The sequence below is a fragment of the Scardinius erythrophthalmus genome, assembly GCF_964197995.2.
Source record: "Scardinius erythrophthalmus genome assembly, chromosome: 4".
NCBI classification, from domain to species: Eukaryota; Metazoa; Chordata; class Actinopteri; order Cypriniformes; family Leuciscidae; genus Scardinius; species Scardinius erythrophthalmus.
The window spans coordinates 12,454,056-12,576,794 of record NC_138224.1 but is presented as its reverse complement, the minus strand read 5'-3'; the positions used below and the strand labels follow the sequence as shown (position 1 = coordinate 12,576,794).

At 37.2% G+C, this 122,739-nt stretch overlaps 3 protein-coding genes and 3 long non-coding RNA genes across 15 annotated transcripts; 4 read left to right on the top strand and 2 right to left on the bottom strand.

The window, feature by feature from the left end:
* Positions 1-1,843: 1,843 nt before the first annotated feature.
* kera (keratocan) lies at positions 1,844-8,609 on the top strand. Of its 3 annotated transcripts, none has more exons than XM_081363171.1 (3): positions 1,844-1,952; positions 6,158-7,032; positions 7,202-8,609. In XM_081363171.1, the coding sequence occupies exons 1-3, from the start codon at positions 1,936-1,938 to the stop codon at positions 7,363-7,365; spliced, it is 1,056 nt and encodes a 351-aa protein (XP_081219297.1). In that variant the 5' UTR covers positions 1,844-1,935; the 3' UTR covers positions 7,366-8,609. The 3 variants fall into 3 exon arrangements, with proteins under 3 accessions (XP_081219297.1, XP_081219296.1, XP_081219298.1); XM_081363170.1 differs by lacking the exon at positions 1,844-1,952 and adding an exon at positions 3,893-3,999; XM_081363172.1 differs by lacking the exon at positions 1,844-1,952 and adding an exon at positions 4,837-4,889.
* Positions 8,610-12,750: 4,141 nt separating this feature from the next.
* On the top strand, positions 12,751-20,810 carry epyc (epiphycan; the record flags this gene model as incomplete). The annotated part of the gene is made up of 9 exons (XM_081362634.1): positions 12,751-12,918; positions 16,318-16,531; positions 16,802-17,047; positions 17,667-18,383; positions 18,740-18,847; positions 19,259-19,417; positions 19,664-19,866; positions 20,168-20,263; positions 20,640-20,810. 9 exons carry the CDS (start codon positions 12,751-12,753, stop codon positions 20,808-20,810), a joined length of 2,082 nt encoding a protein of 693 aa, XP_081218760.1.
* Positions 20,811-20,832: 22 nt separating this feature from the next.
* Positions 20,833-25,514, bottom strand: LOC308689818 (uncharacterized protein). Of its 6 annotated transcripts, none has more exons than XM_081363840.1 (6): positions 25,194-25,514; positions 24,498-24,653; positions 23,867-24,015; positions 23,602-23,695; positions 23,380-23,467; positions 20,833-22,644 (listed from the first exon to the last, which is right to left on the bottom strand). In XM_081363840.1, exons 3-6 carry the CDS (start codon positions 23,988-23,990, stop codon positions 21,922-21,924), a joined length of 1,029 nt encoding a protein of 342 aa, XP_081219966.1. In that variant the 5' UTR covers positions 23,991-24,015; positions 24,498-24,653; positions 25,194-25,514; the 3' UTR covers positions 20,833-21,921. The 6 variants fall into 6 exon arrangements, with proteins under 6 accessions (XP_081219966.1, XP_081219967.1, XP_081219968.1 ...); XM_081363841.1 differs by having other exon boundaries at positions 25,246-25,320; XM_081363842.1 differs by having other exon boundaries at positions 24,498-25,508.
* A 1,294-nt stretch (positions 25,515-26,808) lies between these two features.
* LOC308689390 lies at positions 26,809-28,150 on the top strand. Of its 2 annotated transcripts, XR_014029994.1 has the most exons (3): positions 26,809-27,278; positions 27,381-27,497; positions 27,656-28,150. It is a non-coding gene; the product is annotated as an uncharacterized lncRNA (long non-coding RNA). The 2 variants fall into 2 exon arrangements; XR_014029995.1 differs by lacking the exon at positions 26,809-27,278 and having other exon boundaries at positions 27,356-27,497.
* Positions 28,151-29,843: 1,693 nt separating this feature from the next.
* Positions 29,844-89,962, top strand: LOC308689200. Of its 2 annotated transcripts, none has more exons than XR_014029972.1 (4): positions 29,844-30,256; positions 31,456-31,598; positions 31,897-31,994; positions 33,338-34,078. It is a non-coding gene; the product is annotated as an uncharacterized lncRNA (long non-coding RNA). The 2 variants fall into 2 exon arrangements; XR_014029971.1 differs by lacking the exon at positions 33,338-34,078 and adding an exon at positions 89,307-89,962 and having other exon boundaries at positions 30,060-30,256.
* On the bottom strand, positions 43,468-48,962 carry LOC308689560. Its single transcript, XR_014030018.1, has 3 exons — positions 48,877-48,962; positions 44,016-44,140; positions 43,468-43,877 (listed from the first exon to the last, which is right to left on the bottom strand). It is a non-coding gene; the product is annotated as an uncharacterized lncRNA (long non-coding RNA).
* Positions 89,963-122,739: the final 32,777 nt, after the last annotated feature.

Below are 122,739 nucleotides of genomic sequence, written 5' to 3'. Positions count from 1 at the left end.
CTCTGCACAGAGAAATGTATCTTTACAGTTGGCATAAAAGTGAAATTCACCCTATCTTTATCCAAATTTTTTGCAAAACGGAAGTAAGCTATTTTCTCTGAATGTGCGAGACTTCCGAAAAACAAAGTACTGCAAATGGTAAAACTATTTGTGCTGCAAACCAGTGTGTTTATAATTATGACAGTACATTAAAATAATAATGTATTAAATACCAGTTTGTAATATCAAGCAGCATAACGAGTTGTTTTGTACAGCTAAAAATAACTGGATACATTCAATTTATAAATTTCTGTATCCGCTCTTATGTTTTAAATAAGGTGGATAAATGCTCTGGAGAGTGTAATTATTGTATAATTAATTTATTCATATATTTTTAATACAAATGATCACCAGTCATTTTGTCCACTTAAACCCTACCCTTTTCTTACATTCAATTGCAAGCTTGCATTCAGATTTGCCTACATAAAATCAAATGGACAGAACCAGGACTCTGCCTTTTTTCTTCTACAATAATCGCTACTTTAAATATTGAGAAGCTGCATAATATCTGTAAAGTGTGATGGTAAGTCTGGCTTATTTCCATGAATTGGTTCTTTCAAACAGTTTGTTTAAAGAAATGTTTTGAGTCACCAAAACCAAATCAAGTTATTTTAATGAGACATTGGCTTAAGAATTGCTCTGGGTTACATTTCTTAAAAGGAGATCCTAAAGACCATTGGTGCCAATAGTTACTACAATCTACTTCGGCTTACAATGCTTTTGGGAAATGCAGCCCTAAACAGGTAAGGGCGATTATTGAATCGTTCAGATTGATTTTGTGAAACAGTTGAGCCAATTAATTGAAAAGATCGAACTCAAAAGAATTTATTCGTGAATTAAACATTGCTGGTGTAAAGGAAAAAAAAACACTACTTTTGCAGAGCGTTTTGGGCATGACCAAACATCTGAAAGTGCATGTGTGCTTTGATTGTGTGGGAATGTGTGAGATTTGATGGTCCCAAATACTTAAGAACAGAAATCATGAATCCTCTTTTATTTAAGACAATAGCATGCTTTCAATAGGACAAAGTTTTACTCCCTTTTCACTTATGCAATGGGACTTTAATTAGTGTCCTACCCAAATAAAAGACCTCCTATATCCCACTTTTCTCTTCTCCATCTTGAAATGTCTACAATAGGATCCAGATGTTGAAACAGATGTCGCCTGGTTACTACACACTGCCCTTTCATTCATTGTGAAGCTATGCACAACTCAAGGAGAGAGAGAGACCTACTGGGATATAGCAAGAGTGCTGGATTAACCCTCGAACATCATTGTAATTTCACCCGTTTTTTGCATTCCAGCTTAATTCCACCTTTCACAGGTTGGGACGAGTCTCCATCAGTGCAAAATGACAGCTTGATGATGTGCATTGCCCAGGGGGGCCTAGTTTAATGGGGTATATGATCCCTCAAAGTTGTGAGTGATGGAGATGAGATATGTCTATTGAAAAGAAAGACTTAAATGTCTCGAATGTCCACCTGCGTGTTTGGCTGCAAGGGCTACGAGCCCCCACCTCCCGAGACTCCACATACCCTTACTGTACAAAGAGAAGAGAGTAAGAAAAGAGAAGAAAGTGCTGTGCTAGAAATAAGTTCCCAATGCACGCTTGCAGAAAGACAACTCCAGACATATCTGTCAAACATTCACACACCCCCTTTTTCAACCTCACCAGCTGATGTCAAAGGTTTGGCCTTGGGGACGTTACACTGCAAACAATAGTAATCTAATAAGGCTGTGTCTTCTGATGCATGTCCGGACCAGAAAGAAAGAGGGAGAAACTGCAGACTAGACTCAAACTGGAGAGGAAAGCAGGCGGACCAAGAGATTGACTGCCTCCCCAAAAACAGAAACAGACACTTTTGCTTCCACCTGCACAAACCAAAATCAGCTCTATGACTGAGATGAGCAGGTAATGTTTTCATATTTTTTTTTGTTCTTATATGTGGTGGTGATGCAATAAGGAAGTGGGTGATGGGTATAGGGGGTTCATGGTTTTTCTGTTGTGGAGTATTGAGTTATTTTAAACTTATTTGCGTAATATTTTCCTTATTTTTATATGTTTCTCTGCACCTCTGCTGCAGATCTTCATATAAAATAATGAATTTCATATAATTTCATTTAATTGGGTAACACTTTATTTTGATGGTCCCCTTTAAACATTCTGTTGACTAATAGTAACGTTTCACCTACATGTCAATTAACTCTCATTAGAGTATTAGTAGACTGTCTGCTTAGCATCTGCCAACACTTAATGTGATGGTCCACCAACAGACATTCTACTAATTATAAGTAACTTTGCAAGTACGTGCCAACTTATTCTACTAACCATTACCTTAACACCTAACAGTCTACTAATACTGAACTAATACTCTGAGAGTTAGTTGACACATAGGTGCAATGTTACTAATAGTCAACAGAATGTCAAAATAAAATAAAGTAAAAAATAAAGTGTAACCTTTAACTTTAACTATTTTTTTATAACCATCATCTACAGGCTCACAAACTTGAAATGTATATGTATTTCTTATGTAGTGGTATTCACTGAGCTAACATTGAAATGGCTTGTGTAATACTAATAAAAATGGCAAAAAAAGTAACCATGATAGCACCTTGGTATTTTTTGAAATGGTATAAATCAAAATACTATTGTATATATCTGTCATCACTGTACCAGATTCCAGCACAGCACAGTATGTTTAAGGAAAGTCTCAGATGTTGCTTGTGTAAGCAACATTGTTAAAATGTGCAATTAATTATTTCAACTTTAATTGTCTTTTAGTTAAGTGATGCTCTTTCTGAATAATATTTATATCAAAGAAAGTGCAGCATTTTGTTGTAACATAACTGCCTGAGACAAAATGCCCCAAACAGGAAATTAAATGAGAGCATGTGTTTCTTTTTAGGAGAAGCATAATGTGCCACAGTTGTCTTGACCATGTTGTCATATCTCAGGCATCATTTCTTTTTAACATCTTTGATGAATTGTATCCTTGTTCTAGTCAAATATGCTTGTAAATGATTTTACTAAAGGTAATAATTAAACACAAAGGTGTTCAAATGTTGTTTAACAGTCTCAGATTTCAAAAAGTGTTGGTGAGTGAAGTGAGCTGTCATGAGGATATTCTCAAATATTTAACAATTAGCATTAGCACAGGTAGCATAAGCACTTAGCACAATGCAGTTGTGACTGATTTGATCATAGGCAACGGATGTGATTAATTAATCCCTGCTACTCAAGACAAAGCAAGACATTACAGGTCAGAAAGTTTCCCTGTGCACATTTAAGGGGTCAGTTTTGAAAAAGGCTCAAAAATCACAAACATGATTTCATTGGCTGTTGCCCATTGCTTCTCTCGCACGAGTCAAGACAATGCACTTACCTGAAGACTGGGTGATTAGAAAATCCAGTCTGAAATTTGTAAGCCGTGTCTAGTCTCACAGGTGCAGACACTAAAAGAGTTGGCACCTGCTATGATCTGGTGCTTTTGTCGCAGACTAGTCACAAACTTGAAAGGGTGACGACAAGGTTTAGTCTTGTAGTGTGATCTTGGTTTCAGAGACTCATAGAGTATAGAAAATTTCCCAATTGAAATTATGTATTAGATGTATATTGATATTGCACAGTTTGTATGCTTGTATTGAAGTCATCTTTGAAATAAAGTTTAACAGATATCCAACGTACAGAGTAATTTGACTTAAACATCTTGCAGCTAGATACAAATTGCTGCCCCAAGAATGACCTCTTGTCGTGTCCTGACACTCTGTGTTTAGAGCTCTTTTACATTCCTGTGAATAATAGGTTTTAAATTCTGTAATTGGATTAGTTTGGTGTTTGTACTCTTTGCCCTTAGACCACTGGTTCTAGAGCTGCACCATCCTTGACACGAGATGCTAATAGACTGGATTACAAATGGTCTCAACTGGAGGAGCCCATTGCAGCGGATTACAATGACAAGGTGTTGTTGTCGTCATTGGAATTGAGAAGTAATCAGCACTTGGCAGTCAAACAACGACACCATATGTGGCTACCTGTGCCAACTACAAATCCGCCTCTAAATCCAGACTAGTGCTCCCGTGGGGACAAAAATCTCAGCTCAGTTGTTTTGGTGATCTCAGAATTTTTTCATTACTGATTTTGCAACTGTTGGCATCTACAAAAATAAGGTGGGCCAAATGTCATTTACCAGTCAAACTGGGAGTCCTCATGAAGATAGATAGATAGATAGATAGATAGATAGATAGATAGATAGATAGATAGATAGATAGATAGATAGATAGATAGATAGATAGATAGATAGATAGATAGATACAGTAGATACAGTAGATAGATAGATAGATAGATAGATAGATAGATAGATAGATAGATAGATACAGTAGATACAGTAGATAGATAGATAGATAGATAGATAGATAGATAGATAGATAGATAGATAGATAGATAGATAGATAGATAGATAGATAGATAGATAGATAGATAGATAGATAGATAGATCTGATCGAGACATTTGTTTACTCAAAAGACAGGAGACAGGTGGTGTTGTGAGGGGCGATGAAGAAAAGGATGAAGAATCCAACGTAATATATAGGCCTGTATTAGCCTAATTATAACTGGGCCAAGGCTCATGTCTTCCTTTGACCAACACGCCAGTGTTCGTGCCCAAAGGATTATGACTCTTGATCTCGAGAGCCTATGATTGGCTAAGGTTGTGTCCAGTGTGTCTGTCTGTGAAGGGATCATGAGATATCATTGACACTACAAATAGGGGCAGGAGATGGCAAAATAGCTCAGTTGAGACATCTGTACCCACAGCAAAAGATACAGTAGAAGAGCCCCAAGAAGACAAAGGTAGGTCTCTAGCATAGCATTTGTGCAATGATTCTGTGCATTAGAAATATTTTGGGAAGGATATTGTCAGTTTCTTCTACCCTATAGGAGAAAGCCTCTGTCCTCCATAAATGCATACTGTGAGCTATGAGTCATTTTTACATCTGCATTAATCTTAATGGCTTTGTGTTTATTTTGTCTTGGTTTAACATAGAGGTATTCTGCTTAATTTAGGGTACTAAAGATATCAGCTGTTTTTCCTGCAAAGCCAGTTTGGAGGTCATGATTTAAAAATATTTTTCTTACTTTTTAGAGATCTTTACAGGTGAAGCTGGTTTCACCTGACCTGTTCACTAGATATCCAGAGCTTCCCTTTGATCCCCTCTGGTTTAGTGTGAGAACGCTGCCCACAGAAAATGATCTCCAGACAGTCGATTATAGAGCTCAGAACCAAAAATGTAAACCAATACCAGATGAGAAAGAAAGCTCAGCTATGAATACGTGTTAACATATTATTTCTTGAGCTTTCTCTCTCTGTTTGCTGTTTCTTTTATCCTTACATGATAAATTTAAGCCAAGAGAAATATGTGGATGTCAGCAAAGAAACTTCTGAGGGAAAACCATAATACACATTAGACAAAGTTCAAACATGCTTTTGACAGATATAAATGTTTAACTGTCAAATGGGAATACAACAAATTGAACCTGGCCAACGGATGCCTAATGTGTAGGTGTCCTCATTGCAACATGAGGGCCAGGTGTTGTTAAATTGCCATGATTGTTATACCTTGTTCTCTCTAGAAGTAGTCAGACATGCACATACCTGAAGCCTTATGTTTCCCAGAGTCCAAGAGGTAACTGTCTTCTGAATGGAGATGAGTAGCACTACGCCAGGCTTAAGTCAATTAAGGCTGACCTGGCAGCATATTCTGAGTTTAAGAGGATTACCACTTAAAAGATGAAGACACAGGAAATGATTATCTTAACTAGAGGATGTTCCTAATTTTTTTTGTCAATGAGTTTATCCACTTAGAAAGAACCTGAGGTAAATGTAGGGTGGTTTGTGTGGCGGTGGACAGCTAGGAACATTATTTCAGACCTTGTGACAAGGAGGGCAACTCATTGAAGGGAGAAACCCATTACATTTTTTAACCAAGTCCTGTGAACTTTAGTGACAGTCCTGTTTAGAACTAAAATTAAGTCTCTAATTTTATCTCTAAGAGTTATATAGTTTTAATATTGGTAACAGCTAATTTTGCTACTTCTTTTCTGTCTCTATGTTTTCCTAGGTTAAACCTAACCATGGAGTGGCTCATGATTGCATTTGTGGCCCTAGTTTTGGCCAGCCAAGTCCGCTCTGATGAAGTTCCCTACGAGCACATGGTCTCTCAGCTCCAGGCATGTCCTAAAGAGTGCCACTGCCCTCCAAACTTCCCTAACGCTGTCTACTGTGACAACAAGGGTCTGAAACGCATTCCTGTCATCCCTCCCTATACCTGGTACCTGTACCTCCAGAACAATCTCATTGATGTCCTCTCAACCGATGCTCTGCGCAATGCCACACAACTTAGGTGGATCAACCTTAACCGCAACAAAATCACAAGTGAAGGCTTGGGGGTTGATGCTCTTAAGGATTTGTCTAACCTTGTACACCTTTACATGGAAGACAACTTGCTGACTTCCATTCCATCTCCTCTGCCTGTCAAATTAGAGCAGTTACGGCTGTCTCGAAACAGAATCTCAAAGATCCCAGCCGGTGTCTTCTCTGGGATGGACCGTCTCACTTTGCTGGATCTGCAAAACAACAAGCTTCAGGATGATGCAGTGACTGAGGTCAGTCTGAAAGGCCTCAACAACTTGATCCAGATAAATTTAGCAAAGAATCAGCTAAACAGCATGCCCCTTGGCCTACCACCCACAACTACACAGATCTTTTTGGATGGCAACAACATTGAGAAGATTCCGGTTGAGTACTTCAAGGGTCTTCCGAAAGTGGCGTCTCTCAGGCTCAACCGCAATAAGCTGGCTAATGGAGGTATCCCAAAAAACGTGTTTAACCTTTCCAGCATCCTGGATCTACAGCTTTCTTACAACCAGCTCACAGAAGTGCCCGTTATCTCTTCTGGCCTGGAGCACCTGCATCTGGATCACAATAAGATCAAGAGTAAGTCCATAACTCTTTTTTTTCTCTCTAAAACATTTAGGAATTCATTTATACAGACACGTCTCAAAAGTATCACAGTTCATACTTTGGTGTGGACAAAAAACTACAAGTATCTGAAACTTGTAACTTCATTTTGACCATGAGATACTGTATTCTGTCATTTTCATAGGTGTGAATAGCTCTGACATCTGTCCACCTGGTGCACTTGATGATTACCTTGATGAGAACGGCCCACGTCTCCGTTACCTTCGCCTTGATGGTAATGAGATCAAACCCCCCATTCCACGAGAGCTGATGATGTGTTTCCGTCTCCTCAGGGCTATTGTCATATGAAGGTGCCAGACCATCTAGATACTCCTGTCCATTTCATCTACCAGAACTGAAAATGCATGTAAACTAAAACACTAGAAAAGAGTCCAATAAAGGACTATATTTTTGGAAAGTCAGTAAAATATTGAAATCTATACACTGCTGAAAAGACCAGCCAAGACTGGAATGAATTTCCATGCTAATCCAGATTGACTCATGCTTTTTTGTACTGTACTAGTGCTGGTCTAGCTAGTGGGCCAGTGAAACTAAGCTGATACAACTTTTTAACTAGCATGATCTTTCTGGTGGAGCTTTTGTCCAAGAAAGCACATCTAGTTAAGCTAGTTAAAAAGCTGGGTGGGGATACCAGTATCCAAATTCCAAAATATGAGATATTCTGTGGGTCTCCTGTTCTGGTCTTTTCAGCAGGGTTGAGATCCATAAGGTTCATATGTGCATTTGCGAATGGTTTCTCATGGCTGTATTTGAAAACCACTGTGCCTTCCTTAATTCCATGCATATGGGAAACTAGCAAGCTCCTAAATATAATTGTCCTCATTTGCATGTAATGTCATTTCCCCATCCTGTGTTATTTTTATTTCAAACAAATCGATCTTAGCAGGTGTACCATTACCCCAAATATTTTACCTCACCACACAATTCTGGGGTGTTTTTGGACAGATGAGTTGTGGTCTGATTATGGAGCCAAATTTTCTGGTAGTGAACTTAGTACATAGTGGTGGTTTATTGTATTTTATTGAATGCATGGTAACTCTCAGTAACAGCACCAACAGAAGTTTGAAATTTGAGAAACTTTAGAAATCACAATTGTTTATTGCCTCTGTTGTAGCGATTGACATGTTCTGACATAAGTTTACTTCTACTTTTTTAAATATTTCATTACGTCTTTGTACAATCAATATTTCAATATTCAATTGATATAGTGACATTAATTTTATAGATTGAGCACTTCAGATTTATTCACTGTCATTAATTGTAGTGTTACATTCTGATTATTAATATATAAATACAGTGTAAATTGACAATGGTACTACCAGTGAACCTTCTAGATTGATTTTAAGATTTATTTTCTTCTAGGGTATAAAATAATGTGAATATTCTTTTTCAACGCACAAATGTGACAATTATTTTTCATGTTTTCATTTATCATTCTTTGCAGAAAAATGACAGGAATTAGGATTGACAAAAGGAAAAATCTAAGATGAGATAACTTTTGTTTGATGTTCCTGATTAAACCGCTTTCAATGGTCCAACATTGTCTCTGCACTGACTCATTTTATATACATGTATTCATAAAAAGATTTTGGTTACTGAAAACTCATAGAGCTTTGAGAACAAGGACCTGAAGGGTCCAAATCAAGTAGAGCAGCCAATCAGGCAACCTCATAAAGGAAGCTATAATTCACAAACAGTGTATTCATCTACAAAAATGTAACTTGTGTTTAGACTTTATTTCAACAAGCACCCAGTTTTAGCTTTTGCTAAACATTTAGTGTCAGCAAAAAGCAATTCCAGTCTTTGAAAATGGTTTGTTTAATAAGATTTTCAAACCCCTTTGAATGTACAACAAAAAATGTGAACACTTTCTTTGAATTATTTATACATATCTGACAGAGAGGAAGAACAACAGTGAGTGCACAGTATATCAGTTGAAGCAATGGCTGCATTTATACTGCAAGCCTAATGCATATATATGGTTGCATCAGTTACGTTGACTTTAGACATAACTTACTGTGTTACATTAAATCCCCCACTACACAGTGCAGGCCTGTGCTGCTCAAATTGATCGTGCAAGTAAATGGATTTGCTTGGCGCTGCTCAGTGGGTTTGCATGGCTACTGGTGCATGCCATATGGTTCAGCTAAGCACTTCTTCTGGTGCCTCTTAAAGCTCATCTATATAAAACAGGCTGCAAATAGTAGATATGTTTACCCACCCGTTAAACGTCACAATTAATCAAACAAAGCAAGATTAGTGGTTAAACGTGTCAGTGAGACTGAAACAAAATGCAGTATGTGCCATTTGCTATTAATTTGACTTGCTTGACAGTCCCAGTCCTTAACGGACTAATATTGGATTTCATGTGACTCAACAAGAAATATGATTACAGAGTCGCCAAAAAAGAGAATTAGTATGGAAAAAGAGATTGAGGCCTGTAATAACATCCCACCGTATGCCACTTCCTAATAGGTTAGCAGGTTTTCTGCAGTGTGATGCATCTAGGTATTAAGCAGAGGTCTGAGTTGTATCACCGAGTCCTGGCGCAGAGCAGAATGGAGGTCTTTACTCTTCTCAGCATTGCACTAACAGAGGAGCCTTACAGAGGGCCCATTGTGAGCTGGGGCCCTGCAGATCCCTACATGAAAGCAGAGTATGCCTTACGCTCACCTCAGGAAAAGGAAGACAAATATCTCATAGTTAGGACTGAATAACTAATATGTCTCTTTCGGAAACAAAAAAGAAAGATGGTTGTAAGGGATTAAAGGATTTTCGCAGTTGGGGGTCTGTCAGCGTGCAAATTTTGTGTCTGTTCAGTGTGTGTGTGTGTGTGTGTGTGTGTGTTGCAGTGTGGTATGGGGTGGGCGCTGCTGTAGATGTGACCAAAACTCAATTTCTCCCTTTTCTCAGTCTCATTTCTTACCTTCACACACACAGGTAGGTAGGGCACACAGGTCTGGGAGTGTGTGCACACTAACACGTCACACACCCAGAAGCATCCACATACAGATACACACTCGCATTCTCACTGTGAGTGACCTGTTGCCATTGGCCAGGCCCACCAACCCTCTGCCTGTCCGATCTGAAGAACAGGACCATTTGGGAAAGGAGGAGAAAGAGGTAAGGGTTCTTCTGTATGTTCGTCTAAATGCTGGTGCTGTGCTTTAGAGCAGGGATCGGACACAAGGGCTTCCCCTTCTGCTTCTGAGCCTCAGTGATACTTGCCACTTGGTACCTCAGTGACTCTACTGAGGCTTTCATTGGTTTTTATTGATTTTTTGTCTCGTATATGACTGGCTTTATGATATAATATACGGGTGCACTCCATGGTATTTATTATGAAATCTATTTGTAATTCTTGTAACAATAATGCACATTTGCAAAGCCACAAAAATTAAAATACACACAACCTACTTTACTGAGACTTGGATTGCTGGCTTGATGATATAATACTTCTATTCTCCATGATCTTCACGAATATTCTTATAATATTGACAGTGATTTAGAACAGTTTAAAGTGGGCGAACAGGTGACCTGTGTGGCAATGATGGCAATTCATGTGTGTTCTTTATATTCGTCAGTTTTCCATTCCTTGTTTTTTTTGGGGTTCATTTTGGGTGTGATGATGTTTCTGATTGATTTTAAGAGGATAGTTGATTTTGTTACGCTTTACAAATCTAAGAGTATTTGCAGAAAATGTGATGAAGAGCTGTAAATACTGTTACAGACTGTTGATGTCTTATACATTGTTAATGTGTTTAAGGTCAAAGGCCGTATTACAGAAACTTCCTGTTTTAAACCTTCAAATCTGATAAGTTATAACAGAAATTGCCAGGGTTACTAAACAGATAAGATATGTCACTAATATGTGTTTACTTAAGCTACAGAGCTTGTATATTTTTGCATTTTGACTTATTGGGAGATAAAAAGTCATAAATTTGCCGATATTGGCTGCACCACTAGAAAAAGAAATAGTAGAATCAATGAGCATGAGGAATGCTGTTGGGTAGAGCCAAAAACAACATAGGGATAGTTAGTTCTAACACACATACTCACACTGCAAACACTGCCGGGAGTGTGTAAAAAGGAGAGTGTGCTCTGTGTTCAGTATAGTCCCTCTTTGAGCATTTTCCTGTTGAAGCTGTCAGGCATTGGTACACTACAGCTTTAATGAGAGACGATTTTTCTTTCATAGATACAAACTGAACTATTTTTTTCGATATCACCACTATTTAATATCTATTCATGATGTGATGCGATGGCATGTGTTGATTGGCTGTCAGAAGCCCACAGGGAACTGATTTATGTTTAAAAATGCAGCGGTTTCTAGAGAGCAGCTATGCCCTAAAATAGCCTTTCACTGAGTTACATGGATGTGTGTGCATGAAGAGAGAGAGAGAGAGAGAGAGAGAGAGAGAGAGAGAGAGAGAGAGAGAGAGAGAGAGAGAGAGAGAGAGAGAGAGAGATAGTAACTCACTGCCATGCTGTCCACAAACCTCGGTGGAATTTCGAACTTGAGTGTAGAGTCAGACACTCATAAAGGGGCTCTGTAAGAGTTCTCCCTCTCTTTCTTTCTCTTGGTTCGTTCTCTCCGTCTCACCCTGAGGACCAGAACTTGGTCTGCCCATCAAGTGCACCCTTCTCTTCTTCCACTCCAGTTGGTCATTGCTTTCCTCTGAGCCTCTTATCATTCTTTTAGAGAAAAAATAACATTATAGGTTATATATTAAACATGAGAATGAATACAAAGCAATACATGTGGGATTGAGATTAAGTAGATGAATATGAGAAAGTATATGAGAACTGATAATACTTCAGTTAAATATTTCACAAATCTTTATCATAGACACCATTAAACTTTTAGAGTTTTGGTCATTGTTTGTTAAGAACTATAGGGCCATGTAGAATCGTCTCTCACAGAACTCATCTCTTCGACCAAAATCAGTACAGAAGATGGAAAAAAAGGTCTGCAGATTCTCTCTGGGCCAGCTGATGACTAGCTGTAAATTGAACAATGTGAAAACAACCATGTTTTATTGTCTTTCCATTAGCATGAATTTGCGATAGATAATTTACCCACATTCTTAAATGTTTCAGGGGGTTCTTTATGGAACCATATAGAACCTTTACTCAAAGATATAAAGAACTAAAAAAACTTTTATGAGTAAACTTTTTTCCACAATGTGTGTTATTTTTTTTCACCCACAAAAAAAAAATGCTACAGTATATGTGTCATAATTATGTTTAAAAAGAAACCTGTATGATGTCAGCCATCTCACCTCTGACCTTTCAACACACAAAGCAGTCACTGAGTGGATTCAAGATGGCCGCCGGGTTAGGCGCTGGCTTCTTGGCCCTTGTAAGTGAGCTAAAGACTTTAGAGGCTTATATTTCAGTATTACAGGCTGTCTGCACCCTGTTAATGAACACTTCTCCAACCTTACAAAGCTCATTTGTCTTTATTCCTTTGGCCACAAAACTATGCAGAGACTGTAAATGCAATGGCGGTAACAATAAAACTACTGATTGGAAATCTAAAGTGGATTGGATCTTTACTGTCATATCTATCTATGGACATGTACCCTGTTTACTTCTCTATTGTTGCTCCTCTACATGAGCATTTTAAGATCTCACTAGACATTAATCAATCTGACTCTGTGTAGCAGGAAGATGGTAACGCTGAGGTTGATGTGGGGACTCCTGGTCCTGTGTGTGGTGGCAGCCTCTCCCCCCAGATACGCCCGACAAGCAGAACTAGACAACTATGACAACAACAACGTGGACCAAAATGTGGATGGCGATTTCTATGACTATTACGATGAAATTGATGAAACACAGGTAAGAGAGTCATTCAAGGTTTCATAAATTATCATGATATGTTAATATGCTCATGGCTGTGACCTCAATAACTGAGATTTTGGGTTGACCCTATTTTGCAGCTATTCTGCAGCATAAATGGGCTTTGCATTAGCACCTTAACCTGAAGCAAGTCTTATTTTCAATTACATGTTGCATATAAGAGTTTTGTATCAAGTCTTATTTATATATGGATCCTGATTACGATTCCTCTCTTTGCATATTCATTAGTTTCCTCCACCCTGTTGATTTGGCTAATGCTCACGCATTGGACTCAGTTCTAATTGTCATGCAGGAATGTATTGCAGAAGTTTTGCTTCAGGGTGTTTGACAACTTTTCATTTGCTCTGCTGGTCCAAATGTTCCTGGGGATAATCGTATCCAGCTATGTCAGTCTTTGGTTTATGATTTTCATTTAGGAACTGGTTTTAACCCAGCTGCTGTGCTTCAGGGTCGGTCATCGAGGGCATGTTGGCCTGTATTTACTCATCCTCTCTGATTACAGATGGCTTTTCGGCTGTGCATACTAATTTTAGTCCCGTCTTCTTCATAAGAACCATCATTTTCAGTAAATTGCCTTTTAACGATACAAACTCAATTTGTGATATACTTCATTTGCATTTAAAGATTGTTTTTTGTTCTTGTACTTCAATGTATTTTGTTTAAAGAACTACTCATGGACAGAGGCATATTGGTGCAGCAAAGTTCAGTGTGTCAGACTGATTTATATTTCTTTCTATAATATAACAAATACTTCTCTTACACAACATATCATCTGTATAATGGCCAGACCAGATGTTGTTGAACGTGAAATGTTCTTCACTGAATTTTCCACTGGCACAACCTTGTTGAATGAGAGGCAGACACTGGCATTTTTACAGAACTGAAGTTCACTTATAATCAATAGTTGTACAACACAGTCATACTGGCATGTCATTATTTCACTTAAGTGGCCTTTTTTTGCTGGATGCACATTTGCATCATCAATAGTTGCTCAGAGCATCTAAATTTGCTAATGCTTACTGACTATTTGGTTGTCATTCCCAAAATTACTTTTGTATCAGCATCCATAGAGAAAATATTTTAATTTTAAAGGGATATTTTAGTCAAGAACATGAATTTGTGAATATCTGGTATTATAATGCTTAATTTTACCCATCTTTACATGCTTTATTAAATTAAATGTTGATGTTACAACATTTCCGGCCATTAAACTGGTCAATGCAGTTGGACAGAAGTTAAGCTACAGATATGAAGACATTTATTCAGTAATAAATACGATATAACGATGAAAACAACGACCAGTTAATCATCTTCGGCATGGAAGAAAGATAAAACTATGCTTGACTGGCACAAGCCAATATGGGTTTTTAGAAGAATCACATCGAAGCCAAAAAACTTAACTTGATCCTGATGTGAATGTTATGAAGTTAAACTAAACCCACAACCAAAAGCACACGTGTGAGTTACAACACATTTTCATTGTGTAATGTGCTTTAGTTTTCAGCTCTTCAGGATATTATGAATGTTTCATACTTTTTGGGGAATATTTGTTGTTTCTCACCATGTGGAAAGTTTTTTTTTATTATTACTAAGAAATACAGTTTCAGAACAGTAGTTGATTTAGATTGCTGGTAAAACTGTTTAATGTAAATAAACTGATAAAAAAATTATCTTACATAACTTGAGTGAATCTTAAGACTCTTTCAGTCTGGCTCTTGGGGTACGTTTCTTCTTTTTTATGCAGTATTAAGTTGAGGTTACTTATACATGTAAGAGTGCTTGTAGGTTTCTATGGTGCTTGCCTTTCTGCCTTTGTCTGTGTAAATTCATGTATGAACAAGAACAAATAATGTGTATTTTACACTCTCACAAGAGTTGCTGTCAAAAAGTTGCTAGTAGTTACATCTATGCCTAATAAATGCTTACTTTTTCCTATATTGCACCATCATCTTCGTTCCCAGCTTTCAGTTTAACCTAATGACCCCTTACTAACCTGTAACAGGATAAAACAAATCGTTGCACTGCTAAATTTCAACAAAACAGATTTTTTTTTCTTTCAAACTTACACAACACTTACACAATGTAAATTCCCTCATAAAATCATCTTTTGTCTACCCTTTCTCTTTATTGCTTCAGTAAAGAACAAAATCAATGTCAGCACAAGCTTGTGAGTCACATGCCTGACTGTTGTAGAAAAGATTTTGGTTGCGGTTCCAGAAAGCTCTCATGCATCCTGGTTTTTGAAATGAGTCAATGTCACTGTTTATTGCTATACACATTTGATTTATTTTAGCCATCCTTTTAGCCTTTGGCTTTGCATGTTTTACTAGTTTGGTGTATGAAAAGCAAGCATATTCTAACCAAGGCCTCCCTAAGACTTATTGTTTTACGGGCTCTCATCATGAGTAGGTTTTGGCCATTTGTCTTCACACACGCTGAATTAATAGTGTATTGCATTTTACTGCTCTATAGTTTAATTTTGTTATTTTTTTATCTCGTTTTAGTATGTTCAAGTTGACCACACTCTGAGACAAACGAGATGCGTCTCTGGAGTTAATACAACACTTTGGAAAGAAAAAGTGCAGAAATATAGATTTTTCTGCTACCATGTATGTCTTGGTTCCACAAGGACCATTTCTAGAGAATAGCAGCTGTTTGCAGATGAGACTGTGAATGGTTTCACAGCTCCCCACTCTGGATTGTAGCGGAATCAAATACAAAAAGAGAGAGAATTGGTCAACATCACAACATATGCAGAGAATTTTTTTTTTTTATGAATAGAATAGATTTTTAAAAAATCAGCACATCAGTATGACCTGTAATTTGTCTCACACCTTACAACAATTAGCAATTGTATGGAAGAGGGTGGATTTGAAAGCTTTGATTGAATAGGTCAAATACCCAGTGAAAAGCCCATTAGTCTTTCAAAGGGACAGCCTTCTGCTGAGTCACACCTCTTACTGAACCTTGGAATTGTTTCTCTTACAATCAAATGTGTCTGCAAGACTTTATGCTTTAGTAGGACACAGAAGTACTCAGTTTTAAAACAATATGAGGTGTGAATCAATTCGGTATAGCTAAAGGGTGTCCAATCCAGCTCATGGAGGGCCAACGTCATGCAGACTTCAGCTCCTTAAGACCTTGATTAGCACATTCAGTTGTGTTTAATTCGAGTTGGAGCTAGACTCTGCAGAAAGGTGTCCCTACAGGAGCAGTATTGGGTACCTTAACAGATTGAGATAATTATATTCTACAGCAGTCTTTTGACACCACACTTTCTGTCAGTGCTTTAAATCATCGGCCGTCTGAGAAAGCCATGTTTTGGTTTGTAATATGACAAAAATGAGTATTGTGTACTGACCTGAATTATTCTTGCAGATAGAGATTGACACCTTGGGTCCTGATGAGGACATTGATCCTTCAAATGGTGCCTCATTTGAAGAGGAAGAAGAGAGGGAGGAGGAGAATGTGGAGCATGAAAAACGGAGGACAGTTGCGGAGATTGACCACGAGGAATTACCCATTAAGCCTCAGCTTATTCCATCAGGCTCTGGGGAGTCAGGGACTCTGATGGGCCCAAGTGCTCAGGGAGGTTTGTACAATGCATGTCTAAGTGCACACACTACTAATAGTCATGACTAGCCTTCCAACAATTTCATGCTGTTGTTCCATTTAACTGGCAATCCGATTGGTTAAATGAGTTTTAATAATTCTTGAACTTTTTATGTGCATCATTCTTATGCTTTTTATGTGCATCATAACCAGTAAATCACTCATAGTCTTTACTGAACGAGTCCATATGGTTCTAAGTGTAATTCTAATTCTAATAACTGTTCTAACACCTAACCTTGTCTTGAACAAGAGGAGGAGCTTCGTCTGACGCCCATTGACATCCTTCAGATTTCTGGGGACATTTCGGGTTCGGGTGACTTGGGCTCTGGAGCCTCTGGAGACTTGCTCGATATCAAAGCTTCTGGTTCTGGAGAGCCTTTGGGCTCTGGAGGTTCTGGGCCCTCTGGTGACATTTCGGGTTCTGTGGACTCAGGGGACCATGTTTCTGGAGTCTCTGGGCTTTCTGGTTCAGGCATAATATTGATCTCAGGTAGAGGTCAGTACTTAGGACTTTGGTTTACTTGATATATTTACGCTGTGAGAAAGAAATGTGCAAAAATAGAATCTTTAAGGGTACAACAGGTTGTCATTGGGGCAGTATCCTTTAAGGTATAACCTCTGTACCTTTGGCAACCTTGTACCTTATCTACGCATAAAAGGTGCATATTAGTACTTTAGGAATAGTAATATGTAACTTTAAGGCACTACTGTGAATCTTTTAGGGGTAAATAAGTTACAAATATGTCCCTTCAATGGTACTCCGCCTGCGAGAAGCTGTTGTTCCCCTAAAGGTACAATTATTGCACACTTTTTTGTTAGTGTAGCTTAAGGGGGTTCTTGATTACTTCAGCATAGTATTTCTTTATGTGGGTGAGGTGGTGTCCAATGTATGGTCTATACCTGTTAGACCGCAGTGGGGAGGGATGTCCTAAATGTTTTAAAGCAAGTAACCATGATCTGTAATTCACAACCATTTATCTTTTTGTATTGGTTAAAATCTTGGTCCAAAATGGCTACCTCATCATCATTGCCAGCATTGTTGTCATGCTGTTATCTATCATCTGCTGTTGAGGACGCTAATTTCCTTTTTGCCACCCCACCTTGTCTCTTACAAGAGGAGGAGCTCCACCTGATGCCTGAAACCCGTCCACACGAGGCCTCTGGGGATTTTGGGGAGTCTGGAATATATTGGGTGTCTGGAGCCTCTGGGTTACCAGAGGTATCAGGAGAGCCTGGGGCCTCTGGGGTACCAGAGGTATCAGGAGAGCCTGGGGCCTCTGGGGTGCCTGAGGTGTCTGGAGAGCCTGGGATCTCTGGGGTGGCTGAGGAGTCAGGAGAATCTGAGGCCTCTGGGGTACCTGAGGAGTCAGGAGAGCCTTTGGCCTCTGGAGAACTTGAGGTGTCAGGAGAATCTGGGGTGTCTGGGGTACCTGAGGAGTCAGGAGAGTCTGGGCTACCTGAGGTGTCAGAAGAGCCTGGGGCCTCTGGGGTACCTGAGGTATCAGGAGAGCCTGGGGCCTCTGGGGTACCAGAGGTATCAGGAGAGCCTGGGGCCTCTGGGGTACCAGAGGTATCAGGAGAGCCTGGGGCCTCTGGGGTGCCTGAGGGGTCTGGAGAGCCTGGGATCTCTGGGGTGGCTGAAGTGTCTGGAGACCCTGGGATCTCTGGGGTTCCTGAGGTCTCTGGAAAGCCTGAGCCCATTGAATGGTTTGAAGAGTCTGGCATCCCTGAAGAGACTGAGGAGCCTTCGGTCTCTTTGGAGTCAGGAGACTCTGGGGGGACTGAGGCCCCAGACGTCACCACTGACATATTCATTCCTGACCTGTATGAAGGTCAGTACAATGATATCAATACCTTGCACTTCTATGACTTAGATTTATGTCAGAAATACAACAGTTGTTAGGGCTCTTTTTTTTATCAAGGATAGTTTAGACCAGATTAAGAAGAATTATGATCACTATTGAACTTATTGTTGCACTCATCAAGGCTAGCATTTTTTACAAATGTTATTCCCACTGGGAAACGCATGTAACTGGCTGATATTGGTTAACTGTGTGTTCATTATAACAATAATAATGCATTATAACTTCTCAATGTCATTATTACTCACTGTCAGTCATGTTCCATTGTTCATCTGTTCATGTGCTAATCTGTCTTCTAACACCTTAATGTTATTGTGTTTAACAAGAGGAGGAGATACTCCTAACTACCCTGACCACTCCCCAGGAGGGGACTGGGGGTGATATAGGGTCAGGGTTACCTGATATTGACACAGATATTGACACAGATACAAAAGGTCAGTATTTCACTTGTATATAGTGTTAACTGATGAAGTTCTGTTGTTTACCAGAGATACAATCCTCCTCCTAGAAGGCCACCTTCCTGCAGAGTTTAGCTCCAAAATACTTGCCTGGAAGTTTGTTTTGATCCTGAAGACCTTGATTAGTTCAGGTGTGTTTAATCGAGGATGGAGCTAATATCCTGCACTTAGGTTGCCCTTCAGGAGTAGGATCCCTACGTACTGTATGCAGCACATGCTCATGTGACTTTGTCAGACATTGTGGCTTTGCAGTCTCTTAATGACTGAGACAAAAGTGTGTACTTGTGCATCCAATCAGGCTGCTGCTGGATATGCATCAGTACAGCTTCTGTTTTAATATGTCTTTGTGTTTGTCTTCTGAATACCACCTGCTGGTTTGGTGGTAAGGTATGGCCACCTGTATGCTGTGCACCTGTCTGGTCAGATCTGTGTACTGTGATGACCTGAAGCTGGACCGTGTTCCTCCCCTTGCCAAAGAAACCACTCATTTCTATGCCCGCTACAATAAAATTGCCAGGATCAGCAAGTCTGACTTCGCCAACTTGAGTATGTGTTTCATTAATGGGAAAAAACAATCTGTTTTAATGTCAAAATGAAATCAAAATGGACAAAAACTTATAAATTTAAGCACCTCCCTACAGTTTTCTAGTTGAATATATAGTTTAATTCGAATTTCATAGCCTGAACTGATAACATTAGCAACATTTTATTTATTTAGTTTAATGCTAAAATGTGAATTTGATATTTTCATACATTTTACTCAATGGCGTTTTGTCTTTTGTTGTCATGAAGATAAATTAAAGAGGATCGACCTGACTAGCAACGGCATTTCCAGGATTGATGATGATGCTTTCTTTGGCCTCCCTGCTCTGGAAGAGTTGATATTACGAGAGAACAGTATTAGACAACTTCCTGCTCTGCCACCCTCTATGATTCTTATTGATGCCTGTCACAACCAGCTGGGCAACACTGGCATCCAGAGAGAAGCTTTCAAGGTGAGAGAAGCAGTAAGAGTCAGCATGTGAAAAAGGTTTAATAAAGCATAGCCTTTAGCACATTCTTTGCTGTGCTTTCTTGCATATGGTGTGAACTTGTAATAGCCTTCTGTTGTACAAGGAGACCTGAGGGAACAGCTTACATTGAGTTTAAATTAGACAAAAAGCAGACAGCAGAAAAGCTGATGATGGCCTGGTCCCTACGGGAAGGGCTGCTATTGCTCATTCCAAGAGGTGTTGAATGTACCTTAGCTAATTTTGTTTGACAAGATTGTCATCAACTCGTGTTTTCTGTTTTCAGGACATGCCAGGGCTACTTTACCTTTACTTGACTGACAACAACATAGACCACATCCCAGTTCCTTTGCCTGACAGTCTGCGCTCCCTGCACCTACAGGTACCTGTACTCCCACCTCACTAGTGCCACACTGTGGACATCTATGGCACTTGCCACCTAACTGAAATATTAACATTTATGTATATGTTCTAATTTAAAGGAGGCAGTTTACATTTAGAAATTACGCTATTTGAGAACATTAGTAAATTTGCTGAGGTTATTATGAATGGCAGAGAAAATAATAACCTAAACCAAGCATTACATTTATTGTCAGTCTTTTTGGTGATCCGCATAGTGCTCTTTAATTAATATTGACATCTTTACTATAGTAAAATTATGAATTATCACCCAAAATGTAAACATTAAATAAATAAAAAATACATACAAATGTATGTACTTGCATGGTACATCTAAAACGTTCTGTCTTATCATTCAGAATAACAATATCCAGATGATGCACGAGGACACCTTCTGCAATCCACATGACTTAAATTACATCCGCAACGCTCTAGAGGACGTTCGCCTGGACGGTAATCCCATCAACCTCAGCAGAACCCCACAGGCCTACATATGTTTGCCACGTATCCCCATTGGTACCCTTTTTTAAGCCGGAAAAACGCACACTCAAATGCACACATACAAAACTCACACGTATCCACATGCATCAAAACTCCTCTGTGCGTACCTCTCTTTTTTTTTTCTTTTTTTTTTTGGGCCCAAGCAAACACTTGGATATGAATGGCTGTCTTTAAAGGAGGTTGGCATAAATACATAAACCTACACTCTCACAGGAGTTCTGGTGGACACTTCCAACTCTACGCTGCTTGTGTTTCTACCTTTTTACACAGTACATACTTTTCATAATGTAGGTTTGTAGTCGTATCTGGATTAATGACGTCTCAAACACCCATACATGTTTTAGAGAAACATCCATGCATAACTCTGAAAGTTTTTTATTTATCAAATACTGGAAAACAAGATGTCATTAATTTACAAATGCAAATCTGAACACGACAAAAACCTTCATTTTGTGTGCTGTACTGGGGCTAGCTGCAATAGCCAGCCCAAATTGTTTAAATAGGTTTGTTTTGTAAATGAAATATTGTTAATATTCATATAGAATTTAACAAATGTTTATCATAATTAGCATAAACTAATTGAAGCTGGTGCTCACTGAACTTCTTGAAAGGTAAATTTGACTAATGCAATAAAAGCATTATATCAATGAATTTGTTGTAAAGTCTGTACTGTAATATAAATATATGTAAGCTGATTTTTTTTTTTTTTTTTACAAGAACAACAATATTTTGGTATATCGCAACTCAAACTGTTGTTATGATCAGTGGCCTTCAAAATGAAATCTGTTGTATTGGCTGAGGGGTTTGAGAATGATTGGGGGGAATGGGGGGAAATATTAGCTCAGCATTGTGTGTTGTGAATAGAAATAATCACACCTGAATAAAGATTTCTGATGACCTCTCCAAAACAGAGGTGGCTCAACGTTTTCATTGTTAGCTTGTAAAGTCTTCAAAGGCATTAAACTGACACTTAGCGCTTCAAAGTGCTCTTTTAAACAATAGCTACTAACATTACAAAATCAATCACTGTAACAGAACAATCCACTTCCGGCAACAGTAAACGGTTTTACTTCAAACAGAAGGTGTACAAAAATAATGACATTTACATAATGGGTCCCGTTCAGAACAATTAGTTCTATTTTAGAAGTTCTCAATGAGCTTTTCAAAGAGGTTGAGGAATTTTTGCCTCCTCTCTAAGGAGGCCGGTTCCATCACTAAGGGAATAGAGGTATCAGTTCCTTCTGAATTGTCGTTCAGATTAGCCGTCTGCTCCCCCTTTTCCATCCCACGCTGCTGCTCAAGGACGGCACGCTCTCGCTCAAGCTTTGCCCTCTCTCTGTCAAGAATCGCTCTTTCCTTTTCCAGCTGAGCTCGTATGTACTCCACAGAGGCCCTATCTCTCTCCACAGCGGCTTTCTCCCTCTCTAGGGACGCCCTGTCTCGGTCCAGTGCTGCAAGTTCTCGCTCCACTCCTGCTCTTTCTCGGTCTAAAACCATCTTCTCCCGCTCCAGGACCATCCTCTCGTATTCAATAGCGGCTTTGTCGCTCTCCAGGATGGCCCTCTCGTGCTCCATCTCATCTCTGTCTCTGTCTAGATCTGCCCTGTCTCGCCCCATTTCCTCAGACATCATGTCATCCTCTTCGACAAACAACTCGATCTCGCTTCTGTTCGGCTCACGCGCCCTCTTGCTCCTCCTGCGCGTGGTGTTGTTCGGCCGATACTCGCTGTCATCGCCCACAGAAGAAGTGTCTACGGTGACTTCGCTTCCCGCGAGTCTTCCCTCCATGGCGTCATCCATGAGGGAGAACCACGGCCAGTTAGTGGGGTTCACTGAGACGCCAGGTGGGGGATTCTTCATTTCCTGATACACACAAGGCACACAGACACAGTTTGTGAGCAGGAGAGTGCAAGATCATGCAGATTAGGGGTGTAGAGTGTGATTACACAGTATGATGTTTACTTATGTGTGTAAATAATTATTAAACAGAATATGAATATATACATTTAATCAAAATTACATTCTGATGTTTTTATTTATTAAAATGTAATTTTGTGTGTAACTTTCATGTTATGTGTATGTATATACATACATTCATACATTCATGATTTTTATTATATAAATATATCATTTGTCATTCTTAAATGTAATGACATTCTGATGTGAAATATTAAAATGTCATTAATTAAAATTGCACACAAAATGAACTAAATGTTATGTTTAGGTATATAATACATTTATCCTATTACCATACTTTTCAAATAGTTATTTAGATATTTATTACATATTGTTTGTGATCCTTAAATTGAATGACATTCTGTTGTTTAATATTTAAATGTAATTTAGGTAATTCTATGTGTGTGTGTGTATATGTGCCCGTATATATATATATATATATATATATATATATATATATATATATATATATATATATATATGCAGAGCACTGTCTGAAGATTGAAAGGTCTTCATCATGACGAGTTTCTAAGTTGCATCAGGTGTGCTACATATGGGCAATATTTAAAATGCACAGTGCTGGGGGCCTGTATAAAAGGATTGAGAACCGCTGAACACTCATAACATGGCATTAGCGTATACCTTATACTTCATCTTTAGGTTTTCCCATTTCCTCCTTGCCTGGCTGGCAGAAATTTCCCTTTGCAGACCCAGTTCTTTCAAGATGGCCCTATAGCACAGATTACAAATGCATATTTTAAACACTGATTGTTGCAGGCTGCTGGCATAAACATCTACTGTATACTTATTTCTTGGTGCAAAGACTTGAATGGTTATGCATGTGTGTTGGTTTTATTGTTTTACCTATAAGCCAGAGTTGAAGAATTTCTCTTTCCAGTGAAAAGTGAGTCGTTGGTCACACGCAACTTCACGAATCTAACAAATTCTTCATTTGACACTTGATGCACATACACATTAAGACACATGCAGATATTAATATCGGTGAGACACGTGATTTGTATAATACATGCATCCAATTTACGTGGCCAGCTCAATGCTAAACTGCTAAAATTGGACAGTTAATTAAATGCAACGGGACTTTAAATGCATACCATTAATCGCTACTCACTCTTATAAATGAATTCTGCATGATCTGGGCCATCCTTAATGTCCTCGGAGGGACTCTGTACAGTGTAAAGTTCGTGGTCCATACTTGCGTCTGTTGTCTTTGAGTCATCAAGTGCGCTACTCATGGCGCTAGTGCACAAGCGAAGGGCACTAGAAGAGAAAATGGAGGGTTACGTTTATTCCTTCTGCTGTTAATCCACGGCGGTCAGAGTCGATACATACCGCCACCTACTGGACTAACTGTGATACCACAATATAAAATGTCAGGAAAAGTGAGATCGTCTTGAACAGGAAAAATGTATAAATTAGTATAAACCTTTAAAAATGTGGAATTGATGATGAAACATACATTTTTTTTTACAGATGCATCGCACACTACACAGTATAGGCTACTATAAAGTAGGCTAACATTTATTACATAAATAAAATACGTTATTATAGCTTATAATCGCAACTAAAGCATTTTCTACCTTTTAGGGTACTTAAAAACAATTCAATTACTTTCAAAATCGTTTCTTCGTAAAACTGTAGTTTCTTTAAATGTATTATTGGTCGACAGTCACATTATGAAAATACCGCGTATAAGCCTGTATATTTATATATGCTATTTAAAATCAACACACTGTACTCACCCTCGTGGAAAACTGCCCTGCTAAAATGTCTTATCATATTCAGTTTTAATTTGTCATTTCTGGTAGATTTAAATACACTTTCAGTGCATTGCTGCACTATCACGTGCATTTGTGTAAGGGAGGCCTTGTGAATGGCATTTCTGAATCGTTATGTGTCTAAAAGAAGAAGAAGAAAAACAAAAACAAGACAACAAAATAATCCTCGAGAAACTTCGATTCCCAGTCGACATCTCACTCGAGTTCATTATAGGGGGAAAATTTTTATTTAAAGTTGTTTCAGTTATAGTGACCAGAAAGTGTTAGCTTTTGACAAATATGCACTGTCTGCGATACTTCCAATGTCATATCTGAAATGTATCGACTTTTTTGAGTTGAGAAAAACGATAATATATGCATCTGGTTCTGTTATAACCTTGCCAGTTCCGCTGCTCTTGTGCGATACATATATTATGGTTATTATTGGCCCTTGTTAACTTAAGCACCACAATGTGTGTGTTTATTGATTATTCAATTATTCAGTCACTATATGAACGTAAAAAGCATCCCGTTTGGTTTCGGCTGTCGTGGTCTCAAACCCGCCTATGACTACTCGATGAGCAGCTTAGTGTCGAGATCTGATGTTGCACCTTTTCTCATTAATGTCTCATAATTCAAAATTAGAATCGACATAAAAAGCGCAATAAGATCGATACTCACTAAGATAGGACCCGATGTGCTGTCTTTCATTTTTACATTGTAACTCACTCACTTGTCATATTTACAAACTCGCGTCCCGAAACTGTTGGACTAAAACTGCTGGCGGTGCTGTTACTGTATTGTAAATGGCGGTGCATTAATGCAAATACGCCCTTCGATACGGGCAATCACGAGAATTACTTGAAAGGGGAATGTTTTTTTGTATTTATGGTCTAAAGAACAAACACATCGGACATTTTGTGAAGAAGAGATTGATGCAAGTAAAATGTATTTCACAAATAGATTCATCTTATTTTTCGTAATATTCTCAAAGATGGCAGCAGAGAGCTTCAAGAGGCAGGATCATCGAGCAGAGAGTCGGCGCATTTGCGTCACGTGGCCTCCTCCTGGGTCCTGGCTGCGCCGACATTTTGGTGAGGTCGACAAGTAACCTCGCTGCTTTTGTTTAGGAAAAATTGAATGTTTGTGTGTTTTGGATGGTTTTTGAGATGTTTTCCATAACATATTTATTTTTTTGCAACTTGACCAGTTCAATACGCGCTGATTCGGAACAAAATATTCGAGAAGGTTTCGAAGCTCCATAAAGCAACGTTTCGAAAGCGACCATCACTATTTTGTAGATAACTTTTTGTTTTTACAGCTAGACTACAGACTGTCGCAGAACTTGGAATTGCTTGAACTTGAGCACAGCATACATAATCAGACTGACTAACCTAATGTAAATGATTAACAGAACAAATGATCAAACGTTTATCTCAGCTTATCTTACTCTACGCGTTTTTGCGTTTAAAAACGCGAGAGACGGGGTAGTGGAAATGTTCTGATGTCTTAAAATTAACGCATGTGTTGGATGGCTTGTATACCTTTTTCTGTGTGTGTGTGTGTGTTTATACAGTTCCCAGTTGCTTTTCTTCGTGTTTGAATATGTTGCAATGTTTTGCTGATAAGTCCCTAGCGGATCCCCAATGGTCTCGTGATCATGGCTTGAAGAAACCCCTCCTGAAGAGTCTCCCTGGTTTTGTCCCTTTTGTGCCGAGTAGTGTTTTAATGCACAACATGCACATTCAATCCACATATTGTTTACTTATAGATGCATTCATTATAGCACTGTGAAATTGAAATGTTACTGCACATTGTTACCTTGTCAAGTGTATATTTTGTAATATATTTATAAACAAATGTACTTTTTTTCTGCATCCCTAACTATATAATTGTATTTATACATAACATTTGTCAAAATAAACAGTAAAATCATATGGAATTGTTGTAAGTGTTTATTTGAGAAGAGAAATATACAGACAGTTTAATAAAAAATGTAACAATCTCAGGTTGGGCTTTCAAATATATACACAGTACATTATGTAAATATTTCTTAAATATATACATGCACGCATGTGTGTATTTATATATGCACATAATAATATACGTGTGTACTGTGTATAATTATTTAAACAAAAACTTTTATTTTGGATGCAATTCTAGTTACCACCTAAGATGGCGGCAGCGTGTAATACGTCAGCCGTGACGTCACCTCATTCTCAAAGCTGATTCGTTGGAAACGAAAAACGTCACTTCCGCAAGTTCGTTAAGTACGTTAGTCGCACGTTCCTTGGCCACGTTTGTCATTCGTTTTTGAACTTCGAAGAGTAAGCAGCAGTTGAATCTTGTCTAATTTTTTGTTCAATTTGACTGGTATATTTTAATCAGTCGGTGATTTTTGTATCTCTCACGTCTACGTTAGGCAACGAAAGACTTTGTGTATTTTTTTTTTTGGTAATGTGTCTTGAAGTTATGACAATGAACGGAAACTACCAGAAGGACACCGAGACCGCGCCTGTTCATAAGAAGAAATGGTCAAAATCAAAGAGGAAGACATTTTTGCGTGCAAAAATCAGCGAAAGGAGGCGACGGGTCCGCGCCTGGTCAGTCAAGAGACCACAGTTGTGTCTGGACCGTGTCGACGGCACAGCTACGAGGAATAAAAGTTACATTCCACCGGTTGCCATGGCACCAAGTAACACAACCCAGTATCTAATGGACCTGGTGTACGCTGAACGATTAGATGTTTCATTTGAGACATGTGATGTAAGCCGTGATTTCTCAATGCAGAGTCAACATGTCCAATTTGATGAGAGCGTTTTCTCTTTGTCGGACTCTGATTACGACAGATCTTTGGACTTTCAACAGCGAGACTTCGAGGACGTGTTCTTCAGGAATGAAATCTGACGTGTTTCCGAAACCTGACTTGATTTCGTCGGAACGAGACGACGACCTGGCAAGCTGTGAAACCATAGACAGTAATATGTGCGTGAAATGCCAATGGTTTTATTGTTAACCTAGCATTATTTAAATGTGTGGTAGTATCGAACAATGTTTTGAAGCCAAGGCGTTCAACAGAATTCTTTGAGTTGCATGTTACGAGTTGAATTTGGTTTCATTTGTCGGCTCTCCTTGTCTCACAGCATTGCGCAGACTCCAACTCAGGGAGGCGGAAAGCTCTGCGTCACAGCTACGCGATGACGTGTACGCCACGCCCCGCCTCCAGCACGGTCACCACCACGTGGTCTGCAGGTAAACCCGCTCCACCCTTAATGTACGCGGTGTTAGAGCGTTGCAGTAACCTGATGTCGCAATGTCATTTCTGAGCAAATGTGCATGCATGCATTGTTCTGCCAACGGATGCATGTGTTTTGAGAGACTTTTACAGGTTGCTGATCCTCCTCGACGGATCTCAGCTGTCTGTGCAACCCACCCAGAGCCTTGGGACAAAGCCACATGGCTGCCTGGTCATCACTGCTGGGTAACTGTGGTAAATGTTTGAATGTGAGATCACACAAGTGCACTCAAATCTTCATCTCATGTGATATGATCATATTTTGTGAGAACTTTACTTTTGTAAATCTTGACTGTATAATTATCAATAATTGTATTAACTATTAAAACACACATCTGACTTTCATGTTGGTTTTGTTTCTTGTTTATTATACATTGTATGAGTTTCATTCAAATATATGGGACAGGGAAATGAGCATATATGCAAAGATTGCATGCACATATGCTTGACGACATCGGTATTGCCTAATATAGCAATCTTTTGTTTTTATAAAGGTTTTAGTTGTATTAATGTTAGCACACAAAGGCCTAATGGTGGTATGTGACCAGGATTTCATGGACCCAAAATACGTTTAGAACTGGTTTTCAGTTCTGCAAGAGTCCTCTAAACTAAATATTAAACTGCCAAAAATGTGTGGAACATATTGTTCCCTATGCCTCAATCACACTTTTTAAGCATGTTTTACATCTGGAATCACAAAATGAATTTGTTTTGAAGTTAAAAATTGTGCCAGAGTGAATATCTGATGTGTGGGGTCTTTTGAATGTTGTCTTGCACATTTGGGGCCTGTGGAGCTTGAGGACTGCTGCTGGAGAGAATGGATATTCTTAAGGTGAGAATACAAGATGCATGTTTGTGTAATGAGTGTTTATTGTGTAATAGGGCAGAATTTAGCTTAAAGGGATACTCCACTTTAAAATGAAAATTCTGTCATTATATACTCACCCTCACGTTGTTTCAAACCTGTATGAATTTCTTCTGCTGAACAGAAAGGAAGATATTTAGAAGAATGTCAGTAACCAGACAGTTTCTGGTACCATTGACTTCCATAGTATATATATTTTTTTCCTACTATGGAAGTCAATGGTACCAGAAACTGTCTGGTTACTGACATTCATCTAAATATCTTCCTTTCTGTTCAGCAAAAGAAACAAATTCATACAGGTTTGAAACAACATGAGGTTGAGTATATGATGACAGAATTTTCATTTTAAAGTGGAGTATTCCTTTAAAATGAGCCTTTTTATTCCTGCTTAAATTTAGTGTTAAACCCTTTACACTGTATAGGCACTTTTCAAGTGCCCCGTAGTCAATTTTACCACCTTAAACTCACATTTGATCACCAAAATTACATATTTAAAACGTTTTTCCCCTTAATTACTTAATGCCTTAAAATAGCTTTAATGTAAACTACACCCTTGCCTCATTATACACGGTTCAATGAATATGCAAATTGGCCCCGCCCCCACTCACAGCTCATAGATCCACTCGTTGACGGTGACACACTGACTGCAGTTTTAAGGATAAAATACTCAGCAATGGTATGAATCTGCACATGGTTTGTGTTCATATTAAAACACCACATAGTCAGTCATATACAAAACAATAAAAGCTTATTTTTCACCACGAGGGCTTTATTTAGGCCTATTGTTGTAGTACAGCCAAAATGATATTTGCTGATATTGTCTGTATAAAGATAGATAAACTTATGACAATGATCTGCAATATTCAGAAAAACCTTGAATCAGCTTAAAAAAATGTCAGATCATATAATACTAACATAAGAATGAACGTAGCCTACTGAACTCATGATATTCCTGTGGTCGTAATTTTACACAAATTACTGCTTAAGTCTAAATCCAAAGAGAGCACATTTGGGATAGAGGAAGGACGCCTTGAATATGTGTTTGAAAATCAGCATAGACTCAAATCTATTAATGTTCCAAGCTCATTTTCGGATCCATGTAGGGAGAAAATCAGGTTAGCCTATTCTTGAACAAAGTTCTTTATAAATACACAATTATACAGCAATATCTGGGTTTTAAATGTGTGCACAAAGCAGTTCATCAAATGTAAGCAAGCTGTGGATCAGCTCTTGTTAACTGACTCTATGATTGTTGAGCACAGGAACACTTTGTTCCTTTTTCTCACCGCACAGGGCGTTTTTTTATTTTTTTATAAACCATGTGGCAAACAGGTGCACTTGCCTAACTGGCTTACACCACAAGGTGGCCCTAAATTGCCACAGTAGAGTAAGTCACACCACCAGAACTCTAGGAAGGCTGACAAGAGCAATGTGTTGATGATAATCCTAGTGCCACATTTAGAATAGTGCATGGCATCTGTTTGTGAGGGCCATGAAGCAATGGAGGAAAGCAGGACAGGACAAACCTCTCAAATTACACTAGTCAAGGAGGACCCAAACCACAAAAGAAGGAACTCAAACAAGGTAAAGCCTGTCTCTATTTCTCCATGGCCTGGTTTCACAGAAAGGGCTTAGATAAAGCTAGGATTATGTATAGTTGAATCAGGACCTTTCAGTAACTTAAATAAAAAATCAAAATAAACTTTGCTGGTGTGCATCTTGAGACAAAACAATGACACATATATTAAAATAAGATAAGTTGCTTTCATTTAAAACAGCTCAAACATGCATTTTAGTCCGGGCACTTAAGCCTTGTCTGTGAAAACGGGGGTATGTATCTCAACTCAACTCCTACTTTAATAAGCCAAACTTTAGGTTTCGACTTTTTCTTTTTATTGTGAGTGTTTCTCCCACTCTGACAATGCTATGTGTCAAGCTCAGTTGCCCCGTGGTCTATCTGCCAAGAGTAATAGATGAAACAACTCGTCTCTGGCCTACTGTGTGCTGTCGATGAGAATACGAGGCTTGTGCATTATGATTGATATAGAGCCCTCCAGCCAGGCCGCACTGCCAGTCTATTGATTAGTCACCAGCCTGGCCTCATGGGAGGACCTGTCCCTCGCTCATTCATCATACACATTTTCTCCCCTTTTAGACAGGCAAGAAAAGTTACCAGGATAAGCTTCTACTTGAAGGAGCAGGTTCGCCCATTTAGACCATATCTCTAATCTAAAGATTTTAGTAAATGGTACACTTACTTTAGGTGTGATAAGGTTGTAATTCATGCTGGTTTGGGTTTCATGAGATTTTAAGCTAAATCTAAACTAAATAGGCCATTATCTGTTATCTTTAATTCCAGTCCATTTCCTTCACATAAAACTTGTGGGTTTATAAAGATTTTTACTTTTCAATTACGTGTTTTTTTATTTATTTTGTAAGAAAAGGGGCATTTACTTTCAATAGCTTAAAATCTCAGGAAGCCCAGCAATGACCTAAAATATTAAAATCTGCAAAAGGTTTTTGCAATGAAAAATATTTCAAACAAAACAACAGCGAACTGAAATATGTGTGTATATATGTATGTGTGTGTGTGTGTGTGTGTAAGTTACTCAATATCAACTTACTTTGTTGAACTGTTGTGTATAGAAGCAATATCCTAGTTGGACCGGCTCCCGAATCAGCAAGGCTGTGATCTCCTGCTGTATATTGCTTAACTAAATCAGATGTTCATAATCACACCGTTTTACTGTCTGTTCTCCAACCTTGTATATTTCTCGCCTCAGGTTATGTGTTTATCGTACTGTTCTGGCAAATGTTATGGAGAAAGCATGGAAAAACTTGTGTGAATCAGCTATTTGGTGATGGATGAATAGACCAGCCTTCTGGCCTTACAGGCAAAGCACCAGTTCAGTTCAAGAAGATAAAGGTAAAGCCCTTGAAAGCAATTTGTTTGCTTTTCTTCATTTTTTTGCTCGTTGTATTTAAAATGTGACACTATTCTTAAGCAGTTTGCACTCCATTTCATTTTCTACAGTTCCTTTAAATGGCAGAGGTTGAATTGATATTAACACTCAAACTGAATTCCCATTGTTGAAACTGGGTATTGAATTTCTATATTGAATTTCTAAAAATGAAATTATTTCAAATATTGCTTAAATAATGCCAGATATTTATAAACCATGCATGTCTGTAGACGTATAAAAACAGCACTTTGACCTTCACAGAGACAGGTGCCTGTGGCGTTGTGGTTGGACACACCCACAGAGTGGACTCTGTTCAGCCGAAAGAAAAGGTCACAGAAATGTCGTGCAGTCATGTCCTTGTAAGTTTGATCAGATTTGATAAAAGCAAAACTGCTGCTTGGTTACTTCCTGCTGTCCTTTTCAACATCCTAATAACTTCACATTACTCATTTAAACTGTGTTGTGATGTGTGATGACACCGCTAACAACCGTTGTGTTAAATTTGCACTGTCCATTAAACATTATTTCATTATTACATTTCCACAATATGCACAGTAATCTGAAGTATCTATTTTACATTTATTATCTGGTGTCTTGCAAGATTTTGGGCCGAATTTGGCCATTGACTGAATTAGAATAGCATTCTAGCATGCAACTCTTACTATTACTTCTTCTATCTATAGCTGTTTTCTATCTAAATATATTTTAAAATGTAATTTATTCCTGTGATGGCAAAGCTGAATGTTCAGGATCATTACTCCAGTCTTCAGTGTCACATGATCCTTCAGAAATCATTCTAATATGCTGATTTGCTGCACAATTAGTAACAATGGTTCTGATTAAGAAATCATTCTAGTATGCTGATTTGGTGCTCAATTATTAATAATGGTTCTTATTAGTGTCATTGTTGAAAACACTGCATCAGATAAGAAATTTGATCAATATTTTCTTCTAAAGAACAGAATTTATTAGAATTAGATTTTATTTGTAACATTATACATTTTTCCTTTACTGTCACTTTTGATCTATTTAATGAATCCTCATTGAATAAAAGTCTCTTTTTTTATCTTACTTTCCCCAAATCTTTGAATGGTAGTGTATCACGATTTCCCCCCAAAATATGGATTTGTTAAGCAGCACAACTGGTTTTATCATTGATGACGATAAGAAATGTTTCTTGACCATCAGAGTAGCTAATTTCTGAAGGATCATGTGTCACTGAAGACTGGAGTAATGGTGCTGAAAATTCAGCTTTACCATTACAGGAATAAATGACATTTTAAAAATATATATATAAATAGAAAAGTCTTTCTAAATTGTACTTTTTTTCAACTCTATTTTTCATCAAATAAATGCAGCCTTGGTGAGCATTAGAGAGACTTCTTTCAAAAACATGAATATTTTTATATCCCAAACGTTTGACTGGAATTGTAAATGTATTTAAGTATCACTGATATACCAGAGAATAGGTGTGGAGTGGGGTGAGGTGTGTGGGAACCAAAACTCAATGGTCAGCCATGTGTGTTGAGGGTCTGTGGTTTCTTCTCTGAGATGCAGGTGTGAAAAATGGCTAATCTAATCTGTCAAATGACAAATTGATATTGAGTTGAATGCTTTGAGCTTACTATTTTGCCTTGACCCAGTTGAGGCCCTAAAGCCTGCTCGCTGGGGCCATTTTAATGAATTTCTGTTCCGGAAATAGGCCGCGGGTGATGGGGGCAGGGGCTTTGACGTGAGCGTGTGCACCTCCGGGAGCATCCCTCTCCTTCAACCTCGCCTCATTAGTCTAACTGGGCAGTTGCAGAGCTGTTGTGTGTCACATCTATTTCGGTCCCCCTAAACTCCAAAGTGCTCCCTCAACCTATCTTCCTGTATTCTCCATTTCATCTCTCGCCACCCAAGAGACGAGTGGTAGAAATGCGATTGGCCCCTGCTCCGTCATCATCAAGGAGACAGTTTGGCAAGGAGGAATCGGACACAGATGCGGTCGCTAACTGTGTCAAGGACGCAGAAGCGAAAACCTGCGACAGTTCACCTGTAAAACATCTGAGAGCACTAATGCAGAGAAGAACTGACCCACTAATCCAACTCTCTGCACTCTCCCTTAAATTAAAGGTGTAGTTCACTCCAAAATCAAAACTTTGCCATTATTCTTTTTTTCCATTTTTGTTTCATTAGAACTACCCTAATTAATTTAATGTAGCTTGTTTGCATATAATGACATTTCATAGTGACTGGGGGCTGTCAAGCTCCAAAAAGCACTTTAAACTGTTTGATTAGTTTTCTATACTTCAAGTCTTCTGAAGTCATATGATGGATTTCTGTGAGGAAAAGACCCACAATTATTTTCTGAATATTTTCAGAAAATGTATAGAACACTAGGTTTTTAATGATATTTATTCAGAAAGTATGCATTGCATTGATTAAAAGTGACAGTAAATCCATAACATTGCAAAATATTTCCTTTTATTCAAATGAATGCTGTTCTTTTGAACATTCTATTGCTCAGCCCTGTTTTTTTTTTTTTTTTTTTTACAGTTTCCAAAAAATATTAAGCTAAATATTAATCTTGTTTTCAATGTTTTCATCCTTAAGAAAGAAAAAAAAAATATTGAGAAGCAAATCAGCATATCAGAATGATTTCTGAAGAATCATGTGACTCTGAAGACTGGAGTAATGATGCTGAAAATTTAGCTTAGAAAAAATAAATAAATAAATAAATAATATATATATATATGTATATATATATATATATATATATATATATATATATATATATATATATATATATATATATACAGTGAGGAAAATAAGTTTTTGAACACCCTGCTGTTTTGCAAGTTCTCCCACTTGGAAATCATGGAGGGGTCTGAAATTGTCATCGTAGGTGCATGTCCACTGTGAGAGACATAATTAAAAAAAAAAAAAAAATGTTTTTTGAACTATTTATTTGTATGATACAGCTGCAAATAAGTATTTCAACACCTGTCTATCAGCTAGAATTCTGACCCTCAAAGACCTGTTAGTCTGCCTTTAAAATGTCCACCTCCACTCCATTTATTATCCTAAATTAGATGCACCTGTTTAAGGTCGTTAGCTGCATAAAGACACCTGTCCACCCCATACAATCAGTAAGAATCCAACTACTAACATGGCCAAGACCAAAGAGCTGTCCAAAGACACTAGAGACAAAATTGTACACCTCCACAAGGCTGGAAAGGGCTACGGGGAAATTGCCCAGCAGCTTGGTGAAAAAAGGTCCGCTGTTGGAGCAATCATTAGAAAATGGAAGAAGCTAAACATGACTGTCAATCTCCCTCGGACTGGGGCTCCATGCAAGATCTCACCTCGTGGGGTCTCAATGATCCTAAGAAAGGTGAGAAATCAGCCCAGAACTACACGGGAGGAGCTGGTCAATGACCTGAAAAGAGCTGGGACCACCGTTTCCAAGGTTACTGTTGGTAATACACTAAGACGTCATGGTTTGAAATCATGCATGGCACGGAAGGTTCCCCTGCTTAAACCAGCACATGTCAAGGCCCGTCTTAAGTTTGCCAATGACCATTTGGATGATCCAGAGGAGTCATGGGAGAAAGTCATGTGGTCAGATGAGACCAAAATAGAACTTTTATAGAAGAATGATGAGTACCATCCCAAGAACACCATCCCTACTGTGAAGCATCATGCTTTGGGGGTGTTTTTCTGCACATGGGACAGGGCGACTGCACTGTATTAAGGAGAGGATGACCGGGGCCATGTATTGCGAGATTTTGGGGAACAACCTCCTTCCCTCAGTTAGAGCATTGAAGATGGGTCGAGGCTGGGTCTTCCAACATGACAATGACCCGAAGCCCACAGCCAGGATAACCAAGGAGTGGCTCTGTAAGAAGCATATCAAGGTTCTGGCATGGCCTAGCCAGTCTCCAGACCTAAACCTAATAGAGAATCTTTGGAGGGAGCTCGAACTCCGTGTTTCTCAGTGACAGCCCAGAAACCTGACTGATCTAGAGAAGATCTGTGTGGAGGAGTGGGCCAAAATCCCTGCAGTGTGTGCAAACCTGGTGAAAAACTACAGGAAACGTTTGACCTCTATAATTGCAAACAAAGGCTACTGTACCAAATATTAACATTGATTTTCTCGGGTGTTCAAATACTTATTTGCAGCTGTATCATACAAATAAATAGTTAAAAAATCATACATTGTGATTTCTGGATTTATTTTTTTAGATTATGTCTCTCACAGTGGACATGCACCTACGATGACAATTTCAGACCCCTCCATGATTTCTAAGTGGGAAAACTTGCAAAATAGCAGGGTGTTCAAATACTTATTTTCCTCACTGTATATGCTTATATATATATAAGCATATGAATGTGAGCATATGAAATCTCTTTCAAAAACATAAAAAAATCTTACCACCTTTTAAACAGTAGTGTATCTGCATCCTAAATTATTTAATTTCAGTCCGTTTTCTTAAACAAAACTATTGCAAGACTTTAAAAATAGTGCAAAAGTTGTAAGGACTATACTTTTACAGTGCTTTTTTGTTCTTTAAGGAGCTTGACAGCTCAGAAAAAAATAAATAAATGCATATACGTGTTTGTGATGACATGAGTCAGAATTTTCATTTTTGGGTGAATCATTCCTTGTGTGGCTGTTTCATAGCCGAAAAATCTAGCAAATGTCCAAAATTCGATCTAGGTTTTTCACACTCATGTCATTGCATCCACCCATCACATCACTCTCATTGATGTATCCTTGTGTCGTGTAGCCTGGCCCAAACCTGGAATGTGCCTGTCATCCAATCGCTTAAAGCCTTTTGAAAGAGTTGAAAGAGCTAAGACAAGGGTCCTACTGTTCAGCAGAAGACACTGCTCTGTTGATAAAATCAGACACGTATACACCAGCCCGCTGCTGCTGGTTGAACTGCTTTCTTCAGAATACTTTGTGTAGGTGAAATGAAATAAGAGGACCTTCTTGTGCAAGTGTCTCTACAGGCCAGCCTGAAATTTGAACTAAAGAAGCAGCTGATTTGAATGAAGCTATTAAACCAGAATCAGAGTTTTAGATATTTCAATCCTTCCCCATTCATGTAGGAGCTGTACTTATCTATAAGGAGGTGTCCACAATTTGGGTTTAATTCATTATTCCTAAAATAAAGTACATTTTAAATAAATCTTTGTTAATTACGTCAGTGGTGTACTCCAATCTGATATTCTTCCACCTTGGGTTGGTGTTCATGTGCTATTTCAAGTCTATGAATGTACCTCCTCTTAGTGTTATTATGCAATACTGTGTGAAAACCAAGACACTCTCGTCATAACATTCATCATCAATGCTAATCAGAGTGAGAAGTCGCACTTGACTCCAACACCTTATAAACACACTAATGTGATCCAAACACTACTGCTCACCTGTCACACATACTTGCACAGTACGCAACCATTAATATTCCCTTCTTAGAAATAAACGGGGGGAAAAATCAACCTTAGTCTTCCCAGAATCATTTTCTCCGGAGACGGAGTTTCCGTCAGGCAGAATGAGAGGGATGCTGGCATGGAGGGTCTAAAAACAGCACTTTGTTGAGAGACAGACAGTAGCTCAATCAGGTCAAACCAGGTGACTCTCTGTAATGTGTGTTCATGATGTGGCTCTGATACCTCCCTGTATTTTGGCACTTGCAACAGTCATGGAATTTAGGATGGGCAACTTCAGGATTTAGTTGATTTTCAGTGCAAGTCGAGAGATGTCATGGGGAGAGGACAAGACCTGCTTTTATTTTGGTCTTTGGTGGATAATAATGCAAACACAATCACTATTGCAATCTTTCATTTTTATTTTATTTTATAATTTAATTAGTAGTTTAGTTTATTTATTATTTATTTATTTATTTATTCCATTTTACTTTTATTCAATTTTATTTTTATTTAAATGTGAGATTTGTATTTGAGTTGAATAGACCCATTTCTTTTCCAAGTGATCCTATTTTTTATTTTGGGCCTGTTTTGTTTTGCTTTCATTTTATTTAATTTTAAAAATTATTGGATGGATTATCTCGGCAAAGGAGAAGTGCTCACTAACACAGATTTAGACAGATTTGTGAACAATATTTGAGAGAGCCTTTTGTGTACATAGAAAAAGTTCAGTATTTTTGTTCAGTATTTGAGAGTTATTATTTTATTTAAATGTAAGATTTGTATGTGAGTTGAATAGACCTATTTCTTTTCCAAGTGATCATAGTTTTGATTTTGGGCCTGTTTTGTTTTGATTTTGTTTTGTTTAGTCCTGGGCCTGTTTTGTTTTGCTTTCCTTTTATTTCCTTTTAATTATACTTTATAGTATTATTCCTTTTTTATTCTATTCAAATGTGAGATTTGTTTTTCAGCACCTGTATGATTCAATTTCATTAGGATGATTTCACTCGTGTTGCAGCGTTCCTCATTTAAATGTTGCTTTGAATTAAAGAGCCCGCTAAATAAAAAAATATAAGTGTAAATGTCAAATATAAATAGCCTTTTCATTTTGACCGAGAATTAGGAGAAATGGCAAAGTTTTCGAGATCACGACCTTAGAATGGAAAAACTGGCAGTGTTTGTATAATGTTCATTTTGAAAGGAAAATAAAGAATAAATAGCCCCATCACAGACCTCAGAGTCTCTATATGCGGTGTGATTCATATCTCGTTAGAGAAGTCAGTCTCGTTAACCTCTCTGTAATTACCCAATGCGCAGCTCCGGCCCACAGCGCACACAGCGTTGGCAAACTGAAGCCAGTGTGCGTCAGTCAGACACCAGTCAGACTTCAGATCTCTCAGCTGATTACTCCTACTCAATATTATTAATTCTACATCTCAAGTTTAGTGGTTTTCGTAACTGACGTATACAGCAACCCTGAAATGACATGACGCCTGTCCTTGTCCACTGGGCTACTTAAAAGCTGCAGTCATTTGTCAAATAATTCAATATGAATCACTGAATGTGTGTGTTTCTGTGACCTTCTACGTTTTTTTCCCTCTGGTTTCTGGGATCTGTCTTGGTGATGTGCATAAGACTTTTTTTTTTTTTTTTTTTCTCTCCCTACTGTTCTCTTTCCATTCGGGGACATTTCAGAGCCTTGGGAACGGTTTCCATGGCGACCGTAACTGCAGACAAGGAGAGTGTGCTGAGACAGGGATGTGAACGCACTTGCACTCTCGTCTCATGTGGAGCGCTGCTTTGCCTCCTTCCTTCCATCTCATTTGTAAAATGAGATGCTATATTTGTTTGTTTTTTAAGTTGAGCTTTTTTTTTTTTTCTTGGTTCACATCATCAAGCTTATTAGACTGCTGGTTGCAATTAAAGCATATTATACTACTTTTAAAGACTTTTTATTACATTTTTTTTTATCACATCTAACATGTGAAATATAAGATTTTGTTACATCTATTTAAAAATGAACATCCATCCATCCATCCATCCATCCATCCATCCATCCAAATCAGTGTAGTCAAATATAAATATCGATGGAAGCTTGTATACACTACAGAATAAACAATTAAAAATGTAACTGCGACTTTGTTTTTTATATATCTTTTTTTTATGTTTTATTTATATCTGAAAATTCTGACTTTATTGCCATTTTGAGTTTATAACAATTCTAGCAATTCTGCAGTTATAGCAATTCTGAAAGTATGAATTGTGAAAGTGCGTATCATATGCATGCGAAAACTGTATCATATACATGCAAAAACTATTTTTGCCATATAAATGGCACGAGAAATTAAATTTGTGGTATAGATACGCACTTTCATGAGATCGGGCTGGATAAGTCCGTAAAATCAAGTAAAAATCACAGGCTTCGTTTATCCCGTGCGAATGCGCCACACGAAAATCAGATCTGGGTGGGTAATTTCTAAATCACACGTGGTCCCCAGATAATACTAATCCAGTGCGAATAGGGCTTAAGGGGACGTTTACAAAACTTACGTTACGTTAACTTTTTATGCGTTTTGGGTGTTCGTTTGCACTACAATGAAGTTTTGGGGGCCTGAAAATGCGTCTCTGCGTAAACAAAAACGTAAATTTGTGAGAACAGTGATGTCATGCACATGTGTATTACGTGTTCAGTCTATAGTCTCATAGTGTTTTGTTACAAAGTGACATCGCCAACTACTGGCCTGGCAGAATAATACAGCTTTTTTAGTAATTTCCGTGGATCTGTGTGAAAGGGGATCAATTTGACAACATTGTCGTCTGTTCATTCGTTTCCTTAGATGAAGTAAAGTTGGGATCAGAGAGCAATCGGTCACTCCACACCAGTAACCTTAATCTGGATCTGGATTTAAGACGGATTATGCAGCACCCTCAGGGGAGTATATTTTAAAAAAGGTTAATGCAGGTCCAGGCACTATTTGTATCTGAGGAAATGTTTCATTGCTTTTTAGAAATGAGAAAAATCTGATTTTATTTCTTGCTATACGGGAATGAAAGGCTTTTACACACCCACATACATATACATATACATATACATATACATATACATATTCCTGCCTTGGTATTAATTGGTTTGTGCCTCTTCAGTTAATTTGACCATCACCCTTGGCCTTTGGTAGGTTGTGACACCGCAAGGCTTCATAACTCGTCAATATATAGCTTGAGCTATTGTCGAGCGCTCAGTGAATCTTTATTGTAAATCAATTTGTTTTGATATGTAGGAGAAGGGAAATGTGGAGATGTCTTTGTGTACGCAGATGCTGTATGCCACTGCTATTTCATCTTTGCAGCAGGTGAAGTGAGGAGTAATTGGCTTCTGTCAATACTGGCTTGTGAGTTTTAGCAGCAGCTATACAAGATGGAAAAGAGGTCGATGCAGAGAGAAAGAGAGAGACAAGGACAGAGCGGTTCACTCCCACCCACCTTAAAGCTGCCATTTCTTACATCTGCAAACCCACAGTAAATGGCCTCCTTTAACGCTTTTCCGCCTCACCACACTGGCATCAACAGATATTTCCTTCTTTTCACATTGGTCTGTTGCATGTGAAGAATTGTTGGGTATGAGAAAAGACTTTCCGGCACATGATTTGTCAAAGTGCTGCTTTTAGCACCCCCACCCCACCCCCAAATTTAGCTTTTGAATAAGATCTTTAGTTGTATTCAATTATTATTACTACTATTATTGCTTTCATTTTTTATACTTTGATCTTATTTTTTTATATTCAAGCACTTTGAGCTACAATATGTAAAATAAATATACATATTATTTTTCGATTATTTTGTTCACGTTCTAGTTACTTTTACTTATATTAATACACTCCAATTTCCGCATTTAGAATAAAATTATTAATTAAATAATTAATAGAAAAAAAATACATTGTCAAAATACTGTGCATTGTTAAAAAGTTGCTGCATCAAATTTTTAAGTACAATCAACTTGGATGTTTGAGTCATGTCAACTTAAATTTTTTGAATCTTGTATAACTTATAAAAAAAGTAACTTATTTTGATGATATATGTATATTATCTAATATATGTATATTATTTCTAATATGATGATATATGACATATGTTGTTATAACTTATTGATCATATTTTTTTTACAATGTATGCCCACACTGAGATACAGTAATTGCATTTACAAGAATCAGATGAAAGTCTTAATTGCGTCATAACCTTAATTATGATTATTTACTCTGAGGCAAAACAGCCTTTCATATTCAAATCTTTTTATATTCTTATGTGTGCAGCACTTTGAGCTGCATTTTATTCATTTAATGTGCTATTTTATTGTTATTATTATTATTATTATTATTATTATCATCAACATCTCTTGACCGTAAAGGTCCTATAAAGCATATATTCTTATATTCTGTAGTATGTGACCACCTCTGTTTTATTTGTAATGGATGACTGTCATGAGAGTCTCTGCCGGTCAGTTTTGTATTATCTCTGCTATGAGTGCCTCTTATAATTATTAAAAAGAGAAATATGTAAATTTGTGGCAGGTGTATTCAAACACATGCTCTCATCTGAACAGGCCCTGTGTGTAGTCAGTGCATTCAAGTGGGCATTTAACTATTGGATGAGGAACCAGAATTTGAATTGCTTTCCATGACAATTTTGTTTCTATTCTTCTTTTTATTTGCAAAATTATATAACTAGACTTGCGGCATTTTATGTTTTTTTTTTTTTTTTCTTTAGTTTGTAAGACAATTGAAATCCAGGCTGAGGTGTTGATTTCCTTTCAATTAGTATACAGCCTATCCCAGAAATTCATTTTACACAATAATATTTCTTTGTTTTAAATATTTGTAAATACTAAAACTTTATTTCCAGTTTTAAATAAAATGTTTTGGACTTCTCTGAATATTTGCATTTTAAAGTGCATTATGCCTCACTAGCAAAACTGTGCCGTGTGCACCAGTGGAGTTATCAGATGCCATTTTCAGATGCCCTTTCAGAACCCTGTTTTTGTGCTGGGCAGCTCAGTATGTTAATGAAATAGACTGATATGTTTTCTTACATCAATCGTGCCAATTCATACCTCGAGGGATGTGTTATTTTTGGCATTTGGAAATAGCCACCTCTCTGACGGCAGAGCACCGTGTCTCTGAGGACATTTACGCATTTACTCTCATGACTAGCCTGGCGATTGAGCGGGATCAAGGACACTGCATGCACTGAAAAACTCTGAAGCAGATTTCTCTCGCTCTTGTTCTGCTCCTCTCTGTCAAGAGTGTTTTCCTTTTCATCACGTTCCAGCCTCCAGGGGGCATCTTTTACCCTTAATGTCCTCAACTAACAGGTGTCCCATCTGCCCTAAAAATACAATACGCCTGTTGCGTGCAGGAAAATCTTAGACTAGAGCCACTGGGGTCTCACATTTCCACACCGGTGCTTTCCATTGCACTAATGCATTGTGAATCCTTGTCGCATGGTGGACCCTGAGAGATGTTTTAATTTTGTTTTTGTCTTCTATAGTCTTAAAACCTGGAGGAGAATTTTGAACCATGGGTTCCATTGAAAATGCATAAGAACACCCCTTGGCCTTTGTGTGGCTTATTGCTTTATTCTTAAGCAGTTTTCTACTTTAGAGTTGTCTGCTTATTTAGTATCTTTCAAAAAAAAAAGTGAGGTTCTGGTAAAATATGTGCTGTGATCCTACAAAAACAATATTTATGAATTTAAATATTCATGATTAATTATTTATGTTTGTTTATTATTAGTTACAAAATAAAAACTACAACTACTAAAAAAAAAACGTTTTATTCATGTACTTGTAAAAATATTTTTAAAATGAATTTACAAAAGTTTTAGAAAATAATGAATACGAGTACATTTACACAACAACAATCTACTAAAAACGGAAACGTTTTTTCCATTTGTGTTTTTCGTGTACAAACGACAACGTTGTCAAAACGATCCCGTTCACACGGATCCGCAAAAACGATTAAAAACGCTGTATTTTGCATGTCAGGCCAGTAGTTGGCGATGTCACCTTTTTAAAGAAGCACTATGCAGCTATAGACTGAACACGTAATACGCATGCGTCACTGTTTCTACAAATTTGCGTTATTGTAGTTTACACGGAGATGATAATGGTATCGTTTGCACTTTGAAACCCTTTTTTTTTATGCCGTGTGTCGTATATGTGTTGTGTAAACGTCCCCTGAGATGGTGTAGGCCTATAACTCACATGTACTGAAGGTGTAAGGAAAATATTTATTACTTTTTTACTTGATGGTACGACATTTTAGAATCCTTAAATTGAAGCATTTCAATTTATAAATCAAAAACCACATGAAACCAACATGACATAAGGACTTTGCATATGTGCTCAAACAGATTTGTTTTGTGATTTTTTTCTTTTTCTTTACAATGACACACATTTTCCTATATTTGCTGTCTTAATTAACTTTACACTATTTGACCTAGTGTCTCATTCCCAGTCCTCGAACACATCACTGACATCTAATTTTGAAACATCATGCATTTTTTTATTGCTATGTATTGCTGTTTCTATCCAGTCTGATCCCTCTGATCCTTCTGTTTTCCTTTGCGTCAAGAGGTTGCCCTTTTCTCTATGAGAGTGCTTTCACACCCTTGACTCAAATGTGAGTATGTGTAACGCCGTGAGCCCCTTGATTGTGGATCGTGCCTCATCCTGTATGTAGCATGAAAGATCATCGAAGGTGAGAAGAGCCAACAGTCCTCGCACCCTCATTTAAAGTCATCCAGGGAATGCCTGACTGAAAATGCAGGTTCTTCTGGAGAGATGGAAATGGAACAGCAGACGTTAGATATCCGGGAAAGGGAGGGGGATGGTGGGATAGAGTAGTCATATCACTCTCATTAAACTATATCTGCAACCCTGCCCCCTAATGCTATTCTAATGAGAATCCTACCTGGCCCCCTGCCGACTGCACATCAGAGTGAGACCACAGCAGACCTGCTCAGGTTCTTTCCAGGGGGTCGTGTCTAAATCCATGTTTTGATCAGTGCAGTTATTGATTAGGAATCTCATCACTGACTAAATGCGTTTATGTGTACATAAAAAAAAAAACACAGACAACTATCAAAAAACAATGATCAATGTTTTTGCATGAGATTTTTAAAGATTTTTTTTCTTACCCCAGACTGTAAAGATGGTGAAATATTGTGAAATCCAGCAATAATTACTTTTTATGACCTTTTGCCATTAATTAAAACAGCCTACAGTCTTATATTAAATATCTTATATATATTTTTAACTATTTAATAATGAAAAAAAAAAACATGGAAGATTTGATAGTGAATATAAAGTTCTCTGTGATAGATACACACTGTAAATCTTAACACACTGTAAATCTTAACAGGAAAATCATGGAAATTGTGATACTTTCATACTTTTTTTTTGGATGGATGGATGGATGGATAGATCTATCAAGGAATCTTGATAGATGTTGCTGCATAATTATTAAGCATAATTGGTGTAAGATTGTGCATGTAAATACACTCACTGAACGGACTCTAAGACGAAGGTACGATTTTTTCTCGTTGACATCAACGCTCTCTCTATCATTCGCTATTCCTCCATTCTGCCATCCTTTCCTCACAGACTCAAAGGATTATACAATGGAGCATTTCAAATCAAAATGGGATTTTCTCACTGATACTGCACACACACACACACACAACTCCCTGGATGATGACGTAATCCAGTCATGGGACTGGTCCAGACCGGTTAGGCCATCTTGTGCTCTGTAGTGACATGCAACTTGTTGTGTTTTCACATTCCCCACATCTCTTACATTGCTCAAAGGACACAAACACGCACATTTGAAGGCCACAGGCAGTATTCACTTTGGCTTGAAAGGCTCTCTGGATGACAAAGGTTGCCATTGCATTGCTCATATAGAGAGAATTCAGTGTCTCTTCAGGTTAGATCCAACTACAAGTACAGCAATTCTGCTGCCAGCGGCAGTCCTGCGGGGTAGATCCGGGAGGATGCCTGGCACAAATACACTTACACAGGAAAACTCCTAGGGCAGCAACAATCAATGAAATCGATAAAGAAAATCCCCAACAACAAATATCTTTATCAATAAATGTGTGGTTTAGTTTGACCTTATTGATCATTGTGTGACTTTCCTAATGCTTTAATATCGTGCTTTGATCATTTGGAAAGCTGTCTGCAAATATTTTTTTGCAAAGTCTGCAAAATATAATACACATATTTAGGAGGAAAACATTAGGCAAGATAAGATATATCCCCTTGTTGATGCAGTGAGATACACACATTTATCAAACTAAATAGGCCTGCAAAATTAAAAGATTAAATCAAACAAATTTCTCTCTTTTGATAATTTAGTGACTTTCTTGCTGCTTTAAAATTGTGTTTTAATAATGTGGAAATCTATCTAAAAAATGTTTTTATTCTATAATACTTTTTTAACAATATTTTGCATACATTTTATAGTGCTCAATTTGGAGATCATCGGAAATTCAATAGCATGTTTTCCTTATTTATGCAGTGAGATCAAATTAATCAAATAATTGACATAATGATTACTAAAAAAAATTTTTTGTAATACCATAAAAAAAGATATTTATAGAATCTTCACAGGCACATTTATTTTCCCCTTTTTTCAAGGTTTATGTGTTCAGAAGTACCTGCAAATGAGAGTAACGCTTGTCTGAGCTCTGTTGCCGAGTTTGTAGAGCGTGGCCAATTCAGACGTGAAGATGAGTGAGTGAACAATGTATCAAATGAATGAAAGGCACTCTGAGGCAAACCATGTATGACAGCGGGCAATTTTGAGTGCGTTTTGGCATGCCAGGCTCCTCGATTTTCTGCTTTCCGCCCAAGACCGACCCTACTTTTTTACGCTAGACCTTGTATTAAGTCAGCTTGGGAAAACCATTTTGTTAACTGAAGGTAAAATCAATACTCTTCTCTTTCTCTGATCCTGGCTGGACGCAGACAGCAACGTTAAAGGCAAGGCTTGACTAGATGAGTTTTAAATTCTCACTCTTGTATGATATAAATCCATTTGATGCTTTTGAAGCCAAGGTACAAACCTATCTCGTCTCCCCAGGCTCTGTTTTGGTCTGGCGCTGCGTCCATCTGTCCATGTGTATTAGAGGTCAACAATCAGTAACCACATGCCCAAACATATGGCGTGGCAAAGCACCACAAGGTGGCGCTGTAACCCAGCCCCTCTCTGGGAGCAAAGTGTTTATTACCCATCACGCTCCTCTCAACAAAATGTTCTCTGTATCCTATTGATAGGCTGCTGGATTGTGCTCTTCGAATGTCACACCATCTGCCTTGGCATGTTTTAGCTTTGTGTGTGTGCGTGCATGTGGTGTTGTGAATATTTCATGCCTGCTGTGGCTCAGTGCAGGTTGGCTCCAACAATCTCTTTAATACACCAGCGTGGCTCTAGTTACAGAGTCACACTTTCAAGAACACTTAGTAATATACATGTAAGCTCAAAGGCACTCTCATTGTAACACACTCGCCAATGCTTTTAAATGATGCTTCATTTCTGGAGGAGTGTTTTACATTACTGAATGTAAGATCCTACGCTAACATTTTACACCTCCAAGGATCCGTTCTATTTCCTAGTGACACCAAATCAAGCTCAAAGTATGACTCATCTTTTCCTTAAAGTCACTGGTCTGCCTTTCTGTCCTCATGTAGCTCACCTCTAAAAAGGACAAATGACAAAATCCGGACTTTGTCATCGTTCTTGCAGCAGGTGTAATTGTTGTTGTTGCTGTTTAAGAATACCCATGTGTTTGTCACTGGAATTAATAGAGCTATACTGACGGATTGATAGATAGATGGTAGTCTCCCTTTATCTCCCATCATCTTTTGCTGACACCATTTGATACATCTTGCATCCTGCTATGCTTGTGTCTTATTAGTAGGGAAATGGTGATCTGGACGGTGTCTCCTATCTAGCTAATGTGTGAATGCACACATGATGTCTCTCCTTGATTTCAACACCTGAGACACACGCTGGACACGCTGATGGTCATATTTAAGGTTCACTTAATATGAATGTATATTATTGGGTAGGACACATGCAAGCACACGTAGATGCACATTCACTTGAGGCTCTGTACAGCTGGTTTTTGAATATAAAGTAGGTTGGTAGTAGCTGTTTGCAATCCATTTTACCTCCAAATTGTAAAACGGAGCAAGACCAAATGTGAGTTTGCTAAACCAATCACTGCAGGTCAAAAGTTTGGGTCAGTAAGAATCATTATTTCTTTATTTAGGAAAAAAATATACTTTTGTTTGTTTGTTGCGAAGATGCATTAAATTGATTACAGGTGAAAGAAAAGGCATTTATAATGTTGCAGAAGATTTCTGTTTCTAATAAATGCTGTTCTTTTGTACTTTCTATTCATCACAGAATCTTGAAACAAAAACGCATCATGGTTTCCACCAAAATATTAAAAGGATAGTTCAACCTAAAATAAATATTCTTTTTTAATAAAATAAAAATTGTTCTAAACTTGTTTGAATTTCTTTCTTCTGTTGAACTAAATTGAAGAATGTCGGTGACCAGACAGTTGATAGCCGTTGAAAAAAAAGAAATCTGGAAGTCAATGGCTACCGTCAACTGTCTGGTTACCGCCATTCTTTAAAATATCTTCTTTTGTGAGAAACAGAAGAAAAAAATGCAGGTTTGGAACAACTTGAGGGTGAGATGACATATCTCATATCACATCATATGATGATGACATAATTTTCATTTTTTGGGTGAACCCTTAAACCACTGGTAATAAGAAATGTTTCTTGAGCACCAAATCAGTAGCCTGACTACGTCAGACTTCGTACTTCCGCTCAATTTCATTTCGCTTCTGTACTCAGTCTGAGACAGCGTCATAGCTTTCCGTTTTCCTCCGGCCTGAAAACAGTCGGACCAATCAACGAACAGAGGGCGGGCTGAGAGCCGTGACGTAGATGCTGATTGTACCGTGGATGCGTAGATTTACTTCACATAATCAGCAAAAGTCGTTCACAGCCATGTTCACAGGTATTTCGCTCGATGGTTTTTGTTTTCGCATCATACATGTGTTTACAGTGGAAGTTAGATGCTGCTGAGCATGCGCATAACACACGCCATAACCAAACATTATGTGATTGGCTTACGGGTAACCAATGATTTTAAACTTCAGACAAGCGACCCCCGCGAGAGAGAAAACACTTCTCTATTATGCCATTCCAGACTCTGTCTACGAAGCAAAGCGAAGTAGCAGAGTTTGGTATTACCAGGCTACCAAATCAGCACATTAGAATGATTTCTGAAGGATCATGTGACATTCTAGACTGGAGTAATGATGCTACAAATTCAGCTTTGCCATCACATTATAATAGTATTTCACAACATTACTGTTTTTATTGTGTTTTTGATCAGATAAATACAGCCTTTGTGACCTTTCAAAAAGATATAAATTTAAAACAAAAAAAATTATTATACATAATTATTATTATTATTCTATTATAAAATTATAATCATTATGTTAAAATTCTATGTGTATGTGTGTATATATATATATATATATATATATATATATATATATATATATATGTATGTATATATATGATGAAATAGCCTCACTATTTATATATATATATATATATATTACATTTTTATTATATTTGATGACAGTTTGAGTCAACACGAAATCAAAATCTACTATATATATATATAATAGATTTTGATTTCGTGTTGACTCAAACTGTCATGTTGTCAGTGATTGATCTACCTGGGATGATCTTCTTCTGCTGGTCTGTGTTCTTTAGTTAATGACATCAACGACCTACTTCCTGTGTCACCTCTGTTCTGTACAGAGTCACAGCTCTGCTCTACTAAGACACACGCGATTAACCCAGAGTATCATTGTCTTCAATCTCAGCAGGGTAAAATCAGCATCTGCCACGTGTACCTCCGTTGTTCCCCCTTTAAACACTCGGCTTGTGTCGTCCTGCACTCATGAGCCCCAAAACAGTCTGAAACCGATTTGATTGATGTGTTCACGTCTGTGGATGTAATTTCAGAAGATGATTTCCTGTGCAATCGAGTACCCTGCGTTTAAATAGTGAGGCTATTTCATCATTCCTCTCTCACTCACCACGCAGCTCCACAAAGTTATTACACACTTAACATGAGGAAAATGTCAGGTCAGGTTATAGGGCAAATCTCACATTGGATCTGTTCTGCGTCCTCATACTGCAAGTACACATGGACATGTGTCCAAGAGTGTTTTTTTAGAGTTTACTTTACTTTTCCAACACGTTCCATAATGAGTTTCCTATGTATGCTTGTTTCCGCCACAGAATTAACAGTCTAAAATGTAATTGCAAGTTTTTATCTCATATTTCCTCTTGCAATTGTTTATGCAGTATATATTTATAAAAATAACTGCTGGAAACTGCTTCCTTATATCAGTGCCATCAACACTCATTTATTTTATTTATATCTTCATAAAGGCCACACATCTCTGTCTGTATGAAACATGGATATCCGGATGATAGCAAAAAAGAGAAGAATAAAGTTTTCCCTGCTGCCAGCCATCATTAGGCTCAGCCATTAGAGAGATGGAGCGATAACATCAGAGCTGCCATGTTGTGGTCAAAACATGCATTCATTTAGCTGAAGTCTACTAGTACATGTACTACATAAATATAAACACTGGACAATAATGAGTTGTCTTCAAAGAACAGTAGATGTTGAGCAAAATCCCTCTTTCCTTCTTCCTTCCTTCTTTCCCTGTTTCTCAGCTCCATATTACTCTACACAAGGTTTTCTAAAGTGAAAGCACATTCATTAAAGAGATATTCTGGGTTAAATGCACAATTGCTCTAATCACTTGTCACTTCGTAACCAGACACCAATTTGCAGCTTTATTATTTGCAATGAAAATTATGGATACATTATATGTTTGTTTTACAATTTATTTATTGTTTGTCTATAATATGTATTGTTTATACAAGTCTTCTTTGTATTTCTTTAATTTAGGGTTAACTTAAAGACCTATAGTGAAACATTTCATTCAACTTTATATGCGTGTCTATGGCAGGGGTTTATCACATAAGTATTTTGTTGTTTAATTCTTCGCTTTAAAGATTTCACTGAAAATACATAACTGTCAGTATTTTTATTTTATTTTATTTTATTTTATTTTATTTTATTTTATTTTATTTTATTTTATTTTATTTTATTTTATTTTATTTTATTTAGGTGGTATGTGGTGTCTCAAATGCTTTAAAATGGCTTAATTTGTGTTTATAATTTTTAATTATTAACTTTTAATAAAAAAAACTCAATTCAAGTTTTTAAAGACTTAATTTATATCTAAAAAGGCTTAATTTAATTTAGGGCTTAATTTATTGTTATTGTTTATGTTTTTAAATGAGTAGGCTATTATTTAATTAGAAAAATAATAATTTTAATCCTTAATGTTTAAATACTTAATTTGTACCTAAAAGGGATTCATTTGTATTTATAATTTATATTATATGTTTATATTTGTATTTATATTTAATATATATTTTTTCATATATTAATATATGTTTACAATTATTAATTTAGCCCTTTTAAAGCTGAACTAATCCCTTTTAGATCTTTAAATGTGTTAGGTTCATTTATATGCAACTTAATCCATTTTAAAGGGATGATTTAAAAAGCATTTGAGACACCATTAAATCTAGATATTAATTTAAAATTAAATAATGTTTTTTTTTGTTTTGTTTTTTGTTTTTGGCATGGGGGCGAGTAAATGATGACAGAATTATACTATTTGGCTGAATTTTTCCTTCATCATCATCATCATCATCATGATCATGATCATGATACAGAAGCTGTTTGGGTGTAATCCGAATGTGATCCCTGAACATCCAGCCTTCTGGGTGGCACGATTGTTGTGGAATGTTCCAACCTCCACGGAGCGCAAAGGTGAAAAGAAAAATATTTTCAAACACTTATTGTACATCTATTTTTACTGTCAGCATTGGGGGGGGGGGGGATCTCCTATCTGCCCTGTCATTGCATGGTAGAACCCCCTCATGTCCCCTTTCTCCGTGAGTCCGGAGCTAAGTTTGGATGTTGCTAAGTCCCACTTGGAAACTGAATGCCCCTCTTTGTCCCCGAGAGCAGGATGTCTCACATATGACATTTGGAAGGAGAGGGAAGCAGGCAGAGGGGGCGACTTTCAGTGTAGGGTTACTCTGTCTGGCAGCTGAGAGCCACAGAAATAAGAGAGCCGTGGTATGAATGTGTGCGCTTGTGCACATACGTGGCTCATCAGACACCAAGTTCTTTTATGAAATATTCAGTGTTGTCAATTTAACACATTCATTTAGTTCAGTTATATACAGTATTCAGTGGTCAATGATATGGAAATCATTTCATTCTAAAACCACTTGTAGTGCTGTATGTTTAATGATTATATCTGTTTATACGTATATATGTGCTTTTCTCACAAAATACCCTTTTTTTATTATTAAATATTATATCACATAATTTATTTAATAATAAATTTTTTTTTTGGAAAGTCTCAAGGAACGGTTATCCCCCTCACCCCATAATGTTTATAATATTGTTATGCGATTAATATTTATTTAGTTGAGTCATTTGAAACAAAACAATTTAAGAGATTAGCACATTCCTGAAATAAATTACATTCGTTTTTAAAAGGTTTGTTGCATTGAACTCTGGCTTTAGTAACAATGGAAATGGTGGCGGAAATATAATCCGATAGTGGAAAGATGACATAATGCTTGTCCAACTATAGAGATGCCAGAGCGAACGTCACGACTGCGCTCAACCTAAGCGCAAGCAGAGATATCTATATGCCTCTCAGATTCCTTTCTGCATTTATCTCCAGCTTCCCCCCATTGCAAATGTGTTGAAAAGTTGTAAACCAGTCATCAAGGTACAACTTTGTGCTTAAGGATAAAAGGCAGACATCCACTGGCTTGCCATCTATAAAGCTGATAAGCCTTGATGACTTTACAGTGGTTTGTATAGTTTGAGCCAATGCAAACTGGAGTTGTGGCCTCCAAAAGAATCAGTTCTTGAAGGGAGGGGAGCAAGATTTTGTTGAATAAGAGAGAGAAATAACAGCAGTTTTGGGGGCAAGTCAGAAATTAGAAGGAGTTGGACTTGGCATTGCCTTGTGCTCTGATAACATCAGTGCCGACACAGCATTCTGGGAAGCATTTTAGCAAACGCGCTTGAGTTGGCCTGCCGACAAAAAAATGTGAGGACAATAAATGCAGTACTATATGCATATTTTTAAAAAGGGATTGTTTACCTAACTTAAATTGTAAATGACTTACCATTATGTCATTACAAACCTGTATGACTTTCTTTGTTCTGAATACAAATCTGAAGAACATTTTTCCATATAAGGGATGAATGCATGGGGACTGGAGCAGTCAAGATCCAAAATGACAATAAAAGCACCATAAATGTATAAAAAATGTGTGTGACTTGTGTCCAAAATTTAAAATGGCCATTTACTCACCCTCATTACAAGACTTTCTTCTTTGGAACACAAAAAGAAAACATCTGAAGAATGTTATATGATGGAAGTGAGTGGGGACTGGGTCGGTCAAGCTCCAAAAAAAGCCCTGTAAAAGTATCAAAAAAGGAGTCATGCTTGAGACTTAAGTCTTCTGAAACAATGTTAGGCTTACATATTTATTTGAGGAACAGACTCATTTTGCAGTGAAAATTTAGCATTCAAATCATATGCAGCCAATAGATTATCAACAAATAATGATTTTGTAATAATGATTTCAGTCTGTTCCTCACATTAGTCTATCATGGGTTTTGGAAGACTTATTGTCCCCTGTGAACAGGGCGTTAGCATATTTGATTCTGCTACCTGATTTTTGGCTTTTCCCTTTTTATTTATCTCCATCAATCTTTCGACCTTGTTCCTCTCCACCCTTGTCTACGTATCTGTCTTATGTAGCAGTAGGAGACTGATGAGTCCACCTGGACTCCCTGGTGTGTGAGATGTCCCTGTGAGAGCGAAACACCACGTCGACTCCGCCTCACTAAGTGTGTGTTTGGAGTCAAAGGCACAATCCTCACTGCTGTGCCCACAGATGGTCACACTACAGGAACAACATTCTGTTGTGTCTCCAATGGTGAGAAAGAGAATGAAAAAAGGCAAATTTGGGGTGTTTTTTGTCCTTTCTTGAAAGAGAGAAACAACCACATTGTCTGACCTACATACAGTGTGGTTAACAAGCCTCATAATTCATACAACGACAGGCTACCTTTTTTTTTGTCTGTTTTCAATAATAAAAAGGGTACTTTTTTAGTAGATGGAGTGAGTTCCTCTCTAGTTCACACAGGTGTTCTCGCATAATAACCACACGTGTAGTTCATCACATTAATTCACTGTAAAAAAAAATATCCTGTTACATTTAGACCACAAAAATGTCAGTTGTGGTTGCCAGAAATGCAATGAAAATGGTTCTGGTACTGGAATACACACAAAGACAAAACACGGATGACACTCAAATAATGCAATAAACTAAGTAACATGAAACAACCTAATGTACATTACTGAAAGTTTTTATATAAAACATAATCATGTGTGATGTGTCACACAGGGACTTTTGGGAATGTCCTTTTACTGTTTTCCACTGTAAATTATAATATATATATATATATATATATATATTAGGGCTGTCAAAAGATTAATCGCGATTAATCGCATCCAAAATAAAAGTTTGTGTTTACATAATATATGTGTGTGTACTGTGTATAATTATTTTGTATATATAAATACACACACATGCATGTATATATTTAAGAAATAGTTGCATACATATACTGTATATATTTATATATAATTTGTATTATATATAAATATAATTTTTTATATAAAAATTACGCATTTTTCTTAAATATATACAAGCATGTGTGTGTATTTAAATATACAAATTTAATATACACAGTACACACACATATATTATTTAAACACAAACTTTTATTTTGGATGAGATTAATCGCGATTAATCTTTTGACAGCCCTAATATATATATATACATTATATATATATATATATATATATATATAAAGTTACTGTATACCGGGTATATAATGTGTGTATACATATATATTTACAGTGTATATATACAGTTATATACTTACAGTTAACTAATTAACAGGTTCTGTTTTGTAATATTTTTAGTTTTTTCTTCTTCCAGACATCATCCAAACACTTTTTATTAACAAACTTATTCTTGTGAAATGTTTTGCTAAAAGTGAGCTTGTGCTACATTTCATGAAAATGAAATGAAACTTTGTTTGATACATAATTCAGTGACATTCATACTTTTTAAAGTGTGGTGCAAGTGTCCAAATGTATTTTGGGGCCACCGTGTGAACGCATCCTGTTTTGTGTCTGTGTTTCCACGAATACACAAATTGCAACAGCATGTGTCCTCAAATGACTTTTGGTATTGCCTGAGTGCTTAAATATACACGGCTTGAGTCTGAACTATCTTCTATCCGAGCCTTTTGAACACGCCATTGGTTGCGTAGGAGACACTTGATTGGTTGCAGAGGATTACATATGCACTGATGTCATGAGTGGCGAGTTGGTCATTACGTGACCTCAGACACATTCAAAACAGGGATGAGCGATGCCACTTGTGATCGTTTCGATTTGAAGTACTGTCTAAGGTCCAATAAGGCCATTATCAGGTGTTTGAATGAACATGAACATTAATGATCTGATAAGCATTACATAATGTAATAATGATAATGTTTCACTTTAAGTGTCACAGATAAATTCTAGCTTAAGGGTCACTGGGTCTGTAAAACTTTTTAACCAGCCTGAACTAGCAGACCCTTCTTATTGCACTCCTTTGACCTTCCTTATATTAATTTTGCAAAGAAGTGGATTTTCTTAATCTAATTATAGTCGCCGTGCAGGTTTTAATAAGCCTTGTATGTGAGTGGCGTTGCCTGTCATTCGCTGAGGCACAACTCAATATCTCCCATTTCAGCCTCATTCTCTTTGTCAGACACACAGCATTAACCTGGTTTGCTCGCAGTGTATTATAAGTAGGTCAATCTTGAGGTCAAGTAATGTTGCATTTTGCTTTCAAATCATGCAGCGCTATTCACCGGGATAAAAGCATGCAGGCATTTGTTGCCGGTGAAGAGACTGAATTTCGTATTGAATGATTTAAATCAAATGTGATTCCCCGTCTTTATGGTTGAGGGAACATCATGCCCCACGAATGCCCTTGTGTGTGTCATCCAGCCTGATTTTTTAGGTCTCACATTGGCTGTGTCTTATAGAAAGTATCTTTATTTTCTGACATGATGGCAGTCTTGTTTTATACTTTTATTCAGTGCTGAATAGTATCATTAGGAAAAGGTTGTGTGCAAAATATTGGACATGACTAAATATCATGTTTTTAGTCATTTAAAATGGAATAATAAACAATACTTTTTTTACTAATGATTCGATATTCTTAAACTTTTACACTTAATACCCCTCTAATCTTAAATATTTGATTACATCAATGTTCCAGATAGTTACATTTAAATGATTTCATCCAATATTTGTGCTTCATCATTTTCTTTGTGCCTAATAGAGTATAGATTTCATTTTAGAGTACGTTTTGCACGCTTTGTGGTTATATTTTTGTCAAAAAAAATGTTTCCTTTTTTCCAATTTTCAGTACTCACGACTTGCGTAGTCTTGCTTTTGTTGCATGTACACGATGAATGAGTCAATGAACCGGAGTCGTGGCCGGTCATTAAGTATAAACAGTGAGAGCGCACCTCTGAAATAACACCACAATCACTCTCTTCTAAGTGCATTCAGAAACGCACGTTTGACAATCTCTCACTCAATCCATACTTCCTGTACATTTTAAATGTGCTCACTCTTGCCGGAACAAGCTCCTTCTAAAGGTTTTGCTTATTAGCAGGAAAGAGCTTACCTTTCATTTTTATGCTCTAATCACTCTGCGTATTACCATATTCAAATGAGATGAATGCATTAATAGGAGTTGCTTCCATTGGGCTGTATTGTTAGAGAGCAGAGGGTCTTATGAACTGGCTTGTGTGTCCATAAAAGCAAACACACATTTACACATGCGCAAATGCTTTTTATTTGTAGGCTGTACTGAAAAGTAATGCCATCAAAAACCAATCCTGCATTTTTAGTGCACCGCACTTGTAGATAAAGCTTAATAGTCTCATTATACAGCGCTTGTCTATAATGGAAGGACATGGTTGCCAACAGCGGTCAGCCTCACTGAGTTAATGTTGTAGCCGCTCATCTCTCGTTCTACTTTCCAAACAGCCTGTGCATCTGGGAGCTGCTCTATATATTATTATTGGGCTCCATGTTTTATTATTGTAAACCCCCCGGTGAGCCAATGGCAGGCCAACCACCGTCCTCATGTCTGCCACTAACGGCCCACCGTTTATATCTTCTATGTGACCGTCGTCACATCCTGATTTATAATGTATATTCTGTATGATGCATTTATTTTTCTATGGTGTGGCTGCATGTCTATATACATTCAGTCATGTAGATCATGGATATGGTGCGTGTACTGGACTAGTTTGTCTATATACACACACACATTGTATTATGTTGTTATTCAGTATATCAATATTTTATTGCTATTTATGTGTATATATATATATATATATATACAGTATATATATATATATATATATATATATACAGTATATATAAAAACAAATCCTATATATAATATATATGTTAAACTACATATGTTATATATTGTAATATATAACAATTTAGCTCGTTTTATGGAGTTAATATACTGAATACCAATGTATGCCATCTATTTATGACTCACTAAGCATGTAAAAAGCTTTTCACACCAACTACCCATGTGATATGTGGCGTTTCAGTAGCAGTGAGATCCTTTCCTGTTCAATTACAATTCATCATCTTTGCAAGCCACACACAGGCAGACCAGCTATCCATGACTCTGATATCTCACAGCAAGCATTACATAACAGCCTAAAACATCACAGTCAGTTTCATGTTTCACATAATCTGGCATAAGATTAAAATGTTTGTCACGCTATACACAAATAAATTATGACAGCGGCATTTGTGTCTCTTAGATGAGTCTGATAGCTTCGATAGCTTATGCATTCACAAAATTTGTATGTGCAATTATATTGCAAGAAATTGAATGAAGAAAATGACTTGGACTTATTTTCCAGTTGCCATTTACTGTTTTTAGAGATTGCTGCTCTAATTTTCTACATTTTTATGTATGTTTATTTATTTTATTTATTTTTTTTTTTATTGTTGAATATACTATAATATAATATAGAATAATATAATATAATATAATGTAATAATATATATATATATATATATATATATATATATATATATATAATTTTTTTTTTTTTTTTTTTTTTTTTTTTTTTTGTGAACATAATAGTATTTAGTATTTTAATTGTTGAATATAGTCAGTAAGGTCAATAATTCTTACCATAGGGTAGACAGATACAATATATGATATATTTAAAGAACCATGAAATCAAAATTTTTATGATTTTATGGAATATTGCACTACTTATTATAAATGATTTGTCCGTGCACATCATTATTTGAATTATTTTTTTAATTCATGTGTAATAGCAATGGCAAACCATAACCATCCAATCAATTCCAGGTGGACAAAATCAAGTCTCACCCTACATTTCTTCTTGTTTGAGAAGCCATTTCACATCACAATAGGGAAGAAAAGACTATCGCAACTTCTGTTTCCTGCTGACTTCAAAGTAGTTAAGTACTTGTCAAGCAAAGTCTTATTAGATAATAGCTAATTTAAGGGGGCATTTACACGACACGGTTTTCAATTAAAAACCGAAAACTTTTTATGTGTTTTGGCCGTTCATTTACATGACAATGGTGTTTTGGGGGCCTGAAAACACACACTTTTGAAAACGGGTTTCAAAGTGCAACGTCTTTGTGTAAACTTGTGAAAACGGAGATGTCATGCGCATGCATGTTACATGTTCAGTCTATAGGCGCGTATATATGTTTCTTTACAAGTGACATTGCCAACTTTACAATGTAAAGTGACCTTGAGCTACGGAAAGGCGCTATATATATAAAACTACTTCTTCTTCTTCTACTGACCTGGCATGAATATTACAACAACAACAAAAAAAAATGTTTTGGCGGATCCGTGTGAACAGGGACCGTTTTGACAACATTTTCATCTGTACGCAAAACTTTTCAAAAATGAAAAGAAAAAACTTTTCTGTTTTTAGTACATTGGTGTTGTGTAAACATACCGTAAGTTGTCTTATAGTTCAAACAGCTAAAGATTTGTGCTTCTAATGCTATAAAGAAAAAACACGTAACCACAGCATACTGTAGTTGTGGAAAATGCCATACCTCTTCCTTTCTCCTTCACAAAGCCTGAGCTGGGGAAGAGAGGTATAGTACGCCTGGCATCTGAACAGATGGCACTGCCATGTTAAGAGAAGTGCCCCCAATCCAACCGTGGCTCAGAAAACTAATTATGCGCGTGTCAAAGGAAGCAAAGCAGCAATGCTGTGGCATTTAGACATCACAGTCTCATACAATAGCCCTGTTTATCCTCTCCGCTTGAGCGCAGAGATGATTCTGCAATTAAAATGTTACTCATTAAATAGAGGGAAAAATTAAACTGTCGTTAAGTGTTTTCAATTTGCCAAACCTGTTCCTTGTCTTTCATGTGAATTCAGCGCTGTTGATGAACCACCCCGGGGGGAGGAGGGGTCAGTCGTGCTACTAGAAAAATTAAATCAAGAGGTAAAAAAAAAAAAGATAAACAAACGAGTTTTGATGAATAATTTTAAAAAGCAACATGGGACAGTAGGCAGGGGCAAGGTTATGGTGATAACCTGAAATTAATTTCTAATGCGTTTATGCTGTGGATTTTAATGTGCAAATGCCAAATTTAGTCTCTTGTATGGTCGTGTGGTGATTACAGAATGCAATTAGAGAGGATAAAGGCAGGTGATGGCAGAGTAATTATCCTCTAACTAAATTAGTGTGGCAGCAGCATGCAAGAAGAAAATGAAAGGGAGTAGCTTACATCAGCCACATCATTCTTTATATCCAGTTCTTAGACGTATTATTGTATTTTCTGAGACGTATATTATCAAAAACTGCAACCTTTTACATATGATTGTGTATAGAAAGACAGGGACAATTGTATTACAGAGAGAGAGAGAGAGAGAGATAGGATTAGTGTAAGGGGATATAATGTACAGTATTCAAATTATGTCTATGGAAAGTCCCCATACAACTTGAAAACCCAACGTGTGTTTATATATGTATATGAGATATAAATACATTTGTCCCAAAGTCATATTGACTTTTAGTCATTTCGGAGTCATGTGTGTGAGTACTGTGCTGTTGGCTTTATGGTAAACACATTGTGGCTTTTGTTCAGTGCTCTGTCATCAGGAACTGGTATGAAGCTTTCACGTGAACCGTCTGTGTGATAAACTGGACAAATTTGTGTCTGGTTTTGTTCCATAGACTGTGTGTGCACAGTGCAAGGCCCAAGGCCAGAGGAAACAACAAACGCGTCTGTTTTCTACCCTCTTCCTCTCTCCCGCTCTCTCTCATCAGCCCATCTGTCTACCTTTGTCAGTGTGTGTGAGAGTGTGTGTGCCGTGCGGGTGGAGGTGACTGCCAGACTGAGGGGCGGCAGGTGTGCAAGCAGAGCTCTAATACACACACACACACACACACACACACACACCAGACAGAAACACCTCATTGTCTAGAAGTGTTCTGTTTCCTCTACCCCTCACATATGTCATTGTTCCCGGCTTAAGCCACCCAAAACAAAACCACCCTATTTAAGATCAGACCACTCTTTAAAAGTTTCCATTGCATCCTTTGAAAATGTGACCTGCATTTTAGTATGGGTTGCATGGTGGGGAAAAAATGAAAGAAAATTTTGTATGAGTGTGTAGAGTTTTATAAGATGCACATTTGTACACACATTTCATGTAATTTGTGATAACATCCAACAGCAAATGTGCAGATTTGTCATGATAAATGTAAATTATTTGTTTATAATGTCATTCCCACCACAACTTTTATGCATTGTGTTTAATATTCTGTGGTGGAAGTGACATTATAAACATATTTTTGCATAGCTAGTATTTTATGTATCCTAAAATACACACAATTGATTTTTACTTTGATTTTTAAATATTTCTCATATTTTTTTATATCTCAAACATGCTCTTAACTGACACTGTTGTAATTATTTCTCTCCATTTATTTTTTAAAAAAGTTCCTCTATATGTTTAATAAGGAGCATGCCATGGTTCTCTCACTTTCAAGGCGTTCTTGACCACAGCTTTCAAAACTCCTTCCAAAAATAGCAAACTGAACCCAAATACTTTTTCAGCTTCGGGCAATCTTGGCTGAAAACCTCTGTCAAAGTGGAAAATGGACTTAAAATCTTTCAGTTCAAAATTGGATTTAACATGGCTCTGAACTTGGCCTGAGGTGTCTTGGGGCATAGCAGAAAACCGTGTGACTCATCCTAGCATACATTTTGCTTTCAGTCAAGTTGCCATTATTTATATAGCACTTTATACAATACAGATCGTTTCAAAGCAGCTTCGCATTGATAACAGGGAAATTATGCATTTTATTTGGCTGGTGTTCAGCTGAAGTCAGTTCATTGCTGATTCAGTTCCGTTGAAAAGTTCATCAATTATTAAATCTATTTTGAGTCAAGCAGATGCTGTAGAAGTGGAAAATGTCTTGGTGCTCTTAATTGGCCTATACAGAAGGGAGTGCAAAATAAGGACGCAGAAAGTACAACTGATGTAGGAAGACATGGCAACCCAAGATGCCCAAGGCTCCAGGCTACTTGCTCTGCCTCTCCTAGCCCGGCTATGAAGTGGAAAGAAGGGCAGAGGAAGCTAATGAGGTGTGCTACATAGCAAACATCTGCTCACCCAATACATCACAGTAATTTAATGCCAGAGACATTAATTCAAACAACATTTGCTTGGCAGGCTGGGTCTGATCACATGGAAGACGTATGATTCCGTAAAGCTGAAGTGCGGCATTTTTTTTCAATGCTAAAAGCACAGCTTAATTGACTCAACCAATGGTGTGCAGCAGTCAGGTTGTGGAAGTAAAAATATATTTAGGTGAATTGATTTTTCAACTTATTTTTGTTTAACAGTAGAATTCCTGGTGAAATTACCTATGATTCTGCAAAGAAATCTCCACCAGTCAGAGAATCACGACGAGCAAACAGAGTGAAACAGTCAGTTTCCGGAAGTAAAAACAAATTTTCTTTGTGGGAACCTTATAAACCTTGAAAGACAGACCTATTGTGAGCTCTGAGGTCATTAATCGATGATATATGCTTTTGTCCAAGCCATCTGTTTGCATTAATTCAATGTATTTTTATAATATAAATAAATAATCGTGTTTAACAGCGGAATTCGTGGTAAAAAACTAAATTACCCTTGATGCCTTAAAGAAAATTCCACCAATCAGCAAATCGCACCAGAAGAGTTCTGCAGGGAACGCCCTCTAAATCAATGAATGATGTAATCAAGTCTTATAATGCTTTAACGAAGACCTTTTTTTAAATCCCTATGGAGAAAATGAATGGAAAAAATACTTCCCGAACCAATGCCGCTGAAAAAGTGGCGAGCACTAATGTTGTGCAAAAGAAAACTTTAGCACCCGCCCACTCCCATGAAGAACTTTGAATGACATAGAGTCAGTATTTTAGCTTCTAGACTAAAATCCATTATAGGAAAAATACTACCAAGACTGCTGAAAAAGTGGGTAGGGTGAGTTTGGGCAAGCAAATTAGTCGAGGCATTCAGTTTTGCCCCATATAATGTCTTCTATCAAAGATTAGTACTTGGTTAACAAGGAGACAACAGTGTCTATGAAAAACTTGAGAGGAAATCTGAAGCATTTGATGTGTGAAGAAAACAAAGAAAAAGTGCTCATTGTTAGACACACACTTATAGTGTTTGAAGTATCTGGAAGAAGCAGAATTTTCCAAAGAGCCATAAACTACAGAAAAAGCCCTATAGTGCAACGGAATGATGAAAAGTGAACGAATACAACAGCTTGTTTGGAGCGAGAGATGGAGAAGAAGAGATGGAAATAGATTGGGTGGCAGAGACAGGAAGACAGGTAGAGAATGAAAGAGAGGCAGATGAGTAAATTGCTGTTCGACTTGCGGGAGAGAGGCCCACTCTTCTGACTCCTAACTTGTGTATAGACTCTTTCTGCAGGAGGTAATTAGCATATGACAGGAGAGCGATCCCCTCTCTCTTACTCACAGACTGAGGGGGTCTGGTGAGGCCTGGAGAACCGAGTCTGGCATCCCCAATGTGTCATGTGCTTAATGAAGACGTCCTTGAGGCCTTGTGTTATAGACACTCACCAACACTCACTTGCCAAGACGCCTCCATATTTATCTTCTCACACAGCTGGGCGTGTACTTAATGATCCAATCCATAGAGTTTGCTATTAAAAAGTTTGGGTGGGACATTTTTAAAGGGACATCCATGTGAAATATATATACAGTGCCCTCCACAATTAATGGCACCCCTGGTAAATATGATCAAAACTGGCTGTAAAAAATAAATCTGCATCGTTTATCCTTTTGATCTTTCATTAAAATTTTTTGCAAAATTCTAACCTTTCATTTAAGTAAAAGAATTGAATGTGGGGGGGAAATCACATTATGAAATAAATGTTTTTCTCCAAAACACGCTGGCCACAATTATATTAGCATCCATACCAACGTTCTGCTTATTATAAGCGCATGAACAGATATGATGTCTGCTGCTTTAAATGCTCAAGCTCTTTAAACCTGGGTGGATTCTGATTGGCTGTCAATGTTTTTATCATTCATCAGCTGGAAAAAATAAATTCAGAAAGTCAGTCCAATGATATCGTTCCGCGGTGTCATCATTGTAATGTGGACTTCCCTATTCTCATTCATTTAGAATGATTATTAAAACTTTATAGTTATTGTTATAGTTATCATCTTTGGTGTGAGGTAGATTTTCAATTCCACACTGCAGCATGGCACTCTGTTTAAATGTTCTGACATTCAAATCAGATCACCATTATTTGGGGTTTCCCGAAGACGCCATATTTCTGATTTAAGAGACAAAGCTTCCGGAGTCTTGATTATAGTGTCGTTTAGAGAGGAAATGAACCCTGCTTTGTTCCTAAGGAGTTACAGAGTTATGGAGCTGCTGATTTGAAACAAAAAGTAGATGTACAATGAAATTGTATTTGTTGTAATTCTAAATTTATCTCATAATTGTGATAATTGCGACTTTATATCTCAGTGTGACTATTTTTCATTCAAAATTGAAGCTACATTTAATTTTAAGGTGACATAGTTACATTGTGCTTACTCAAATAAGTACTGAGTAATATTAATTACCTATGTATTTGCTATGGAGTTACAGGGTTTGTTTTTACTGTTAATTTATTTTACTGTTATTACTATTGTAAGTACATGCAGTAATATGTAACTACATCTCCTTAAAATAAAGTGTTACCAAAATTTAGCTCACAATCTTTTTTATGATTTACTCTGAGGCGGCTTCCATATTTATTGTGGATGTGTGTACTAGTTCTATACACGCGTGTGTGTGTGCGGTCCTGGTATTTCTTACATTATGGGGACCAAATGTCCCCACAAGAATAGTAATACCATTAATTTTCGACCTTGCAGGGACGTTTTTTCTGGTCCCCGTGAGGAAAACAGCTTGTAAATCATATAAAATTATGTTTTTTTGGAAAAGTTTTCAATGATGGGTGTATAGGGTTAGGGGACACAATGTACAGATTGTACAGTAAAAAAAGCATTAAGTCAATGAAAAGACCCCATAACTTGGAAACTCAACGTGCGTGTGTTTGTGTGTGTGTGTGTGTGTGTGTGTGTGTGTGTGTGTGTGTGTGTGTGTGTGTGTGTGTGTGTTCTCTGTAAACGGCTCAAGCAGAGGTAAAAAGATTCACATTTACACACTTGACATAGCATTCAATGCTTCAGTCATGTCGTTATGGAGTCATTGCAGTGTTTGTGTTCGTGTGTGTGTTCGTGTGTGTGTGTGTGTGTGTGTGTGTGTGTGTGTGTGTGTGTGTTTTGATCTGATTCACACAATCATAAATATTCTAAGTTTCTAATGAGCTCAGATACACATTGTGTGTTTTTGTACACTGTGATTACCTTGATGTGTGTGGGAAGATGTGAGATTACTCCTTCCTCTCTGTCTTAAGCTAAATTTGCCCTCTCATCCCCTCCAGCGATAACTCTGGCTTCATTATGTAATTAACACTGTTGACACTCACACCAGCTCACCAGACACCAAACCCATATCAACTACACTGTCTAAAGTGAGTCATATGTACATTGTCCTAGATGTGTAAGAAAGATCAGGTCATGCCTTTTGTCCAAGTCCATCGGAAAGTTAGTCCGGTGTTATGTGTCTGGTGTTAATCTTTGTGCATCTCCTTTCCCTTCTTGGTAACTGAGCATTATTCTTATTTCTTTTTATTATTTTAATTTCTTTTATGTAAAGCACTTTGAATTGCCATTGTGTATGAAATGTGCTATATAAATAAACTTGCCTTGCCTTGCCTTGCCTTGAGCACTCATTTCATGTACGACTTTGTGTTTGCGAAATCCAGTTCTGTTTTCCAGGTGTCTAAGTGCCTGGCGGTGCGGTCAATCAGTTCAGGGTGAGTTGGGAATGATGGGAGAGCAGTCACAGATATCTGACTCTGCATTTTCAGTGGCTGCTGATAGCAGCTTAAAGGCTTATACTGTAATAAGGAGCCTTTGAGGTTGGTTAATCATGCTTTGATTTGGACTTTAACATTTTTTGAAGAGTACACTTGAACAAGTGTGTGTGTGTGTGTATATATATATATATATATATATATATATATGTTGCTGTTGTTGTTTTTGAATTGGTCATTTCAGTACATTTTACTAATATTTTGATTCAAAAGTGTTGGATAATTAAGATTTTTTAAAGAAATTTTTGTTTTTGAAAGTCTCTTATGCACCTACACTACATACCGTTGTTGTTCTTTTGTTTTTTCTAAACTGAATACAATAATAAATACTAAATTCTGTCATGAAATGCACAGGCTAATAGGTCCTTCATTCAATCTGCTCACAATCACATCATTCTCTATAAGGCAGCTGATTGGTTCCTGCTGTATCAGTAGCCAATGAGCTCGCTGCTCAACCTTCAAGTACTGGTCAGCATTTGCTATAGCAGTTGCAGCATGCTTTCAGAAACCCTCCACCTTCCCCAGCTCCACCTGTATAGATCTGCCATGAGTAATTCATGTACAGCAGCAGCATGTCTTACTTGCTCACAGCAGTGTGTTGTGTATGTATTAGGAGTAGCAAGTCCCATACTTGCTCTGCAGCAGCAGCAGCGTAGGAGATCTATTCCACCAAGACCATATAAACATTGTCATATCCATTACAATGCCAAACACTCTTGAGACTTGTGACAGAATTACTTTTCATCTTTTCCCTCTTTTTGCTTTGTTTCACTTATGTAATGAAAAAAAAGACAATATTTAATAAAGACTCAGATTACATTGTACCTCAAGATGACATTATTGATAATATTCCTGTCAAATCTACACCATTGCAGTTCATCTGTAGGGATTTATTTTATGTAGGCGAGTGTGTGTGTGACATTTGAGGGCCCACTGATTTACATATCCTGTAGGCCCGATTGCCGCTTTATTTTTGCACTGTGCTGTGAAGCGAAGTCCCATGCTTGAGTATGTAAAACTTCCCTGATTTGCAGTGCTTTATTTCATAGAGAATTCTCTACATACATGCATAATGGAAGATTATTCTCCGATCCGATTCCCTACATATTTCAGATGCACTGGCTTAAAAATAGCACCACTGTCTTTCTAGCTCAGCATGGCTGACGCTCTCTCTCTCTCTCTCTCTCTCTCTCTCTCTCTCTCTCTCTCTCTCTCTCTCTCTCTCTCTTGATCTCGATTCCTCTGCTGTCATCTCCCACTTTCTCGTAACACTTCTGACTTGACGATGATTGAATAGCTTGAAAAATAGGTGTGTCAATCTATAAATTGTCTGATGCACTTTTTTTCACAGAATTTTTCTGACAGATCAGACAAAAACCTTAACATAGTGAGCTACAATTTTGCTAGGTTTGTGCTCAAAGGTACTTTTTTCTTTTCTTCAAAAGTCAGTTGTTTACTGTACAAAATCATTAACAGGGTTGATAGTTAAATACCGTCCCTTACTTAAAAAAAAAAAAAAAATATTGACAACAACTTGTCTTAGAAGAGATATTATTCTGGAAATGTCAGATTTATTTGACACATAATCTGGGGGCACAACTTTTAATAAATATTCTAATAAACAAACAATTTCCTACACCCCTCACAAGAGTTCTCACTTGAACTCTTAAAGAAATCCACAGCATCTTTCACTTTGAAGTGTTTCAGGATTATTGGAGTCTCTCTCTCTCCTCCTCGACTCTACAGCCCTTTTAATGTTCCAGACAACTAACATGCCTTAGGACTACTTTACTACAACCTCTGTGAGAGCCATCAAGGCTACTTAATTCACATTATTGTACTTGACAGCCATGGATGTGACTCACTAAACAGTTTAATACTTCAGTATTCACTTGATTTTCAGTGGGAACTTGCGTCATGTCATGTGGCGTATTGCAGACTTTTTTTTCAGCTGTGATGTGATGTAATAACCTATTTCTGCGAAATAGGGCTTCTTTGTTTTTGAAAGGCAGGAGAATACAGGAAAAGATAGGCAAAGAGAAATGAGAAAAACATAGCTGTGAAAAGAGGAATGAAATAGTGTTGACTGCAGAGTATGTGATAGCAGGTAGAAAACTGTGAGATGTTAACAAATAGGCAACGCTAAGAAGAAACTAAATTATGAAGGTTCCAGTTAATGGTTATGGTTTCATTAATTGAATTTGCAATCTTAAATATAAGGGTTCTTTATAGGCATCTGTGGTTCCATGAAAAACCTTCAACATTCATGGAACTTTTCCATTACACAATGGTTAATTATAGTGGAAAAAAAAATTTCTTTAGATTTTTAAAATGTTCTTCTGTTCTACTTTTAAGAAGAAGAAAAAAAGGTTCTCATAAGAACTGTTTACTGAAAGGTACTTTGAGAAACCAAAAATGGTTCTTCTATGGCATCACTGCAAAAACCCACCTTTTGGATCCTTTATTTTAAGTCTTGTGGATTTTAATATCTATGTTTGTGATTTTGGAATGTCAGGAGGTAAGATATCCAGTTGTAGATACTGACATCATGTGACATTTGTATTGGGTTCAAGAGTATTTTGGGGTTTCTAAAAAAAAAACGTATAGCAAATCAAGATCCCTAAATTGAAAAATATTCTTGATAAGAAAAGGGTTGTAGGAAGAATCTTTGTTTTTTTTTCACTTGGGAGCCCCAATCACCTCTGAGTTGTCGAAAAACGCCCAATGGAATTGGCGAGTGGAATTTGCATGCCATGCCCGTACATACAGGTATATAAGATGGTGGCACGCATCCACACATTCAGGTTTATGCTGAGGAGCCGAGACAGGGATCCCGGCCATTCAGTGGGGTGGTTCAGGGATGTGGCAGGAGGGACATAACATCTCTGTTCCCTCCATCAGGGAACGAGGGTTACATCAATAACCAAGAGGACCCCTATCCCTAGTCAAGTCTGACAAATGGGGTCCATATGGAAACGCCACAGCCACTGAACTGCTACGAGCATGCAGATGCTGGCAAGCTGTAGCGTGCCCTTTTGCCAACTGCCCTCATACAGTCGTAACCTACCCAGTGCCCCATGTAAGCCCAAAGAATAATAGTCCTCCATGCCTCCTCCGGGGGCAGCGCTTCCAAGTTCACCACCTGGTCCTGAAAAGGAGTGGAGGGAACTTTGGGCACGGAGTCTCAGGATCACGTGAGAAGAGGCCAGCCTGAACTCAAGTCACAATTCGCTGACCGAAAATTCCTGCAAGTCCCCCACCCTCTTGATGGAAGTGAGCACAGTCTGGAGTGTTGTCTTTAGAGACAGGATATTAAGTTCGACTGACTCAAGCGGCTCAAAGGGAACTCTCTGACCAGAAAGGACCACAGAGAGATCCCAGAAGGAGATGAGGCACGGCCTGGGAGTATTTAGCCTCCTGCCGCCTCTCAAGAACCTGAGGGGAGGGGCTGTCGCGAGGAGCATCAGGTCTGAAACCCAGGTCCAGGTGGGCCAGTAAGGCGCAACCATCAAGACCTGCTCCTCGTCCTCCCTGACCTTGCACAGTGTCCGTGCAAGCAAGTTCACTGGATGTGCTTAAGGGCCTCAGTCTGCTTTTGGACTGTCGAGAACTGCTGGGCAAAGTCTTCGACAGTGTCGCCGAAGAGGCCACCTTGCGAGAGAAAGCAGAATTTGTCAGCATCCCGCATCTCTGCAAGGTTCAGCCAGAGATGGCGTTCCTGGACCACCAAGGTGGACATTGTCTGGCCAAGAGCCCACACCATTCGTCAGTTGCCATGCAAAGTTTCTGCATCCAGCTCAGAACTAGCCTTGTGCAGGCTCTTTAGCCTGATGGACTTCCAGGATGGCCACTGCATGCAGGGCGGAGGCTGCCTGTCCAGGGGTACTGTAAGCTTTAACAGACACGGAAGCCTTAGAAGACGCGGATGGTTCTGGTTCCACCTGAGAAATCTCCACGTACCCCCTGGCCATCGAGAGTAGTGAGAGTGGAATGGCTTCAGGGAGTAAAATGCCTTCTGCATCACCTGACTCACTTCCGGGAAGAAAGGCACCGAGGTGGAATGCGGCTGTGAACTGGGCGCTGCACCCAGGAAACACCACTGAATGCGAAGCAAGCTCTTTTAGAGACAAGAAACTCTTTGAAAGGCAATTGATAGAGAGTGATTGCTGTACACAACCACTCGGCTCCAAAGCAAAAATCTGAATGAGTGAATGCGTGCCGTTTATACCCGTACGGGGGAGTGGTTTGCCATGCAAATTCCACTCGCCAATTCCATTGGCCATTTTTCTACAACTCAGAGGTGATTGGGGCTCCCAAGTGAGACCCATTTTGACAGTCCTTGACATGATGCCGACAAACATGATGATTATCACAATAATAATAGTAATTTACCAATTTCATACATTAATAAGAAATATATTGTGCTGCTAAATTAATTTCACCCTCAAATTCTCAATTACCGCAATGCAAAAAAATGTCATTCTCATTACTGTAATTTCATTAAAAAAAACAATGATGTATATTTTTTTAACTAGAGAGTATTTATAGATCAGAGGAATGTTTTTTTGGAATGTCAAGTGTCACAGGTGCTGCAGAAATCGTTTCAAGTTAAGGTAGTGAAATGAACTGCACACATCAGCCTCCTGAGCAGAGCAGTTGAGCTGATAGCTCAGTTTGGGTTCACCACTTCCCTCCTAAACAGCATCTACAGCCCTGCAATTAAATAAAAAATAGTTTTCCAGGCTTTTAGAACAATATTTATTAGCTCTGTGATTTTTACCAGGTCTTTGCATGTACAATGCAAAAATGCGACCTCACCTTTTTTCTGTATGATCTATTGTTGCTTGCCATGTCTCTTGTCAAGTGTGTGTGTGTGTGTGTGTGTGTGTGTGTGTGTGTGTGTGTGTGTGTGTGTGTGTGTGTGTGTGTGTGTGTGTGAGCCCATCACTGTGCCACAACATCTGTCCCTGTATATTGCTGATAAGAAGCACCCTCCTCAGCCAAGTGAGTGAGAAACCATGGCAACGGTCCAGTCTGGTGTTGACATCATGGTGCGTTAAATATAACGTTTTGCCACACAACCAGTCATTCAGCCATTTTAGTCAGTCTGCTTTTCTATAAATACACATTTTTCTCCTCCCAACTGTAGCTCAGCCTGTTCAGACTAGAGGGGGAGAGGAAAAGATTGTTTATGAGACAGCCATAACAAATTTGCAAGGACACTTATGTTTCACACAAGCACATTTATGTATTTATTTCAAACACTGTTTTAAAACACAGACTGCATTGCTGTGGTTTAAACACTCACCTGAGGCCAGATGTGTATAGTGTTCTCATCGTCATCAATATCCACATGAGAATAGAATGAGGGGTGTTTGAGAGAGATATTACATTCAGAAACTTGTAACATTGAATATATGGGCCAGCAGTTATGGTGTAAGTTTAACTGTGTCATCCATTATTGCTACAACTTGCCAAGTAATTTTCCTCGTTCACTTTACTACAGTGTTTTCAAACAGATTCTGTCTGATAAAATGTGCCTGGAAACCTTGATGTCTACTGTGTGTGAAGTGTGCTCAGCTCAAATACCTTTTTAATCAGTGTTTTTGCTGTCTGGGGTATGTGTTGCCTTGGAACAGATATGGAATGTCCTGATTTTGCAGAGTTAGACACGTTCCTGGTACAAGAAAAATAAATGTTTCTTAATCAATATTTTTCCAGTATAAAATATCCTTAAAACAATGTTCATTTATCTGAGAAGCAAAAGTGTGCAAGATATTGAGCCTCTTCTTTAAGTTTATTTGTTGTCCTTTTTGCAATTATTTATTTATTTTTAATGGTTTTTAATTTTATTTATTAATACTTATTCATTTAATTAATTATTACTTTATGCTTTTAACAGTTTAACAGTTTTTAACTGTTCTTAAATGTGTTTAAAATGTTTACCGGCAACAAGAATGTGACAGTCAGCTGAAAATATGACTTTATTTGCTGGTTACACCACATTTAACTTTTTTACAGTTGTTAAATTGAGAAGTTTCTTGAAAATAGTACAAATTTAAAATATGAAACCATCATGACTGCAAAGAGTACATTTGGCCCGTGCTTTAAACTACAATTTTAAAAGCTTTTTCCTCTTCTTTACCGTTGACACTATTTAGTCATTGTCTCTAGGTATTTTAGCTGGAAAACAAGACACACACACACCCTGTATACTGATTAAAAAAATGTTTCAACTGATTGTAGATTGCAGGTTGGTCAAACTTTATCTATTCTGTGTATCATGTGATCTCTCTGTGCTGTGACTAATTATTATCATTGATCACTGAGCCTGATGATAAGATGGCTGAAAGCATAATAGAGGTGAGCTGGCAACAAGGCAACTAACACTGTGTATTTGTGTGTGTGATCCGTGACTAACACACAGGTGTGGGCATCTATTCAGACACTGCACTGGAAAGCGAGGTCTTATTTGCAAGACAAAAAAGAGCACACATACAATAAGCGCGGGATGAGTCAGACCAGCGTTCTACATTTTATTTTCTCTTTCATTTCGCTATTATAGATTCTGAAGATTTAGAAAGCATATACAAGTATCTCTCAGCGATATGTCAGGAAGGTAGTCTTGTCAAAATGATAAAAGACCCTCTGATACAGTGTGGCAGCCAGAGGTCAGTGTGTGTGTGTGTGTGTGTGTGTGTGTGTGTGTGTGTGTGTGTGTGTGTGTGTGTGTGTGTGTGTGTGTGTGTGTGTGTGTGTGTGTGTGTGTGTGTGTGTGTGTGTGTGTGTGTGTGTGTGTGTGTGTGTGTGTGTGTGTGTGTGTGTGTGTGTGTGTGTGTGTGTGTGTGTGTGTGTGTGTGTGTGTGTGTGTGTGTGTGTGTGTGTGTGTGTGTGTGTGTTTGTGTGTGTGTGGCACACTGTGTGACAGTGGAGCTGGGGAGAATAATGCTTGCTTTATTTAGCTCCCTGCACTGACTTTCTGCCAAACCCACAACAGCATGGAAGTGAATGCGTACAAACATGTGTACACACACACACACACACACACACACACACACACACACACACACACACACACACACACACACACACCATTAAATACCTTCCAGCACTTCATTAGTGCTGTGTAAACATTTCAGACATGCATTCAGCCCTTCACCTGAAGTGTTGTTGTCTTTTATTGTTTGACCACTATATTTTTCCACATGCAATTCCATGTGTCTATACAGAAGATGTTTTTCATCACTGTCACTTTTTCTCAGTCAGACCTGTTATGCTCATGAAACCTGTATGGGTCAATGAATGTTGTGATGGGTGATACAATTATTGAATGTTGAATGAAGTTTATTTATGTATTTATTTACTGCTTATAAATCTTTGAAAAACTTTTGTCCACCAAGTCATGTAGAAGAACAAGCAGAAAAATGCAGGGAAAAAAAAACATAAAGAATTTATGTCATAGAGAGGACCCCGGCAAACCCCGCGTGAATGTGTCTCATGGTCAATATAAGCATTTTAAAATATCAGATAACTTTTTATGACAAGGCAAGGTTAGTTCAGGTTGTAAATATAGATAGATCTATGCTGAATGAGCAAATGTGTGAATGTAAGTGTTCCTTTTAAAAAAAAAAAGGTCGCACATGTGGGCTGTAGCTGGGCACCATTTATAACTGCTGCTCTGATAACTGTGGGGTTTCACAGACTGGCAGAACTGTTAATAAAAGCCTGTCAGACTGAACCTTTCAGCCCTTAGAGACACCCAGACTGGACTCTGATAAGAAGAGAGAGAGAAAAATTCCCTTTTATAGACACTGAGAAGCATAGTGGCTTAGCACGGCCAGTTTCAGGAACCCTACGGCAGATATGAAAAGCAAAGGATATATGTGTGATCCACTTATGAGTGTGGGCATTTGAGATTTTATTTTGAAGAATTCAGAAAGGGAATGTCCATGTATGTATGGAATTCCCAGGTCTAAAAGGTGAAAGCCTTACAAAACTGTGAAATGTGACTCAGGACTGATTTACGAGCAGGGTGACTTCTTTAAATATCTTCAAGGACTATGACGGAGGTCTTGGAAAGGGGTTTTGATCAAGGGTTGACATTTCCAGACTAGGGCTCCCCCCCCACCTCCCCCACCTTGTGCATGTGTGTTTATGTGTGATTCTTTATTTATTTATGCGTATAAATCTTTGAAAAAAAAAACTTCGTTTTTTATCCATTTATGACGAGGCAAGGTTAGTTCAGGTTGTACTAAGGTTGTCATGTGGTGCGACTCCCTAAAACATATTGATATATATATGAATTAAAAATTTTACCTTAAAAAAAATTCTTAACTAATAATAATTAAACTTCTGGTTGTGTTTTTGCTTTAGATTATTTTTGTGTGTTTTTTTTTTCTCAACCTTGTTTTACCTTATAGTATTCCCCTTCGCAATGACCGGCCTATGAAAAATCCTTATAAATCTCAAGTTATGCTATGTTATTGTCAAATATCGAGTTCAATCTTTTCATCAGCTTGTTTTCTTCCAATTCAGACAGGTTTTCTATTTATGAAACTGCTCTGAGACGCAAAGGCTGAGGATACAAACGCAGCTTTATTAGGGCAATCCCAAATCAAAATCCATGTAACAGGCGATGGATCAAACACAAAGGCAAACAGTCCAAATATAAAACAATGTCCAAGAGACAGGCAAACGGGGAAATAAGGGAAACCAAGTCAAACACGAGTTACCCGAATGCTCCGAAATGCCCTAAACAAGACTTTGCAATAAGTCACTGAAAACACAGGGTTTCTATATAAGCAGGGTTAACAAGAAGAATGAGACACAGGTGGATATAATCAGGCATAATGAGTCAGGCCAATGGGTTATGGGAAATGTAGTCTGTGGTGAGATAACAAAGATGGTAGGAGTGCCCTCTAGTGGAAATCAAGGGCACTCCAGCTGGTAGATGTAAATCTACAAATAAGTTGACAAAAAGATTGTATCCAATATTTGGTGACAATGAAGCATAATGAGAGTTCTGTCAGGACCACTATCGTCAAATATGATTGACAATTAGCATACAGTTTGGATCGGCGGTATGGTTCTGTTCTGGGCAATAACTCCATGCGCATCCATGAAGCCTAGCATGGATAAGAGCAGGGAGAGCAGCAATAACCCTTAGGGTTAACAGAACAGAACCAACATGAATGTATTGCAGATATCATTAATTCAAGATTTTAATGTACAACATAATTCGAGAATTTAGTCTGATTCAAGGGAAATCAGAATGCCAAATCCTGACTGGATGTGAGGAGGAGCTGGGGATGGAGGAGGGTAATTCGCTCCTGAGAAACGCGATAACTGTTGGTAATACTGAAGGAGCTTATATACAGTGATAGGTGTCGCATTCCTATAGGTACACGTGGATCAGCTGAGAGTCAGCTGATGCAAGCTTGATGTGACCTGCCAGAACTGACGCTACGCTTGATATTTACAAAGGCTGGTCATTTTGTTATTTTCAACACAGCACAAGGGTTAAGATATGTACAGTCACATGTACTGAAGGTGTAAGGAAAATATTACTTTTATTTTGTTTTCAGTCATTAAATTGAAACTTTTCTTGAAAAGTTGTTCCCCCACCTAGATCATGGGAACATGCTCAGAATGACAGACTGTGATCACGTGTGCGTGTGTGTTTATGCTATGTTGTGCACCAAGAATCTGGTTTGTCAGGGTCACCACCATATAAGGTAACTGCTTAGCTCAGCACCAAGCGAATTCCTCTCGTTATTTAGCGACAGAAATGTTGCTGTTCAACTGTCTTTGTCTCTGACATTTGTTGTTAATTAGCTCACACTCTTTAAAGGTCAGTTCTCCGTTTTGACACATGCTGAACTCTCTATGTGACTCAGCCTGAAAGCTCATTCCGTAATGAGTGCGACTATGGTCCAGTGTTTGTATTTAGGAAGCTTCTGTATTAAGGAGTTTGGAGGGAAATCTCCCTAAAAGCCAGTGGGATTTCCCCCTATGTTTCCACAGCTGTCTTCTTCACCACCTGGGGCTTTGCATCAGAACTGGGCAACTCCCAACAGCTGCCTATCTGTCTTTCTCTTTCCCTCTCAGTCCTCTTGAAGACTTGACACCAGGCTTGCTGTCTGTAAGCATCATGCTGCTTTAGACAACTGAACACTCAGAGAGATATAAAATAAGCTTTGGTGTTTTTATGAGTAGGTTACAAGTCATATGAATGTCCAGTGGCCCCTAAAAAGTTTTTGGGATTCTGAAGCTGCACTTTGTAGGATATATGGTTATATGTGTTATGAATACATGTATTCTCACAGGAGTGTACTACATTAATAACAGTCAATTATGCAAGATACTAACCCTAAACCAAACCCTAAGCCTAATTATACAGCAAGTACCAAATATTACCCTGTACTACTTGTATAATTACTCTGTAACTAAAGCACCTTAAAATAAATTGTAACCCATTTACATTCATAGCAATTTTATTGTTTGATATATTGTTTTCTAATGTCTCTTATAATGACATTCAGACATTGTGAAGTGTCCAAATACTTGCCACGTGAATATTACTTATTTAGATTTGAGTTATTTTTTGATGGTGCTGAGCTTCCTCTGTAGAATTTTCCATCCTAATGGATTTACAGTGTGATTCACTCTGTCAGATGTACTTTAACTTTGACCTTTTGACTTAAGTGACACAATCACCAATCATTGTGTGATCCACCCTTTGAAGTTATGGAAACTTGTAGATCTTGTGACTCGCTACCTGTTTGTGTATATGGGTGTCCTACGTGACTTTGGATCAGATAAGTATATGTGATGCCTTTCTGAGCAACCATAAGGCTGAATTTTTTATATCATGGTTTCCATATCTTCTGTGTGTTTTGCCTAAATCCTTGTACAAGTAAAGCCAGCCTTTTGATTTTTAAAGGGACAGTTCAGCCAAAATGAAAATTCTGTCATGATTTTACTCGCCCTCATGTCATTCCAAACCTGTTTGATTTTCTGTCTACCATAAACCACTAAAGAGTTTTGCATACAGTAAAAGGCTATAGCTCTTCAAACTAAAATGTCAAGCTTCAAAATACTTAGTGTATCACCATTCACTTTCATTATATGGAAAATAGCAGCATGAACATTCTGCTTCCATGTTCCACAGAAGAAAGAAAGGTCATGCCGGTTTCATTTTCAGGAGAACTTTCCCTTGAACTCTTTCTGCTTCTTTTCATGCTTTGCGGTTCGCTGTCTGGTGATAAGAAAAGGAACTGAAAGTTCACAAAGTGGAAGGAAAAAAATGGAAATATAATATGATTACATCAACAAACCTGTTTACACTCCAGTTATTCTCCCCATCAATAACTTGAGTCAACACACGCACGCATACACCGCCACTGTTTACTAATGTAAACATACACACACAGAAGGTGCTGTCTGTCTGGAACAGCTCCACATCTGCGTCAGGAGTGCATGATATTCATGAAAAAGGAGTCATTATGAGAGCCAAACATCCATTAGAGCTGTAAGAGCCGCTGCGAAAGCGGACGAGGGCTCATAAAATCGAGATCAGCTGAGGATTTAGCCCGGATAATAAAAAGGTCTTGTTCGGGGAAATTAGATGCTGAAATTGAAGCTCATCTTCAGAGTTTTCTTTAGAGGTTATTTACTTATTTTCCTTTATGGGTGTGTATTTGTTGGTTCAACAGTCTGCTTTGACACGCAAATACATGACCAAGTCCCAGCTAAATCTATCCTAACTCAATCCTCAAGGGAGGAAAACGGGAAGCCAGAACAATCAGCCTCTGATGAGTGGGGGGCTTTTGGAGGGAGTTTACAGTAAAACGGCCCTCTGTGCCACCAGTCTGCCCACCTGCCCCTTTGCCCCCATGGGAAACAAAGCAAAGATAAGCCAGTAAATAATAGCTGTTTGAAGCAGGGGAGGGGTCGGGTTTAGGTCATTATCTGGACAACTGTGACTAAGGGTTATTCGGCTGATCTGAGTGCATGTGGATTGTACCATCTGGTGAAGGAAAGGGGGTGTGGTGATACAGTCTGCTCTAGAAATACAGTCATTTCCTCTCTTACTCATGTTTTCCTAGTCTCTTTCTTTTTTATAGATCAAAAAAGGGCTGGAAATACCCCATTGTGCAGGACATATTAATGAAAAAAGGTTTGTTTACATTAAACACTGAGTGATATATTCATCAGTCATTGCCTTTAAAATACAGCGTTAGATTTTTTCATTAACATAAAATGAAAGCACTACAAGATGATTCAGTGCAGCGCAATACAGAGCAAATCATACATAAGCCATTATTATTAAATATAGTATTATTTTTGACCATCAAAGACTGCACCTTTACATTTCTTTTCATGTATATAAAAATTCCGGGGTAAATTACATAGGCCTATTCTGACAAGCGTTCTTCCACCATAGTTAATATAAGATAAATATGAGATACACTCTCAGAAAGAAAGGTACAAAAGCTGTCACTGGGACAGTAACCTTCAAAAGCGTTCTAATATGTACCATTTAGGTACTAACATGTACACTTTTGGTACCAATATGTACACTTTTGGTACCAATATGTACCTTTGAGGGACTAATATGCACTCTTTAGGTACAAAGGTGTACCTTTTGAAAAGGTACCGCCACAGTGACAGCTTTTGTACCTTTTTTTCTGAGAGTGTACTATATATAAAAATAAAAAATTCTGTAGGTGGCATTTTAAACACTGATTATTAATACTATCTGATGTTATCTGACCCATATGTTGCATATGGTAGCATGTTTTGGTAATTTATACTGAAAAATGAAATGCATTATTAAAAACTAGACTTACAGTAATTATATAAATTTGGGTTACACTTTATTTTAGGGTGATGCTTAAGTAAGTACTGAATAATATTAATTAACTACATGCACATACTATAGAATTATGGTTAGGGTATGGGTTAGTTACTTGCAATTATGCATAATTTACTGTTATTACTATAGTAAGTACATAGAGTAACATGTAGCTACGTCATCCTTAAAATAAAGTGTTACCTACTGTAAATTTGTCTGACTTTCATTCTTTCTTTATTCTTTATTCTAAATCAAACTTATGCTAGCATTATGTCACTACTTCAGAATTGTAATCAGAATTTAAAGGGTTTGTTCACCCACAAATAATAATTCTGTCATTAATTACTCACCCTCATTAGAACTAACCCTTTAAAAGACATTCTCAATTTTGACCGTTCGCAAATAAACATGAACAAACATAAGAAGGAATGTTGTTTTAACCACGGAAAGGCGTCAGTACACTCCGTTTTTCAAGTTCAAATCCTCCCATGTTAATCTACTAACTCTCCTGACTGCTTTGTCGGACAAAATGGCGGATGGCGAAGTATGATTGGTCAGATCACCTGTCAATCAAGCTCCCTGCGAAGGGTCAATTCAGATCTAATTGGCCGACAGCTCTCTGTGTATGCAATGACACATATGCACAACATCTGTTGGGGGAAAATATACAGTTGCACACTGTTCTGGGATGATGTATGCATTGTGTGATTACAGAATCCTGTTGAATAATTGATAGGGCAGTGGCCAGGTCACTCGACAGAAGATGGAACTGGAGATCTGTCCGTTTCTGAGGAAACAGTGCACGCGAAGGCCAGTATGACGTTGGTGACTCATCGACTACTGCCCTAACCTAGTGGTTTAACCGGTCTGCTAATTACTATGGCACTTGGGTTCACCGTTGTTATCAGACCACTAGCCTGAAGTGACACGTGGAGCACATGTCTGAAATGACTTCTTTCATTTCATCATCTCGCCGCGACCTTCTCGCTCACTTCTCCTTGACCTCCTCCGTTACACGGCCTCTCCTCCTCCTCCGTCATCCCTCTGCCTTCTCCCCTGGAGAAACGTTGAATAATACATCAGGCTTTACATCACCGCTTGTAAGGCGACAATGTTAGCATGTCAAGGCACGGCATTCGATCCGCTCTTCCAATGACAAGATGGAATATGTTGGCCAGTATTGGTTTTCAGCAGGCATGGGTGAAATATTGATGAGGGCTGAGGCAGTTTTTCCACTGTGGTTAAGCTAGTCACCAGCCACTTCACCCTTTCCCCAGCACTTGATACGGCCTGCCCGATCCTAGGCCACAGCCTGGCTACCGTCAGCGAGAGGGAGTGAGAAAAGAGACATTTTCCATCTGCCGTGAAATTAGAGCAGCTCATTATGGCAGAGTGCTCAACGTGTGTGTGTACGGGAGATGTATCCTACATTTCATTGCGTGCGAAGGTGACAAAGAGAGGGACGTTTCCCTCAAGTCCACACCTGTTTTTTTTGTTTTGTTGTTTTTTCACGTTGGATTAATGATCAATGGGTCGGATCAGCGCACAGTGTAACCCAAACAGCGTTACGCTGAATCGCTAAGACCCCTCTCAGTGGAGCAGATGACTCAGTGCAGCGCTTCCTGAATAAACCATGACTCCAAAAGCGCATCAATAATGCAGAGAGCTACTGTAACGCATACAGCCAAGTGGTACAACAGTTGGATCTAATGTTTATCAAGTTTTCGCAGACCTAGTTTAGTTCCAGGTTGTACTAATACCCTGAATAAAATTCAGACAGAAAGTGGGGCATGTTAGTTTTTTTCTTCTTCTTCGTGTCCTCATCATCATTTAGAGTGGGTATCTGTCTCTGAGCCAGTCCAGGTCACTTCTCACTGCTCTCCCTTTATATCCGTTCCTCTTCTCAGTCTCCACCTATTAATGCAAGCATTATGCTTCTACGTTCCCTGTGTACAATGAGCTAACAAAGTACAAAAAGTCAAGTGGATTTATAAATGGTTTTGTGATGTAGGGGTGCCTTGGGGAAGTTGTCACACTATTTAGGAGGTTTATTTTTGATTGTATTGAACATTTCCACTTCTAATGCACAAGATTTTTTTGAACATATTTGTGTGGCATGTTCTCACAATGGGAACCAACACTTTTCAATAGCAAATATGTAAAAGGCAACATGCTAAAAATGTAAAACCTTTGTTTTGGTTTACACATATTGTAATTAATTTGTACATTAGCCTAATATTATTTAATTGAATTTAATATTTAATTTAAATAATTTGTACATTAATTAATATTGTAATTAATTAAAATATTAAATAAGCTGACGTTTTTCAACCCTGAAATGTTTAGTTTTATTTTGGTGGATAGAGTAGCCTACGCTAAAAAAATCTTATTGTTTCAATTTTATTTTATTTAATGTACATTTTAAATTAGAATTAGTGGGAATTTAAAGTTTTATTTTTATATCACATTTTTTGGCCCTTTATATTCATTGTTTCTGTTGTTCAGATTTGTTTAAAACCCGTCATACATCATTTTCTTTTTGCAGCAAGATAACACAAGCTCAATATTTGTACATGTCACAGATGCTGGTTACTCAAATTGACTGTGCATTTTGTTTGTTGGATGTAGCTTTTGTCTAGACTCTCTGAGGTCGACTCTAAGAAGCACAAATCAAGCAAAATCAACATGAATTAACAGGTTGTCCTTGTTGAATAAATTCCTCCAGCACTCGAACTGAATAAAACGCTTACTGTTCTTCTAATATGTCTACTCTTAAACACCATGGAATTAACTTCCCACCGCCAGCCCCTTTGATTGATTTCAAAGCCTTTCTGTAGAGCTAAGTGCTTCCAATCCCTTGTAAGGAATCTGTTCCAACATATTTTTTGTGTTCATATTTCATATTCGACTATTGGACAGGAATAGTAACATTGCGGGGTGGATTTTTATATATATACACTCACCTAAAGGATTATTAGGAACACCTGTTCAATTTCTCATTAATGCAATTATCTAATCCAAGGGTTTTCAACCGGTGGTCCGCGGCCCCCTGGTGGTCCGCGGCGGCATTGCATGTGGTCCGCGACATGCATTCCAGCCTACATAATTTCACTATTAAAATAACTTTTTTTCCATAAAAAAAAAAGTTTGTCTTAAAAAAAAAGGCAAGTCAGTCAGTAATAAATACATTGGCATTCAGTAAAGTGTCGAACCCATAAAAAGTAGAACCATTGTCCGCTTTACATAAAACAAATCACGACATGACCTTGTGCGAGTGAGTGAGTGGCGTTTACACCAAACGCGAATAGAGCGTCTGGCGCAAGTGATTTTCATGTCAAGACAATGTAAAGACGCGTTTACGCGCATCTGGAGGTCCTGCGGCGCGAATGAGGAGTTTAGCGCGACGCGGACGCGTGAATGAGGCGAATTTAGTGTCTGGCGCGATACGTGCAAGTGATTTGAGGGTGAGAGAGCGAAAGAGAATTCTGATTAGTCGAGAGGATATATCGCGTTTAGGCTAAAAATAGGTTTGGCGCTTATCGTGGTTTGGAAAGAAACTGCATCTTGCAGTACATTTTAAACAAGAAAATATAGCGATTTGGCATGAAACGTTGATGGAGCAGTGAATAGGTTCAGTACACAGCAAAATGACATGACAAACGCATTTTTTTTTATTTTATTTTTTTTATGCCATTTCCTCAATTCGATGTCCGACTGTGCTATCCGACAAAGGAATCCACACACTACACACACACAAAATAGTGGGCCGCCGATTACTTGTTAGTCAGAATGGTGGTCCCTGGCACAGAACCAGTTGAAAACCCCTGATCTAATCAACCAATCACATGGCAGTTGCTTCAATGCATTTAGGGGTGTGGTCCTGGTCAAGACAATCTCCTGAACTCCAAACTGAATGTCAGAATGGGAAAGAAAGGTGATTTAAACATTTTTTAGCGTGGCATGGTTGTGGGTGCCAGACGGGCCGGTCTGAGTATTTCACAATCTGCTTAGTTACTGGGATTTTCACGCACAACCATTTCTAGGGTTTACAAAGAATGGTGTGAAAAGGGAAAAACATCCAGTATGCGGCAGTCCTGTGGGCGAAAATGCCTTGTTGATGCTAGAGGTCAGAGGAGAATGGGTCGACTGATTCAAGCTGATAGAAGAGCAACTTTGACTGAAATAACCACTCGTTACAACTGAGGTATGCAGCAAAGCATTTGTGAAGCCACAACACGCACAACCTTGAGGCGGATGGGCTACAACAGCAGAAGACCCCACCGGGTACCACTCATCTCCACTACAAATAGGAAAAAGAGGCTACAATTTGCACAAGCTCACCAAAATTGGACAGTTAAAGACTGGAAAAATGTTTCCTGGTCTGATGAGTCTCGATTTCTGTTGAGACATTCAGATGGTAGAGTCAGAATTTGGCGTAAACAGAATGAGAACATGGATCCATCATGCCTTGTTACCACTGTGCAGGCTGGTGGTGGTGGTGTAATGGTGTGGGGGATGTTTTCTTGGCACACTTTAGGCCCCTTAGTGCCAATAGGGCATTGTTTAAATGCCACGGCCTACCTGAGCATTGTTTCTGACCATGTCCATCCCTTTATGACCACCATGTACTCATCCTCTGATGGCTACTTCCAGCAGGATAATGCACCATGTCACAAAGCTCGAATCATTTTAAATTGGATTCTTGAACATCATTTTAAATTGGATTCTTGACAATGAGTTCACTGTACTAAAATGGCCCCCACAGTCACCAGATCTCAACCCAATAGAGCATCTTTGGGATGTGGTGGAACGGGAGCTTCGTGCCCTGGATGTGCATCCCACAAATCTCCATCAACTGCAAGATGCTATCCTATCAATATGGGCCAACATTTCTAAAGAATGCTTTCAGCACCTTGTTGAATCAATGCCACGTAGAATTAAGGCAGTTCTGAAGGTGAAAGGGGGTCAAACACAGTATTAGTATGGTGTTCCTAATAATCCTTTAGGTGAGTGTATATATATATAGTGCCATCTGAAATTTTCTTCTAGAATGATAATTTTTATCAAGCTCGTATATTTAAGTTAAGTAATTTCACTTAAATAGCAATGAAAATTACCTATTAATTGTCATTTAAGTGAAATTACTTAACTTAAATACAAGCTTGATAAAAATGACCATTCTAGAAGAAATTTTATATATATGTTATTATATGTATATTAAATTTAACAACCTATTTAATTATATACTTTCTTTTTTATTAGTTCATTAAATTTAATAATAATAATAAAATTTTATTAAGTTAATTTAATTTATTTTATTTAAGTTCACATATATCATGCACTTTGCTGGCATAAGTTTGACCCAGACAGAGACATTTCAAAGGGCTCTTGAACCATAAAATGGTTACAGTGCTGTAAAATTACACAGGGAATCAAATCTTAAATGGCACTATCAACTCGCCTCTTATCTTGCATTACATTTCAGGAAAGGGTTTTTTTTTTTTACAATGGAAAAAAATCATTTGATTACAGGTGCTGGCTCAAGACCTTTAATCTGTTGCAGTCTGCTGTCTTCAGCATAAAAGGTCTAAACCTCAATTAAAGTTTAGCTTGGGTGACTTAATCATTCCTCAATGGAAAATGAATGCGGTTTATCGCAAGTTCACAAGCAGAGACCTGTGGCAATTCCTATAAACAGTTCTCCAAAACTGTGCGTGCTAAATCTATTACTTAAATGATAAAACATTGATTTTTGTTAAGTGGCAGAAACTCCATGTTTCTTTGAAATCTGTACTTTTTATGGCATTTTGCACTGGTTTTCAACCACAGTTGGAAACTTGAAGGAAATTTTTCTGGAAAGTCTACGTGCATGAGAAAGTGTCACACGAAGAGAAAAAACCATTGCCCTCGACTTTGTGTCTTGCATCACCGAGTGGTTTATGATCATCATATAGAGACGGCTATAATATGATATCTCTGCATGATGTGGCAACACTTCAACTGTTGTACATTTTCTTTGAGGCTAATGAACTGTTCTGATAGATATTTGACATTGTTTAGGGATGCTGAAATTGCGTTTCTGCTTTAATTAATTAGCTAATATTATATGTGAACGTTTGATGTTTGTATGACATGGTAATGAAGCTTGTTAACAGAAAAGCCATCAATTCTCACTTATTAAGCAGTCAGCTGCACTATTTTAGAAATATTTTCTGTCGTACAAGTGGTTGTGATCTGTTTACATGTCTCGGTTCCCAGAGGATGGTGGTAATTATTTCCTTTCCAATCTTGCTCTCTCTGCACTTGACATCTTTATAACATCTGTGTCATGCTGGAAAAAACAATAGACTTGAGAATTGTTATTAGAATTGCTTAGAGATTCCCATAAACCCTACATTATGGGAGCAAAATGTCCCCAAAAAGATGGCAATATCCGAAATCCTTGACCTTGTGAGGACATTTTTGGTCCCCATGAGGAAACAGCTTATAAATCACACTTAGTGATGTTTTTTGAAAATGTAAAAATACAGAAAGTTTTCTGTGATGCATAGGTTTACGGGTAAGGTTAGTGTGGATAGAATATACAGTTTGTATACAGCATAAAAAGCATTATGTCTTTGGAAAGTCCCCATGAAAACACAACATCAAAAGAATTAAATAACTTATCATGGTTTCCTGAAAAATATTAATGCAACACAACAGTTTTCAACGTTGATAATAATGATAAAGTTTCTTGAGCACCAAATCAGCAAATTAAAATGATTTCTGAAGGATAATGTGACACTGAAGACTGTAGTAATGCATAAAAAATACAGTTTTAAAACTGTATAAAACGCTATATATATTGTGATTTCTTGATATGTGCATATTAGCACAACACAAAAACTTCCAATTGCTGTGTATTGTGTCTATTATTTGCATCACCACTTCAGTATTTTGTGCCTTATGTATTTATCTGCTAAGTTAAATTCATACTTCCACAAACATTTTTTAATGTGGAATGGAGTATATTGTGTGTGCGTGCCATGCGTGTGTGTGTGCGTGTGTGTGTTTCTTATCTTGAGAACATAAAACAAGCATGTCATGTCTTACAAATTCTCCTGCTTGTAATGGAAGCTGTTGCAGTGTTAGAGCTTATATCAGCAACCCGGACCATGGCTTAAACGATTTCTATTCTGCTATAAATGTGAGAGTTATCGCTTGGCCTACAGGGGGTAGAGTGTGGGATTATGTGTGTTTGATAGAGAGAGAGAGACAGAGCTAGTGTCTGCTTGCTATTATAGTCATTAGCTGAGACGGCAGTTAGATCATGCTCACTAAGTCAATTCTGCCTTTGGTACCAATTAGAATAAACCATCCGCATCTGTCACTGAGGAGGGAGGACGATTCTTGGAATGATGTGGAATTCAATTTAAATGGTCGGCTGATCCCACGGGATGTGAGGGGGTAAAGATGGTCTATGTTCACACCTCTAGGATTTGAATAAAAAGATTCTTTGAAAATGCGTGTACTAGGTCTGAAATTAACACTCACTGAACATCAAATGTGAGTAAGTATTATGTCATGTGGTGCGACTTCCCGAAACTTTAATGATATTTTTGTAATAATTTTTTCTGATATCTGCACAAATGTTTTAGATTGATGAATATACTTAAATAGTTTAAATAATGATTAAGATATGTACACTCACATGAATTCAAAGTGTAAGGATAATACCACATTACATTTTTAGAGTAGGCCTATATAAATCACAACTTCAGAAAACGTGAAACCAACACTGTTATTTTTATATAGTATTTATTAATATTGTGAATTAGTTATTATATTTATATTTTCAATTTTCATTTTAATTTTTATATTTATGTTATTGTTATTTCAGTTTTAGTAATTTTAGTACTTCAACTCAAACTTATGTGTTTATTTCAGGTATAGTTGCCAACCAAGGCAATTTTCACATTTTTGTTTAAGCTTTTTAATATGGAGTATATTGTTTATATTTTATTTCAGGTAAGAACTTGTTTAAAACTATATTTTCAACAGATTTATCTTCTCTCGTAAACACTCTGCTGTATGTCATTGACCTTTATCTCTGTCAAATTCTCGATGACTTTGAGAAGTGTATCTAGGATGGAATATATGGAATATTGCTCATATTAAGCTGACAAAATGAAAACGTGAGAAACAAAATGGTGATAGTTAAAGCCACCTGCCACAAGTGACAGGTGGTGTTACCGATCACCACCCACTGGGATTTTGTTTCTCACGTATTGTGATTTTAATCACATAGAGACTGTCTGTGTGTGACAATACAAGTGAAACAAAGACCTCCACTGTTTGCCTCAGATATACAATGAATATAAAACAGCTAAATATTTCCATGGGTAATAAAAATGCAGTTTCCTGACAGGAATTGTTTTCTCAATTCCCTTGTAATTGGCACTTGTGGCAAAAAGTTACTTTAGGACCCCTTGTGTATATAAATGGCAGCAAATATTGTTTTTAGGGTGGTAATGTTAACTTCCATTCCACTGTGGGATGGCTGTGGTTTTGGCCTTCGCTCAACCAAGCCAGTCTAAAACCCACAGTCTGCATGGGCGCAATGCCACGGAAAAGCGCAAACACTTGTTCTACCATTTCATCATGATATTCGGTGGCGGTGCTAGTGGTGATGATGTCATTGCCTCTGAGTCCGCAAGTCTGTCCGGATTTCCCGCTTTCTCTTCAGCGAGGAGAAATCGCTAATGGCAGACACTTGGGTCGGGAACGGTTTTGTTCAGTCTGAGGAGATTATTCAAAGTCGGGTTCATGGACTGAAACGTACCCCCGCGTTTCCATGCATATTATTAGAGTCGTGATTGAATTCGTCCACTGAGCTGATTTTAAGTCCTGCTGTGCAGTGGAGATTGTGCGTTGCACTTGCCACTCGCCTGAAGTTTCCAGCTATTTTTAGAGAGGCTGAATTGTATGTGTTGTTGTGTTCCTATATGGAACAGTGTGCGGCATGATGGGGAAATTTCTTCTCTCACTCTGGAAGAAATGACACCACAATCTCTCCATCATGCAGAGCCACCTCATTTAGAGGTTGCCTGTCAATCAAAGCAGAGAGCTATAGCATGTGTGTGTGTGTGACTATATTTTGTGGGCAAATCTGAAGTGAGCTAAATTCGAGAAAACCTCCTTTTGGGGTCAAACATTTGTATAAATAAAGTAAAAAACAATATTTAACTAATTAATATAGAAAAGTGTTATATTTTTGGGATATGCAAATCTATATAAAGTAATGACAGTACTTGTCATGTTTTGTTGCCTTACTGGCAGATACTAATTGCAACGGAAATTGTTCAAGCTGCATTCAGTTTCTATGGTTACCTCCTCGGGGAAATGTGACTTCTGTTTGTGAGCGTTGCAAAATAATATGTACTTTTTAAGACCTCTATACACACACACCTTGCAATTTGCACCCTGTAAATGTGTGAGAGACAAAGACCGTGTAATTGAGTTTGCACGTGTGCGCGCGCATGTCCGCTGTGGTTTGTCTTTGACCTGATTGCTGAAGTGAATTGTCAGACTGGGCCATTGGCTCATCCAGCGCTCTGTGGTTCCCACCTACTTTTCCAACTCCACTTCAATCTGCTGGGTCAGTCTGACTTTTTCTCCCCCAACCCAGATCTGGAACATGGAGCTTTTTGAAGGCCTGAAAAAGGTGCGATTCTAATCCAATATGCCACGTTTGATTAAATGTTTGAAAGTTTTCTACATACATTAAAAAAAGAGTCAAAGAGTCTTCTTCATTGCTGTAAGGTTCAGCAGATCCTGATTTTACCAAGTGCAACATGTTTCCGTTTTAACATCTTTGTTGATCCATCAACCAATCAGATTTGAGGGACTAGTTTACAATTGATGTCAATTTAAGGTGCTTCTACATCAGTGTTATTTACCTATCATTTCCCTCTTATTTTAGGGATAACTTACAGTATGTGTAGGGGTAGGGATATGGTTTTGATTAAACAGGAATGTTGCTGTATTTCTATTTATCTATTCTATTTTGCAATGTAATGTAATGTAATGTAATGTAATGTAATGTAATAGAATAGAATAGAATAGAATAGAATAGAATAGAATAGAATAGAATAGAATAGAATAGAATAGAATAGAATAGAATAGAATAGAATAGAATAGAATAGAATAATATAATATAATACTGGTCAAGGACCAAAGACCAAAAAGTCAAGGACCAAAAAGGTCCCAAACTGTGACTGGGGCCATTATGACTTGTGCACTGTATTTCAAGTCATCTTAAGCCAAACAATAGCTTTGTGTGATGAACAAACAGAAATTAAGGCAGTCTGGCAGAGAGGAAGATTATCAGTAAATATTGATATTCTGAATACAGTGCACTAGTCATATTGGACTATTTGCTGATTTTATATTGTGTTTTTTTTTTTTATTGTTGCCCCTTTTTAAGCTTGACACCCCATGGTCACTATAAAGATTTCATTTATTTTTGGGGGGCAAACTCTTCCTGTAAGTTGTGCTATTGTTGCAAATGAATTTAAATCAAGCTGGCATTTGCTTTTCACTGAATCGCAAGGTAATCTGTGGCTCTGAAACGGAGCTCAGAGCTTTCGCACTGCGTGATCCGTGTGTAATTTGCACATTGCACATGCAGTTGCATCACGGACTGCATCGGAAGTGGAAAGATCGCATTAGGCCATGGCATGATGTCATTGTTGCTGCTGCTGCCTTCAGCTTTGCCTAGAAAACCATTATGGATGTAGCTGAGTGCTGCCGTAATCCTGTGACGTGTGTTTTTGGGGGCATGTGTGTGATTCACTATAATCCTAGTGTGCCTGTTGTGTTTGCAATCGTGTGTGTGTGTGTGTGTGTGTGTGTGTGTGTGTGTGTGTGTGTGTGTGTGTGTGTGTGTGTGTGTGTGTGTGTGTGTGTGTGTGTGTGTGTGTGTGTGTGTGTGAGGACCAGTTTGAGTTTTAGACCATTGGGGTGAGGACAAAGAGAGTAAAGAGAGGTCATTTTGGCCGGTGCTCACTTTCTGAGACCCCTTTAAAGGCCTGTTTGAGGGTCAAGACTTGGTTTTAGGGAAAAGGTTATAATTAGGTTTAGGGTAAGGTTGTGATGGGTAAGGTTAGGGTAAGCGGCTAGAGATTGCATTGTTTCAATGAATGTCCTCATAAAGATAGATGTACAAGAATGTGTGTGTGTGTGTGTGTGTGTGTGTGTGTGTGTGTGTGTGTGTGTGTGTGTGTGTGTGTGTGTGTGTGTGTGTGTGTGTGTGTGTGTGTGTGTGTGTGTGTGTGTGTGTGTGTGTGTGTGTGTGTGTGTGTGTGTGTGTGTGTGTGCCTTTTATTTTTGTTTTGGACTATTTGATTTTCCACCTATTCTATACCTGGTTTAGGACCTTGTTCCTTCTTCTTTTTTTTTTACGGTCTGTCTCTTTTTTTCTCCTTCCTCAATGCAGGTGTGTGACTGTCTTTCCCAGGGGTCTGTATGCTGTCACGCTGTGAATAGTAAAGAGCTCTACCTTTCACCTGTGGAAAATTGATACAATCCTGCTGTGAATAGCTCCATCCTTTTGGAAATTGCTGAGTTTTCTCTGAATGTAGAGGGAGCTATGCATCTGTTTTCCCCATCGTTGTTTTGGCTCATTGCAATCAGTTCACTATCACTCCTTGTCAATGTCAGCAACACCAATGAGCTGCTCTCGAATGAGTGGTGTAGCGTGCCAGAGTTTCAAATGTTCTTAAAGGCCCCATATACGGTTTTATGTCCATCCACTCATTTTATTTTTCATCACGCATGGCTGCGTATGTCAGATGTCATGTGCCAGTTGTCTATGCAGCCTCAGAGTTCACACATGTTGTATCTGTCATGTAAGAGTGCTGATAACAAGGGCAGAGCTGTAACAAGAAGAGCTGTGCTCTTTCCCAGATTAACCGCTCCTAATTATGCATAATATTATTGAACAAAGAGCCTGTTTTTTAAACAATATTGATATATTTGTAGCTGGTCAAATCTTTTATTTTACTTTATATAAATCAATATTTTCTATTGGTATTTTATTGCAGTTCAACATTGTAAAAATGTTAATATTTGATGTATTTGATTATATCAGTGTGTGTGTATGTGTATGTGTATGTGTATGTGTGTATGTATATATATATATATATATATATATATATATATATATATATATATGTAGTTGTTATTATTATATATTCGAATAAAAAAATGTTAAATAATGTGATGTAAAATGAATAAAAAAAATAGATTCTGTAGGCTACTATACTAAAAAAATGTAAATAGAATTTTTTTTTTATAATAATAATAATAATAATAATAATAATGGCTATATAAATAACTTTACTGTATATTAATGGCTTTTAAAATAATATCATGATATTACAAATAATATTTAAACATATAATGGATATACTCTACATTTAATTTTTTTTAACTATTTGTAAAATATTTATTAATTTTATTAAAATTACAAATATTTTAATTGCTATATAAATAATACAGCCTCATCATTTAAAGAAAAATGCATCTCTTAGATCAGAATTTTTATTTTTTTCTATTTTACATTATTTTGTCACTGTCTCTTGCAATTTTCCTGTCTTTCTGGGTTTGTGTTGTTTTGACTGCTCTGCATATGTATGTGATGGTGGAACATTCTGACGGCCTTGTGGTTGTGGTGTTCTTTTTTTTTTTTTCTGTGTGAAAACCAGGCCAGTGGTGAAAACCATGATGTCATTGTTTATATGTTTGCCCGCATGTGTTTGGAGGAATGGCATGAAATGCAGTGATGTCACCGCAATTCTCATGAGCATGTCTGACTTATGTGTACATTCGTGTGTAAGAGAGGGAGTTTAAAATTGTGACGTGGTGTAATCTAAAATACAGGGAATTGCAGCTGTGCTGATTCCGGGTGCGGAGTAAAGCAGGCTTAAGTTATGTCATCTGCTCTGCTCTGCTCTCCTGTGATGATGCCACAAGCACACACTGCACTGCTCTGGACTCAACAGCACCAGAGGACACTGTGTTTGTGGGGGTGGGGAAGATGTACTCATGTAATGAGCATTTACTATATTACTTTGACATATCTTGAGTCTGCTGATATTCAGTACAGCAGTATTTTCTTGCGTTGCTTATTATATTATATTATATTATATTATATTATATTATATTATATTATATTATATTATATTATATTATATTATTAACATAATAAAATATAATATAATTAATATATTAATATAATATAACTAATATATTAATAATATAATGTGATATTGCTTATTATATTATATTACATTAAATTACATTACATTACATTATATTATATTATATTATATTATATTATATTATATTATATTATATTATATTATATTATATTATATTATATATTGTATATTGTATATATTATATTATAATTATTAATATAATATATTTAATATATTAATTATATAATGTGATATTGCTTATATATTATATTATATTATATTATATTATAATTATTAATATAATATAATATAATTAATATATTAAAATAATATAACTAATATATTAATTATATAATGTGATATTGCTTATTATATTATATCATATATCATATCATTTCATATCATATATTATATTATATTATATTATATTATATTATATTATATTATATTATATTATATTATATTATATTATATTATATTATATTATATTATATTTTATTGTGTATATTGTATATATTATATTATATTATAATTATTAATATAATATAATTAATATATTAATATAATATATTTAATATATTAATTATATAATGTGATATTGCTTATTATATTATATTATATTATTAATATAATATATTAATTATATAATGTGGTATTGCTTATTATGTAATAAATTATATTATAATTATTAATATGTTAATTAGTTAATGTAATTATAATAATTTTATTGAATATTTCATTAGTAATGCACTATTTATTATTGCAATATATTATTATAAATTATTACAATATTACAATATTTTACTAATTATTTTTGTGAGGAATAGTGTATAAATATGCTACGTAAAAGCATATACTGTAAATATATATATATACTGTATACGCGCACACACACAATTTGTCGACATTGAATCTCTGGAATTCAAATTCCTTTTTTAAACACAATAAACAAATCTAAAACAAAAAGATGTTCTGACAAGAGGAATAATAAATATTTCAGAATCTTCACTAGACCTGGAAAGATGATTTTTGTTGGCCGTGTCTGTTGCATTCAGGTGCAAGTTTACCGCAGACTTGACAGCTGAATTTACCGTGGATTATATTTGATATATAATTTAATTTGCGATGCTCTTTCTCATAAGTAAGTTTGGTCACCAACCTCATGATTGTGGTCATGTTGAATAATAATGTTTAATGCATTAGATGCTGATGGCTGTGGCATATTTACCCTGCAGACTTTGTAATGAGGTCACCCACAGTTGCAGTTGCGTAATTATTCTTACACTTGCATGGCTATTTATGGCATATTTCTTCTCAGGCATTCTGTCTCTCTGATTTATTCATCTCTTCCCAATACACCTGGGGTCATTTATAAAACTGAAAGGAAAAAAAACCCAATATCATTTGACTGGACAACCAGCCCCTGAGATTGATGTCTTGTTTAAAGGGATATTAATGTAACTGCCATATGAAAACTCATTTCATTCTGCCAGTTAGACTGTTATTAATGTCTGTTTACACAAGGAGGGTTTTTATGTATTTATTATAACACCACACCAGGACTAGAAAAACAAAACCTTTTTGATGAAGTATCTCTTTCCCCATCTATTTTACTATCAGCAGACTATCTTGAGTTACGATTATTATGAATTATTTATGATTGTTTATGAGCTGATCATTGATCATCTTCATCTGAAAAAGTTCTTCATAACAGCTGGGTTATTTGGACTGCAAGTGTGTGTGTGCTTGAGATGCATTGTATTTTGCTTTTAATGAAATAAAATAGCAGAAATACTGCATAAAATTTTACATTCCGCACATTGTTTTATACTTGCATCCAAGTTTATTAAGCATTTAAGTGCATTCCACCCTGGATGACCTTAGCATTACAAGATTTTCGAATGTCAGGTCTATTAAAAATGCTGTTGAATTCGGCACTAATTTACCAGCTTCAAATAAATGTCACATTGAAAAAATGAAATAATCCATATTTTCTTTCATTTGCACCTCTGATATTCCAAAGAGTAAAGTTTGTATTCAATTGCTCCTTCTTTTCTTTTGGGTACCCAGTATTTCAAAACTGTCACTCTTTAGGCTGCCTTTCTGTTGATCGTTTTTAGATGCTCTTGTCGAGTTGTCGAGCCACTTGAGCTGGCATGATGTACCAAAGACACTCATTTGGAATGACAAATCAAGATGGCAGTGATAAGTGCAGCCAAATGTTGCATCTCTGAACCTCTGTTTGACCCATTCACTGTGCGGTATAGGAGAGAGGATCTGCGTAATGGTTTTCTCATCTCTGCCAAAGCCACCACACACAATCAAACTGCCACTTAATCATATATTTATATGGATGCTATTCAAGTTTTCAACAGACTCCAAATCAGCCTCCTACGTTAGCATAAGTGCCAAAGCCACATGAGTGCACAAACTCGAAAGCTTTATTTGCCCACAGAACGCTTGCTGACATTTACGAAAGGTTCTGGTCAGATATGGTGGGATGAACTACACGGTTCACTTGAAGCCCTTCTTGAAGTATTAAGTGTTACATTGATAAATGGAGTGGAATACAAATCTAACATTTGCAATGAGGGAAGTTGCTGTGGTCTATGTATAGCCAAGCTATCAGACAATCTCTCAAGTCTGCCAGGGAATCAGCCAAGCTCCAACGCACCCAGCATTTATTCAGAAGGAAAGGACTATAAATATCATTGGATAAAAACCACATTTAGTCGTTAATAGTTCATATTTATATCTTATTTCTGTCTTTGTGTTTGTGCATTTAGGAATGTTGTGTGACAGCTACAAAAATTACATATTAGTCCATATCCATGTTCATTACACATATATATAATTTTTTGACTATATGTATATCAATATTTGCTTTGTATTATGAAGTTGCTCTGAAATGAGCTGCATTGCTCAATTTTGTTCAAATAAACAGCCATTAATATCTGAAGTTAAATACATCAATGCCATTAACTAAAACTATTAAAAACTGTTCTCATCAATTGAATTGAAACAAAAAATAGAAATATTTATGAATCTTAATCCTAAAAAACTTCAACTAAAATTAGATATGTTGCTAGCTGACATAAAATTAAGTTAAAGTACTAAAACTGCTAACACTAAAACAGAAATAAATTGAAATAAATATAAATAAATAATGGCAAAAGCACAAAAATCTGTCTAAAATAAAATAAAAACTTTTTGTGAGAAGTCATCTCTGTTGTGAGATGTAAACAAATCACTGAATCAGTTCTGAATTAATTCATGATTCACTGAAATGAATTGAACTTTGAACTCTAAATCAGTTTTTGTTCATTATTTTTAATATGTGACGCCTGGACCACAAAACCAGTCACATGGGTAAATTTTCTGAAATTGATGTGTGCCGAGATACAACTATTTGAACATCTGGGCCCGTATTCATAAAGAATCTTAATGCAAAGAGTAGCTCCTAGTGACAAAATTCTAAGAAAATTCTTAGAAATGTGGGCGTTTACTCTTAAAATGAAAGAAAAACTCCTAGTAAAGAAAAAAGTACTTCAGAAAGCATCTTAACCCTTAAAAGAGGTCTTAGGGTCAAAATTGTTAGGAGCACGGACGAGGACTTTTAAGAGGCTTAAGAGTTTCTTTAGCAGAGGAGAAAATGGCAGAAAGACGAAGAAGGAGAAGAAATGTGTTGCAGACAATGGATGACAGTGAGTTAATAAGACGCTTTAGATTAGATCATGCAGGGATCATGTTTGTGACAGATCTTTTTAGAGACACGCTAATATCTCCGACACAGCGCAGAAATGCCATAGCGCCCGAAATGAAAGTAATCACTACATTACGATATTTGGCAACTCGGAAAATTCCATGTTTGATACATTAAAACCAACATTCAAACCACCATTTAAATAGACATGCCAACAATCAGTGTAATTAGAAAGAGTGGAACAATTTTTATCATTCTAAGCAATCAAATACCTTATAGGAAATCAACAGCATGGTTAATAAAATAAGGATTTATATACACATATATAATGTGTGTGTGAGAGAACGATCAAATAGGAAAAATTACGCATGTAAGTTCAAAGTGGAGGCTTAGAATAGACCCTATACTTAAAATCACTTTTTTTTTTCTTCTTGGACAACCAACCAATCACAGTCTTCAAAAGATTGTGTCATACATAGCAACGGGGTCAACCCCGCCTCCTCACTAAGATAAAAGTTTTTGTCTTTTCCTTACTCAGAGTTGCTCTCAGATCGGTCCCGAATCGCTCTTAAGCTAAGACTCCTACGTAAAAGTTTTTAAGCTAAATTAAGAGTTTTCTGAGAGGATTCTTAGAATCTTTATGAATACGGGCCCTGGAATCTGAGCGTGCAAAAAAAATCAAAACATTGAGAAAATCGCCTTCAAAATTGTCCATTTATGTTCACTATTTACTTTATTAACATCCTAATGATTTTTGGCATAAAAGAAAAATTTATAATTTTGACCCATACAATGTATTGTTGGCTATTGCCACAAATATACCCGTGCGACTTATGACTTATGACTTATGGTTTTGTGATCTAACATATCGGCAAATGTATTGTGCAATGGCTTCTTGTGGTTTTAACACAGGATATAGTAAAATTAACCTGAAGGTGTTTTAGAACAACCCTTTGACTTTCTTTGTACTGAAGCAAATCTACTGTCAAATTTGTTTAATGTCAGAGAGAAAGCAGTTAGCACCTAGACAAAGAGAGAGAAAAGAAACATTGCCCGCAGTCTTTTTTGTCACCTTTGGCCTTTAAACTTAGTATGTCAAGCTGTGGGCTGTACTGGTGTGAATGATACGCCTGTTGGTAAGTGTCAATCAAACAGCTCTGACAGTCGACATGTCACTGCGATGTCACCTCACATTACTCCCCCCATCGCTGTCAGATGATCCATGGTCAGTATTTTGGTTTTGAAAATCATTTTGTAATCAGTATTTCTTCTAGAATATATATTATTATTATTATTTACTTTTAAGTTTGGATGTTTGGAATCAACTTGAATGTTTAAGTCATTTCAACTTAAATTATATTTAACTGAAACATGAAAATCGCTTAAAGGTGCATTGCGCAACATTTCATGTTAAAAATACCCGTTTTTCTAACCCATACATGCTTAAACAATTGCCTGATGGGCTGAATGAGCCCTTCTCTGATCACTGCGATTGCCTCTATAATCCTGTACAGTAAAATAAATAAGAGGGATTCGGGTCGGAATTTGAGACTGGGCGTGACGTCATGCGCGTTCAGTTGCAGTGTTGCAGTTTCGCTTGTCGCCAGAGGGGGCATAGTTCTGCAAAAACTCAGAGACTTGCGCAATGCACCTTTAACTTATATTTGATTATTAAAGAAATGTAAAAACATATATCATAACTTGTTGATCATATAATTATTTACAGTGCATAATGTGCCATCCTATCATGTTTCCATTTTGTATTTTGGTTCGCAAACATTTTTACAGGGTCAGTGCAACGATTTTGCACAGAAAGCAGATGCGAAATCATCCAGTGTCCTGTAATAATCTGACTTGACTGGACAGATTTCTCTCATCGCTTTCCTCAAGAATGGCTCGACGGTCAATAACAGCATCATTTCACCCTGTAAACAATAAGCAGTCCATTCCCAACTGCTATTCTGTTTGCAACATTCCTTTTAACACGGTTCACACATTGGTTGTCATGTGGATTATGTTGTATGATTTAAGATCAGGTGTTTTTACAGTACCTGACCTGAGCTTCGATATGTGTGTGTGTCTGTGTGTTTGTACGCCATAATTGGCGTGATGAGTTATTTATACCGTGCAGTGGGTACAGCCCGAGAGTTGATCAAGCCATTTGCCAATCAATTATTTATGCCCTCTTGGAACTCTTATTCATCCTTTTTTGCAAAATGCCATGGCAACACAACAGGAAGAGAGTCCAGTTATGGGGCTTTTTCTTGAACAGGAGAAAGTGTATCTCAACACAGAATCCCCTACCAGTGAAGTCCAGTGGGTCTCAACCTGAAAATGTTATTTACCTTTTGTATGATAATTGGCACTGTGTTGGGTCACCACTTGACGCTCAATGTAATATCTGAGTTTTGAATTAAAAGTTGAGATCCACTGCGTTAATACTTCTGCTGCTTCTGTAAATGAGATACAGTATATGCGGTATGCAATGCACTACTGTTTTTTAAAGAAATTAATACTTTTATTAATCAAAAATGACAGTAAAGACTTTTACATTGTTCGAAAAAGAATAAATTAAGCGGCACAACTGTTTTCAACGTTGATAAATGCTTCTTGAGCAGCAAATCAGCATATTAGAATGATTTCTGATGGATCATGTGACACTGAAAACTAGAGTAATGATGCTTTTGCATTACAGGAATAAATTACATTTTAAAATATATTCAAATATTTTTTTAATGGAATATTTTACAATATTGCTGTTTTTACTGTAAAATATACAAATAAAAAAAATTATGCAGAACATTTTTTAATTATTCAAATACCAATAATTGTTTTCAAATAATTGTTGATAATGTTAATACACATATTGTGCATTGTGCAATCATGTGTTGTTGAATAAAGATCTGGACAAAAAAAAAAAGAGCATCATAATTTCTAAACAACACAAGAGAAATAAAACCATCAATCTTGTATTCCAGTTTTTTAATGTTTAATTATGTTTAATATGCATTTGTGTATGGAGGTACTGTTCTCATTCAAATGAAATTCAGATTTTATTCAAATAAACCTACAATAAAAATAAATATTATTATTTTTTCAATTAAGTGACAGTCATTTCATTACGATTACCCATTCCAACACAGTAATTACATATTCAGTGCAAGTGTGTACTCATATTTATGAGCGTACGTGTGAAATCTGCTGTCTTTCAGTCCAACGGCATCATCCTTTGAGTCCATCACAGAAACACCCACATAGAGCAAACTGTGCATCACAGCATGCATACACACAGCTACATCATTTATGTATTACAAAAGCCAAGGTAGATTTCAATGAAAAATGTTAGAATAACAGTGCGTATGTATATACACAGTTGGCCACGAGAAAGGGTGATTATTATGGCAAAATTGATTGGAAGGCTGAGTGTGCATGCAGCTCTAACATCAAAACCCCAAGGGTCAATGCCACCCTGCAAAATATTTTTCCCAGCATGCTTTGCACTCACCTGAAGGGCGTGGCGTTGCAGGTCTCCCGCTGTTGGCTTTAAGCCCATTATCTCTCCGAGCAATTAGAAATTAAAACATTGACATGCATTAGTTAAACAGATCAACAAACATTTTAAAATCCATATAGCCTCAGCACAGCTAATGTTAACAGCTAACTCTAGTAATTTAACCAGACATGCATATATATATATATATATCTCAAAACATCTTCAAAGAGCTCTGAAATTGCACATGGTTGGAAGCTACATTAAAAGTGACTCATAAAGGTATGAAAGTTCATAGCCTCCTTTCCAGTCCGCATGCGCACAAATTTGTGCCTGCGCAGTTCATTGTGCACCAGTGATCTGACGTCATGTTTCCACGGCTCATCTGTGTCAGGTGAAATGGGAGACGCTCCGTCGGAACACTTTGGTTGTTGTTTGCTGCGTGTTCGCACGTGATGCCACCTCAGATGGTGTTTGGAAAGACACACGGTCACACACCGTGGAAATGTTAGCGAAACTGTACACCTTGCCAGCGTATTTGTTCACTTGTGAAAGAGGATCCACACACACACCAAATTACGTATTCTACCCAATCAGAAACTTTACAGGTTTCATTATGTTTAATACACTTTAGAGACTGAAGACACTGAATCGGATAGGGCGGCAAAGGATTAGGCCTGAGAACGATTAAAGTAAAGACTTCTAAAATAAAACTACCATGTCATATATGAATGAAGGTTATTTTGTTATTCAACATCAGAATCTGATAGACCCTCCTTCTCTTTTACATAATTAAAACTGCGACAGATGAGTGCATGAAGTGTCCAAAATTCCACACTTTGTATTTGTGGTTGATTAAGAGCATCATCCAGGTATTTAAAGTGCACTTTTTCTATATTGTTTAAAATTTCCCAATTGGGAAACTGGAGTTGCAATTTTCAGAGTTCAATTAAATGTTGATGTTATATTTTGGTTGTTTTTGTGAGTTAATAAAAATGTAACTGGTAGTGTGCATAATATCGTTATATATATATCGATCACAGGACCCTAAATGTAATTAAATCATATTGCGGCATTTTTTAGTGAAAGCATTAACTAACATTAATTAACAAAGATCAATACATTTGTTATAGTATTTATTCATCTTTGTTAATGTTAGTAATAAAGATTTAACTGCTGTTAGTAGTTAAGGTCCACTAAATAATATTAACAGATACAACTGTTAATAATGTATTAGTAAATGTTGAAATTAACATTGATTAAGATTAATAAATGCTTTAGAATTATAGTTTACTCTTAGTTCATGTTAATGTCGTTAATAAATAAAACCTTAGACCTTATGCGCCAGAGAAACGAGGGCGCCGCCATCTTTAGATTATTGTCTTTGAACTTCCGTTTTTGCGGTCGCTCTGTATATTCCTATGGCATTGCTGTCCAGGAGTAATTAGCTTTCGAAGTGGATTTACGTTAACGAAATTTATCAAGAGGATTGTAATGTTTAAAGCAGATGTCTTAACAAATGTCAGTAGACCGGGAAGATTTTAAAACGAGCCGTTCATTCATAAATCCGCAAGATCACTGTGAAAATTCAGACCGGAACAACGAGCGCAGCGGTGAAAAGGGGCGGGGCTACATAAGGTCTATAGAGAGCCTAAGTCCCTCCCCTTCCGGTCGACCACCATGGGACCTTATTTCGGAAAAATATTGTATGGTAGTCAATGGCGAGAGACAACAAATATTTTGATCTCGTTTGAATTGTGCCCTGATTTACACATATGATGTTTGTCAGTTTAAAAGATACATTTTAAAGTCAAGAAAGTCGCAGCTTGATGTAAAACTGCTGAGGTATAAGACTGTGAAAATACGTAATTACAAAGACTACAAACCCAGAAGGCGCACATGCGACGTCATACCTTTTCTCTCAATGAATGAAGCTAACTTTACTGAAGCTAACGTCTGACATTTTTTCTATAGTCTTACATTATAATCGTAACGTCACGCCGTCATGCCTGAGTGTTTTGAGCCAGAATACACACATACGAGCAACGGATCTTGTGACGTACATAGTGCGAGACAAGAGATGTAGTTCATTGAGCGATTTTCACATAAAACTAAACGTTACTCTTCTGTTTTATGACAAACTGCGACTTTCTTGACTTTCATAGTTACCTTTTAAATTGACAAACATCATATGTGTAGTTCAGGGCACAGTTCAGACGGAATAAAAAGATAAGTTGTCTCTCGCCATTGACTTCCATACATATTTTTTCCAAAATAAGGTCCCATGAGCCGGAAGCGGAGGGGCGGGACTTAGGCTCTCTATTGAAAAGTGTTACTGTTTAAATTGATTTATTTTAAAGATGTCATGTGGGGGGTAACCATTAAATAAAAATGTCCCTTAGACCTTGAATATATGAATATACATCTTAATTATTGTTCAATTTATCCATTTGGGAAAAATAATAAATGAAATAATTATGCCAAATAAGGTTTTCTTTTCAAGAAGTTCAATATTTTTTTCTTCATTATGATATCAGGACAGTTGTACCCCTAAAAAAAAGTGTTAACATTTGTGCATAAATTGAATTGCATGTTTGATATATTTTTTTAATAAATAGATCCAGACCAAAAAGAATCATGTAATCACACGTCTGTGAATGTGTGAAGGAAGGTCTCATCAAGCTGAGCAAAAGCTGCTGATGTTTACTAAAAGTCAAGCGGTGATGCCTCACCTCTAATCCCTCTAAATATAGGGACACCTGTGACATCATCTCAGTCTCTAGCATTTTCTCTCTCTCTCCCTCCCTCTTGCATGCGTAAGGCACATTATCTTATCTCCTCAGTGATGTATCCTCCGGGATTCATCTTTTGAAGTGATGCAATAGCACAGGGATTTAACAGTCTGCTAGTCACGGAGCTATCAGTGCCTGCCATGCAGGGACACAGGGTTAGTTATTAGCCGCTGACTGCATGAACAAACCTCGTTTTTTTACCATTTGCTTGTTTATTTCTCAGCAAGGGTTCTGATTTGGTAAATTGGTACTGAAAAAAAAACAAAAAAAAAAAACGTAAAAATAATAAAGGGGTCCCATGAGGTGTTACGGCATTAAGCTCTACCGGGTTTCAAGATGGCGTGTTGAGAAGACCTTGGCTGAGATTACAAAACCTGCAGTGCTAATAGAATGTCATTAAATAGACCATAAACTTTTCAAAACAAGTGTATAATAAGCTATTACACAATAGCGCAAGACTTGTTAGTTTGACCAGATGGAACTGTTTTTCCATTATAGGCCTTAGGTGGTGCTCCCAGGCTTCTGCTAATTTGAGACATGGTTTGAAACGTTTTGAGCGGAAAATATTGGGAGTAAGTGCAGCCGCTCATAAAAACCTCCCAACTATTGTATCAGCAGCACACGCCTCACGATCCGCTAGAGAGAAAGAAAGGGGGAGTAGCAACAACAAAGGCAGATGTTTTGCATCTAGAAATAGCTAAAAGCTTTTTTTAACTGTTATATTTAGTACTGTTTTTATGTGCATATTTACTAGAATAAGTAGCAGACAGCATGTTTTTTTGTTGGATACGAATCTTGATGTTTTAAAACCTATTTGTGCGATAATGAAAGATGCAAACCAGTATTAACACACTGTATTTTTAAGGCTGTCAACATTAATTTACTATATAAAAATAAAGTTATTAAAAAATATCACTTTTAATTAGGCCCTATATTAGTAAAAAAAGAAAACATCCTACCATCTGTTTTTATCTTGACGTGCCGTCTTCAAAATAAAAAAAGCAAGACTGCGCATGTACTGCTAACAATAAATAAATAGTGCAGAAAATACACAAGAACATGTCTGCTCAAATGCAAAATTGATTCCATATAGGCCAGTGATAGACTTATGATCAATTATATTGACCTTAAACAATACATATATTGAATTGTGTCTATTAAATGCATTGATCGGCATCCAAATTGTGGTGTTAAATCATATTCATGTGGGAGTATCTTTAGCAGAAGTAAATATATGATTCATTGATTTTTATTATGACAGTTTCTTCTATCCAAATGTGTCACACATGCATTGATTTGACATATCTGTGTGGTTTCTTATTAATGAAATGTCATTGTGTTTTACAGCTGAAATCTAAAGTAGAATCTGAAATGTTGCTTTTCCTGCCTCCAGCGCTGACACTGTCTATTCTTCTCTTTCCTTTTTTCCTTTAGACACACACACACACACACACACACACACACACACACACACACACACACACACACACACACACACACACACACACACACACACACACACACACACACCTCTCTTTCTTTTTGTCTCAGAGTGCTCTGTCTGCCTGTCTCATTGCCTCAGGATTCAATACCTTTCATGCCTCCCTTTGGATCATTCACGCACACACCTTCCTCTTTTCAGCAGCACTTTTCTACAGGAATGTTACATCAACATCGCCAGGGCAACGACTGGCTGAGCAGGACTCCTGTGAATTGAACACAGTGATGATATCAGGCATCCACTGTTTCCAGATCAGTTCTGGACATGTCCTGCACCTGTGCAGCCGAAGTGTACACCCAGTAAATGTTATTATTAAAAGTCTGCCTAAAATTATTTTCAGAATTATTTTCATGTTAGGGTATACTGTTTGGCATATATAAATTAGAAATAAAACCATTGTTAAAAAATCAATATTGTTAAGTGATGCAAGTGAATTTGGGCATCACAATATTATAATGTACAGTAATGAATATTCACTTTGAGATGTGCATTTAAGATTACATTTTTAAAGTTTTAATAAATTATAGTGTTTTTAAACATGAACTTATACTGAGCATAAGATGTCAACACAGGCTAATGTAAAAAATATAGGGAAAATGAGTATGCACAGTTACATTTCCAAAACCGTCCAATGACAATTAAGTAAAAAAAATCTAACAACTGATAACCTATGTGATATAGAGAGAGAGAGAGAGAGAGAGAGAGAGAGAGAGAGAGAGAGAGAGAGAGAGAGAGAGAGAGAGATAGATAGATAGATAGATAGATAGATAGATAGATAGATAGATAGATAGATAGATAGATAGATAGATAGATAGATAGATAGATAGATAGATAGATAGATAGATAGATAGATAGATAGATAGATAGATAGATAGATAGAAAGATAGAAAGATAGAAAGATTTCTATTCCAAAATGTCCTGAAAATAATTAAAAAATAATAACACAAAAATATTAAGCAGCATATGTTTCTTGAACACCAAATCATCATATTAGAATGATTTCTGAAGGATCATGTGACACTACTGAAGTAATGTTGCTGAGAATTCAGCTTTGTCATCACAGGAATAAATTACATTTATTTTACATTGCAATTACATTACAAAATATATTCAAATAGAAAGTGTTATTTAATATTGTAATGATATTTCACAATATTACTGTTTTTAGATATTTGATCAAATGAATGCAGCCTTGGTGAGCGTAAGCGACTTCTTTCATAAACTTACCCTAAACTTTTGAACGACAGTGTAAATTGTGATTTTATATATGCATATTAGCTCAACACACAGAAAGTCTATATTGGTTGCGTTTTGTGTCTGTAATTTGCATTACCACTTCAATATTTTGTGCTTTGTATATATTTCCTCTGTTATATCCATAGTCTCACAATCATTATAATGTTTTCAAGACAACCATCACATATTTCTTTGTAAAACAAATTGAGTCTTGACTTGGCCTGCTTAATTGCTTGTCAGAAATCCACACATTAACAAAGCATGTGAAACACAATAGCACAGAAAAATAGAATTAATTCCAACATGAATTAAATCAAGTCTGACTTGAAAAAACACAGCCGTTTCTTTGCCAATTTGACATCAGTTCTCCAAAATCAAAGCCAGTGTGAATGTAGCTTAAGCTGCTCCAACAGTTGTTTTTTAATCTTTATGAGTTTATTACCCATGAATCTCACTCACTCTGTCAGATAGGCCCTTTTCACTCTTTCATTGGCACTGACACCCACAAGCTCTGACGGAGCTAGCAGTGATTTTCACTTCTCAGTGTCTCTGAATCTCTCACTAATGCATGCAAATGTGCACCAGCATTGCATAAACACATTGTGAATTCAGAGCAGTGCATTGTTCCACTTTCATGGGTCTCTATCAGTTTGCATTAATGTTGCACAAAACGCTGTGTAGGCAACTTGTCTGATTCTACTTTATGCAGATGACAGTTATTAACTCAACTGTGTCTTTTGGGTTAGTTATAATCAGTTCCAGCTGTTTGTCATTTGTGTGTTGGCTTTCTGGGTGTGCCCTGTTGAGAAGTGGGACATTGAGGGACAGATTACTGAATACACACACGTTCACATAGACTGCCAATCATTCATTTACATATCACCAAAATAGTGTGTTTGTTGCCTCACACGTTCACACTCTGCTCTTCTCTTTCTTCACAGCAGGTGCACGCATGTACACTCGCATGCACACAGGTGGTATATGTCGGCTGTCTTCCATGCTGGGTTTGAGACTGTTGCAATTCATGCCCTGCATTAACTCCGCTCGCCCTGGGGTTTGGTTTTTATTAATATCTCAGACGCCGTATGTTTTCAGTTTGAGGGCTTGTTTAATTTTAATGAGCCTCGGGCATGTGTCTCTTAGTTATTTATAAAATGTTTTGTGCTCACAGGCATCACAAACACAGCGCCGAACCCCATATCGCTTTTCCTGCTTCTTTCTCGCTCCCTCCTTCACTTGCTTTTAAAGAGGAAGGAGATGGAGCATCCTAGCTTGCAGTTTTTGTTGACTCTTTACGTTATGAATTATTCAAATTCAGCTAATATTCTTACAAATAAGACAACTAAAGGCAAAATAAGTGTATAACAAGTTCATTTTCAATGCAAAAAAAATCATTAATAACCCTTTATTTCGAGTCTTTAGACATTCTACTAACTAACTAACTATACAGTAAGTAACTTTGCAACTATCTCTTATTAGAGCATTAGGCTATGGGGTTAGGGTTAGTAGAGTGTTGGGTGTGTTACTCTAAAAAAGTAATGATTAGCTGATTACATCTTCAATAGTGTAATTAGATTACTGTACTAATTACCCTCTTCAGAAAGTATTGCATTACTTATTCCTAATTACTTTCTACATCTTTGACCAGTTGAACAATACAAGATAGACATGAAACTGCTCTTTTAATTCTTTCAAATAAACAATATAAAACTGCACAAATTATTATTGAACTGACCAAAGTATTTAAAGGGAGAAGGTTACATTAAAACATAGGCTAATATTAGACATTACATGTTAATGTTAAATCCACTAACATTTTTTGGCATACTTTATATAAAATTGCATACGGCAATAAGATTTCTTTTAGAGAATATGAAGGGGAAAACTAGATGATAGATAGATAGATAGATAGATAGATAGATAGATAGATAGATAGATAGATAGATAGATAGATAGATAGATAGATGGATGGATGGATGGATGGATGGATGGATGGATGGATGGATGGATGGATGGATGGGTGGGTGGGTGGGTGGGTGGGTGGGTGGATGGATGGATGGATGGATGGATGGATGGATGGATGGATGGATGGATGGATGGATGGATAGATAGATAGATAGATAGATAGATAGATAGATAGATAGATAGATAGATAGATAGATAGATAGATAGATAGATAGATAGATAGGTAGATAGGTAGATAGGTAGATAGGTAGATAGATAGGTAGATAGGTAGATAGGTAGATGGATAGATGGATGGATAGATTTTAAACAATGCATTGTAATATAACCATGTGAGTGAATAAAATAGGAATAACAGTAAAATAGTTTGTTCCAAAGATGTGACAACCATATCAAGGATTATGGACTCAGGGCCAAAGAAACAGGACGGTGAACCCTGGGTTTTTATTAGAACATTCCGTTCTGCTCTGTGCTACGCTTCGCTGAGACTGCTGATCATATACTAAAGTGATGAATTAAGTGTGATATTAAAATAATGCCTGTGTGCTTAAAGTATGTTCCATCTCTCTGTCTGGAAGAGATGACTGCACTGTAATATGATCAAATTAGATATAGCTCATGATGGTCAAATAATTGTCTCTGACCCTTCAGCTGTCAGTCTCAGATACTTCAGATATATCACTCATGTCTGATGGATGTACTGTGTATTTTGCTGATAAGAGCATATAGATATGAATGACATGGGTAGGGTTGTGGAGATTGATTAATGTTGAAATGCCCAATATGGTGAACGAAGATAATTCATCTGTGCTATAAAGACCTTATCTGTCAAAAGTCATGAATCAAAAATCCAAATCAAATTGTGTCTCCCTGGTGATGACAAACATTATATCAGTGGTTCTCAGCTGGTTTTGCTTTGGACATAGATTTTACATTGGACATCATGGCCCAATAAAGTACCAAAAGTAAACAAAAATCAAAAAAAGTTAATATGATCATAAAATGTATATGCCCAACAATATGCAAAATTATTAACATATACATTGAGTGTTGGTTTTCTAAATATTTTAGCAGCCATAACTGATCATTCAAATCATTTATTTCAATATTTATCTGATTAATTTACCCTGAAATGCATGCCAACAATATGCAAAATTATTAATATATAGTTTTAGTGTTTGGTTTCTAGGTGTTTTGGCAGCCAAATATTTATTTGAATAATGTACCATGAAATATGCCTAACCAAAAAGTGTTTGGTTTCTAAATGTTTTGGCAGCCATTATCATTTCAAATATAATAATTGACCATGAAATGCATATGCCCAACAATATGCAAAATATCGTTTTAATAACAGACCACTTTATTTCAAGCTAACAGTTGAGCTACAGTTTTGGGTCCCAACTCTTACCTTTATAGTCTGCTGCTCCAGTATCCCAAAATGCAGCTGGAGTTTAATTTGAAGCCATTAAGCTCGAGGGAATTGGCCAGCCAGAGCGTCGTCTCTACAATCGCTGTCATAGGTCAAATGTGCAATCACAGAGACCTTTCCCTTGTCAAAACACAAACAGTTTGATTTGGGATGTGCACACTGGCCAGGGGAATCATGGGTAATAGTAAGATATAAATTTTTGTCGTTCATCAGTAATCTGTCCCTCAGTGTCCCACCCAGTTGCACAGTCATGATGCATCTAGTGTAGACGCAAAGAAATGGGTCATGTGACACATAAGGTGACAGCGACATCTCATTTGACCGTGACAAGTGATAAATTTTGTTTTGAAATTAAATTTGTAATAAAAAAAGAGCTTTATTCCCACAGTTGAGGTTTGATGGATGGGGCAGAGGTGGGCAATCGCTTAACACTAAATGGATCTCCAGTATCAATTTCCCCAGGGTGACACAGTTAACTCATCAGCGTACGCAAGTCTTGATTGCATTTTGGGAGCAGGATTTGCCACAGGGGAAGCACGGGATGGGAACACGTTCTCTGCGGGACCCGAACGAGGGCCATTATTGCAGTACTTGTCATTTCGAGAGCAACAAGTCAGCATGTTGTGCCTATGATGAGTTACTCTGGGACTGGCACTATATATGGTAGGTGCAATAAAGAGGAAAGAGACACATGCAGCATGGTCGCCCCATGCACCAAGCAGACATGCCACTGAGTTGAGCAGACAGGATGTAACCTCCTCTGACCTTTCTCTTAATCTCCCCCCTCCATCTTCATGTCTCTCCATCGTACCACCCCTCTCTCCTCTCCCGGCTGATCCACTGTGCTGCTGTGTTTGAAGTCGGACATCAGAAGCCTTGAAAGCTTTTCCCATCCTGTATTGTTCATTTATTCATTCTTTTGTTTTTCATTATGCATTCATGCATTCTGCATGTGTCACCCACATACACCCTCACAGTCATGCAGGGTACACTGTCACAAAAAATTAAGGAGCAACTAACTAACTTTTCCAGTGACAAGCTACTTTATCAGCTTGTAGAGTAGTGCAACCAAACAGTGAACCCAATCGTTTTAAAATCAGAGCTCAAGGAATAATCAAAGATGTTTATTCCTCTCAAATCTGGCTAATTTATTCTATTGAATTGGTTCTTCCTTTCCAATGTGGCACTGGAATGTCTCGTTCATTCTATTGAATCAGTTCATCCTAAGTGGTCATCTCTCTCATACTGTAGCTTTAGAAAGTCTGATTCATTTTTGTAAATCATTTGGTTCTAAACAGCTTTCTGTTTAATATGTAATGGAATCTCTGATTCATTCTAGTGAATCAGTTGGTTCTAAACAGCTCTCTTTCATGTGATGGAATCTCTGATTCATTCTAGTGAATCAGTTGGTTCTAAACAGCTCTCTCTTTCATGTGATGGAATCTCTGATTCATTCTAGTGAATCAGTTGGTTCTAAACAGCTCTCTTTCATGTGATGGAATCTCTGATTCATTCTAGTGAATCAGTTGGTTCTAAACAGCTCTCTCGTTCATGTGATGGAATCTCTGATTTATTCTAGTGAATCAGTTGGTTCTAAACAGCTCTCTCGTTCATGTGATGGAATCTCTGATTCATTCTAGTGAATCAGTTGGTTCTAAACAGCTCTCTTTCATGTGATGGAATCTCTGATTCATTCTAGTGAATCAGTTGGTTCTAAACAGCTCTCTCTTTCATGTGATGGAATCTCTGATTCATTCTAGTGAATCAGTTGGTTCTAAACAGCTCTCTTTCATGTGATGGAATCTCTGATTCATTCTAGTGAATCAGTTGGTTCTAAACAGCTCTCTCTTTCATGTGATGGAATCTCTGATTCATTCTAGTGAATCAGTTGGTTCTAAACAGCTCTCTCTTTCATATGTAGTGATGGAATCTCTGATTCATTCTAGTGAATCAGTTGGTTCTAAACAGCTCTCTCTTTCATGTGATGGAATCTCTGATTCATTCTAGTGAATCAGTTGGTTCTAAACAGCTCTCTCTTTCATATGTAGTGATGGAATCTCTGATTCATTCTAGTGAATCAGTTGGTTCTAAACAGCTCTCTCTTTCATGTGATGGAATCTCTGATTCATTCTAGTGAATCAGTTGGTTCTAAACAGCTCCCTCTTTCATATGTAGTGATGGAATCTCTGATTCATTCTAGTGAATCAGTTGGTTCTAAACAGCTCTCTCTTTCATATGTAGTGATGGAATCTCTGATTCATTCTAGTGAATCAGTTGGTTCTAAACAGCTCTCTCTTTCATATGTAGTGATGGAATCTCTGATTCATTCTAGTGGTGAATCAGTTGGTTCTAAACAGCTCTCTCTTTCATATGTAGTGATGAAATCTCTGATTCATTCTAGTGAATCAGTTGGTTCTAAACAGCTTTCTCTTTCATATGTAGTGATGGAATCTCTGATTAATTCTAGTGAATCAGTTGGTTCTAAACAGCTCTCTTTCATGTGATGGAATCTCTGATTCATTCTAGTGAATCAGTTGGTTCTAAACAGCTCTCTCTTTCATGTGATGGAATCTCTGATTCATTCTAGTGAATCAGTTGGTTCTAAACAGCTCTCTCTTTCATATGTAGTGATGGAATCTCTGATTCATTCTAGTGAATCAGTTGGTTCTAAAAAGCTTTCTCTTTCATATGTAGTGATGGAATCTCTGATTCATTCTAGTGGTGAATCAGTTGGTTCTAAACAGTTCTCTCTTTCATATGTAGTGATGGAATCTCTGATTCATTCTAGTGAATCAGTTGGTTCTAAACAGCTTTCTCTTTCATATGTAGTGATGGAATCTCTGATTAATTCTAGTGAATCAGTTGGTTCTAAACAGCTTTCTCTTGCATATGTAGTGATGGAATCTCTGATTCATTCTAGTGAATCAGTTGGTTCTAAACAGCTCTCTTTCATGTGATGGAATCTCTGATTCATTCTAGTGAATCAGTTGGTTCTAAACAGCTCTCTCTTTCATGTGATGGAATCTCTGATTCATTCTAGTGAATCAGTTGGTTCTAAACAGCTCTCTTTCATGTGATGGAATCTCTGATTCATTCTAGTGAATCAGTTGGTTCTAAACAGCTCTCTCTTTCATGTGATGGAATCTCTGATTCATTCTAGTGAATCAGTTGGTTCTAAACAGCTCTCTCTTTCATGTGATGGAATCTCTGATTCATTCTAGTGAATCAGTTGGTTCTAAACAGCTCTCTCTTTCATATGTGGTGATGGAATCTCTGATTCATTCTAGTGAATCAGTTGGTTCTAAAAAGCTTTCTCTTTCATATGTAGTGATGGAATCTCTGATTCATTCTAGTGGTGAATCAGTTGGTTCTAAACAGCTCTCTCTTTCATATGTAGTGATGGAATCTCTGATTCATTCTAGTGAATCAGTTGGTTCTAAACAGCTCTCTCTTTCAGTGATGGAATCTCTGATTCATTCTAGTGAATCAGTTCATACTAAATCAACCTCTCTCTCATGTAGCAATAGAAAGCCTGATTCATTCTAGTGAATCAGTTCATACTAAATCAACCTCTCTCTCATGTAGCAATAGAAAGCCTGATTCATTCTAGTGAATCAGTTGGTTCTTAACCGCTCTCTTTCGTAAGTTGTGTTTGAAATTATGATTCATTCTAGTTCGAAAATTCATTTAATAATCAGATTCACAAAAAATGATTCACCACTTTAAGTCCTTGTACTATGTGTTTTGTTTTCAACGGTTATGCAAATTTTAAGTTTTAGTTTGATACTGTTACCCTAATTAAGATTATTTTGAAAGAGGAGAATAGTGATCAGAGAATAGTAATCAGAATACTCTGATTATTATAATATAAATTATATCATGGATTAGTTATTTTTTTAATTAGAACATATTGTTAATGTAGTTAGCTATGTTTGAGCTTGTAGAGTAGATAACTTCTACAATACTATAATATACTAGATAATACTTCTTCAAATTATGGTTAGATTATACGTTACACTTCCAAAGTCGCTTCCCCAACACTGACTTTAAGATACAAATGAGTTGACAAAGTACAAAGGTCTTCCGTATTGCCCTAGTAACAAGCTGTTGTACCCCTAACGGTTACCCTTTGCACATTTTATCTGACAGATGAGACTGAACAGATGTTCTTGCCATCTGGCTATGGTTTCTATTCATTCAAAGGAGGTTTGCAGGAGTCGTAATTCTAAACGCCAAGACTCATATCACCTAAACCAAGATAGATGATAAATCATTTATTTTGTCCCTACACTACTGTCTCGAACGCTCCGCGTCCTCCTTGCCCCAGCTGCGCTCAGGACTCAATGCCTAAAATCAATGGGTGTTTTTTGAGGTGTGAAGGTTTTAATTAATTAGATGGAGCTGGTGAAGTGGACGGCCGGCTTTACCTGCTGGGCTGCGAGAGTCCTGCCGCGTGGGTCCGCTGCATTCCAAACACCTGTGTCTCTGAAGATAAAATTCGGTAGGAACACTTACAGTAAGTGTTTTTCCATTGTTTAAATGGAACACCTGGGACACTCGTCTCTTTCCATCAAAAAGTAAACATCCCCTCGCGCTCTCTAGACAGATGTACAAAACTCCGGCTGTGTTATCAGCATTAGGCCAAAGTATCTGGCTACCGGTGCAAATTAAGAGTGGTCCTTGAAATATGGAGATGTGGCCTTGCGCTAGTTTGCACACACATCATGAGTCTTATAACTTGAGTGTTCTTCCACTGCTCCTTGCCAGGCCCCGGAAGGATGATACAAATATGTTTTTTTTCCAAATTAGGGCGGTCATTTCCTTTTCTTTATAAATTATAGCTGCCTCCGTTTCCTGTTTTTTGGTTTCTTGGACCTTAGCTTCATTTTTTTCTCTCTCTCTCTCTGAAGTTGAGAAGAGAGGAGGCCATAGAGTTTTTCTATCCCACCTTATCCTCAGGTTACTCACCATTCTCATTCATTATTTGTAGGCTGTTTTATTATGAATGACCAGGTACAATGCACACGGCTGCTGAAGCCACCGTCAGACCTGCCTCATAGAACTCTGACCCAAATAGAGATGCAAACAACCGGACTCCACATCACAAATGAAGATGACCATTACAGCTTGATTTAAGTGGGTGGACCTTGGTGAAACAGAGTGTATATTTACTCGTTGCCAGCTGTCGATATAAATGTGTATATAGTGAACCTTATCACTTTCCTTATCCTTTATAAGACAATATTTGCTGATTTTACACAGTGCAATGCATAACTGCACATTTAACTTTAAAATAACTACACACTTTTAGGGATAGTTCACCCAAAAAATTTAATTCTGTCATCATTGTCTCACCCTCATGTCCAAACCTATATGACTGCCTTTCTTCTGTGAACACAAAAGAAGATATTTTTAAAAATGTGTTGTTGTTTATTGTCCATACAATGAAACTCAATTGGGTTTTAAAGGGGTCATGAACTGCATTGTTTTATTATATTATCATGTTTTCTGAGGTACAGTTATATTGTAAGTAAGATTTTTACATAAAAATTGTGATAATTTAGAAATAAAAGGCCATTTCTACTCTGATTTTACCCCTCTGATTTGAAAGCTCTGTTTTAAAGTCTGCTATGAGACTTCACCCACTGCTGTGATTGGCTTACAGCTTTGCATATGAAATAAGTATTACATGTGGACCTCTGCCGAAAACTTTTACTATGTCTTTACTATTATAGCATTATATTTAGATCTACTCCCGTGGCATAATACGTTGTAGCGATGAGCATTGTTAGGCCAATGACAGACATGTCTGTTGAGCGAATTAATGTATTGATTTCATCATTGCAACTTGATTTCTGCACTCTCAAGAATGCTTTCATCATACCTAAAAGTGTAAACACTTGGTAGATAAGAGATTCATTGTGCAGTGTAGTCATTGATTATAACAGGAGTTTTGGTGAGAGTCCAGACTAATAAACTGACTAAAGTCACTGATAAACCCGCGCTGTGTGATTGACAGCTCCAGTGATTACACTGTCAGAAATATAGGGGTACAGTAGGAGTCCTTTTCTGTCCCCCAAGGTACAGTCTACACTTACGTACCCCATAGGGCTTATTATTGGGCCTCAAGGTACATATATGTACATTTTTGAGGGTCAAAAAGCATTAAAAGTTACATATATGTACCGTTTCTTTTAAAGGTTAAGGTAGTGACAAGCCATTGTACCCCTAAAGGTACAAGTATGTACTTTATTTTCTGAGAGTGTATAAAGGGAGGGGTGGGGGAGGGTGGTGTTTCTTTGATCAAATCATAATTTAAAATAACCGATTGTTTTATGCTACTAGAAAAAATGTGAAGTTGACTTTTAGTCACTGGCTTGATTTACTGACGCATAAACGGAAATGAACGATTTTGAGACAAAGAATGTCTGACTGTACATGAATCATTACATATAATGCCTAATCTGTGATTTCTGATAAGTAACGCTGTTATTTAAATGTTATGGCATTACTGTTGGGTCCAAACCTTACAGTCAAAGTCTGTTTGCAAAGCCTGCGCCGACATTGTGACTGATTTGTTCTGTACAGTGAAATGTACCAAACAAACAATGCTCTACTGAGACATTCATATAGTTGAAAATAAATAACCACTTTTTACTATAACATTATGATCCTTTGGAAGGAGTCCAAAGTCCAGTCCAGTGATCCTGTACCTCTCTTCTCATCTCACTAACGTGCCAGTGAGCGGGACCAAAGATGCGATGCGATGATGGATAAGTATTGATTTTCTTCTGCAGAGACGGGTTTTCATCGCACTATTTCGTCATAACGACTCGTTTCGGAGCTTAGTTTTAATAAAAGCAGTTTTTCGACTAATGAGGAAGTTTTGAGTTCTGAAACTTGATGATCTCTACAATGATCTCTTACTTGTCAAAAGATCAAGGAAAAATGTATTTCTCAGTTCATGACCCCTTTAATGTGTTTTTGACCCAAGTGACTTTCAATGAATTAACAAAAACAGTTGAAAAACAGTTCTTCATAATTTATTATTCGTTTGTGTTCTTAGAATGACCTGACATTTAATGGGATAGTTCACCCATAAAATGAAAATGATGTTACCTTTACTAACCCTTATAGTAAACAATTACAGATATATCATTTTCAGTTTTGGGAGAACTATCCCTTTAAAATTTAATGTTGAGCATTCCTGCAGTTTAACTAAAACGTGGTGCTAGCAACAATTAAGTTTACCAGGTAATACTGGAGAAAGAAATATGGTTCCCAGCATGCACTACGACACAAATAAATTATGCAGACTACTGTTTTATTGTTCATTTTGTTATTTACACTGATAGTGAGGCAGTTGTTGCCCTTTTAAAGTTGTTTACTACAGATTCATCTTTGTATGCGGTAGAACTGAGTGTGTATTAGCTGTCTTAGGCAAACATGGCATTTCAGTTCATGTATTTCAGGCATCATCCACAGATATTCCTTTAAAATCAATGGGAATGCTTTTTAAGGTATTATGCACCTCCTTATTTCAAACTATATTCACAACCGATGATATGCATACACTGTTAGAAAAATCTGTAGAAATTACAGTATTACTGGCAGCTACTTGCCAGTAACTTACTGTAGATTTAAATTGATGTTATTTACTGGCAATAATTTGTTTAAAATTAAATGAACATTAAACATTAACAAGTCTTTATCTTTACAGAATAAAACTAAAATAACATCCTCATGCAAAGCATTCTGGGAACCAAAATCTGAAGGAAAAAAACAGAAAAAGGTTGATGAAGATTTCTGGTTCCCAGAATGCTTTGCATTAGATTGTTATTTTATAATTTTATTCTTTAAAGACAAAGACTTGTTAATGTATAATGTTCATTTAACTTTGAACAAACTGTTGCCAGTAAATAACATAAATTTAAATCTACAGTAAGTTACTGGCAAACAGCTGCAAAATTACAGCAAATTTTTTACAGTGTATATGTGAATTTTATTTATTAGTATATTCTGGCAATTAAATTGGGTGGTCTGCCTTCAATCTGGGCGTCCCAGTGCCACCCTGGCCCTTATGTGTCCTCAGCTTGTATCTTGTACACTGCGTTAGATCAGGTGTGACAGCACCATGTGGACAAAGAACAGGTTTGTCTTCTTTACAACAAACACAGGGAGAACACAGCCATCAAATGCTCCAGATGATTAGCAGCACTCGCCTTTCTTCCAAACATTCGTCAAGATTTCTGCCCTTATTTAGCTGTCTCTTCAAACCGTTTCTCCAGTGAAAGCTCTGGGGAGTGTAGTTTTTGTCGTCTTTCCACTAAGTTTGACAGGCTGGAGGTTCTTGTTTGACAGGAGGATGTAAACGACCGTTAGATTCCAGCTGGCCTGCATCACACAGCCAGACGATCAACAGACCGGGCTCAGACTCTGGCATCGAGAGCTAGTTTCGGCCTGCACCGTTTACACTCGCCGTCGCCATGACCAGGCAACATTACGACTTATGGGGGTTAGTGATGGAAGAACGTGTCAGCTGGTGTGGTGAAGCACAATTTGTCTTCATCATGTGCATAGACGCTGCTACTGGGTTGAATGACCTGTTAACATCTGCTTCCAAAATATACAGTTTACTGCTAAGGCTAATTCACATCACTCAAATCTTTCCAGCTTAAAGAGCTTTTTCTTTCCAGCTTTTTTTAACATGACCTTTCACTTGCACTGCAACCAACATAAGCTTGACTTATGGTGTTTTGCAACACCTTAATCTACTCCATTGATGCATCAGCGACCACTCAGACATGAACGGAAACACAGAAATAAAGTTCCAGATATTCACTTTCTAAAAAAGTCCCAAGTCCAAAAAGGCTGGTTTATTTGAAAGCTGTGGTGATAAATGGATATTAACGGAACATATCTCCAACCCGTAACTTTTCATTCTGATGTTAAACTTAAAATCTTTTCCCCTCTCTCACTGAAATGTGTTTAACCTGGTTTAGGGTTTGGCAGTTACTTTCCAAACAGGGATGTGATATTTTTCCTTCACTGTACAGAACAAAGAGTGGCCTGTCTTAATGCTTTTACACCTTCTGTGGGTCTCCCAGGGGGGTTAGGCTTTTGAAGCATCTGGATACAGCCAGCAAACCTTCTGGAAGTATACTTAGAAGAATTAAGTTTTAGTTGACTTTTAATAATATAATATAATATAATATAATATAATATAATATAATATAATATAATATAATATAATATAATATAATATAATATAATATAATATAATATAATATAATATAATATAATATAATATAATATAATTAGGGCTGTCAAAAGATTAATCGCGATTAATCGTATCCAAAATAAAAGTTTTTGTTTAAATAATATATGTGTGTGTACTGTGTATAATTAAATTTGTGTATATAAATACGCACACATGCTTGCATATATTTAAGAAAAATGTGTCATTTATATATAAAAAAATTATATTTATAAGTAATATAAATTATATATAAATATATACAGTAAATATGCAAATATTTCTTAAATATATACATGCATGTGTGTGTATTTATATATACAAAATAATTATACACAGTAAACACACATATATTATGTAAACACAAACTTTTATTTTGGATGCGATTAATCGAGATTAATCTTTTAACATCCCTAAATATAATATAATATAATATAATATAATATAATATAATATAATATAATATAATATAATATAATATAATATAATATAATATAATATAATATAATATAATATATTTGATTGTTTTGTTTATTTAGTGGTATGGGTTGGACTTCAAATATATAAAATGATCAAATTACCAAACATTCAATGGCTATGTCTTTACCAATCACCTCTGGCAGCCTCTGTCTTGTTTGTTGGGGCCATCAGGTTTACCAGAATGAACCATCCTCACAATCCTATTTTCCATTAAAAAATATGTTTTCCATCAATAACTGAACACTGCTGAAATGATTATTAAACATAGAACCTCAATCTGAAGATGAAAACACTCATCCTCGCTCTACACTGCACTTGAACACATTATAGGCCTACAAACAAAAGTAGAAATAGCTAACAAAAAGAGGGCTTTTGTACTGGATATAATGTCATTAAGTTTATTTACACTCACAGAGTCTGGGTAGCTCCGCCCACCACGAATTGTCATTGGTCTTCAATCATGCTGCACTTAGATACTAAAGGATGACAGTCTGATTGACAGTTTCTTTGCCTGATGTGAATCTACACTGTGTTCTTCATCACAAGAAATCACAATGGCACTGCAGAGTGCTGATATGCTGAGGGCTGGCATGATTATAGTGTGAATTCAGAGAGGGAATAATTCAAGCTCCAGTTGACTGCACTCGCTCCTTTGTTGTAGAATCATTGATCCCTCCTCTGCCTCTGTCTGAGTTTCGACTGGCCCATGAGATCACAAGAGGTAAGAAACTACAACAATACGCCTTTTGATTCACGATACCAAAATTCAAATATGAATTTAAATTCTGAGGATGAACGAATCAGAGAAAATTATTCAAATGTCTCTTTTCAAAGTACAGGCCATCATTTTGCTGCACTAGTAGACACTTTGCTTGTTCCAGTGGTCAGAGGTAGGAAAATTTCAGCTCTTAAAATGGTTGTGGTCTAGTTTGAGTGCAGCACCATTTTTCATTTCACTTTCCACTTTCTCCCTGCTCTGTTTATGGGTTAACCACACGCTCACTCATTCATTCAGCACAGAACAGATGCTGCTGTAGCCACCGTGTGTGGCATGGGTGTGTGTGGAGCATAAAGGGGGAGGGTGCTTCAAAAAGATGTAAAAAAAAAAAAAAAAGATTCAGAAATTGACAATCCCTCATACGACCAGAACACAAGAGCCAATCAGAAACTTTTTGATGTTTGATGTACAGAATTGTGGACCAATGAGATTTCAGAGTGGGCGGGGCTCACACCACTACAGAAATAGAAACTAAATGAGTCATGTTTTCAATTTGGATATCTTTATCTAAAATCTTAATTCAAGTGTATTTTTTCTCTCACCCTCTTTTATAATCTATCTCCATCTTTGTCTCTTCCTCTGCTCTAAGGTCAGGACCAATACCTGTTACAGATAAGGGAGGCATGTGCATGTGTGTTTGTGTTACTGGACTTCAGGATGTGAAAGCCCACTGTATTACCCCGTTTCCTCTTCCTCTCTTCTCCCCCATGGTTCACATCAGGTATATAGTCCATGGGAAAAGGAAGAGAGTGAGACGAAAGGGCGCCTATTTCCCATAAGAGTTGCTCCAATTCTCAACAATCCAGCATAACCAGCTCAGGTCAATCGAGGGCTTGCTTTTTTAATGTTGTGACACTGGAGTAAATGATGATTGATTGGTCACTTGGTTTGTAGCCAGGCGCTCTAATAAATAAAGGTGAAAATGACACATAAATACATCTGTTTCAACCAATTTAGTAATACAGACACTGCCACCCTACAGATGGCTCTCCATTTGAACACGAATGCTGTAAGGCCTCAATATCAGTATGATAGTAATTGTTCTATAAATTCACTATTTGGATGTTGATTTAGAGACAAGATGTGTACACACAGAATGTGTTTTTGTATTCCACTGAGCTGCTTTTACATTGTTTTTCCTATGTAAATCTGCACTAAATGCACCTTTGAACGTTGGATTCGCTTCTTTTGGAGCATCCCATGCATGACTTAAAATGCATATGACATGACTTAAATGGCAAAATTTTGGTTACAGTGAGGGATTTACAATGGAAGTGAATGGGGACAATCAAAAAATGTTACAATAGTATAGCCACAAAACATAAACAATACGCATGTTAACATTATTTTACTGTTCAGTGTAAATATCCTCTACAAATTGGTCATATTCACTTCCTTTGTAAGTGCCTTGCAATAACCCCGATGTTTGCTCTTTTTAAAAGAATGAGAGATGAGAAATTATATTTTGAGCTACAAATTCTGTCGACTTAACTTGTATTGAACCCGGAATATTCCACCCTCACTGTGTGTAAGTGTCCATGGTGGTTCATTGACCTTCTTGAAGAGAAGGTCTTCTGCTTCCATTACACAACATACACAAACACACTCAAACATTAAGTGTAAATATCTTTACATGGAAATCGTTTGGTTTGGAACTGGAGGATGTTGGGGCGGGAGAGGCACTTCTATAGCCCTCAGAATGAGGGATGTCCTCTCACACACATGCACATATACACACTGGGCACTTGAGGTGAATTATTGTTCGCAAGTGGAAACTTGGCCCCCCGGCCCGGCTGCCGGTCCAGTGCTGACTAAGAGCACTGTCTGTGTTTTTGTCCCCCCTCTCTCTCTCACTCTCTCTCTCTCTCTCTCTCTCTCTCTCTCTCTCTCTCTCTCTCTCTCTCTCTCTCTCTCTCTCTCTCTCTCTCTCTCTCTCTCTCGCACACACACACACACACACACACACACAGAGAGAGAGAGAGTACAGCTGCAGTCTTTCTCCACTGGGCCATTCACCTCTGAGCTCCTGCTGTAAATTCCACTGGAAACTGGAAACACAAACATGCCCCTGCCCAAAGCAGACTAACATCTTTCTTGCGGTCTAATTTTTGAATGTTATACTTTAACGTATCCCATAACCCCGCCCTGGCTGTGCCGTTACACTCAACGAAGCATCATCAGACTGCATTTTGTATGTTTTGCGGGACGCACTTTGTGCAAACGCTACTTCTACTCTCTCATGGAAAATAACTGTCGCTCTGACAGTGAGGGGAGTTTATTGTTGACTTAATTAAGGAGTCTTACACCACACAAACCCCATATTCACCCCCATGTAGTATTTCTGAGAAGAGACAATTATTGTAATTACAGCTGTCTGATGACATGTTTGGTATAATGAATGTTTCTCATTAAGTTTCTCTAACCCCAAACAACCTGCCCCAATAGAAACCCATGCCTGTTTCGCATACTGCAGCAATCGCAGCGTCTGATAGCGGTAACCCCATGTTTATAGGATTTAGAATGTTTGAAATGTAATAGCGCGTCTTGCCACTAAATATTGCTTTTAGTTACATATCTTCTGGTATTTTATTATACAGCGGCCCCAAAAAGTGTTTGGGCACTTAGAAATCCATGAATTTTACTTCATTAAATAGGTTATCAAACAGAGTGGCGTTTAATATAAAGAAAGGTAGCATAGGTATTCTTTTCAGGCAAATATAAAACAGCAAAACAGTACTGTTCAATATGCTCAATATGCTTCCCTAATGCTCACCGTGTTTGCATTTATTTGATTAAAAATACAGTAATACTGTGAAATGTTATTACAATTTAAATAATTTTTTAATTAAATGTAATCTATTTCTTGTGATGACAAAGCTGAATTTTTTGTTATTTTTGTCAAAAGTTGAAAAAGTGTTTTTCATTTTTTGTATAAACCATGAAACTAATTTTACCGTATTCTTTGATGAATAGAACATTGAAAAGAACAGCGTTCTTTGAAACAATGTAAATGTCTTTACTTTTACTTTTAAACAATGTAATGCATTCTTGCTGAATAATATTAAATACAAATATAAAAGTATTAAAAAAAACTTACAACTTAAAGTATTTGGACACTTTCTGGTGTCAAACATATCTGGAACATGTTCACACTTGTGTTGATGCATCTGAAATTGAGGGAAACTAAATCTCACCTTTGGACAGTTAAAAAGTACCAGCAAAAATGGCTTAGGAAAGTCAAATTTGTCAAATTTTATTGATATATGCTATAAAATATTACATTTGATTTATTTTAAGTTTGGCTTAAGCATCCAAAAACCTTTTGAGGCCACTGTATGTTATTATAATGCTAAATATAGTCTGACTTCTGTCTTTTCTCTTGTCTTTTTTGTGTCCCAACAGAATGAAGGAAGTTCTGTGCTGACATTGTGGAAAAAGCTGTAGTAAGAGCCAGAATGCCGGAGAAGGGAGATTGATAACCAGAGGAAGTAATAATAGTGTGTGTGTCCTGACTGATAGGGTACTGGACCCTCTTGTGCAAGTCTGCTATAATGAGCTATTTCCACTGTCCTCTTCTTCCACATTGATTTGAGTCAGCTGACATTCCATGACACCTCTTTTGTCATTTTTGCAGAGTTTCAGTAGTGACACCTTTAAGTCTTATGACAACATCATTGCCTGCCCTGAGGAGTTTTTCCTTTCAGAAGTATTTTTGACCTAAGAATGCTTTGTTTTTCATTCTGAACCGCTTGTTAAGCAAACATTCTTATCTTAGATCTTGATATGAAAGCAAGACCGCCGCTAACTTCCCTCTTCTGACATCACTGTACTGTATGTGTGGCCTAATGTTCAGCAAGGTCATATATTCAAATGTTTGTTGTAGTTTATATTCAGTCAATTCACACTGCCGGCATGCTGAGCATTTATACTGTTTGCTAGGTTTTATTAAAGGAACACTCCACCGTTTTTTTAAATAGGGCTTATTCACCTTCTTTCCTACATTTAGATAGGTGGGCAAATGCATTTTTGTCTCAGTGCATGCATTGTTTTAGTTTGACAGGGTCGGCGCTAGCTTAGCTTAGCATAATGAATGGAATCCTTTGTTGCCAGCTAGCATGTCCTGAGTAAAAGTAATAATTTTTTAAAAAAAAAAAAAACCCACCTAATTACTTCTTGTGGCCTGTGTATTCACAACAGGTACAAATAGCGATGCAGATTAACACTAGGCGATTTCCTAGGCAGATATTGACTTGGGACTATATTAGGGGGAAGCACAGGTGAAGCACTGCTACTTGGGCGCAGAGATATCACGCCCAAGTAGCAGTGCTTCGCCTGTGCTTCCCCCTAATATAGTCCTTAATATATAAGTCAATATCTGCCTAGGAAATCGCCTAGTGTTAATCTGCATCGCTATTTGTACCTGTTGTGAATACGCAGGCCACAAGAAGTAATTAGGTTTTTTATTTTTTTATATCACTTTTACTCAGGACATGCTAGCTGGCAACAAAGGATTCCATTCATTATGCTAAGCTAAGCTAGCGCCGACCCTGTCAAACTAAAACAATGCATGCACTGAGACAAAAATGCGTTTGCCCACCTATCTAAATGTAGGAAAGAAGGTGGAGCCCTATTTAAAAAAACGGTGGACTGTTCCTTTAAGTTACAGTTAATTACAAGTTAATAACAGGCTGAATAATGTAGCCTACTTGTTGTTTTGTAACGCTTAAAACAATCAGGTGCAAAGGAAGGAAGCGACGTTCGTATAGGCTACCGGTGAAAGGCAGCAGTGCACTAATCTGTGCATAATTTGCAGAAGAGCAACAAACATTTAAAGATCAGAGTATTGACACCGACTTATGCTGAAGTGGATCAAAAGAAGCAAAGAGACTTTAATTTTTTCCCTGGATAGTTCTATTACAATAAAGGTAAGCTAAGGCAAGCCATGGCAATCACATTCTGATACTGCAAGTGACATTCACAAAATAGGGTAGCTCAAAATAGTAGCCTCAAATAGATATTTTTAGTTTTTTCAGTTTTTACT

Bases quoted from the DNA above. Each gene is read 5' to 3' on its own strand.
- LOC308689818 (XM_081363840.1), bottom strand. From the start codon at position 23,990: ATGAGTAGCGCACTTGATGACTCAAAGACAACAGACGCAAGTATGGAC. The intron at 23,696-23,866 runs GTGAGTAGCGAT...ATGTGCATCAAG, and splicing joins TGCAGAATTCATTTATAAGA to TGTCAAATGAAGAATTTGTT. The intron at 23,468-23,601 runs GTAAAACAATAA...TCTGTGCTATAG, and splicing joins TCTTCAACTCTGGCTTATAG to GGCCATCTTGAAAGAACTGG.
- kera (XM_081363170.1), top strand. From the start codon at position 3,932: ATGCTAATAGACTGGATTACAAATGGTCTCAACTGGAGGAGCCCATTG. The intron at 4,000-6,157 runs GTGTTGTTGTCG...ATGTTTTCCTAG, and splicing joins CAGCGGATTACAATGACAAG to GTTAAACCTAACCATGGAGT. The intron at 7,033-7,201 runs GTAAGTCCATAA...TCATTTTCATAG, and splicing joins GGATCACAATAAGATCAAGA to GTGTGAATAGCTCTGACATC.